The sequence below is a fragment of the Symphalangus syndactylus genome, chromosome X (genome assembly GCF_028878055.3).
Source record: "Symphalangus syndactylus isolate Jambi chromosome X, NHGRI_mSymSyn1-v2.1_pri, whole genome shotgun sequence".
In the NCBI taxonomy this organism is placed as follows: Eukaryota; Metazoa; Chordata; class Mammalia; order Primates; family Hylobatidae; genus Symphalangus; species Symphalangus syndactylus.
The window spans coordinates 125,882,607-126,026,785 of NC_072447.2; positions in this window are offsets into that span (position 1 = coordinate 125,882,607).

Consider the following 144,179-nt stretch of genomic DNA (forward strand, 5'->3'; position numbering starts at 1 on the left):
GCAGATGGCCTGTTGTGGGACCTTGTGATTGTGTGAGTTAATACTACTTAATAAACTCTCTCTCACACACACACACACACACACACACACACACACATATATATCTCCTATTAGTTATGTCCCTCTAGAGAACCCTGACTAATAGAGGAAGGAAGAAGTCAAATTATCCTTGCCTGCAGATGATATAATCTTACACTTGAAATAACTTATAGACTTCATAAGAAACCTATTAGAACTAATAAAAAATTCAGTAATGTTGCAAAATACAAATCAACATAAAAAAATCAGTTGTATATCAACATGTCAACAGTGAACAATGTGAAAAAGAAATCACAAAATGAAATTTATAATAGCCACACATAAAATTAAATACCTAGAAATTAACCAAAGAAGTGAAAGACTTTAACAATGAAAACTACAAAGCACTGATTAAAGAAATTGAAGAGGATCCCCCAAAATGGCAAAAAATATTCCATATTTATGGATTTGAAGAATCAATATTGTTAACATTTTCATACTACCCAAAGAAATCTATAGATTCAATGCAATTTCTATCAAAATACCAATTGCATTCTTCACAGAAATTAAAAACAATTTAAAAATTATATGAAACCAGAAAACACCCAGAATAGCCAAAGCTATCTTAATTAAAAAGGAGAAAACAGGAGGAATCACATTACCTGACTTCAAATTATGCTACAGAGCTATACTAACCAAAACAGCATGGTACTGGCATAAAAATATGCAAAGACCAATGAAACAGAATATAGAACCCAGAAATAAATCCAGACAGCAACAGTGAACTCATTTTTGACAAAGTTGCCAAGAACATACACTAGGAAAAAGATAATGTCTTCAATAAATGGTGCCAGGAAAACTGGATATCCATATGCAGAAGAATGAAACTAGACCCTATCTCTCATCAAATATGAAAATCAAATAAAAATGGATTAAAGTCTCAAATCTAAGACACCATCCTATAAAACTACTATAAGAAAACTTTGGGGAAAATCTCCAGGACATTGATCTAGATGAAAATTTCTTGAGCAATACCCCACAAGCACAGGCAACTAAAGCAAAAATGGTCAAATGCGATCACATCAAGTTAAAAAGCTTCTGTACAGCAAGGGATACAATAAACAAGATGAAGAGAAAACACGCAGAATGAGAGAAAATATTTGCAAACTACCCCTCTGACAAAAGATTATTAAACAGAATATATAAGGAGTTCAAACAACTCTATAGGGAAACATTTAATAATCTGATAAAAAAATCTGTAAAAATATTTGAATAGACGTTTCTCAAAATAAGACATACAAATGGCAAATAGGCCTCTGAAAAAGCACTCAACATCATTGATCATCGGAGAAATGCAAATCAAAATTACAATGAGAGGTAATCTCATCTAGTTAAATGGCTTATGCCCAAAAGACAGGAATTGACAAATACTGGTGAAGATATGGAGAAAAGTGAACCCTTATACACTGTTGGTGGGAAGGTAATTTAGTACAAACACTATGGAGAACAGTTTGGAGCATCCTGAAAAAACTAAAAATTAAGCTACAATATTGAAAGGAGTTAGCTAACTTGCCTTAGGTAGACAGCAATGAAAGGGTTCCTGGAGAGCCCCTGACCCACAGGTCAGTGTCTCATCCCACATAATACAAAAAGCAGCCTGGGGAAAAAAAACAAGCCACAGGAACCAATGAGGGAACTAGCACAGGGAGTTGTGCCTGGAGACATGCCTCCTGCTGCACAGGAGAACCTCCAGCCCATTCAGATAAAAACTTGCACAAAACCCTGGCTCACTCAGACAAGAAACAAGGCCTGACAGAGAAATGCTTTTGTCTTTTGTATAATCAGTGGGCTCCCAGGAAACTTTCTTCTCCTTTTGTGGGCATGAACACAATGGGTTCTGGTGGGCACTTTCCTTTCTTTTTTGGATTGTTAGCCTGACCTCCATGAATCATCACTTTAGTCCCTGGTTGGTCCTGGGCCAAGGTCCCAGGCCAAACTTTCATTTTAACTCCTGACAGGTCACAGACCAAGCTGAGCATCCTCTATGAATCATCACTTCAGCCCCTGATTTGTCCCAGGCCAAGGCGAGTCACATGTTCTCCAAGACAGCCCACAAACTAAGGACATTCATTCCCCTTCCTAGTCCACAAAAAACCCTAAAACCCAGCCTCATAGGGGGCAACCCATTTGGGCCCCCTCTCTGCTAGCAGAGACCTTTTTTCTTTCACTTATCAAACTTTCACTGCAATCTCAACCTGTGTCTGCACTCCTTTATCGTCTTGGAGGTGAGATAAAAAAAAAACTTCAGGTGATATTTCACGAGAGACTCTTACATTGTGGTGCATTGGTGAGACTACAACATATTTTGGTGCACTGGTCAGGAAGAAAGGGATTCATCAGAAGGATGAGTAGGAGCAGACCTTTTACTCTTTACTTTCTGAGGCTTCTTGTCTTCAGTTTTTTTCTCTCAAGAGCAAATAAAATGCTGGACCTCTTTTAGCCATTTAAACAATGGTTAGCATGGCTGCCAGCCTTAAAACTCAATGGGCAGTCTTGTTGGAGAGGACTTTGTCAATTCCCCAATTGCTCTCAGATGCTAGGAATTTTGGCTCTGTTCCAATCCAGTTTCCTTTCACGGAAGGCCTAGCCATTGCGTGGGATTAGAAGGAGGTCCTAGAGCAACTGAAGATTTCTGGCTGAGGCTACACCTCAGTGTTACATGAAGGCCCTTGGACTAACTCCATTCCCTGACAGCCCATCAGGGCACTGGCACAAGGACTTCTAGTCTTTTTCTATTGCATTTTTCTTCTATTTTTTGGCAGCTATCATGTCTCCTATTCCTTCTTTGTACACAATGTTGTGGGTGTTTTTACAGCCTAGGGATATAATCTTGCTGGGTAGAATCAGTCAGTGCCTTAGTCATCAGGAATGTAACTCAAAGAGTTGTTTTTGTGACTTCCTAAAAATGGGTAATTCAAGATCTCTCTACATTTTCACCTAGTAAGGACCTTTCTGTCCCCTAATAATAGACATTCGTGGCACTGTATTGGAGGATATTTCATCCCAATTGAATACCTTCTTTCCATTTGGGTTGTTTTTTCCTCCATATAAGAGTTCAGCACTGTCCAATTAATCTAAGCAGTTCCCTTATGAGACAAGTTAATTTTCTTATGCTGGGAGGAATGCTATGGGGACAGCCTATCAAACCCCAAACATCTCTTTCTAACATTTGCCTGAAAATAATTTGGAGTCAGAGTTTTTTTACCAAACATTTCTGGCCCTAGAGTACCACCTAATAGGATGGATTTTTTTTTCTGTGGTGAGCCTTGTCAGCCTTTTGCCCAAAACCTCTAGTTCCCAGTTCCTCTCCCTCTTACATCCCTCTAACAGTAATCAAACCCCATGCCCCATCTGTAAACAGGAAAACTCCACTTTCAACAATCAGGAGGAAGTCACCCTTAAAGGACAGATTTTAGTGTCTGTATTGCCCCATCAAATGAAGGACAGCCATTCAATTCTTACCGTTTTTCAAGGCACCTGTTCTGTATCCAACTATACTGCGATTTAAACAAAAAAGAAATTTTATGTTTCGAAGTCAATCAGTCCCATACTGTGGGATTCCAGTGTTTCAGTGGGGCCATAACAAGGGAAGCCAGAGATAGTATTATGACACTTCCTCCATTAAAGATTCTTGCCCAAATCCAACTACTGCAGAAACTCTCCTAGGCCTCTCGGGTACCTTAGGAGCCTTTTGGGCTGAGTGAGTCTAAGAATCCAGCAGGGTGGAAAGCTAAAGCATTGTGCAGGTGAGTGTGACTAGTTCTGCTGACTAGCTCCTTCAGATCCATGGGTGAACATCAGGCTTGCATCCATGGGTGACACCTATGATGGTTGTCAGAACCCAGAGGAGGAGAAAAGGGGTGAAGGGTAATACCCTTTGGGCCTTTCTCTCCACTCTGGATCACTCCAGAAAGAATAAGGAGACTGACAGATGCCTTTTCTTCTCTCTTTTCTAAATGAGTAACTGTCTACAGTCTGCACTCCTCTTTGAGTGCATTCTGAAACACTGGAACTTCTTTAACCCTGAGACTCTGAAGAAAAAATGACTTATATTCAATTGCACAAGGACATAGCCATCTTATAGACAGGGGACCTGGCCTCCTCAGGGAAGCATTAATTTCAATACTATCCAACAACTAGATCTTTCTTTGCCCTGTGAGACAACCCAGATCTTGTAAGCATTGTAAAATTAACCCTGCCCTCTTGGCAGCCAAATCAATCAAGCCTACAAAATATAATTCCCCAAAGACAGAGAGACAAACCCTTGGGGAACCCTCCAATGCAACTTCTGGGTGCCCTGCCTGCCTCCCTTATATAGGGCCCCAAATAGCCATATCATCAGCTCCTCTAGCTATGCTACTCAAAAAACTCACCTTCACTGTTACCTTTGCAGGAAATGCCCAATGGACATGGTGCTACTATGATTCAAGTTCCCTTCTCATTCCAGGACCTTAGACAAATGAAGGGGGACCTAGGCAAGTTATCTGATAACCCTTAGAGATATATATAGGATTTTCAAAATTTAGCCCAAGTGTTTAATCTTACATGGAGAAATTCTATGCTACTGTTAAGCCAAACTCTAATTGCTGTTGAGAAAAAGGCAGCCCTGCCAACAGCAGAGAGATTTGGAGACAAACAGTGGATCTCCTATAGCGAGTAAAAACCAAAACTCAGTCAAAAGGGGAAAGAGGGTAAAAAAAGGACAGGATCCCCATTCCCAAAAGGAAGAGAAGCAGTGCCCCTTAAAAACCCAAATTGGAGCCCTGGTGATTCCATAAATGAGTGGAAAAGAAAACACATTCTGATATGCATATCGAAAGACTTGCAAAGAACCAAAACCAAGCCTCTTAATTACTCTAAACTGTCCTTGTTAAATCAGAAATCAGATGAAAATCTCTTGGCCTTTTTGGAAAGGCTGAGAGAAGCTTTAGTAAAACACACCTCCTTGTCTCCCAATTCAATAAAGAGCAGGTTCATTACTCAGGCAACCCCTGATATTGGAAGGAAGTTGCTTAAATAGGCCCTGTCCAAATATCTTTTTAGTTTTTCTCACCCTCAAGATGAAATTTTATAGTATGCAAATAATACTCTCCTCTGTGCCCCAACCGAGTAAGTCTCAGAAAGGCATGAAGGCGCTCCTCAGTCTCTTAGCTGAAAGGGAATATAGGGTCTCAAAGTCTAAAGCTCAGCTCTGTCAAACTTCAGTAAAGTACCTAGGTCTAGTCTTATCAGAAGGGACCAGAGCACCAGGTGAGAAAAGAATTGAGCCCATTTCCTCCTTTCCCTTTCTCAAAATTCTGAAACAGTTAAGGAGATTCTTAGGCATTGCTGGATTTTGCAGACTGTGGGCATCTGAGTACTGTGAAATAGCTCATCCTTTATACTACCATCTCAAAAAAAAAAAAAAAAAAAAAAAAAACCTCAAGCAGTTAAAACTCACCCCCTAACTTGGAAACCTAAAACTCAAAAGTCTTTAACTAGCTAAAGCAAGCCTTTCTTAAAGCAACAGTCTTCAGTCTTCTTATAGGGAAGGCATTTAATCTCTATGTATGAAAAAGGAAGGGAATTACCCTGTGAGTTTTAACTAAGGCTCAAAGTCCATCTCAACAACCAGTGGGATACCTAAGCAAGAAACTTAAATTGATAGCTATAAAGGATAGCCCGCCTGCCTCCAAGCGGTTGCAGTGGCAGCTTTGCTGGTGCCAAAGGCCACTGAGTTAACCATGGGGAATAACTTAACTGTTTGCACCCCACACAGTATAGCAGCACTACTTCCCTCTAAGAGAAGTCTCTAACAGACAATTGCCTCCTTATATATCAAGCTTTGCTGCTAGAGGGATCTGCAGTCTAGTTGAAAACCTGCCCTTGTCTGAACCCAGCCACTTTCTCCCAGAGTAAACTGGAGAACCTCAACGTGATTGTGAACAGGTAGTGGTGCAAACCAGTAAAAGAAATGATAAGGATTATTGTTTATATTTCTGTTAAGTTTTAATCAATAAAAATGACTTTCTTAGAGAGCACTCAGCTTAATCAAAAGTGGATATCCAAGCTATACATATATTCAAACGGCCTTTATGTTTTTCTCTTCATAAATCTTGTTTTTCTGGAAGAGGTTTTTTTCTCAGTCAACTGAATTACTTTTCTCCACTCTGTCTTGCCACTATTGGTGCATGCATTAAAGGCCCTAGGATAATTTATTGTGGTCTGGGACTCCTTGGGAAAACAGAAAAGGCTCCACAAATCCCATTTTGGGAACAATCTCTGTTTTCCTCGTGGACCCCCTGGAACTAAAGGCAGACAAATTCCTCTCAAAATCTGATTTCTGCCTTCCAGCTATTCACATTTATTAGGCCCCCAAAACTACACACTTTCCTAGCTCTGTTCTTAAAGGGCTCCATCCTGAGCTTCTGGATCTTCTTCTGTCTGTGTAGTCATATATGTGTTATGTGTATGATGTCTTTAAAAAAGAGCTCTAATTAATTGACTTAAGGAAGGATGAGCCTTTGGATAAAATATTTTTTAAATTTTACTAACACAGTTTATTTAGCCCATCATATCTAACATATTACTATATCAAGATGCAATCAGTATAAAAATGATTAATGAGATATTCTACATTCTTTCTCTATACTTTGAGTTCTGGAGTGTATTTTATACTTATAACATCTCAGTTTGAACTAACCACGTTTCAAGAACTCATAACCACAGGTGATTTTTAAAAAATTATTTTTATTATACTTCAGGTTGTAAGATACATGTGCAGAACATGCAGGTTTGTTACATAGGTATACATGTGCCATGGTGGTTTGCTGCACCCATCAACTCATCATCTACATTAGGTATTTCTCCGAATGTTATCCCTCCCCTAGCCCCCACCTTCTGACAGGCCCCAGTGTGTGATGTTGCCCTCCCTGTGTCCATGTGTTCTCATTGCTCAACTCTCACTTATGAGTGAGAACATGCAATGTTTGGTTTTCTGTTCTTGTGTTAGTTTGCTGAGAATAACGGTTTCCAGCTTCATCCATGTCCATGCAAAGTAAATGAACTCATCATTTTTACGGCTGCATAGTATTCCATGGTGTCCATGTGCCACATTTTCTTTATCCAGTCTATCATTGATGGGTATTTGGGTTGGTTCCAAGTCTTTGCTATTGAGAATAGTGCCACAATAAACATATGTATGCATATGTCTTTATAGCAGAAAGATTTGAAATCCTTTGGGTATATAACAGTAATGGCATTGCTGGGTCAAATGGTATTTCTAGTTCTAGATCCTTGAGGAATTGCCACACTGTCTCCCACAATGATTGAACTAATTTACATTCCCACAAACAGTATAAAAGCATTCCTATTTACCCACATCCTTGCTAGCATCTGTTGTTTCCTGACTTTTTAATGATTGCCATTCTAACTGCCATGAGATAGTATCTCACTTTGGTTTTAATTTGTATTTCTATAATGACCAGTGAGATTCCTTTCATATGTGTTGTTGGCTGCATAAACGTCATCTTTTGAGACGTGTCTGTTCATATCCTTTGACCACTATTTGATGGGGTTGTTTTTCTTCTTGTAAATTTGTTTAAGTTCTTTGTAGATTCTGGATGTTAGCCCTTTGTCAGATGGATAGATTGCAAAAATTTTCTCCCATTCTCTAGGTTGCCTGTTCACTCTGGTGATAGTTTCTCTTGCTGTGCAGAAGCTCTTTAGTTTAATTGGATCCCATTTGTCAATTTTGGCTTTTGTTGCCATTGCTTTTGGTGTTTTAGTCATGAAGTCCTTGCCCATGCCTATGTCCTGAATGGTATTGCCTAGGTTTTCTTCTAGGGTTTTGATGGTTTTAGGTCTTATGTTTAAGTCTTTAATCCATCTTGAGTTAATTTTTGTATAAGGTGTAAGGAAGGGATCCAGTTTCAGCTCTCTGCGAATGGCTAGCCAGTTTTCCTAGCACCATTTATTAAATAGAAAATCCTTTCCGCATTGCTTGTTTTTGTCAGGTTTGTCAAAAATCAGATGGTTGTAGATGTGTGGTGTTATTTGTGAGGCCTCTGTTTTGTTCTATTGGTCTATATATCTGTTCTGGTACCAGTACCATGCTGTTTTGATTACTGTAGCCTTGTAGTATAGTTTGAAGTCAGGTAGCATGATGCCTCCAGCTTTGTTCTTTTTGCTTAGCATTGTCTTGTCTATCTGGGCTCTTTTTTGGTTCCATATGAACTTTAAAGTAGCTTTTTCCAGTTGTGTGAAGAAAGTCAATGGTGGCTTGATCGGGATAGCATTGAATCTATAAATTACCTTGGGCAGTATGGCCATTTTCACAATATTGATTCTTCCTGAGTATGGAATGTTTTTCCATTTGTTTTTGTGTCCTCTCTTATTTCCTTGAGCAGTGGTTTGTAGTTATCCTTGAAGAGTTCCTTCACGTTCCTTGTAAGCTGTATTCTTAGTTATTTTATTCTCTTTGTAGCAATTGTGAATGGGAGTTCACTCATGATTTGGCTCCCTGTCTTTCTGTTATTGGTATATAGGAATACTTGTGATTTTTGCACATTGATTTTGTATCCTGAGACTTTGCTGAAGTTGCTTATCAGCTTAAGGAGATTTTGGGCTGAGATGATGTTGTTTTCTAAATATACAATCATGTCATTTGCAAACAGAGACAATTTGACTTCCTCTCTTCTTATTTGAATACCTTTATTTCTTTCTCTTGCCTGATTGCCCTGGCCAGAACTTCCAATACTATGTTGAATAGGAGTGTTGAGAGAGGGCATCCTTGTCTTGTTCTGGTTTTCAAAGGGAATGCTTCCAGTTTTTGTCCATTCAGTATGATATTGGCTGTGGGTTTGTCATAAACAGCTCTTATTATTTTGAGGTTGGTTTCATCAATACCTAGTTTATTCAGAGTTTTTAGCAAGAAGGGGTGTTGCATTTTGTCAAAGGCCTTTTCTGCATGTATTGAGATAATTACATGGTTTTTGTCATTGGTTCTTTTTATGTGATGGATTATGTTTATTGATTTGCGTATGTTGAACCAGCCTTGCATCCCAGGAATGAAGCTGACTTGATTGTGGTAGATACGTTTTTTGATGTGCTGCTGGATTTGGTTTGCCAGTATTTTATTGAGGATTTTCACATCAGGGATCTTGGCCTGAAATTTTCTTTTTTTGTTGTATCTGCCAGCTTTTGGTATCATGCTGAAGATGCTGGCCTCATAAAATGAGTTACGGAGGATTCTGACTTTTTCTATTGTTTGGAATAGTTTCAGAAGGAATGGTACCAGCTCCTCTTTGTACCTCTGGTAGAATTCGGCTGTGAATCCATCTGGTCCTGGACTTCTTTAGGTTGGTAGGCTATTAATTACTGCCTCAATTTCAGAACTTGTTATTGGTCTATTTAGGGACTTAACTTTTTCTTGGTTTAGACTTGAGAGGCTGTATGTGTCCAGGAATTTATCCATTTCTTCTAGATTTTTAAGTTTCTTTGCATAGAGGTGTTTATACTATTCTCTGATGGCAGTTTGTATTTCTGTGGGATGAGCAGTGATACCCCCTTTATCATTTTTTATTGCATCTATTTGATTATTTTCTCTTTTCTTCTTTATTAGTCTGGATAGCAGTCTATCTTTTTTATCTTTTCAAAAAACCAGGTCCTGGATTCATTGATTTTTTGAAGGATTTTTATGTCTCTATCTCCTTCAGTTCTGCTTTGATCTTACTTATTTCTTGTCTTCTGCTAGCTTTTGAATTTGTTTGCTCTTCCTTCTCTAGTTTTTTCAATTGTGACGTTAGGGTGCCGATTTTAGAACTTTCCTGCTTTCTCTTGTGGGCATTTAGTGCTATAAATTTCCCTCTAAACACTGCTTTAGCTGTGTCCCAGAGATTCTGGTACGTTGTGTCTTTGTTTTCATTGGTTTCAAAGAACATCTTTACATCTGCCTTAATTTCGTTATTTACCCAGTAGTCATTCTGGAGCAGGTTGTTCAGTTTCCATGTAGTCGTGCAGTTTTGAGTCAGTTTCTTAATCCTAAGTTCTAATTTGACTGCAGTGCGATCTGAGAGACTGTTACGGTTTCCATTCTTTCACATTTGCTGAGGAGGGTTTTACTTCCAATTATGTGGTCAATTTTAGAATAAGTGATGTGATGCTGAGAAGAATGTGCATTCTGTTGATTTGAGGTGGAGAGTTCTATAGATGTCTATTAGGTCCACTTGGCCCAGAGCTGAGTTCAAGTCCTGAATATCCTTGTTAGTTTTCTGTCTTGATATGTCTAATATTGACAGTGGGGTGTTTAAGTCTCCCACTACTATTGTGTGGGAGTCTAAGTCTCTTTGTAGGTCTCTAACACTTTGCTTTATGAATATGGCTGCTCCTGTATTGGGTGCATATATATTTAAGATAGTTAGCTCTTCTTGTTGCATTGATCCTTTTACCATTACGTAATGCCCTTGTCTCTTTTCATCTCTGTTGGTTTAAAGTTTGTTTTATCAGAGACTAGGATTGCAACCCCTGCTTTTTTTTTTTTTTTTTTTTTTTTTGCTTTCAATTTGCTTGGTAAATCTTCCTCCATCCCTTTATTTTGAGCCTATGTGTGTCTTTCCATGTGAGATGGGTCTCCTGAATACAGCACACCAATGGGTGTTGACTCTTTATCCAATTTGCCAGTCTGTGTCTTTTAATTGGGGCATTTAGCCCATTTACATTTAAGGTTAATATTGTTATGTGTAAATTTGATCCTGTCATTATGATGCTAGCTGGTCATCTTGCCTGTTAGTTGATGCAGTTTCTTTATAGTGTTGATGGTCTTTACAATTTGGTATGCTTTTGCAGTGGCTACTTCCAGTTGCTCCTTTCTATGTTGGTGCTTCCTTCAGGAGCTCTTGTAAGGTAGGCCTGGTGGTGACAAAATCTCTCAGCACTTGCTTTTCTGTAAAGGATTTCATTTCTCTTTCGCTTATGAAGCTTAGTTTGGCTGGATATGAAATTCTGGGTTGAAAGTTCTTCTCTTTACGAATGTTGAATATTCACTCCCACTCTCTTTTAGCTTGTAGGGTTTCTGCAGAGAGATCCACTCTTTGTCTGATAGGCTTTTCTTTGTGGGTAACCCGACCTTTCTCTCTGGCTGCCCTTAACATTTTTTCCTTCATTTCAACCTTGGTGAATCTGATGATTATGTGCCTTGAGGTTGTTCTTCTCGAGGAGTATCTTTGTGGCGTTCTCTGTATTTCCTGAATTTGAATGTTGGCCTGTCTTGCTAGATTGGGGAAGTTCTCCTAGATAATATTCTGAAGAGGGTTTTCCAACTTGGTTCCATTCTCCCTGTCACTTTCAGGTACACCAATTAAACGTAGGTTTGGTCTTTTCACATATTCCCATATTTCTTGGAGTCTTTGTTCCTTTACATTCTTTTATCTCTAATCTTGTCTTCACGCTTTATTTCATTAAGTTGTTCTTCAATCTCTGATATCCTTTCTTCTGCTTGACCAATTTGGCTATTGATACTTATGTATGCTTCATGAAGTTCTTGTGCTGTGTTTTTCAGCTCCATTAGGTCATTTATGTTATTGTCTAAACTGGTTATTGTATTTAGCAATTCGTCTAACCTTCTTTCAAGGTTCTTAGCTTCCTTGCGTTGGGTTAGAACATCCTCCTTTAGTTCGAAGGAGTTTGTTATTATCCACCTTCTGAAGCCTACTTTTGTCAATTAGTAAAACTCATTCTCTGTCCAGTTTTGTTCCCTTGCTGGGAAGGAGTTGTGATCCTTTGAAGGGGAAGAAGTGTTCTGGTTTTTGCAGTTTTCAGCCGTTTTGTGCTGGTTTCTCCCCATCTTCGTGGATTTGTCTACTTTTGGTCTTTGATGTTGGTGACCTTCGGATGGGGTTTTGGTGTGGATGTCCTTTTTGTTGATACTGATACTATTCCTTTCTGTTTGTTAGTTTTCCTTCTAACAGTCAGGCCCCTCTGCTGCAGGTCTCCTGGAGTTTGCTGGAGGTCCACTCCAGACCCTCTTTGCCTGGGTATTGGCAGCAGAGGCTGCAGAACAGCAAAGACTGCTGCCTGTTCTTTCCACTGGAAGCTTCATCCCAGAGGGGCACCTGCCAGATGCCAGTTTGAGCTCTCCTGTACGAGATGTCTGTCGACCCATGCTGGGAGGTATCTCCCATGGGGGTCAGGGGCCCACTTGAGGAGGCAGTCTATTCCTTAGCAGAGCTCAAGCGCTGTGCTGGGAGATCCACTGCTCTCTTCAGAGCTGGCAGGCAGGAATGTTTAAGTATGCTGAAGCTGCACCCACAGCCGTCCCTTTCCCCAGGGGTTTATTGGGGGGTAGGGGACTCCCTCATAACATTAGGAGAAATGCCTAATGTAGATGATGGGTTGATTGGTGCAGCAAACCACCATGGCATGTGTATACCTATGTAACAAACCTATACGTTCTGCACATGTATCCCAGAACTTAAAAGTATAATAAAAAGAAAAAGAAAGGAAATCAATATACCAAAGGGATATCTGCACTCCCATGTTCACTATTCACAATAGCCAATATATGGAATCAACCAATTTCCCATCAACAGATGAATGGACAAAAAAAAAAAAAATGGTACATATATACAGTGGAGTACTATTCAGCCACAAAAAAGAACAAAATCTTGTCATTTGCAACAACATCGATGGAAGTGGAGGCAATTAAGTCAAATAAGCCGAGTACAGAAAGATAAATATTGTATATGTCACTCATATATAGGAGCTAAAAACTTGGATCTCATGAATGTAGAGAGTAGATCAGTGGTTGCCAGAAGTGTTGAAGGGGAAGGGAGGAGTTTGGGGATGAATGGAAACAAATAATAAGAATAATAGTAATAATAACATATCAATATTGGTACATTAGTTATGACAAATGTACCATAATAATATAATATATTCATAATGGAGAAAATAGTTATGGAGTATATGGGAACATTCCGTACTACTGTCACAATTTTCCTGTAAATCTAAAACAATTAAAAAACTAAACTTAAAAACAAACAAACTGTGAGCTATAGTATAAGGTTAACAAAACCGCCTGCTGGACTCCAGAATGCTACCTCTAGTATAACATGACCACTGAGAAAAATAGGAACTGTCTTGGTCTTCTTCAGAGTCACCATGAGCTCAAACACTACAGAGTGGGTACTGCTGAGTACCTGAGTCAGCGGAAACAAATAAAACCCTTTTGGAGGAGCCCCATCCACTGCTGCTTTGAGACCAAGTAGGAATCCAGTTATCTGAAGGTGAGGAGCGAGGTGGGAAATGTATTTTAGGACAACAGTGCATAGCAGTTAAGCAGACTACTTCTAGAGCCATTCATATGTGAAAGGAAGCTGCCTTTTGGGTCTTGTGAAGTATTTTGTGTAGGTACTGATCAATGAGGAATTATACCTTGCATCTGGCAGTATGTATTTTGAGGGTAACAAACAGAAATAAAGGCTACAAACTTTTTAATTAAAATTCTATAGAATGCAAAATGATGGATCTAAAGAAGACCATTCCCACACTAGCATTACTGAGCAAAAATATAGCTCTGCCTAGATTGTTCACTTGGAGAGAAAAAAAAAAAAGATAATCCAGGATAAACTGTGTGTGAAACAGAGAGAATTAACACTTTTTATGAAATTATTTTTTCTGGGATACACCCAGGATAAATGCATAGTGGAAATCAGCCTAGTGAATGGAGAAAGAAAAAACCTGGCACAGGAAAATAATCATCCTTATTTTGTGGGGATTAAGTCCTCCTTAGAGAAGTCAGTCACATAAAACACAACCCAGGGGAAAGCCCAGCTTAAAACCTTTGGTCTGGTCTTGTATGCACTCTGGGATGATAGCCAGATTGTTTTACATCAATTGACTATGGACTCAAGTTGAATTGGGCCTGTGAATGGCTTGAGACTAACAGGAAGTGTTTTATTTACCCATAACTAGGGCACATTTGTACAGTGCCCTATAATTATCTTTCTGGGAAAAAAAGATGATTTCACATACTTTATTTCACTTTGATCTTGATCCTTTGAACTCTAAGATGTAAGAAAAGCATCTTTTATAATATTAATTACAAAGAGATAAGAAAACTGAGAAGGCAAGAGATTCAATAATTAGTTTAAAGTAACACAAACAGAAGAACACAGATTTTGACTGGGTTCTTGACTTTCTGCCCAGTGTTCTTTTTACTCTGCCATACTGCCTCTCATACACGTCCTAGGACCTGACCCTGATTGGCTTCGCACATGTCCCAAGCTGTCCTAAAGTTTCAGAGAAAATAGTTCGGGTGAGCACACAATTCAGTCAGTAGTGATCCTTTATATAATTGGAACTGAAATAGCAGGGAAATCATCTAGGCTATAGGCATAAAATGACACTTGATTGTTTCCTTCTCACAGCACTACCTGTTATGTGAAAGAGCTCATGGCATCTTTTTCCTGTTGAGAACATTTTGAGGGCAATAGACTGGTGATTTGTCACAAAGACCTGAGTAAGATGCACTTTCAACCAGAAATGTCAGTTATATAAAACCTTTTTTGTACTGTCACACCCCCTTACTGAGTTACAGAATAAACTATATCATCTCTCAGACTCCTAATCAGGAGACTTGGCCTCAGGAAGACTTAGCTAAGCCAGGATATTTTATTCAGCATTAGAGTAATTGATCAATTAGATACCAGTGATCCAGCTCCTAGGATATTCATGGATTTTTGCTTAATTTATCCTCACCCTATAAGCAGACATTTGCCATCAAGGAGGACAAGGGTTAGGGAGATAGTGAGAGGAGGCACGGACCCTGTAAATGGAGGTAGTGCAAATCATTCCAATTACCAAATGATCCCAGACCTCTTTTTTTCTCTGTCAAATAAGGGAAACAATCTAGACATCCAAGTCAGCCATACTTTGGGGAATGATGCCTAAGTACAGTAGGAAAGCAGAAGAATCAGCCTCAGCATTTGGAGTAAAACAAAGTTTAAAAAGAAGCCCAAGTCTGGAGAGATATCAGGTCTCATTTTATTATTGTTGTTCTTCAAGTATTTACTTCCAGATATTTGAAATGTTACATATGAACACCCCAGACAGCAAAACTATGTCTAACTACCCAAATGATTTGACCTATTTGAAACACTATATAATAAAAAGAAACAGTTTAATACCAACATGTAAGGATTTTTCCCTCTTAAACCAATTGTTTGAGCATCATGTAAGGTAGGCAGCATAGTACTAGATTAAAAACTCATGTGGCTCTGATTGGAAGAATTGCGGGTGATTTTAAAATATATTTTAAGTTACTTGTGTTTTCAAATTTTGGTCAATGAAAATGTATTACTTCTGTAATTTTTAATGTAAAATAATAAATATCTTATAAAATTTTATATCAGAAGATTTGGAAATTCTTAAAAGGTCATCAAAAGATCTTTTGCTCATTATCCCTGTTTTAAAGCATACCTGGAGCCAAATTTACTAAACTAGTAGCCCTCTGGTTTACAAAGCACTTCATTACTTAAACCCCTTTATTTTACAGATGAGGCAACAAAAACCCAGGGTGAATAAATATCTTGCTCCCTGGCAGGGCACATAGCCAATTGGTGGCAGAGACTAAGAAGGATCACTACAACTTGACATAATCATTGTTTCATCTTTTTCCACTCTCCCTGCCTCTGCAACCCACTTCCCAGCACCTTCCTTCCTGTGATGCTACTGTCCTCAGGGTCCATTTTTGAAGAACTCTGCTATAGATGAGTTGTTCAAAATTACTATAGCCCTGGTAATGCATTGTTTGGAAAAAATTCTATGCATCAGCCACATCTATGTACATATTATATTAGTCCATTCTCTCACTGCTATAAAGAAATAACTGATAATTGGAAACTTATAAAGAAAAGAAGTTTAATTGACTTACAGTTCTGCAGGCTGTACAGGAAGCATAGCAGCTTCTAGGGAGGCCTCAGGAAAATTTAAATCATGGCAGAAGGTGAAGGGGAAGCAAGCGCGTTTTCATGTCTGGAGCAGGAGGAAAAGAGAGTGAGGAGGTGCTACACACTTTTAAATAATCAGATCTCATGAGAAATCTATTACAAGAACAGTACTAGAAACATGGTGTTAAATTATTCACGAAGGATCAACCCCTATAATCCAATCACCTCCCACCACACCACATCTCCAACATTGGGGATTACAATTCAACATGATATTTGGGTGGGAACAGAGATCCAAACCACATCACGTATGCAGCTTATATTACACATTGTAAAGACAAAGGCACCTTTCCCCGCCTCAGAAAAACACACACTGAGAAATTGCCCTCATCATTCTGTCACAGTGCCCGAAATACCCATCTCGTCATGCCTGTGGAGGCATAGATGAAATGTTCAATCAATCATCTAAAAGAAGATTATTGAGAACAAGCCATGTGATAGGGACTACTTGTGGGATGTGGAAATTCAGAGACAAACAAGCCTTGTCTCTTTGCCTTGAGGAGCTGAAATAATAGCTGTGAAGGAAAGCAAGTAAACAGATTATTTTAAATTGTAATAAAGAAATAGGCCTTATAAGAAAGAAAAGTAAGGGCACCTAACTCCGTGGAGGATACCTCCAGGGCTCCTTGGAGGATGTAACATATAAACTATATCTCAAAAATGAAGAGGGAAGTAAAATGGGGAAAGTATAGAGACACATCCTTAGAGGAGGAAACAAAGGCTCAGACACGTTAGAGCATGCTATTTATTGAGAAACTGGAAGTAATTCAGCACAGCTAAGGAAAGACATGACATAATGAAGTAATCAGAGATGAGAATGGAAAGGTAAACAGGGGCAAGAAAGCAGGACCTTATACATGAGAACTTTACCAAGCATAGTTACTGCTCCTTTCCTAATATAGCTTGAAATCAAAGAGGAGGCCACTCATAATGTCAGCATGACTCAACCTTAGAGCCACCCTGCCCCCATTAGCTGCATTATCAGTTACACATTGGATTAATTACTTAGAAAGCCAGCAACTTTTAACAAAAATGTAGTCTCTCCCACACAGAGCATAAATTCATCCCATGAGACAAAATGGAGCCCCATATGGGCACAGATATTATTTAAACTATGTGTTTACTCTCCAACCATTATATCTAATTAGCAATCAGCAGGGCATAACCAGCTCTAGAGCTTCTGCTAGCCCCCTTTCAGTCATTAACACCACCTTTGGGCAGTAGTGGGGCTGAAAATAATACCATCTAAATGATTACTTAATTCAGACTTCCATCTGGAAGATCTATAAAAACTGCAAAGGGTTAGCAACTGTAGGAAGGAAGAAAAGAGCTAAACTTTCTAATGTGCTACAGGTACCCCATATTTGAGAGAAATGGTGTGCCAGAGATCAGGGAAACTGCCAATGAATGATTTGAATAAGGGCATTTTCCACCTTAATTAACTAAGGAAGACTATGGCATAAGCACAGTGTTTTATGATATTGCTTGCAATAGCTTGCTGCCACTCATTCATGTGTAATACTTTTTTTTATTATTATACTTTAAGTTTTAGGGTACATGTGCACAACGTGTAATACATTTTAAGAAAAGATCTCCATCTTCTAATAGAGTGTTTCAGAAAATCAATGAATGGTAATTGAGTGCTTAAAAGTGACTGGACTGGTGCCACTCACAAATGATCACTGTTTGAGGTGCCATGGCAAAAGTAGGACCTCGAACCAACTTTTTTAGTAACTCACTAGGTAACCTTGGGAAAGTTTCAGAGAATCTCTATAGTCCTTTGTTTCTTCATCTATGAAAGTTTGAAATCATTTTAAAAAGAGATGATAAATATTAAAATGTTAAAAATAAATATACAATGTATTGATGAGAGTCTGGATATAAGTGAATCATTGAATGAATCATAGAACTTGAGAGCTAGAGGGATCTTAATGTTCACCAATTCAACCCACTCCTTTTACTCCGTATAGGGGTAAGAAATTTGACTCCATAGAGGGAAAGTGACTTGCTCAATGTCAATTTTTCACTGAGAACCACCTTTCACTCACCTTTAACTCCCACTCCTACTGACCACATTGTTTCCTGTCAGTGAGATTAAAAAAGGGATAGGTAAGACAAATTTAGTAAGAGAAAAATGAGGCAGAGAAGGCAGATTTTGTAAACTTGGACAACAGAGAGCAGTGGTAGCAATTAGAAATAATGTTGGTATTAATTGCCACTTAATAACAGTGAAGAAACCTAAGAATATCAGAACTTTGACACAGACTACCTCCAACTCTTCCCTAAAAGATTTAGACGCAGGGAACAGTGACAATGGAAGACAAATAATATTTGCTAGGGTTTTGACCACAAATTCCACTTGAGAAAGTTCTAGTGAATTGTATTAGACCACATGGAATACTTCCTTTTTCCATGATAGTTAAGTTTTGACTAAATCTGACCGTATGTCCTGCTCTATAGAATTTCATCCTTCCTAACACCTCTATTGCTACCACTCTGGTTGAAGCCACTATCTCTTCTCACCAGATTTATTGCAGTAGCCTCCTAAGTGGTCTCCATGCTTCCTCCCTTGCCTTTTATGATCCTTTTAATATGGTCAGTGATTCTGTTAAAACGTAAGCCAGCTTATGTCATGTTGCTACTTAAATCCCTCCAAACTCATCCTAGTGGCCTTCAAGGCTCTACATGATCTTTTTCCCTGTTATCTTTCTTCATTTCTTTCCTGTTATCTTTCTTCATTTCTTTCCTGTTACTCTCTACCTGAATCATTGTTAACAGTCACAGTGACTTCTGTGTTTGAACTACACCTCTAGGCCTTTTCATTTGTTTACTGTGTCAGGAATGTTATTTCCCCAGACATCTACTTACTTCCAAGAATCTATACTCAAAAGTCACTTAAAGATGTCTTTCTTGATCTATATAAAAATATCAACACCCACCTACCCTGTCCCATCCCCAGAACTCCCTTACTATGCTTTATTTCTCTTCATTTTACTTCTTACCATCTTTCTGTCTTCTGCACTGGGATGTAAGGACCTAAGTTCAGAAACTTGGGTGTTTTTGTTTTGTTCACTAATGTATCCTAATGCCTAAAACAAGATCTGGCAAATAGTAGAAGCTCAGTAAATATTTGTTGAATTAATGATTGAGCAAACACTTATAAATATCAATTATGTTTATGTGACAAGCACTGTACTAAGTGCTTCAAATTACTTGTCTCAATTGCTACACACAAAAACAACATCAGGAACCTACCACTGATTATTTATGGATGAGCAACCTGAGAGGTTAAGTAATTTGTCAAAGGCCACAGAGCTAGTTGTAGCACAGCTAGGATTCATTAAAATCCAAGTATGGCTGACTCCCAAAGCCCATGTGCTTAACTACCATAAAATATTGCCTCCATAGTTCAAATCTGAACCTCAATTTACCTGCCCTTCTTTTCTCTCTCCTTCTTATTTCTCTTATTTCTCCTGTTTTATAGGAATAATGGACTTTGTATATACACCACTAACCAGGAAAAAAGTTCTTTCCTTGCCTACAGAATATCAGTCTAGCAAGTGACGGAATTCCAAGCAGGATATCATCTGGTTTCAGCAAATAACCCTGAATGCTGATGAGTTAGCATTGGAAAAGTATACAGATGCCGGGAGTATGCAGCACACAGCGGCCTGCCCAGTAGGTGGGCCTCATGTGACTTTGATATTTATTTGAAGCTTAGCATATCAGAGGACTTTTGAATGTCCCAAGAATTGGAACACAAACAACCACAGAAAGCAGAGTTGAGTTTTGGTCATAAATTTCACGTCTGTATGTCAAGCTGTCACCTCACTGAACATAATAATTTTATCAGTCCGTGTGTCTGTTGACAGTAGTATTTTCTTGAGAAATAAGGCAGGCAAAAAATTATCTAGTCTCAAATAGCCACCTGTAGACTCTTGGAAGAAGATGTGAATTTTGAGTCTGGAGCTTTATCAAAAGCACTGGGTGGTCATGGGATGGCTGTTTCACACCATAGTAATTGATATGGTTTGGCTCTGTGTGCCCATCCAAATTTCATTTTGAATTGTAATCCCATAATCCCCATGTGTTGTGGAAAAGATCTGGTGGGAGGTAACTAAATCACAGGGGTGGTTTCCCCCATGCCGATCTCATGATAATGAGTGAGTTATCATGAGATCTGACGGCTTTATAAGCATATGGCATTTCCCCTGCTGACACTCATTCTTTCTCCTGCCGCCCTATGAAGAGGCACCTTCTGCCATGATGGTAAGTTTCCTGAGGGCTCCCCAGCCATGCTTACTTGTGAGTCAATTAAACCTCTTTCCTTTATGAATTATCCAGCCTCAGGCAGTTATTTATAGTAGTATGAAAACAGACAAATACAGTAAAAGTTACCTCTATTCATGGATCCTGCCCTGGACAGTATTCAAAGTTCTTTTATCTGTATTATCTCAGTTTAATCTTTCAACAACTGCTTTAGGAATGCAAATGAAGGAATCGAGTTGCTGAGTATGACAGCTAACACGTGGTATCGCCTGGACTAGAACCAAGATCTTCTAATTCTCAGTCCAGTGTTCTTTTCGTATCAAACAACTTTTCTGGTACTTTGTACAATTTTTGCATTAATGAGACACTGGTTTTTGATATATTCAAATTTTATAACAAAGTATTATGAGTTTGTTCAATAGACGTGATATATGTAACTTTTTTTTTTTTTTTTTTTTTTGAGACAGAGTCTCACTTTGTTGCCCAGGCTGGAGTGCAGTGGCACCATCTTGGCTCACTGCAACCTCTGCCTCCCAGGTTCAAGCAGTTCTCCTACCTCAACCTACCACGTAAGCTGGGACTACAGGCACATGCCTCCACTCTGGGCTAATTTTTGTATTTTTAGTAGAGACAGGGTTTTGCCCTGTTGGCCAGGCTGGTCTCGAACTCCTGTCCTCAGGTGATCCACCTGCCTCGGCCTCCCAAAGTGCTGGGATTACAGGCGTGAGCCACTGCGCCTGGCCAGTAACCTCACTTTTTAAAAATGTTTGTTGGTGCATAGCAGGTGTATATATTTATGGAGTACATGAAATATTTTGATACAGTCATACAATGCATAATAATCTCATCAGAGTAAATGGGATATCCATCAACTCAGGGGTTTATCCTTTATTTGTGTTACAATCAAATTATACTCTTTTAATTTTTTCAAAATGTAGAATAAATTATTTTTGACTAAAATTACCCTGTTGTGCTAGCAAATACTAGGCCTTATTCATTCTATCTAAATATCTTTTTGTATCCATTAGCCATTCTCATTTCCCTAGGCCCTGAAAACCCTTCCAGTTCCAACTCTGTTGTTGCAAATGATGGGATCTCATTCTATTTTATGGCTGAGTAGCACTCCATTGTGTATATGTGCCACAATTTTTCTTAAGAGACAGGGTCTCACTCTGTTGCCCAGGCTGAATGCAGTAGAGTGATTAGAGCTCACTGCAGCCTTGAACTCCTGTGCTCAAGTGATCCTCCTGCCTCAGCCTCCCAAAGTTCTGGGAATACAGGTGTGAGCCATTGCACCCAGCCCACTTTTTTTTTTTTTTTTTTTTTAACTATTCATCTGTTGATGGACACTTAAGTAGCTTTCAAATTTCGGCTATTGTGAATACTGCTGTAATAAACATGGTAGTGCAGATATCTCTTCAATACACTGACTTTTATTTAGGGTATATACTTAGCAGTGGAACTGCTGGATCACATGAAAGTTCTATTTTTAGTTTTTTGAGGAACCTCCATACTATTCTCTATAAGGTTTGTACTAATTTACATTCCCACAGTGTAAGAGAGTTCCCTATTTCCACATCCTCACTAGCATTTATTATTGCCCATCTTTTGGATAAAAGTCATTTTAACTGGAGTGAGACATCTCATTGAAATTTTTATTTGCATGTCTCTGATAATCAATGATGTCAAACATCTTTTCATATACCCATTTGCTATTTGTATGTCTTCTTTTGAGAAATGTCTATTCAGATGTTTTACCTATCTTTAATCAGAGTCTTAGATTATTTTCCTATTGAGTTGTTTGAGGTCTTTAAATATTTTGGCTATTAATCACTGCCAGATGGATAGATTAAAAATATCTTCTCCCATTCTGTGGGTTGTCTCTTCACTTTATTGATTCCTTCACTGTAAAGGAGGTTGTTAACCTGATGTGATCCCATTTGTCCATTTGTGCTTTGATTGTGTGTGTACAATCAAGAAATCTTTGCCTAGACCAATGTCCTGGAGAGTTTCCCCAATATTTTATTTAAGTAGTTTCAAGTTTGAGGTCTTAAAGTATTTAATAAATTTTTACTTAATTTTTGTATATAGTGAGAGACAGAGGTCAAGCTTCATTCTCCTGCATATGGATATACATTTTTTTCAGCACCATTTATTGAATAGACTGTCCTTTCCCCCAATATATTTTCTATGCCCTTTGTTGAAAATGAGTTTATTGCAGATCTATGTATTTGTTTCTGGTTTCTGTATTCAGTTCCATTGGTCTATGTATCTGTTTTTATTGCAGTACCATGCTGTTTTGGTTTCTATAGCTGTTGTAGTATAATTTGAAGTCTGGTAATGTGATTCCTCCAGTTTTGTTCTTTTTGCTAAGGATAGGTTTGACTACTTTAGGTCTTTTTTGGTTCCACATAAATTTTAGGATTGCTTTTTCTATTTCTGTGAAGAATGTCATTGGTATTTTTATATAAATTGCATTGAATGTATAGATTTCTTTGGGTAGTATGGAAATTTTAACAATATTGATTCCTCCAATACATGAACACAGAATACCTTTCCACTTTTCGGGTTCTCTTCAATTTCTTGCAACAATATTTATAGTTTTCATTGTGCAGATTTTTCTCTTCTTTGGTTGTCTATTCCTAGGTACTTTATATTATTTGTAACTATTGCAAATGTGATTATTGATTTCTTTTATACTACTGTCATACAGAAATGCTACTAATTATTTTATGTATGTTTTTCCCTTCTTTGGTTAAGTTTATTCCTAGGTACTTTATATTATTTGTAACTATTGTAGATGTGATTAAATTCTTGATTTCTTTTATACTATTGTCATATAGAAATGCTACTGATTATTTTATGTATCCTGAAGCTTTACTGAATTGGTTTATCAGTTCTAATGCTTTTTCAGTGTAGTCTTTAGAATTTTCCAAATATAAGATCATATAATCTGTAACAAGGATAATTTGACTTCTTCTTTTCTAATTTGGACACCCTTTATCTCTTTCTCTTGCCTGATTGTTCTAGCTAGTACTTCCAGTACTATGTTGAATAAAAATGGTGAGAGTGGGAATCATTGTCTTGTTCCAGATCTTAGAGGAACAGCTTTTGGTTTCTCCCATTCAGTATGATACCAGCTGTAGGTTTATCATAGAGGACTTTTATTGTTTTGAGTTATGTCCCTTCTTTACTCAGATTTTTCAGGGTTATCAAATTATTTTTCAGCATCTATTGAAATGGTCATATTGATTTTGTCCTTCATTCTGTTGATATAATGTATCACATGGATTGATTTGCATATGTTGAACCATTTTTGCATTGCTGAAATAAATTCTACTTGTTCATGATGAATGATCTTAATGTGTTGTCGAATTCAGGATGCTAGTATTTTGTTGAGGATTTTTTCACCAGAGTTCATCCAAGATATTTGCCTGTAGTTTTTTTTTTTTTTTTTTTTTTTTTTTGATGTGTCTGTCTGGCTTTGGTATCAGGTTAACAGTAGCCTTATAGAATGAGTTTGAATGTAGTCCCTTCTCCTCTATTTTTTGGAATACTTTTAGTATGACTGGTATTAGTTCTTCTTTAAATGATTGGTAGAATTCAGCAGGGAAGCCACTGGGTCCTGGGCTTTTGTTCACTGGGAGAATTTTTGTTATGGCTTTCATCTCATTACTTGTTATTGACTTGTACAGGTTTTGGGTTTCTTCAAGGTTCAGTGTAATAGGTTGTATGTGTCTAAGAATTTACCCATTTATTCTAAGTTTTTCAATTTATTGGCATATGTTCACTCTTTTAAGCTTCTAATGATCCTTTGAACTTCTGTGGTATTAGTTGTCTCATTTTTTTCCTCTAATTTATTTATGTCTTCTCTGCTGTTTTCATAGTTAGTTGGGATAAAGGTTTGTGAATTTTGTTTACCTTTTCAAAAAACGAACTTTTCATTTTGTTGTTTTTTTGTGTTTTTTTGTGTTTCAATTTCATTTATTTCTGTTCTGATTTTTATTATTTCTTTTCTTCTACTAATTTATGATTTGGTTTGCTCTTGCTTTTCTAGTTCTTTAAGATGCATTTTTGGATGTTTCTTTGAAATTTTTTACTTTTTTGATATAGATGCTTACTGCTATAAACTTTCTCTTAGTACTTGTTTTGATGCAACACATAGGTTTTGGTACACTGTGTTTCCATTTTCATGTTTCAATAAATTTTTTAATTTCTTAATTTTTTTCCTTGACCCTCTGGTCATTTAGGAAAATATTTTTTAACCTCTATGTGTTTGTCTAGTTTCCAAAATTCCTTGTTATTCATTTTTCATTTTATTCCATTGTGTTCAGATAAGACACGATATGATGTCAATTTTAAAAAATTATTTAAGACATGATTTGTGGTCTAACATATGGTCTATTTTTGAGGATGATCCACGTGCTCAGGACAAGAATGTGTATTCTGCAACTGTTGGATGAATTGTTCTGTAAATATCTATTAGATCCATGTGGTCTGTAGTGCAGATTAAGTTTGATGTTATTGTTGATTTTCTGTCTGAAAGATCTGTCCAATGCTGAAATTGGTGTGCCGAAGTCTCCAGCTATTATAGTACTGGGACCTATCTCTCTCTTTAGCTCTAATAATAACTGCTTTATACATCTGGGTGTTCCAGTGCTGGGCACATATATATTTAAAATTGTTATATTCTCTTGCTGAATTGATATCCTTTTATCATTATATAATGACCTTTATCTCTTCTTACAGTTTTTGTGTTAAATCTATTTTGTCTGATACAACTACTCCTGCCCTTTTATGGTTTTCATTTTCATGGAAAATCTTTTTCCATCCTTGTGTTTTCAGTCTATGTGTGTCTTTATTGGGTGAAGAGTGTTTCTTACAGGCAACAGATTGTTAGGTATTATCTTTTTATCCATTCAGCCACTCAATGTCTTTTGATTGGAGAGTTTAGTCCATTTACATTCTATGTTATTCTTGAAAAGTAAAGACTTATTTCTGCCATTTTGTTATTTGTTTTCTGGTTGTTTTGTAGTCTTATCTTCCTTCTTTCCTTCCTTCCTGTCTCTCTTTCAGTGAAGGTGATTTTCTCTAGTGGTATGTTTTAATTTCTTGCTTTTTATTTTTTGTGTATCTGCTCTATGTTTGATTTGAAGTTACCATGAAGCTTGAAAATAGTATCTTATAACCCGCTATTTTAAGCTGGTGACAACACTGATTGCGAAAACAAAATAACAAAAAGGAATGGAAAACTAATAAAAATCATACACTTTAATTCCTTCCTTTGCTTTTTAACTATTACCACAGTGGGTTTTGTACCTTCAAGTGATTTCCTATTGCTCATTAATGTCCTTATCTTTCATATTGAAGAACTGTGTTTAGCATTTCTTGTAGAACAGGTCTGTTGTTGTTGAAATCCCCCAGTTTTTGTTTGGGAAAGTCTTTAATTCCCCTTCATGCTTAAAGAATATTTTTACTGGATATATTATTCTAGTATAAACGTTTTCTTTCTTCATCACTTTAAATATCTCTTGCCACTCTCTCCTGGCCCATAAAGTTTCCACTAGTAATTCTCCTGCCAGATGTATTGGAGCTCCATTATATGTTTCTTTTCTCTTGCTGCTTTTGGGATCCTTTCTTTATCCTTCACTTATGAGAGTTTAATTGATTATTAAATATACTGAGGTAGTCTCATTTGGGTTAAAGCTGCTTGGCATTCTATAACTTCTTGTACTTGAATATTTGTATCTTTTCTTAAATTTGGAAAGTTCTCTGTTATTATCCTTTGTCCGTTCAAATAAACTTTCTACCTCAATCTCTCTCTCTCTCTCTCTGACACTTTCCTTCCTCTTTAAGGCCAGTAACTGTTAGATTTGCCGTTTTGAGGCTATTTTCTACATCTAGTAAATGTACTTCATTCTTTTTTCTCTTGTCTCTGCTGATAGTATATTTTCAAATTGTCTTTAAGCTCACTCATTCTTTCTTTTGGTTGGTCAATTCTGCTGTTAAAAGACTCTGATGCATTCTTCTGTATGTGAATTGCAATTTTCAGCTCCAAAATTTCTGTTTATTATTAGTTATTTCAATTTATTTGTTAAATTTATTGGATATGATTCGCAATATCTTGTTTGTGTTATCTTGGATATCATTGAGCTTCATCAAACAGATATGTTGAATTCTCTGTCTGAAATGTCACATACCTCTGTCTCTCTGCGGTTGATCATTGGTGCCTTATTTAGTTTTTTTGGTGAGGTCATGCTTTTCTGGATAGTCTTGATATTTGTGGATGTTTCTCAGTGTCTGGACTTTGAAGAGTTAAGTATTTTTTGTAGTCTTTACAGTCTGAGCTTGTCTATACTTATCCATCTTGGGAAGGCTTTCCAGGTATTCAAAAAGACTTGGGTGTTGTGATCTAAGACTGGTCACTGCAGGCATATCTGCTTTAGGAGGTATCCTAAGCCCAATAGTGCTGTGGCTTTTACAGACCCATAGAGGTACCACTGGTCTTGGGTAAGATCCAGAAGAATCCCACGTATTATCAAGCAGAGACTCTTGTTCTCTTACTTTCCCCAAATAAATGGAGTCTCTCTGTGTGTGCTGAGCTGCCTGGATCTGGACGATAAATGACACAAGCACTCCTTTGACCATCACCAATGGGACTTTGCTGGGTCAGACCCGAAGCCAGCACAGCACTATGTCTCACCCAAGGTCTGCAGTGATCACTGCCTGGCTACCACTTATGTTAACTGAAGGTTCATGGGCTCTATAATCAGCAGGTGGCAAATCCAGCCACATTTGTGTCCTCCTTATCAGAGCCGTGAGCTCCCTACAGACCAGGGCAGGGTCTGGGGATGCTGTCTGGAAGACAGTGCCTGGAATTGGGAACCTTAAGAATCTTCGTGGTGCTCTATTCTAATGTGGCTGAGCTGGCACCCAAGCCATAAGACAAATTATTCCCTTCCCTTTCCTCAAGCAGAGGAGTCTCTCCCTGTGGCCACCACCATCCCAGACCCACAGCAACTTCTGCCTGACTACTGCCAATGCTCACTCATGGCCCAAGGGCTCTTCAGTCAGCTTGTGGTGAATGCTGCCAGTCCTGAGTCTCTCTCCCTTCAAGGCAGTGGGCTCCCCTCTGGCTGAGGACAGGTTCAGAAATGCCACCCAGGAGCAAATGTCTGTAACTGAAGACCCCAGGAGCCAGCTTCGTGTTATACCCGCTATGGCCAAGCTGGTACCCAATCTCCAAGACAAAGCTCCCTTCACTCTTCTTTGCCCTTTACTCCGACAGAAGTCTGTCCCCATAGCTACCACAGCTGGAAATGTGCTGTGTCACACCTGGTGCTAGCCCAGCTCTGATTCTGACCCAAGGCCCATAGAGAATACTGCCTGGTTCCCGTTGCTGAATTCTTCAGGGCCCAAGGCTCTTTAGTCAGCAGTTGATGAATTCTGCTAGGACTAAGTTCTTCCCTTAAAGGCAGTGGGTTCTCTTCTGGCCCAGGGTATGTCCAGAGTTGTCTGGGAGCTAGGGCCTGGAATGTGGACCTCAGGACTCTGCCTGGTATCCTATTCTAATGTGGCTGAACTGGTATCCAAGTTGCAAGGCAAAGTCCTCTTTACTATCCCCTTTCCTATCCTCAAGAAGAGGTAAGAAGTCTCTCCTGGAGCTGCAAGCTGCACTGCTCAGGTTTGGAGAAGGGGTGACACAAACACTTCCATGGCCACCCAAAATGCTGTCCTCTTAGGTCATGTGCCCCACATATCCAGGGGCTCTGAGCCCAGCACAGCACCAGGACATGCCAAAGGATTGCAGTCCTTGTGTCCTAGACTGCCTTTTAAGTTTGAGACTCCAGAGCATTTTAGTCCTTGGTGGTGAGGCTTGCTGGTACTCAGGTTCTGACCACTGGAATAGGTAATTACCCTCTGGCTGGCACTGGTCTAAATGTTCTGCCTATGGGCATTGGCTGAGTTCTGCCCAGTGTTACTTTCCACTGTGATGGGTAGAACTGAGTTCTGATTCAAAGTCCCACAGTCACTGTGCTCTCCCTCCTCTAAGTGCACAGACTCTCTCTCCATGCCATGTGGCCACTGCCAGGTGATGGGGACGGAGTGGTGTAGGCAATTCAAGACTGTCTTTTCTACCTCAGTGCCTCTTTCTTTAATATGATGTTAAAATCTGGTGATGTGATTGCTCACTTTATCTTCGGTTCTTCAAGGTGCTTTTTTGTGTGGATACCAATTTGCTTTTCCTGCAGGGGGTACGATCACTGAAGGTTTCAGCCATCTTGCTCTGCCTCCCTCCTATAACCTCTTAATTGGAGTCAGAGCAATAGTACTTCAAAGCCCAAATAGTACTTCCCCAAATTTTTGCTTCCACCAGTCTGGCCTAAGACCTTATGTTTGTGAATTCAGTTGAGCCATTGAAGGAAACTACATGAAATGGACATTAACTCTATATTATAAATCAAGGTAAGTAGTTAGCTTCAATATGCCAGCAATACCTTAAAGGATAGGCCACTGGACAGATATATTTTAATGGAAAAAGGAGAGACAGGACTGCTCTGAATAAAGTGACCCATCCAAAAAGCCTAGGCAGCCAGAGGACAACATGGGAGCACCCAACACCTGGAGTAGGAAAGAAAGACTATGTGGTGGGATGTGGGGCAGTGATGAATATGGAGACCAGGAAGAAAAGTAGTCTAGGAGTTCAAACCATGACTGGCCAATTTTGCTTTGGGCTAGCTCTGATGGAAACCACCAAATTATACCTTATGTGGAACACATTAAAAGGAGTCTTTAAAGGCAAAATATTATTTGTAAATACCACAAAAAAGAGAACAGAAAAGACACACAAAAAAGATTTGGCTTTCTAATGTACTTCAGTATGATACCCAGAAATGAGGAACTGGTTTCCTAGAGAGCTAATGAGCTACTAAATGTAGGCTGCAAACTGCAAATGATGCCAATCAGGAATGTTAATGGAAAACTATGCTGCGTGCTGCTTTTCTCATTCTGTCCCTGAGTTAAAAGTTTTTAAAATACACACACACACAAACACATGTATGAAAATACTAAAGAATTTTGCAAGAAAACACTAAAACCTCTAGTGTTGTAAATGAAAAAGGGAATATTTCAGTTTTTATCTTAATTCTTTAAATGTTTTATGTTAGTCATAATTTGGTCAATAATTACTTCTAGTGAAGTAAAAAAGAAAACTTGTCAATGATATTCATGTAAAGAAACACTTTTAGAACATTTTCAATAACACATTTCTAGGGTGTAATCTTTTCATTCTGCTTTTGCAATACATATGGAATCTTATTCTGAAATCAAATATGTTTACAATGAATTAGGAGATGTTAAGAGAAATGGTAGTACTAATCACACTAATTCCAAGACTTTCCTACTTATCCATCGTGTCTAAATGTCTTTGAAATTTTAACTTTTCAAAGGAATGTATTTTTTCTTTTTAGTTTCAAACAGACATAACTTCTGTAAAGTTTGTCATAATCTAGTAAGCGTGATTGCTATTAGCAAAGTACACCTTCTAGAGCTGAGAGGATAGATAGGTTTCTTTCTATATGGCAATTTCAATTGTTTTGTGGTGGTTGCTTAGGCATTGCTAAGAATTTTAAGGCTGTTTCCAGGTGCCGCCAAAAGGAGTCCCATAATTAATTTCTCATGTCCATGGCTGAAGGAGAAGAGAAATAGTATCACAGGTGTCAAATACTTACCATCTCTTCTCTAGAGAGTAGTTTGATCCTCTTAAGTCTGATGATTAAAACTTGTGTAACTGCTGCTAGTGGAGAGTGGTAGTTTCTGATGGAGTAGTAGAGTCAACTACTTGGCTCTCCTCAGGTGTACATAAGTATGGGGTGTGGAAAATAAATCAGTGGTCTCATAAAAAAAGATAACACATATTGCTATCTAAGTTTCATAATCCTTAAGGAAAAATATGACTAGAGCGAGATTAAAAGAAATAAAAAATCTGGGGATAAGGCAATTCACCAGTCTTGTTAAAGTTGGCTGCTTTGATATACTTCTTAGCTAAACCTTGATTTTGTTTGGACTTAAAGATGCAATTTTTTAATTTTTAATTTTTGTGGGAATGTAATAGTTGTATACTTATAGGGTACATGAGATGTTTTGATACAGACATGTGATGTAAAATAATCACATCATGGAGAATGGTATAGCCATCACCTCAAGCACTTATCCTTTGTGTTACAAACAATCCAATTACACTCATCATTATTTTTAAATGTATGATTATTATTGACTATAGTCACCATTTTAGGCTATCAAATAGGTCTTATTTATTCTATTTTTTGTACCTATCTTCTAATATTCTTCTAGGCTCTATAAAGAGGCCTCTGGGCCTACCTACTTCCATGACAGCAAAAGCTAGCAGTTTATAGCTTTCATGCTGAAGTTCCACATCTACCATCTCCCACTGCAGATTATTAATTGAGAAACTTGTGTCTTGCCTGACTCCTCCCCTTGCCCTTAGATAATTATTTCTCATTATGGGGATTTTTGGTAAAATCTTAAACTGTTTTTCTTAATCTTTTTTCCAGGTTGGGAACATGCCAAAAAGAGGAATTATACTGATTTTTTTTTTTTTTTTCCCCCCTCAGGATTCTCGAGATCTTATAAATCTCACTCTCCAATGTGATTATGGTCACCTAGGAAACAAAATTACTGATATTGTTTACCCTCTACTCACTCCTCTCTAACTAACCCTGTCTCAAAACTTATTACTTTACTCTGCCTAGTGAATACCTCATATACAAAGAAAATATATTTTAACCTAACATTTGTTTCTTACAATATTTCTTCCTATAAATGCCAAATTATTCTCTAAAGAATTACCACTTGCATTTATTTTTAATACTTGAAATATCCATTTTAACTACATTAACCATTTTAATGGTTAGTATTATTTTCTTTCCAACATAAATACAGCTAGCACTAAGAAATTGTGTCCTTGTCAATACAAACAGACATTCATTACCTGCTTTTGTCCTCCCTGATGCCTCCCTTCTAGACCCTATGGAACCATAGCCACCACAGCCTAGGATGAAATGAATACCACTGCAATGCAGTATAAAAATTGCCTGATGTTTCGCTTCCTTCTCTGGAATACCAAAATGTTTTATATGTAATTTTAGCATATGGGGTTGCCAAGAAAAAAATTATAAATGTTGAATTATATTGTAATTTATCCTAATGTAGTTACCACTCAATTAAGATTATGTAATTAAAAATTATTCTGATTGGATCCTAATATATTGGGAATCAGTGCGTATTAAACCTTGTCTATTCAAATAAGAGGCCTAATGTTCTTGGGTAAGTCTGCTTTGCTTAATGTAGATTTCATGAGAGTCATTCTCAAATCCATACTGCTATTCTTGGCCTATTGTTGACAACTCCTCCACAACCTGATTACTCCTGGTATGGGTTGCTTTCTAAGAGGCCATGCCTTTCCAATCAAAGCTAAAGGAGATTCTGAGGACATCTACATGGGTTCAAGCAATTGGAGAAAGTCTTAAGCTATTCCTAAATAGCTAAAGAAAATATCCAGATTATTGAAGAAAATTGAGCTTGTGTCCTAAAATATCTGAAAATCTGCCTCTTTCTATATGCTTATTTGTATTTCTTAAAGAAAAAAAGGCAATTAACAAGTAGGCAGCATGTAGATCTCAATGACAGTATGAAAAGTGTCATAAAGGTTACTAATAGTTATTAAAGTTGACATGTTTGCAAAATCTGCTGTTTAAAATGAATTAGTCACCTCAAGTTTATCCCTTCTTAATTGCATTGGGATATATGAGAGAAAAGCACAATTATGGCTAGAACCCAAGGAATTCTGCATTTCCTATGTCCATTGGAGGGTCATAAGTATGACTATTATATGATCTGTGTGACATGATGCAAGAAAGTATGAATATTATTAATTGAGGGATGTAAGCCCTGACCTAAGAGTCACGAGTCTTAGGTTCAAATCCTATCTCCATTACTCATGAGTGATGTGTCATTTTACTTCCCCAGGCTTCAGTTTCTTAATCTATATTGTAAGAAGTTACACAAGATTATTATTGGGAATTTTCTTTTTTAATTTTTTCAGTTGACCTCAGGTTCACAGAACTGGATTAGTGATAAGCTTTTGTTCAACACATGCTCATGAAGAATACTGGGTGAAACCTTCATAGGGTTTACTGGTTTACTGTTGACCTGTGTTTTTGGTTTTTTAAAATTCTGTCAAGAATATCAAAATGAAATGAATCAATAATCCAGAAGTGAATCCATAATTCAGAAAATGGCATTTCTACATCATTATGGCAGTAGTTTTAACTCATTTTTGAAAGTATGGCTGGGCACAACTTTTTCCAGGTGGAGAAACAAAACCTGTCAACAATCTTCATTTCTGACATTCAAAAGCATTTTCTTTTGTAGATCTACGTAGGTACAATCCCAGGATGCAGATGGGCATTCCTGGTTTAAAGTACTTAAAAACTTTGTGAAATAAACGTTCATACACAGTCTCCAATCGCTGTCCTTTCATTCTCTCTTGAATCTATTCCAGTTGGACTTTATCCCTCTGCTCTTGAAAAGGTTCGCATTGACCTACGCCTTGCTAAATCCACTGGTTAAGTGTTGTGGATCATCTTACTCAACCCATCTCTCTCACATTCCAAGAAAACAAATTTGCTTTTTAGTTCCAGCCACCACACTCTGCTATTTCACTAACTACTCATCTTCAATATCCTTTGCCAATTTCTCCTTGTGGCAGAAATAGCTAGAAGTTCATTAAACTCATTTTCTTTTACCTTGGCACACAGTTTGACTACATTTCTCAGTCTCCCTTGAAGTTCCCTGTATTCATCTAAATGAGATTTATTTTAATGGAAAATTTGCACCATAAACCTGGCCCATAAAATACTCCCACTCATGATCCTCTAAATTTATCTCCCTTCTATCAGCCTGATTCCCTATGATAAAGATGAATATTGTGTCTTTGGAAACCAGGTATTAAAAGTGTGGAACCAAGAGTTAGATACCTTGGGAGGAAAATGTCTCTCCATCAGTAGCAACCATTTTGGAATTTATGTAAGCAAAAATACAAACTTTAAAAGAGATAGTATTTGCTCCTTAGAGCAACTAGTGTTCACTTTTAACTAATGTGTGCTTTATTTTTCTCATCACTAAACGTTACGGTGCCTCAGGCATTAGTATATGCACCTCTTATAATACATAGATGATATTTTTAAAGATATTTAGCATTTGCTTGTTATGGCAACTAGTGCTCACTTAACTAACGTGTACTTTATTTTTCTGATCCCTAAATGTTACAGTGCCTCAGGCATTAATCCATGTATCTCTTATTGGATATATATTATATAATTATACTTACATGTACATAATTATATAATTATAATAAATGTAATTTATATAATATAAATTATATTAGATATTGACTAAATTTTTCAGTCCCCCTTGCATTTCACTGTAGTCATCTAAATGAATTTTGACCTAACTATATGACAATAATGTTGAAAAGCAATTTTCTGGATTGTAAAAAATATTATATAATTGTATAATATATGTAAATAATATATTTATATATAGTTAACTTCATTAGATAATATAGTTAATATTATAGTTATAGTTATTTATATAGAGATGGTTAGACGTTCATTAAACCCATTTTCTTTTAACTTGGTGCACAGTTTGACTACATTTCTCAAACTCCTTTGCAGTTCACTATATTCATCTAAATGAGTTTTTGTTAATGGAAAATGTGAATCATAACCCTGGCCCATAAAATACTCCCACTCATGATCCTCTAAAATGTATTTCCCTTCTATCAACCTGATGCACTATGACGAAGATTAATATTGTGTTTTTGGAAGCCAGGTATAATTATCTATTATAATAAATATATATAATTATTATAAATAATTGTGTTTATTATAATTACATTATAATTATTATAATTGTATTTATTATAATTACATTATAATTATTATAATTGTATTTATTATAATTACATTATAATTATTATAATTGTATTTATTATAATTACATTATAATTATTATAATTGTATTTATTATAATTACATTGTATATAATTATAAATAATTGTATTTATTATACATTATATAATTATATAGTATTATACAGTAAGAGGTACATGGACTAATATATGTATATAAGAGGTGTATATATTATATGTTTATAAGAGGTGCATTAGTTCATATAATTATACTATATTAGTTGCACTAATATTGCACTAAAAATATAATCATATATATTTTATATAATATATATTATATAGTTATATAGTTATAATTATATATTATAATTATATAATATATATGATAAGAGGTACGTGGACTAATATATATATTCCTATAATATATATTTCTCCTTTTATGACCTCATCAAGACCATACATTGATAATCCACAAATTTGTATCTCTAGCCTAGATTTGTCCCCTAGATTTACCTGACATCTCTATTTGAATTAAAAGTTAATTTTTCCAAAATTGAGTTCCTAGTCACCCTCCTAAATCCTGTTCCTCACACTATTTTTCCCATCTCAGTTATTGGCCACTGTATTCTTCAGTCACAAGGCCAAAACCTTTGGCCTTAATCTTGATTTATCTTCCTTAACATCCTCACGTCAAATTTGTCAGCGAATCCTGATGGCTTTACCTTCAAAATGTATACAGAATTCAACCTCTCCATCTCCATCACTACTACCTTAGTCCCAAAATCATCAGTTTTCACCTGGATTACTGTGGTAGTCTTCTAACTGGTCTCATGACTTCCTCTCTTACATCTCTATAGTATATTTATCAGACAAGAGGGTGATACTCTTAATATGTAAATTATATATTACTCTTTTGCTTAGAAACCTCCAATATTCTCTCATTCCACCCATATCAAAAGCCAAAGTTCTTACAACAGCCTATGAGGCTATTTAATCTGACCTCCAGTCTTTCTTTCTACTAGTCTCCTTGCTTGCTTTTTTATAACCATAATGACTTCCTCACTGTTCCCTGAACATACCAAGCCCACTGCTACTCCAAGGCCCTTTGTACTTGCTATTCTCATAGCCTAGAATTTTCTTTCCCAATATATCTGAATAATCTCCTCACTTTCTCCAGCTCTTCTCTCAAGTGCAAACTTCTCAGGCCAATCCTTACCACTCTAAATAAAATTATAGACCCCACCGCCTGCTCCATGCACGTTCTCTATCTGCTGTCTGCTTTATTTTCTTCTGCATCACTTATCACCATTCTATTTAACACTTATTTTATGTATACATTCTATTTAACACTTATTTTATTTTTACATTCCACCAACTAATAATAGAATGTAAGCTCCACGAGAGCAGAATTCCTGTTCAGTACTGTACTCCCAGCACCAAGTACAAGCACATAGCAGGTTCACAATAAACGTGAGTTAAACAAATGCATTTTGCATCACTGCTATCTTCAGTATTGTAATCAGTATCAAGCAGAACTTCTTCCACTATCCACAGATCCATGACCAAATGTTAAGGCAAGAAGCTGTCCCCTTTGGTGTCAGTTGCCTGTTTCCATGGCAGCCTAGAATCCTCCAGCCACTTAGCAAGGTGGCTTAAAACAGCTATTTCCCATGCTATTGGAATTGACATCCATCACACAGCTGTGGTATTGTGCTACTCAGGCTGTGGCCCAGGGGTCTGTCCCTAGGTCCGTTGGACTGGCTGTATGTATCTCCACTAACTTCTATTCAATATCCCGATAGCCTACTTGAGCCTCTGTTACTACGATAAGGGCCAATAAATACTACCATCTTTCTGTCATGCGCAGGGGTTTTTCCTTCTTTCCTTAGCTATACCTGATTGGTTCTTACAGCAAAGTCTTGAAAGAGCAAGGAGACTCTCATTTTGTTACTTTGTTTGTTCTCATTTTCATGACCTCTATCCCTTTGTGCTGAAATGTGTTAAGTCTGTATCTACTTACAGTTTTCTCTTTGGAAATTGATCACTCTCTGTCTGCTTGTGGTCTACTTTCCCCTAAAACTGTAGGCAATCAGCACATTTTATCACTTTCTTGAGTGCTGCATTTTGAGTATAAAATAGTCTTAGTAAATGTTTTTATAAAACAGAATAATTATATAATATTTAGGTTATTCCATGTTTGAGTTCTATGTACATTTAGAAGTCATATTTTCCAACACTTTCGTTTTCCAGATGGGGAAACTAATTCCCAGAAAAATTTAAACAACCATAGCATGTGTAAAGTGCTTTTACTTAGCATTTGCAAGGTGCCTTTGCAAATATTATGTTTCAATAACCCCATGGGGCAATAGCTATTAGCATCATTTTACATAGAAGGAAACTAGAAACCAGTGCTCTGAAAGGTTGAGTAACTTCCAAATCTCACATACAACAGAGGTAGGACTCCTGATCCTCTGCTTTTTCTATCATACCCTGCTGCTGCTTACACATGCCTCAGAAAAAAAAGAGGAGTGTTAAGCTCTGAAGTTTGTGGCATGTAAAGAGGGAGGAAGAAGGATTGTGCAGGGAACAGGTTGACCCACAATGAAATTGATTATTTCTCCTGAAGAGCAGCCTTACTTCTACATCTTTGTCATGGCTCTTCTGGCAGCTGGTGTGGCGCTGATAAGTTGCTGAGGGCATCGACACAGAGATTAGTTCAGACACAAAGCAGCATGGGTGAGTCCATTGGTCCTTAAAGGAGACCTTGTCCCTGTGTAGTCTCAGCACTGCCAGTTGGCAGACACAAGTAATGGTCAAGGCTATGCCATGTAACACTTTGTGGATTAGCAAGAAATATTAGAGTAGCTTTCTATGCTATATGGGGTGTTTGCTCTCTGAATTCTACAGTCAGAGTAATATACCATGTACCTTTTTAAAATTTTCTTTTTCTCAGATGTTTTATTATTTATTTTTTGAGATGGAGTCTCACTCTGTCGCCCAGGTTGGAGTGCAGTGGTGCGATCTCTGCTCACTGCAAGCTCCACCTCCAGCTGGGACTACAGGCACCCGCCACCACGCCCGGCTAATTTTTTGTACTTTTAGTAGAGTCGGGGTTTCACCGTGTTAGTCAGGATGGTCTCGATCTCCTGACCTCGTGATCCGCCCGCCTCGGCCTCCCAAAGTGCTGGGATTACAGGCGTGAGCCACCGCGCCCAGCCAGATGTTTTATTTTTAACACTAAGATGCAGCAAGTTTGAATTGTAAAGTGTACCTGTGAGTGTATATTATGTATTGCACTAAAAGATGTTAAGTTCTGCAATAACTTGAGTTCAGGTATCAAATCTTCCCAGCCAGCACATTGTGCTGCTCCTTATGGCAAAATACTCTCTCAGCATGTAGGCTCCAACAACTTGGTAAGAATACCTGAAGTGTTGTCAACAGTGGTTAAATTCTCTACAGATTTCTATTTAGCCAAATAGGTCTAATGCAATAAAACTCTCCCTTTTTCATCTTTTCTCAGCTAGATTCTGGAAGTTCTAAATGTCTTTAGAGATCACATCTAAGATGCCATTGTTGAGCTGTATTATATTATTTATTGAAGGTACACTATCTAACCTTTGCTATGGAATTCAAGGAATTATTTTACGCAAATTTGTAAATTCTGCATTTTGCCTTTCCCAGCAGTATCTTTGGCTTATTCAGCGTTTTCATCTGTGAACAAATGTGTTCAACACATAGCATCTTATCAGAGGGTGTGGATAAAACAAAGAGATAATAGTACTTGAGTACTATCTCTGTCTTGTACTAAGCTGTTTCCTACTCAGTTGTGCCTTAGGAAGTTTATCTGTATAATGAGACCAATATCCCCCCCACAAAAAAAAATGTTTAACTGTGTCATAATAAACTAAATGTATATATTATTATTCAATTAACATTTTTTTCTGTAAACTAAAAATGCAATAGGAAGAACCACAAAGATGAACTGACCGGTAATTCTTCCCCTCAGAAACAATGACCAGAATTAGATCTTAAGACAAAAATGTATCTTTCATGCTGCTGGCACATGCTTTTGGGGAATAGAAAAAGGCATGCCAAAGAAACCAGAAGACTTGGGTAACTGTCATTGCAGAAAATTTTCAAGAAGGAAGTATATTCAGCTATTGATTTATACAAACAACTTTTCAACTGGTCTTCCTTCTCCTTTGTTCCATTCTCCACACTGGAGCAATCATTTAAGAAATGGAAATATGAAAAATGTAAACCATTGTTATTCCCTTGCTGAAATTTGTTCAGTGGATTCATATTGCACTTTGGATGAAGTAAAAATTTCTTGACATAACCTAAATCACCTTGAGTAATCTAAACCCTGATTAATTCTCCAGCCTCAGCCAACACACTCTTCTTTACAACACTCAATATCCCAATCGTAATGAATTAACTTCCACTTGCATATGGTGTTGCTTCTGTTTGGAATACTCTTCCTAATGAGCTTCCACCCCTCTTCACCCAGATACCCATCCTATTGTACCCTTTTCCTTGATAGCTCACCACCTTCATTCTTTATGTCTCAGCTTAGATGTTCATTTAGAAACTTTCCAGACTACATTAGGTAGCCCTATAACATGGTCTCATGACAGTGTATAAATCCTATATCATAAATCATAGTGTTTTACAACTGCTTGATTTAAATTTTTAATCTGTTTTGCTAGACTGTGAGCACCCTAAGAGCAGGAACTGTCTTTCATTCACTATTGTAATCAGTTTAAAATAGTAGCTAAGAGTGTAGACATTGGAATGACTGCCTCAGTTCAAATCCTTATACCACCACATTTACCCTGGCAAGGTTACTTGATCTTTTAGTGTCTTAGTTTCCTCATCCACAAAGTGACCACACCTATATCAAAAGATTGTTGGGATGATTACATGAGTTCATACATGTAATATGTTTAAAACAATGCTAGGAACATAGTTAAGTGTTCAATAAACATTAATTGCTATTTGTTTTTATCCACAATACCTAACACAATGCCTGACACACAGCACTTGCTCAATAAATGCCTGATGAATAAATGAATTCATTAATGAGTAAATAAGAAATAGAATTAGGTAGGTCTTATTGCTAACCAGTAAGTTCTGTGAGAGTAAGAACACAACCTATCCTTCTTAAGATTGAATTATTTGTGCCTAACAGTTTCAGGCACTGTGTACTTCCTTAATCCCTATGAGTTACCTAAATTCACGAGATGAAGAACTGTGACTTTGTGTGTAGGTTTATTATAGTTATGGAAAATCATATTCAAATTTCGACAATAAATTTCCAAAATCAAACAGAAATGTAGAACCCAAATCTTTCCTTGTAAGCCACTGTATTATATATTTTATTATCATTGGATGAGGAGTTAAATTATAATTGATTCTCAGTGAAACTAGCCAGCAGTACGACTCACAATAAAATAAAAGGCAAAAAAGAAGAAGAAATAAAAAAGAAACTCTCACAAAATTCCCCTCTGCTTTTGAAAACATTAAAGGCATTACTTCCAAAGTGCTACTTTCAAGTGAATACCCCCTCTGATTAGCACAAGTTAGCACTGATGGAAAATGGCTTTGAAAGTTGAATTTGAACTTCCCACCTGAACCATTAGCACTCAGGCAAAGACTAAACAGAACTGCTCTTCCCTGCTCAGGCATGCATGAGAAAGAAAGATGCACAATCCTTGACACAGCCTAGCAGAAGACAAACAGGGTTTTGCATTCTAGTCCTACAACTTATTAACCTTTTAATCCTGAGGAAGTTACTTGACCTCTCTAAGACTCTGTGTTTTCACCATGTAAAATGGAAATGAGATCAACATTACACTACGGAATTGTTGTAAGCATTAAATAACATATATGTGGAGTGCATAACATGATACTTGGTACATGGCAGGCACTCAAGAAATAGTAGCTATTTTTGACATTATGCACTTTAACTCTTGACATCTCAATTTGTTGTCTGGATCAGCTGAGTAGTATAGTAGTCATTCACCAAGTGTAGACACTTAGCACATTGGCTACATTTTTCAGGATAGCATTTCTCTTTAAGCAGCATAGAGAGGCTCTTATGTCATTATATTTGAGTAGGGCATTAGAGTCTTGCCTGTTCTACTTTCTAGTTCTGTGATCTTGGCCAAGTTACTTATAACCTCTTTGTACCTTAGTTTCCTATTTCATAAGGTGGAGATACTGACGGCATCTAGCTCATAGGGTTGCTTTGAGGTTAAATAAAATTGTTTATTGTAGTCCTTAACAGGAGACCCAGCACATTGTACAAACTTAAAAAAAAAGTTAGAAATAATAATGACATAAAATACTCATATCTGGCACTTGAAATCTACTTTATATTCTTTTGGTATAATGCATTGGAGAGTCACACGAAATTATACAGTCATGAGAAGAGTATTCTGAGTATGAAAGAGTGCCTCCATCTATTAAGCACCTACTATATCTGAGGTACTCTTCTAGGTGCCTTACAGACATTACTTTAATCCTCACAGAAATGGAGTGTGGTAAACATAATTATCTTCATTTTTAGAACACATATCCCAACTTCAAATTACACTGCAAGGCTATAGTTCCCAAAACAGCATAGTACTGGTATAAAAATAGGCACATAGACCAATGGAACAGAATAGAGAAAGCAGAAATAAAATCAAATACTTACAGTCCACTGATCTTCAACAAAGCATACAAAAACATAAATTGGGGAAAGAACACCCTATTCAATAAATGGTGCTGGGAAAACTAGCAAGCCACATGTAGAAGAATGAACCTGGATTCTCATCTCTCACCTTACACAAAAATCAACTCAAGATGGATCAAAGACTTAAATCTGAGATCTGGAACCATAAAATTTCTAGAAGATAACAACTGAAAAAAGAACTCTTCTAGACGCTGGCTTAGGCAAAGAATTCATGACTAAGAACTCACAAGCAAATGCAACAACAACAAAATAAATGGGACCTAATCAAATTGAAAACTTTCTGCCCAGCAAAAGAAATAATCAGCAGAGTGAACAGAAAATCCACAGAGTGGGGGAAAATATTCACAAACTGCATCCAACAAACGACTAACATACAGATCTACGAGGAACTCAAACAAATTAGCCAGAAAAGAAAACTGAATAATCCCACCCAAAATGGGCAAAGGACATGAATACAATCTTCAAAAGAAGATATGTAAACAGCCAGCAAACATTTGAAAAAATACTCAACATCATTAATTATCATGGAAATGCAAATTAAAACCACAATGAGATACCACCTTACTCCTGCAAGAATAGCCATCATTTAAAAATCAGAAAATAATAGATGGTGTCATGGATGTGGTGAATAGGTAACACTTTCACACTGCTGGTGGGAATGTAAATTTGTTCAACCACTATGAAAAACAGTATGGAGACTCTTTAAAAAACTAAAGTAGAACTACCATTATATCTAGCAATCCTACTGCTAGGTATATACAAAAAAGAAAATAAGTCATTATATGAAAAAGACACAGGCACTACACGTGTTTTTAGCAGCACAATTTGCAATTGCAAAAATGTGGAACCAGACTAAATGCTCATCAACCAACAAGTAGAAACAGAAAGTATTGTATATATACACCATGGAATACTACTCAGCCATAAACTGGAATGAAATAATGGCCTTTGCAGCAACTTGGATGGAGCTGGAGGCCATTAGTCTAAGTGTTGTAACTCAGAAATGGAAAACTAAATATTGTATGTTCTTACTTATTTGTGGGAGCTAAGCTAGGAGGATGCAAAGACTTAAGAATGATATAATGGACTTTGGGGACTCAGGGGGAAGGGTGGGAGGTAGATGAGAGATGAAAGACTACATACTGGGTACAGTGTACACTGCTCAGGCGACAGGTGCTCCAAATCTTAGAAATCACCACTAAAGAGCATCCACGTAACCAAAACCACTTGTACCCCCAAAAGCTATTGAAATAAAAATAAAAATAATTTTAAAACACATCAAATATTTTAAGAAAGAAATCCAAGACAACACAACTAAGAAATGCAGTAGGAAAAAAGAATTGAGATCTGACCCTAGTTCTGTCTGAGGCCAAAGCCTGTGTTCTTTTCACTATATCTGTAATCAAATATTGTGAATTTGTTAACCAGATTAGCTATCTGTCATTGATGAGAGAGAGGACCCCTAAAGATGAGACAGAGGACAAGAATGTTCAAGAAGGAAGGAGGAAAAAAACTCTCAAACTTGGCTTGGCCTTAGGCTAGTATTATCAAAGGTTCTAGTCTCTGGCACTTTCTCCAGCTGCCTCAAGGTATACAGGTTTTGCTTGTGGTTTTTGCCCCAGGTTTATATTAATTTTTCAGCCTATAAAAACTTATTCTAAATCTCAATATCTTAATTTTCTTAGATATTAATATGAAATTAATCATTATTATTTTAATTTCACTATGTGAAATTTCTGACTTTCTTTGCTCTGCTTGTTGTCCTGATTTATTTTCTTTTTAATTTATATAGACTTTCCTTTCACTTTTTCATTACATGGCACTTCCTGTTTTCCCCCCATTGACCTGATGTACTCTCAATACTTGTGTTGTGGCTGATAACTGCACATCTCTACCGCATGGCATTAGGAGAAGAATAACAGCTTCATAAGGGGGCAGAGAATACTATTTAAATGTAGCACATGGGCAATATGCCTTTATTTTTGTTTTGTTTTTTTGTTTGCACTATTTCATCTGCTTTTCCATCAGCTCCCTTGCCACTGAGGAAGGTATTTTAATTACATTTTTTTTGTACATTAGAATCCAAGGTCTGCTTCTCTCTTCTTATATTCTAGATGACTAGGCAGATCTGTGTCATCATGGGGATAGCCAGACAGAAAATTGCAAAGTTATCCATACTAGATATACAAGGAACAAGGTGCCAAAGCAAGGAAGTGACTCAGAAACGTAGCATCACGGAAACTGAAATATTTCTGAAAATCCTAGAGCCTGTGAAACTAAATGGCAGACTTGCTCAGGTACTCAGAAAGTAGCCTATCTGAGAATCTCTGAAAATGCACAGAGATATGAATGATGTGCTGTTGTAAAGCCCTTTCCAGTGGAAAAGCTAACAAGATAGTAAAATTTTTTATCTTCTCAGTTGTAACTCTTGCCACATAGCGGAATCTTCTCTCTCAAGCCACTTTTGAAGCTAACTTCAGTAGCTCCAAAGGCACTTCGACTTACGTTACAACTCAGGGGAAGAATGAAGAAAGTTCACATTATTCCTAAATATTCAAACTTCTCCTTCTTCCTTCACCCATGGATCCTACCAGGTTAAATGGTGTTAACAAGCAGAAGAACTAAAGAGACAAGATGAGGGAACTGCTTTCAAATCCTCAGGAAAGTAGTAGAGCAGATTGAACTTTCAGAGTCTGGCGCATCTAGATACACAGCTATTTCAGATTATGGTAAGACTTGGGAAAAAAAAATTTAAAAAACAGAGTTATTAAGAGATGCATTCAGCAATTCAGTTATTACATAATGCATCAGATTCTCTTAATAGCAGACTTGATCAAGCAGAAGAAAGAATTAGTGAGCTTGTAAAAAGGCCATTAGAAAATACACAGAGAAGGCCCCTCCCAAAAGAAAACAATGAAAAAGAATGAAGCACACCTACGAACTCTAGGAATAACCCAAAGAGGGCAAGCTTAAGAGTTTTGGGCCATGAAGAGGAGGTAGAGAAAGAGATGGGGTTAGAAAGTTTACTGAAATGGATAATAAAACTTACCAAAACCAAGGGAAAGATATCAATATTCAAGAACAAGTAGGTTATTATAAAACACCAAGCACATTTAACCCAAAAAAACACTACTTCAAGGCATTTAATAATCAAACTCCCAAAGGTCAAGAATACAGAAAGGACCCTAAAAGTAGCAATAGAAAAGAAACAAATGACATTCGATGGAGCGCCAATACACCCGGCAGCAGACTTTTCAGAGAAATCTTACAAGACAGAAGAGAGAGCATGACGTATTTAAAAAAAAAAAAAATAGACTCCAATGCAATAGCAGCTGGAGACTTCAACACTAAACTTTCAGCATTGGACAGATCTTCCAGACAGAAAAATAAACAGCACAACATCAGAATTAATCTGAACTATAAACCAAGTGGAACTAATAGATATTTATAGAACATTTCATCTAACAGCTGCAGAATACACATTCTTATTCTCAGAACATGGGTCATTCTTAATGATAGACTATATGTTAGGTCACAAAACAAGTCTTAAAACATTTAAGAAAATCGAAATATTATCAAGCATCATCACTGACCACAGTGGAAATCAATAATAGGAGGAATTTTGGAAACTATACAAACAGATGGAAATTAAATAATATGCTTCTGGAGGACCAGTGGGTCAATGGGGAAATTAAGAAGGAATCGAAAAATTTCTTGAAACAAATTATAATAGAAACAAAACATACCAAAACCTATGGGATACAGCAAAAGCATAACTCGGAGGGAAGTTTATAAGTGCCTATATCAAAAAAGAGGAAAAACTTCAAATAAATAACGTAACAATGCATATTAGAGAACTATCAAATCAAGACTAAACCAAAGCCTAAATTAGTGGAAGAAAATAATAAAGATCAAAGCAGAAATAAATGAAATTGACATGAAGAATACAAAAGGAAGGAAATTAGTATATCAAAGAGATACCTGCACTCCCATGTTTATTGCAGCACTATTTACAATAGACTAGATTTTGAGGCAACCTAAGTGTCCATCAGCAAATTAATGGATAAACAAAATGTGGTACATATACACAATGAAGTACTATTCAACCATAAAAAGGTATGTGATCCTGTCATTTGCAAGAATGTGGATGGAACTTGACGTCATTATGCTAAGTGAAATAAGCTAGGCACAGAAAAGCAAATATCACATGTTCTCATCTGTGTGAGCTAAAGACTAAAACAATTGAACTCATGGAGATGGAGAGTAGAAGAAGGGCTACCAGAGGCTAGGAAGGGTAGTGGGTGTTGTGGAGGAGGTAGGGATTGTTAATGGGTGCAAAAAAATAGACAGAATGAATAAGAACTTGTAGTTGATAGCACAACAATGTGACTATAGTCAATAATTTTATTGTACATTTAAAAATAACTAAGAGTATAATTGGATTGTTTGTAACACAAAAGACAAATGCTTGAGGTGATGGATACCCATTTACTCTGATGTGATTATTATGCATTGTATGCCTGTATCAAAACATCTCATGCAACCCATAAATAAATACACTTATTATATACCCATAAAAATTCAAAATAAATTTTAAAAATAAAAAAATAACAAACGCATTCATTGGACTCCTGTTTACATTTCTATCACCTACTCTACTGATGTGTTTGTTTGAATTTATTCCCCTTTTCCTTTATTACAGCCAGTCATGCTTATCAATTTTAAAACCATGGATTTTATTAACATAAAGTGAATTACCTACTTCAATTTCCTCAGGAACATCCAACCCTTAAAAAATATCTTCACAAACTAATGGGCCTCAAGAAGGAGGAATATGGTGTCTGAGTAAAGTTTTTATTTAAAAAGTTGTCCTATGCACAAAAAAAAACACTATAAACAGGACTTTAACTGACCCTAATTTGCTAATAGTAATCCGTTGTTCAAGTTGATACTAGTCAAGTTCATCTTTTAGCCAAAACAGCTTTTCGGTGAAAACCACTGGATTAAAAACAATGAATCGGTGTTTCTGGCTGACTCAGAAACCAACTGTTATCAAGAACATAACCAATCTCTTCCCCAGTACAGGTTGGAAACTTGACCATGTTTCCATATCCACACCCCTGAATTTTTCCTTTCTTTTCCACATGCCAGAGCCAAAACCATCTTCTTTAAACATTACATCCCTACTCTGAATCATGACGACAAGAAGAAAGGTTCCCATGGAGAGATCATGACCAATACCTTTTTGCCTCTGCCTGCAAGGAAGGCATCAGAGGCAACAGGGCTGCTTCTGTAGTGTTTGTTTGTTTGTTTGTTTGTTTGAATTAAAGCACATTGTTAGTGTAGAAATACTGAAGGGTGACGTCTGTTTTCCTGTATTCCACATTAGCATCTTCATACCCAACCAAATCGAATTCAGTGCAGTTTGTAGGCATGCAAAGATGTATGTATCATAATACATGACAAATGACAGCTTGAAAAACCATCACAGAAACATGAGCAAAAAGTTCACTGTCTTCCATAGAGATTTTCCACATGCTTAAAGAAAACTAGTTCTGTGCATCTATACCCTTTATATGTTTTTCCTTTTAATTTACATTTTAAGCAATGTAAGTATGTTATTTTCCCTCTATGATCCCTTCCCTAATGCTCTTTTGCACTAGATGACAGAGTGCAACTGAGGTTGCCACTGTTATTGCAATGGACCCTGAGTTAGAAAAGTTAAATGGTACTCTTCCATCTAGTCATGTCTAAGCCAACTTAAAGTTTATTGATACTACACTTCAATAGATTATGTCATCTGAGCACAACTGCTCTGCAATACTCAAACTCCTAATCAGCCTTCAAAATCCATTTCAAAAAAATTCATTTAATGTTACTATTTTTGTGGCTTTTCTATAAATGTAAAAATATTTCAAGGTAGTTTACAACCAAAACAAAAAAATGGACTTTGTTTTTGAACGCCGTTTAAATTGCACGGGAAAATACTTTTGTTTGTTGTGGCTAGACTGGAGTAGAAACAGAGGCTAGTAGCAAAGCTGGGAAGTGACTGTGGTACATGGTAAAGAGATAGTGGCTAAGTTGGGCAGCAAAGTATAAGGTATCCATGTAAAAGATCACCAAGTATCAGGAGAACCAGAACCTTATGATTTGGGGCTCATAGAGTGGGTTTGCCAGGTGTCAGACAAAAGAAAAGAATCAGATGCAGTGGCAGATCCTATAGCTATTGATAAGCAGTCTATATGTTACTGGTATCAACATGCGGCTTTGTATTAGTTTTCTATCACTGCTATAACAAATTACTACAAAAAGTGGCTTAAAATGGCAACTGTTTATTATCTGACAGTTCTCTAGCACATCAGGCCAGTTAGGTTTGTCTGGGTATTCTGCTTGGAGTTTTACAAGGTCAAAATCAAGGTGTTGGCCAATGGCTTTTCTGAAGGTTCTCAGGAAGAATCTGCTTCCAGGATCATTCAGGCTGTTGTCCAAATTCAGTTTCATGCAGCTATAGAACTGAGCTCCCATGTTCTTGCTGATTGTCAGCTGGGCATTGTTCTCAGCTTCTAGAGACCTCTTGCCTTCTTTGGCTCCTGGCTCCTTTCATCTTCAAATCCATCAACAATGCGGAAAACTTAGGCTTTAAATCTTTCTTTCCTTTTCTTTCTGCCTGCTTTTAAGGGTTTCTGTGATTTTGTTGTCCCATCCCACTCACCCCACAGATAATCCAAGATAATATTCTGATTTTAAAATAAACTGATTAGTAATGGAACCATGGCAAAGTCTGTTTTGTTATTTAAGGTAATATATAAGGTACATACATAGTCCTGGGAATTATTGAGGGGAATCTTTTCGGAGGCAACAATTCTACCTACCAAATTCATCCTAAAGTTTATCTGCATCCTAAAGGCATGTACTGTGCAGCCTCTGCCATCATTAACTGCCCTTCACTCTTGCTAACTTCTCACATACATGATTATCTTAATGAATTCAGAAGTAAAAGCAACCAGTAGAATCCTGCTGAGCTCTACTTCCCATAATCCCACTACATTTGTGAGGCAAACATTAAACATCAATTAGGCATCAAATTGTCTTTAAGTTCCCAAATTATTAAAGAGTTTAAGAAAGTCTTTAACTGTAAATGACTATGTCAAGGGCTTCTTACTTGACACAATTCTGAAAAACAGTTCTTGTTTGGGTGTGAAAAAGAACACTTTCAAATAAAAGCCTTTGTGGTGTTCCCCAAACCAGTCACGTTAATAAGAGAGGGAATAGTCCTTGGGCTAAAACCCTAAGACATTAAAGGTTTGGGAAGGAGATCTACATTGTATAGCATTTACCCTACACGTAGACACATGCAGCTGCCTTCTTTGCAGAATTCAAAGCTCAGGGGCCCTTCCTGGAAGAGGACTAGTGATGTCACTAAAAGGTTCTTTGAAAATCCATTTGTCAAAAAGGAAACAACCAAAAAAGCTCTAATCTATCCCTTTTGAAATACCTCTGTAATTGATTTTTTCCTCTGGTTTTTATGAACTGACTATAGAACATGATTACAAGGCTAGCCTACTGACAGAATAAAAACATATTATGAATCACACACAGAACACCAGAAATCACAGCACTGTCTCCTCAGGGATGTTCCAAAGTACTAATCCTAACAATATCTGATCCAAGTAGCTCAGCCATACAATTTCAGCATTTTGAAGTGTAAATTGATTTGGTGAATCATTTAAATTTACTTTATCTGATTATTATTAACATTGTAATAAAAGGTTTAAGAGTATGAAAAATTAAAATTCCTTTAACCCTCTTTCAGAGCAGCCATGTGTTCATTTGCAAGACTTTTTCTGTCAACAACTGCAATTGGCCTGTCCATGTGTATTTGGAAGAGCCCTTCACTTAATGAGTACTAAGTAATGGGGTTTGTGGGAAAGGGGGCTTCATTACCACAGCTGTTTTGTTTTAAACGTCTACCCATTAATGCTCTGTATCTCAGCAGACATGTTTACTTAAGGAAACAGTAGTTCTCTTAGATTAAGGAGTGTTTTTGAGATTCACTGAAATATTTTTCCCTTTGTGTGTATGATTTTTAGTTATAATTCAGTCCCCTCCCCAATGCTTTCTTAATCCTAAATTAAGATACAGTTGTTTGATGCGCTGTATGCCATTTTCCTCACAGTTAATATTTCCTCTCCCCCAACACTTTCTGAACCTTCGCATTTAAAGACAATGAATTCGCTATGCTTGTGTTATATAGAGATGGTAAATCTTAATTATACTTTCAGATTACAGTGTCTGTGTCTAGCCGTGCATTTGAATGTTTCTGATCAAGATGTATATGCTCCAGTATATTTATTTGTAATCCCAAATTACATCCTTCTGAAGCCAAGACCAAATGTGAAACGATCAACTTTTATTTACAGACACATGTCAAGGGCTTGTTAATAACTCCATTCTTGTACCTTCCTTGATATAGCCCTCTGAGAATTTCTCTTTGCCTGCAATCTCGGGGAAGATATGAGCCTAAAAGATTTCTCACTGAAAGGTGGGTATGTGTTTTGTGCTTCCCGAAGTCTACTAAGTGAGGCTTTCCAGGCTTGCAAGTGTGAGGCATTTCCGTGTGCTTCTCTGGATTTTTTTTCTGGAGAATGTAGGAGTGGAAAGGTGTGACAACTTGTCTCACTCACCGTAAGGGTCATGGCTGACTGATACTGCTACAACAAAAGACAGGTTAATTACAGAAAAGCAAAACAAATTTACTTAATTAAAGCTTCATGTGACATAGAAGACTTCAGAAATGAAGACCCAAAAACCTAGGGAAATACGCCATTTTTATTCTTAGATTTGATGAAGAATGGAGAGCCATATAGAAATGTGACTATAAAAGGGGTATAAGCTAATGGTAACAGACTGATGGAGGAAAACACAGAAAAGCCTGTCTGTTCATATTTTTCTTGGCCTCTCTGTATAGCATTCCTTCCTCCTGGGTATAGGAAAGGATCCCTCTGGAATGAGGATCTTATGCCCTACTGTGAGACAAGGTAAGGCCAAAAATTTATTTATGGTCAGCTCCCACACAGAAAGGCTGGGGAAGGTTAGAGTAATATTTTTAAGTTTTATAGCTTGCTTTGTGAGAGAGGGATTCTGTTTCTGTGACCCACCTTAGGGAACAGGAATTCTGGCTTCTGTGACTCACTTCAGAGGAGAAAGAGGGACAAAATATAGGAAGGCAGATAGAAGGTCAGTGAGAACTTGCTGCTGAGGAGAACTATGCCTAAGCTCCATACTTTGGGGTATTATTTTCTGAGACTCAATAAGAATCATAATACATTTGAAGAAAACTTCCCTATTTAAGAAGGAGATTTAATTTGAGAACTAAGCCAGATGCACTCCCTTAGGCTATTCACAAAGATTACCAGTAGAAGTAATACAACATGGATTTAAGACATCTTCTAATGTGACTTCAAACTAATTAAAGAGGTTAAAAAAAGGCCTACAACACAGCATCCAATGGAAGGAGAATGCTTCAAACTCCCCCACAGCATTAGCTCATTTATTTCCTATTCTTTTCTAAGAAGTCATCCACAGAGGCTAAGATATGCTTTTTTTCTCCATCCTGCATGTGATTTTGACTAAAGGAATTGTGTTTTAGATAATTTGAAAGTCCAAAGATTCAGTCCAAAGAGACAATTCAGCATTCCTCTCTTGAAGAGTTACAAAAGATGGTAATTGGAACATGTATGTTTTTATGAATGGCTCTACAGGGAGCAAAAAAAAATTTTAAAGGGTGAGTTTCACACAGAATGACCAGTAAGCAAAGATGGTGAAAGTATTTATTATTATAAAGGGCATGACGTTAAAGGTTATCTGTTGCCAACGTTATCTATACTTTATATAAGACTACTGGGCCTAATACACATAGAGTATTTACGAGGACTATTAAAAAACCCTTCTGCTAAAGCAACACCAGCTCAAGAGTTTTTAGTTACAAATGAGTGTTGTTATTTGATGAGAGGAGGAAAATGTTAGTTGGTTAATTGCTATTTCATGAGTAGGGGCTTCTAAACACTGAAGAGTTAACTAAGCAACCCCAACAACCAAAGTTAAGTTTACATAAATACAGTACTTACTACTCTGTTTACACTGACAAATCTCTTTTCCATATGAAAAAATTCATATTTCCATATGACCTGAATTTATCTTATAAGATCCCCTATAAAATCCAAATTAAACTTTATGAAATTATAGTCAGAAAACATGTCAAAGTTTAATACATTGAACTTCATTTTATTTGAAAATCTAAAATTCTGAATATACAAGAACTATATTGAAAATAATGCCTACATAGTCCAAAATGTTGCAAAGTGTCTTGGCTGGGGGCTGATGGAGATGTGGACAGTAATTTATTTTCAAATCCAATTACAGTTTTCTAATAAGTACTTAAATTTTACTTAAAATTTAATTGAACATCTAATTTCTTTCCCCTCCAAAAAGTTTTCCTCCCTAGTCTTCTTCATCTAAGTAATTGGCATCATTGGGTCAAGCAAAATCTGGACTTTATTATGATTTTTCTCCTCCTCTCACAAAATCTTCACATGTAATCTATCATCAAGTCCTATTTACTCTGGCCCAGAATATAAATTGAATTTGACCACGAGTCTTGAGGTCTATCATCCAGTCCAAGCGGCCATAATTTCTCACTTGGACTACTAGAACAATATCCTAACTGTTCTCTCCCCTTCTGGTTTGACTCCCTGTATTCTAATCTCTAAAGAGTAAAATTAATATTTTTAAAATGTAATTCACATAGCACTCTCCTCCTCAAAATATTCCAATGGCCTCCGATTGTCATTGTACATACAATAAAATCAAACTGCATATCACTTCAAGCCTTATAGACCTAATATCTGCCTTTTTTTTTTTTTTTTTTGAGACTGAGTCTCACTCTATTGCCCAGACTGGAGTGCAGTGGCATGATCTCAACTCACTGCAACCTCCATCTCCTGGGTGCAAGCGATTCTCTCGCCTCAGCCTCCAAGGTAGCTGGGATTATGGGCACCCACCACCATGCTTGGCTAATTTTTGTATTTTTAGTAGACACGGGCCTTCACCATGTTGGCCAGGCTGGTCTTGAACTCCTGAACTCAAGTGATCTGCCCACTTCAGCCTCCCAAAGTGCTGGGATTACTGGCATGAGCCACTGCACCTGGCCTCTGCCTACCTCTTTAACCTCATTTTGTAACACTCTTCCCCTCATTTACTACACTGTAGCTACAACAGCCATCTTCTCATTTCTCATACAGCCTTTGCATTTTTCCTTTCTTCTGCCTATAATCCTCTGCCTCATATTTTTACAAAGCCACTTCTTTGTTGCCATTCCAGTCCAAGCTCAAATGTCTCCTTCACAAATAAATCTACTCTGAACTCTCAATCTAAAGTAGCTCCTAATTCATTCTCATTTAATTCAATAACATATTTTTTCTTCATGTTTGAGAGCAAGGACATCATCTCTCTTACTAGCTACTGTATCCTGAAAGTCTAAAATACTTTGGTCACATAGTAGAAATTCAACAGATATTTGTTGATTAGTTACATATCTTTGCCTTAGTTGAAACCACTGTTCCTTATTTTGCTTATTTATATTGGCATTGTTTTATTTTGTTTTGTTTTTTCAAGTCACACTAAGTTAGACTCGTTTAAAAAAAGTTTTGTTTTCCTCTCTGGCCAAGATACCTGGACCTGCTATATAATCTGAAATATGAAATGTGTAAATAATTGAGAAGAATGTTCATATATATATGTATATACACATATATATATACATATATACATATATATATACATATATACATATATATACATATATATACATATATACATACGTATATACATATATATACACATATATACATATATACGTATATATATACATATATACGTATATACATATATATACATACACGTATATACATACGTATATATGTGTATATACATACACGTATATACATACGTATATATGTGTATATACGTATATATATATACATACACACACACACACACACACACACACAGACATTATGTATACTCCAAACGCAGCTGCTTTTTAAAAAACTGTTTCAAAGATTTTCTCATTTCATTGAGAACATGGTTTTGCTACCATAAAAATGGATGCCACATTGAGTCGGTGATTTTATGTCTATGTGGAGATCCATTCTATCCCAAACTCAATTGTCCCTATTAGGCCTAAATTTTTTTTAGACTTCTGGGTTTTTCCCAAGATTAGGACCTTTGACTAAAATTAATCATATTAATATGTGATGACAAATTACAAGCACCAACACTAGGTGAGTAACAACTTTTAGCAAACTTTGGATGGCTGAATAGCAGAATTATTTTACCCTAACTGTAGGCCAAGTTCGGCATTGTAACTATTTTGGTTGGACCTAATGAAAGCAGATTCTCTTCATTGTAGCTTTTTTTTTTTTTTTTAACTTTTTCCAACTAAATTTTGTAAGTAAACATGAGATTTGAACCAAAGTTACCAACTCAAAGTTATCAACTCTTATTTTTACATTATGGAGGGGAAAACAGTGGTGTTGTAATCCACTCACTACCCCCTGCCATCATCTCATGCCAAATTAGGGTGGCACACACATCAAGAGCGTGGCATATATTACCTTTAATTTGAATATTGTAAGGACTGTTACTTGACATATGCTTATAAAATATCGAAAGTTAAAAATCATGACTAATGACGGCTAGCGTTGATGGAATGCAGAGAGAAAGTACTGCATTGGGAATGATTTGTATTTTAATCATGGGCAGGGCAAAGTTGCATTTCAGTTTCTTTCCATCAGTAGGACATATGTGAACCTAACAAAAATAACCAGCTATGAGCTATCTTATAAAAGGATGCTACTAAAGAGGGCTTCCTGCCAGGTGTAACTTGCCTTCATCTGGGATGCTAGAGATATCCTGCCTCATCATCTCCAGAAAAGTGTAACTGTATTTCTCAAGTGGAATAATCTCAGAGAAACCCACAAATATACCAAAGGAAAGAAAGAATTAGCATTTGGATACTGACCACGCCCAGGTACTCCAATGGTTTTTAGTCTGAAGGAAAAAAAAATGATTGTGATTGTAACAATTTTATCTGGAAACTTTAATGGAAGGAAAGATTTAATTGGAATTTAGAAAACTTGAGCAATCTCAAAAATCATAAATGGGTACTGCCTCCTATCTGTCTATCCCAGGCAATAAACCTCACCCATCAGATGTCACCAGAGGTGACAGAGACAAAATGTTGGAGTGGAAAGCAAAATGTAGTAGTAGCCAGAGGACTGGCTCTGTAACCTTGGACAAATCACTTAGCCTAAGCCTCAGGTTTTTCACCTGCAAAAATGAAGAGGGTGGATCAATGAAAGAGTCCTTTCATGTCTGAAATTATAAATGCCTATAAAATTAATAGGAGGTAGAGGTAACTTAATCTAAATGAAAGAAATTTCTAAATTTTAAGGCATTTTCTGAAATGCTGAGTCTTTATTTCAAGTTTTATGGAGATGTAAACTAAGCTTTTTATAAAGACAGCATTAACTGGTAAAAAGCTGTAGTATTGAAGTCATTCACAACCAGCCTCTAGTTTTACAATCGCTAAGAAATGAGGAAGTCACTGCGGTAGCATTCACATGTATTTTGCATTGTGTCCCCTCAATGACCATCACTCTCTTTTTCAGATGATCTGGTAGGAGGCATGATTTGAACTTGCATGGCATATCTGAGCAGTGATGGAGAGAATGCATGCCCTTGCACAGATTTTTTTTTCATCCTTATCCTTTGTCATGTTTCCTTTTCATTGTCCTTTATGAGTTTCAGCATTGCTGCACTCCTACATGGTACAAAGTGGGAAATTGCAGGGAGCTTATGTTTGAAGCAGGTTCACTACATGTACACCCTTTTCTCTCTGCTTTTTTCTTCTCTGGGCAAGTGTTGGGAGCACGTAAATGGGTACGTGCACTAATAAAAATTCTCACTACACTTTGTTCTCTGTGACTGTGACACTGGCTCTACTCCCTTATGCACTGGAGTACATACTGGAAGTCAGAAACCAAAAGGAGAGAAAAAATGATAAAATGAAAGATCAAATATTAAGTGAAAAAAGTAGGATACAAACCAATGTTAACAGTATTAATCTAAACTTTAAATGAAGAAGATAATCTCTACATACATACATGATATTAAGAAATATATATTTAGGGTTCATCCTGTTTCCTGACATGCAGCCCCTAAAATCCTTGGAATCTTCGGAGTGATGAGTGACTTTTGTTTGCTGAAGAGATGACTGGTGTCTAGGGGTCCACAGATAGCCTCAGGATGGGGGCTAGTAGCCAGAAAGACTAAGAAAGTATTAGAGGATTAATTTCTAGCCCCACTTCCCAATCTTTAGGAAGGGAAGAGAGGCTAAAAGTTAAAATGATCACCAATACCCAGTGGTATAATTAATCATACCTGCATAATAAAGCCTCTATAAAAACCCAAAAGGACAGTGTCTACAGAGCTTCCTGATTGCTGAACATGTAGATGTTCCTGGAGGGTACCAGAGAAAGCATGGAAGTTCTTCACTTGTCACACGCCTTGCCCTGTGCATCTCTACCACCTGGCTGTTCATCTATATCCTTTCTAATATCCTTTACAATAAACTGGTAGATGTAAATCATGTGTTTCTCTGAATTCTGTGAGCTGCCCTTGCAAATTAATCAAACTTGAGGAGGAGCTCTTAGAAGTCTTGGTCAGTCAGAAGTATAGGTGACAACCTACTACTTGCACCTGGCCTCCAAAGTGGGAGGAAGTCTTATGGAACTGAGCCCTCAACCTGTGGAATCTGACTGATGCTATCTTCAGGTATCCTGTGTCACAATTAAATTGAATTAGAGGAAACCTAGTTGGTGTCTGCTGTAGAATCCCTTTGCTGGTGGGGAGAATTCCATATACGTTTTACTGACCCTGAAGCATTGCGTGCTGTGTTGAATGGCTGTGCAGGAGAGAAAGGAAAACACACTTTTGATTTTTCACCTATATCTCTAATAGTATTTTTAACAAACACTGAAAGGAAATATATACTATGTTCACGCTCATCTGCAATATTTACATGTTCTATAATGAAACTGTATTAATTTACCCTACAAAAACTGTAGATGTTTTCTTTTTCAATAAAAAACTCCTTTAAAATAAAATAAAAGTAAACCAACAAAATAATAAAGCAATAAAGAAGGACTTCCTGTAACAAAGGATAAAATGTTATCTTTGTAGAAGGAGGGAACTGGAAACATACACACCCTTTGGAAAGGAAATGCAAACTAATAATATTACCTGCCACATGTAGTTTTCTTACTGTGTGCTAGGATCTGTCTGAAACCCTTTACACATTAAAAAGGAAACAACCCACAATATTAATTTTCGCTATTATACTGTTTTACCGTGCTTCTTCAACAATGCCTTTATCTTATTTGTTCCTCAGCTTCCCTTTCTAGAAAATGAGAATAAAAACAGCGTTCTGTTTTTCTGTCTCCACTACCTGCTATATAGACATGCTATCGTGCTCATTAAGATTCTATAAAATATTTCAGAGACTCTGAAATATATTTTAACATTTTAGGAATAAAAACTTTCAACATAGTATTACTACGGACTCTATAAAACATTAGCCTTTCTTTTAGATTATACTTTCTTCCCCAAATAAACAATCATTTGATCTTTTTATTTAAATATTGTACTCAAGCGAACTGAGCCAGATATATTGCATTCTCTTGATATACTTATTCAAGTTCTATTCCATACTATAACTGAAAAATGGGCTATTTCCAAGTAGACAATAATAATAAAAATGGTCCATCCTCAAATAACAAGTGCATTCAGATACCAGACAATATTGGGTTTTCAGGGAAACTCAGTTGAGGCTTTTATGAATATAAAATTTCTGACTTTCTTATATTGAATGTAGTTATGGTTGTTTAAATGGCCACAGTAAACATTATTAATAACACACACACATACTATTGTTTCCTTGGCACTGGGTTAATATGTGTCACTCTCTAGGCTTAGAGGAAGATATTTAATAAGAAAAAGTGAACAACAGTAGCTTTATTCTTCTGAATGAGCAAGCTGTTTATTAGCAAGATTCAGGTTCAGTTGGAGCCCTAGTTTTCTGCTAGCAATTTGAATTTCTGTCACATTCTGTCTATGAATACACGAGATATTATTCTTTCATTAAGGTGCAACTATAAAGTCGCCTAACTTTGTTCGTTTGACCCTCTCTAAATTATAAGGATTACATTTACTTCCTTTGGTGAACTGTTCTTGAGCTGTAAATGAACTCTGACACCCATGTCGGGCTTTGTTTGTGAAAACAATGCAAGCTCAGCTACTTTTCCATTCTGCCCCAGTTCACATGAACACAAACTTCCTTGGGGTGGAGACTGGGATTCAGTGGAGCTATAAACTGAAAGGGCTCCTGGTTTAGGATCAATATAATACCCTGCCAGCCAATGCAACCCAAGTAAATAGCATTCTGAACCTCCTTATTTTCTATCCAATAAGGGAGGATACTCACTAAAGGATCCCCTCCCCATCACTCGGCAACACAAGGAGATGAGATGGCCAGGTGAATAAAGCAGCTTATCTTTGATTGAAGAAACCTACCTGTACATGCTTGCCTCCTTCATCCAACCTACCCTTCCTATAATGTTGCATGCCCTCACACTGTCCTTGACTCTCCACTGTAAGTCTCTTTCTGGGCATACCCTTCTCCTTTGGGCCTCTTTCCAGTCCTTACCTTACTCTATGTTCTAGACCATTCCTTCTTTTTTCTCCTCTGTTTTTTTTTTTGTCTCATGGAGATAATCTGATGGACAATGCCAGCTATCCCTTCACCTGGACTATCTCCAAGATGTATTTCTCTTTTCCAAGGGTCTTCCATTTCTCAGAGGAGTAATGCTAATTACAGTTGTTATAGATGTTTATGGTACACTAGCAAGCTTCAAAATCCACAACTCAGGAAGATACCTACTTGTTATATGCACAGAGTAAGTACTACTGGGGTCTCTTATTCATTTTCTCTGAATCCCCGAATAGATCCTCTTCTTTTCGCAGGGTTTTGCCTTCTTCAATTGTAAAATGGTGTTTATAAGCTCCAACCCCAAGTTGCAAAGTAATTATCAGGGAAGAGCTGGAAATTATCAGAGAACATCTAAACTAGAATGGCAAATAGGTTTCATCCCAAGGGTAAGCTTTGTTTTATTGATACTGGAAGTCTGCTTTGTCAAGTTAGAAATAATTCTGAGGCCTTGTCTATGGTCAATAGTAAGGAATGTTGTGATTGCTTAGCTCTCTCTACTACTGGTGTGAAACAGGATGTGGCAGCCTGTGTGTCAGTTACATTTTGTGGGTATTTTTCTTTCATTTTATACATAGATATCTCAATTAACGATCTTTCTACATGACAAGACACAAGCATGATTGGAGATTTGAACAATTTATTGCTTAGAGATGGTAGCACCAGACAAGGCATATGTTCTACTTCTGTCTTCTAAAAAAACTGTGTTTCCAAGAACTTCAGAATTTATAGCAGTGTCCCGTTTTACGACAAATATTACTCCTAGGCAGTGTTGGAGATGCCCTGAAACAGCACCTAAAAGCCCTATTTATGTAATTGCCGCTACTAAAGTCACTTTTTTTCCAATAAAGGTAGTAAATATAATAAAACATAGCTGTGTTCCATGAGCAACAGGACATGGGAAGTTCTCATTAGCCACCAGTGTTGACATTGGTGGTAGTATCAGATTAGCTACCATTATCTGCTAGGAGGCAAGGCTGGACAATTAATAGAATATTTTTTGAAGAATAAAATAAAATAGAAGGATTATAGTTTGGACAAGTCCAGGAAGTATAGCTCCTGATGCATAAGAGCTGGGATGAGAATTCCAGGTACCAGAGACACTAAGCTACAAAATGGGAAAGTGAAAAACCCCAATGTCAAATGTTTTCACCTCCACAGGTTATTTGGAAACAACCCTCTATGTAGAGAGAGAGAGAGAGAGAGAGAGAGAGAGAGAGTGTGTGTGTGTGTGTGTGTGTGTGTGTGAGAGAGAGAGAGAGAGAGACATTTGGTTGAAAGGTAGGCAGTATTCAAACCTAACAGAGCTGCTCATCTAGATTATCCAATATTAGCCACAACTTCTACCATACTTGGTTGGGTTTGAAATCAATCTGGTTCATAATATCTGGCAGCTGTGTCTTTGGTGTACAGCCTCAAGGGGTTAGGGATGCTTAAAAAGTCATAGGCATGTTAACAATGGTTAGAGGCAGTGCTGAGGAGATCAATAATCAAAAGGCAGATTTCCCCCGCCTTCATAGAAAACATAGTCAATTGCAGCTTCTGGGCTGCACTGTCTGAAGCTAGATAAGCCCAGATTCCTGTTTCTAGGGCAGTGATACCAAAGGCAGCAGCACTTACTCATCCAGATGACTTTTCTTTTTCATTACATAATTAAACTGGAAACTTACTCTTAAAGATTAAAATTATAATTTAGGTCTAGGCCTCATAGTGGAATAAATATTTTCCTGCCCTACTTACCCTATACTAGGATACTAATTAAGAATCTAGGATTTAGAATTAGTCAGGCTTCAGTTTGGGGAGGATATATGAGTTATTTTAATTTTTTGTCTCAATTTCTTCATTTTTCCCTATGAACCTGGACATCTCCTGGTGTGCTTCATCTTAGTAATTGCCACCATAATATAACTAACCAGTTGCTCAAACCAGAAATCTTGGGGTATGTACTAGCTCAGGATGCCATAACAAAATACCATGGACTGGATGGCTTAAACAACAGGAAATTTATTTCTCTCAGTTGTGACAGCTGGAAGTCTGAGATCAAGGTACTGGCAGCTTTGATTCTGCTAAGGCCTCTCTCCTTGACTGGCAGATGACTGCCTTCTCTCTGGGTCTGAAATGTGGCCATTTTCTTAGAGTGTAAGAATTCCTAGCGTCGACATTGCAGCTCTGACTTGGATAGACAGAGCAGTGTGCAGAGGCTTGCATCATAAATTTTAGCACCAGAACGACTGCAAGAACAAATGAGGAATCCTGAAAGGACCCACAGACCCTCTGAAGGAAAGGGATTGCTCCTGCAGGACCCAGGAGACACCCCAAATACTGTGCTGGTGTTCATGGCTGAGACACCCATAGATGGTTCACATCACAGGACACTGTGCAGACAACCCCAGCATCAACCTGGAGCCTGGTAGACTTGCTGGGTGGCTAGACCCAGAAGAGAGATAACAATCACTGCAGCTTGGCTCAGGAAGCCACATCCATAGGAAAAGGGGGAGAGTACTACATCAAGGGAACACTCCATGGGACAAAAGAATATGAACAACAGCCTTCAGCCCTACACCTTCCCTCTGAAAGAGCCTACCCAAATGAGAAGGAACCAGAAAACCATCTGGCAATATAAAAAAACAGGGCTCTTTAACACTCCTCAAAAAATCACAGTAGCTCACCAGCAATGGATCCATACCAAGAAGAAATCCCTAATTTACTTGAAAAAGAATTCAGGAGGTTAGTTATTAAGCTAATCATGGATGCACTAGAGAAAGGCAAAGCACAATGCAAGGAAATCCAAAAAACGATAAAATAACTGAGCATAAAGAAAAAACAACCAAAACCTCAGGAAACATTGGACACACTTATAGAAATGCAAAATGCTCTGGAAAGTCTCAGGAATTGAACTGAACAAGTTGAATAAAGAAATTCAGAGCTTGAAAACAAGATCTTCAAATTAACCCAATCCAACAAGGACAAGGAAAAAAAGAATAAGAAAATATGAACAAAGCCTATAACAAGTCTGGGGTTATGTTAAACCACCAAACCTAAGAATAATTAGTGTTCATGAGGAAGAAGAGAAATCTAAAAGTTGAGAGAACATACTTGGGGAAGTAATCAAGGAAAACTTCTCTGGCCTTGCCAGAGACCTAGACATCCAAATATAAGAAGCACAAAGAACACATGGGAAATTCATCCCAAAAAGACCATCACCTAGGCACATTGTCATCATGTTATCCAAAGTTAAGATAAAGGAAATAATCTTAAGAGCTGTGAGACAAAACCACCAGGTAACCTATAAAGGAAAACCTACACAGCAGATTTCTCAGCAGAAACCCTACAAGCTGGAAGATATTGGGAGCCTAACTTCAGCCTCCTCAAATAAAACAATTATTAGCCAAGAATTTTATGTCCGGTGAAACTAAGCGTCATATATGAAGGAAAGATAGAGTCTTTTTCAGACAAACAAATGCTGAGAGAATTTGCCACTACCAAGCCACCACTACAACAACTGCTAAAAGGAGCTCTAAATCTTGAAACAAATCCTGGAATCACCTCAGAACATAACCCCTTTAAAGCATAAATCACCCAGGACTTGTAATACAAAAATAAAATTTAAAAAGCAAAAACAAAAACAAAAAACCAAGGTGCACAGGCAATAAATAGCATGATGAATGGAATGGTACCCCACATCTCAATACTAACATTGAATGTAAATGACCTAAATTCTCCACATAAAAGATACAAAACTGCAGACTCAATGAGAACTCACCAACCAACCATCTGCTGCCTTCAGGAGACTCACCTAACACATAACGACTCACATTAACTTAAAGTAAACAGGTGGAAAAAAGGCATTTCATGCAGATGCAAACCAAAAGTGAGCAGGGCTAGCTATTTTTACATCAGACAAAACAAACTTTAAAGCAACAGCACTTAAAGACACAGAGGGATGGACGTTATACAACGGTAAAAGGCCTCGTCCAACACGAAAATATCACACTCCTAAATATATATTCATCTAAGACTAGAGCTCCCAAATTTATGAAACTATTACTAATAGACCTAAGAAATGAGATAGACAGCAACACAATAATAGTGGGGAACTTCAATGCTCAACTGACAGCATGAAGCAGGTCACCAAGACAGAAAGTCAACAAAGAAACACTGGATTTAAATTAGATCTTGTTACAAATGGACTTAGCAGATATATACAGAACATTTCATCCAACAACCACAGAATATACATTCTATTCAACAGTGCATGGAAATTTCTCCAAGACAGATCATATGATAGGCCACAAAATGAGTGTCAATAATTTTAACAAAATTGAAATTATTTCAGGCACTCTCTCAGACCACAGTGGAATAAAACTAGAAATAAACTCCAAAAGGAATCTTCAAAACCATGCAAGTACATAGAAATTAAATAACCTGCTCCTGAATGATCATTGGGTCAAAAACAAAATCAAGATGGAAATTAAAAAATTATTTGAACTGAATGACGATAATAACAAAACCTATCAAAACCTCTGGGATATAGCAAACGCTGTGCTAAGAGGAAATTCATAGCCCTAAATGCCTACATCAAAAAGACCATAAAAGCACAAACTGACATTTTAAGGTCACACCTCAAGGACCTAGATAAACAAGAACAAACCAAACCCAAACCCAGCAGAAGAAAGAAAATAACCAAGATCAGAGCAGAACTAAATGAAATTGAAACAAACAAACAAAAAACAAACAAATGAAACACAAAGCTAGTTCTTTAAAAAGATAAATAAAATTGATAGACCATTAGCAAGATTAACCCAGAAAAGAAGAGAGAAAATCCACATAACCTCATTAAGAAACGAAACAGGAGATATTACAATTGACACCACTGAAATACAAAAGGTCATTCAACATTACTATGAACACCTTTACTCATATAAACTAGAAAACCTACAGAAGATGGATAAACTCCTGGAAAAATATAACCCTCCTAGCTTAAATCAGGAAGAATTAGATACCCTAAACAGACCATTAACAAGCAGTGAGATTGAAATGATAATTTTAAAACTGCCAAAAAAAAAAAAAAAAAAGAGTCCAGGACCAGATAGATTCACAGCAGAATTCTACCAGACACTCAAGGAAGAATTGGTACCAAACATTTTGACACTATTCCATAAGACAGAGAAACAGGGAACCCTCCCTCATTCATTCTATGAAGCCAGTATCACCCTAATACCAAAACCAGAAAAGGATATAACCAAAAAAAGAAAACTACAGACCAATATTCCTAATGAATATAGATGCTAAAATCCTTAACAAAATACTAGCTAACCAAATCCAACAACATATCAAAAAGATAATCCACCATGATCAAGTAAGTTTCACACCAGGGATGCAGGGATGGCTTAACATACACAAGTCAATAAATGTGATACACCTCAGAAACAGAATTAAAAACAAAAATCATATGATCATCTCAATAGAGGCAGAAAAAGCATTTGACAAAATCCAGCATTGTTTAGGATTAAAACTCTCAACAAAATCAGCATACAAGGGACATGCCTCAATGTAATAAAAGTCATCTATGACAGAATCACAGCCAACATAATACTGAATGGGGAAAAGTTGAAAGCATTCCCTCTGAAAACTGGAACAAGACAAGGATGCCCACTCTCACCACTCGTCTTCAACATAGTACTGGAAGTCCTAGCCAGAGCAATCAGACAAGAGAAAGAAAGAAAGGGCATCCAAATCAGTAAAGAGGAAGTCAAACTGTCTCTGTTTGCTAATGATATGATCATTTACCTTGAAAACCCTAAACACTCCTCCAGAAAGCTCCTAGAACTGAAGAAATAATTCAGCAAAGTTTCCAGATACAAGATTAATGTACACAAATCAGTAGCTCCTCTATATACCAACAGCGACCAAGCGGAGAAACAAATCAAGAACTCAACCCTTTTTATAATAGCTGCAAAATAATAAATAAATAAAATGCTTAGGAATATATCTAACCAAGGAGGCAAAAGACCTCTACAAGGAAAACTATAAAACACTGCTGAAAGAAATCACAGATGACACAAACAAACGGAAACACATCCCATGCTCATGGATGGGTAGAATCAATATTGTGAACATGACCACAATGCCAAAAGCAGCTTGCAAATTCATTGTAATCCCCATCAAAATACCACCATTTTTCTTCACAGAATTAGAAAAAAAATTCTAAAATTCATATGGAACCAAACAAGAGCCCACATAGCCAAAGCAAGACTAAGCAAAAGGAACAAATTTGGAGGCATCACACTACCTGATTTCAAACTATACTATAAGGCCATAGTCACCAAAACAGCACAGTACTGATATAAAAACAGGCACATAGACCAATGGAACAGAATAGAGAACCCAGAAATAAGCCCAAATACTTACAGCCAACTGATCTTCAACAAAGCAAACAAAAACATAAAGTAGGGAAAGGACATCCTTTTCAACAAATTATGCTGGGATAATTGGCTAGCCACACGTAGGAGAATAAAACTGGATCCTCATCTCTCACTTATACAAAAATCAACGCAAAATGGATTAAGGACTTAAATCTAAGACCTGAAACTATAAAAATTATCAAAGATAACATTGGAAGAACCCTTCTAGATACTGGGTTAGGCAACGATTTCATGACCAAGAACCCAAAAGCAAATGCATTAAAAACAGAGATAAATAGCTGGGACTTAATTAAACTGAAAAGCTTTTGCACAGCAAAAGAAAGTCATCAGAGTAAACAGACAACCCACAGAGTGGGAGAAAATCTTCACAATCTATCCATATGGCAAAGGACCAATATCCAGAATCTACAACAAACTCAAATCAGTAAGAAAAAAAGAAACAATCCCATCAAAAAGTGTGCTAAGACATGAATAGATAATTCTCGAAAGAAGATACACAAATGGCCAACAAACATATTTAAAAACACTCAACATCACTAATGATCAGGGAAATGCAAATCAAAACCACTGTGTAATACCACCTTACTCCTGCAAGAATGGCCATAATAAAAAAATAAAAAAAACAGTAGATGTTGGTGTGGATTTGGTGATCAGGGAACATTTCTCCACTGGTGGTAGGACTGTAAACTAGTTCAACCACTATGGAAAACAGTGTGGATATTCCTTAGAGAACTAAAAGTAGAACTGCCATTTGATCCAGCAATCCCCCTACCAGGTATCTACCCAGAGGAAAAGAAGTCATTATATGAAAAAGATACATGCACATGCATGTTTATAGCAGCACAACACACAATTGAATAATCGTGGAAACAATCCAAATGCCCATCAATCGACAAGTGGATAAAGAAACCGGTATATATATATATGATGGAATACTACTCAGCCATAAAAAGGAATGAATTGATGGCATTTGCAGTGATCTGGATGAGATTGGAGACTCTTATTCCAAGTGAAGTAACAGAGGAATGGAAAACCAAATATCATATATTCTCACTGATATGTGAGAGCTAACCTGTGAGAATGCAAAGGCATAAAAATGATACAACGGATTATGGGGACTTGGGGGGAAGGTTGGAAGGGGAGCAAGGGATAAAGGACTACAAATATGGGGCAGTGTACACTGCTCAGGTGATGGGTGCACCCAAATCTCACAAATCACCACTAACGAACTTACTCATGTAACCAAATACCACCTGTACCCCAATAACCTATGGAAAATTTAAAGAAATGAATTTCTAATATTTCTTTTTCTTATAAGGATACCAGTTTTATTGGATTAGAGCCCCACCCTTATGGCCTCATTTAATATTAATTACCTCCTTAAAGGCCTTATCTCAAAATACAGTCACATTGGGGGTTAAAGCTTCAGCCTATAAATCTGGGAGAGAGCACAATTCAGTCCATAGTTGGGTAATTATTAACACTCATCCTTCAAAGTTAATGTATGAACAAGAACTCTTTCTTATTAAGAACAAAATACCTCTTGAAACAAACAAATTAACTCCAAATCTACCACAGCTAGCTCATTTGAGCTGTCAGTATCCCCTATTGTCTGAATTAATACAATCATCTCCTAACTGGTCTCCTTTCATCCACTATCTTCTTGCTCTCTAATACTTTCTTCAATCAGCCAGAGTAATCACTTCAAGACACATTTTAAAAGGTGGTCCTCCTTTTTAAAACAATTTATCTACCTCTCATGGCTTAAAATTTTTAGCACACAGATCATATGAGCTAGCCCTTCCCTAACTCTCTAGCCTCTGTGTACATCGTGCTCATGCTTATTCTTTTTGCTCCTGCCATACTGGCCTACTTTCAGTTTTCCAAAAGCGACACGCTCTCTTACGTCCAAGCTTTTGCACATGCTATTTCCCTATTCCCACTCACTCTCTAAGGGGAGCCTTCCTTGATCTTGACAACTAAGGCAATCCCCCTAATTAGACATTCTTGTAGCCATTTTTAAGATGTCACAGTTGCAATTTTAATTTATTTATAAAATTATTTTATTATTGTTTGCTTTTTCCACAAGACTGTAAGCCCCTCTAAAGTATTCTCAGAGGATTGAATGAGATATGAATGCAATAATCTTTATTCAGAGTCTGGCATTTAGTAAGTGCTAAATTGATTTTGGCTTTTATTATTATAATTGGGGTGGGCCAGTTCTTAGTCATTGCATATTTCATTGGCTGAGCTTAGTTTTCAACCCTAGATTCATCGCTTGGTTTTTATATTTTTGGAAATACTACAGTGTCTAGTTCATAGTTAGCTCTTGATAATTGTTTGCTAGTACTGTTATTATTACGCATTTTCTGATTCTCTTCTAGGTAGAGTTCTGTCTTTGCCACTTGCTAGCTCTGTGACCTTGGGAAATTGGCCTAAGTTCTGTAATGATCATCTAATGATGAGATGACTTCAACCAGCTGCTATCTAAATTAGCCAATTACAATTATTTGGAGAAAATAAGTACTACAATATTGTACTGGTTCATTTCACACTGCTATAAAGGACTGCCTAAGACTGGGTAATTTATAAAGGAAAGAAATTTAATTGACTCCCAGTTCCATATGGCTGGGGAGGCCTCAGGAAACTTACAATCATGGCAGAAAGAGAAACAAACATGTCCTTCTTCATGTGATGGCAGGAAGAAGTGCCAAGCAAAAGGGGGAAAAGCCCCTTAGAAAACCACCAGATCTCATGAGAACTCATTCACTATCAGGAGAACGGCAGCATGGGGGTAACCACCCACATGATTCAATTACCTCCCACCCATCCCTCCCCCGACCATGGGAATTATGGGAACTACAATTCAAGATGAGATTTGGGTGGGGACATGGCCAAACGGAATCAGATATATTATTTTCCTTCCATCATAGTATAAGCAGAAGATTCGTTATTTCCTTATTTGTAATTCTGGAAATCAAAATGTGTCTTAAAAATATATTTTATTTTTTGCTCCCACAAATAAATAAGAACATGTGATGTTTGTCTTTCTGTGACTGGCTTATTTCACTTAACATAATGATCTCCAGTTTCATCCATGTTGTTGCAAATGACTGAATCTCATTTTAAAGAATGTAATTGGATTGTTTGTAACTCGATGGGTAGATGCTTGTGGGAGGGATACCCCATTCTCCATGATGTGCTTATTTCACATTGCATGCCCGTATCAAAACATCTCATGTACCCCATAAATATATATATATAGCTACTATATACCCACAAAAACATAAATAGTAATAATAATAAAGGAAAGAGAAAAATACATTTTATACTCAAATAAACCCAACTATTGCCTTCACTACAAGAGAGCTGATTTCAGATTCACTTTGGGAGTCAACACAATTCTATTCTCTTCAAGTGCCAGGAGAATATTCATTAACATACATGTCCTTCAGTGATGTGGCTAGAAGGAGTGCTAACGTGAGCTGCTTATTCCCTGGTGGGAGTACTCAGGCCTAAATGCATTCACCTCCATTCCCAGCTTGCCTTTGTCTTTTCTGTGGTTGACAGCTGGGCCTTCAACACTGACTGCAGATGGAGATGCTTTAAGATAAGAATATACAAAAAAATCCAAATTTCAAAAACATCAATTTGGGAGTGAATATTCTCATTACTGGATTCTGTCTTGACAAAATGATTAACCATAAGATTAATTTAAACAGTGATCTCTCCCAGTGAATTGAAGTGTTCATTCACACATCATTAACTGAAAGGGAGGACTTGGAGAAAAGGATAGCCAGCTGAGAGGCAAGAGCAAAATCACTTCAGTTGCAGCATTAGGAACCATGTTATGAAAAAACAATTGTAAATAAAAAGTAAGCAACTCTGAAATTAACTTATTTATCAACTCTAAAGTTAATTTATTATTGAAGAAAAGAATATTTATAAATTTAGTGCAGCCTATGTGTATAGTGTTTATAAAGTCTGCAGTAATGTACAGTAATGTCCTAGTCGTCCACATTCACTCACTGCTCGCTCATTGATTCACCCAGAGAAACTTCCTGTCCTGCCAGCTCCATTCATAGCACGTGTCTTATACAGGTTTACTACTTTTTATCTTTATATATATATTGTTGTGACAGGGTCTTACTCTGTCACCCAGCCTCCCAAGTATCTAGGACTACAACCATGTGACACCATGCCTGGCTAATGTTTTAATTTTTGTGTGTGTGTTTAGAGATGGGAGTCTATGTTGCCCAGGCTGCTCTTCCACTCTTGGCCTCAAGTAGTCCTTGTGCCTCAGTCTCCCAAAATGCTGGGATTACAGGCCTGAGCCACTGCACCTGGCCTTATACCATATTTTTACAGTACTTTTTTAATGTTTAGATACGTTTTGATACACAATTTCAGAATTGCCTCCAGTATTTAGTAAAATCACATGCTATATAGCTTTGTAGCCTAGGAGCCATAGGCTACAACATGCAGCCTAGGTGCCATAGGCTACAACATGCAGCCTAGGTGTGCAGTAGACAATATCATCTATGTTTGTGCAATAAACTCTATGATGTTCCCACAACAATGAAATTTCTTAGAATGTACATCCATTGTTAAATGATGCATTACTATGAGTATTGTTAATGTCAAATACTAGCTTTCTGAATATGGCCAGAGGCACTCCACAAGTTAAATGCAATATGTCTATGTAAAACATCTCCAATATAAAAAATACAAATTTCAAAACATCAATTTGGGAGTGATTATTCTCATTATTGGATTCTGTCTTGACAAAATGATTAACCATAGGATTACTTGAAACAGTGATCTCTCCCAGTAAATTAAACTGTTCATTCACACACCATTCACTGAAAGGGAGGACTTGGTGAAGAGGATAGCCAGCTGAAGGCAAGAGGGAATCACTTAAGTTGCAGCTTTAGGAACTATGTCATAACAAAACAATTGTAAACAAAAAGTAAGCAACTCTGAAATGAGGAGGACATTATCACAGTATAATATTTTTAGAGAATGATATTGTCACAGTATAATATTTTTTTCTTCCATGAAAAGGTCAATTAGTAAAACAAGAGCAAAGTGAAAGGTAGTTAAATTCTTACTGTCAAACAATGGAACATAAGATATTACGCAGAAGGTCTGTAGAGGAATGGGAAATGATTTATCCATTGGAAAAGAAGATTTAATGATATGAAATGTATGAACAATAGACAAAACAGAGCAGGCAATAAAGTAGTATGCACAGTAGTGATCTATCATATATATATATATATATATATATATATATATATATATATATATTTTTTTTTTTTTTTTTTTTTTTTTTTTTTTTTTTTTTGAGACGGAGTCTCACTCTGTCGCCCAGGCTGGAGTGCAGTGGCGCAATCTCGGCTCACTGCAAGCTCCGCCTCCTGGGTTCACGCCATTCTCCTGCCTCAGCCTCTCCGAGTAGCTGGGACTACAGGCGCCCGCCACCACGCCCGGCTAATTTTTTTTGTATTTTTAGTAGAGACGGGGTTTCACCGTGGTCTCGATCTCCTGACCTCGTGATCCACCCGCCTCGGCCTCCCAAAGTGCTGGGATTACAAGCGTGAGCCACCGCGCCTGGCATGCATATATATATATATATATATATATATATATATATATATATATATATACACAAAAAAAGAGGCACACTAAATCATTAATATATCTGGGTGGTTGGATTGTAACTTTTTTATTTTTTAGTCTTTATTTTTAAAAATTTTCTGCACAAGGAAACCATCTGTTTAATTGCTTCATTTCTGTATCACCCTAAGTGTCTGCCAATTTCTCATTAAGGGTGGAAAAGATAAAATAATAAACATTTATTAGATGCATACTATGTATCCAGCAAATATACAAATATATCATAAATTACACATATATAATACATACATAGACACGTGTCTACATATAATACATACATAGACACGTGTCTACATATAATACATACATAGACACGTGTCTACGTATAATACATACATAGACACGTGTCTACGTATAATAATACATACATAGACACGTGTCTACGTATAATACATACATAGACACGTGTCTACGTATAATAATACATACATAGACACGTGTCTACGTATAATACATAGACACGTGTCTACGTATAATAATACATAGACACGTGTCTACGTATAATAATACATACACAGACACGTGTCTACGTATAATACATACACAGACACATGTCTACGTATAATAATACACAGACACGTGTCTACGTATAATAATACATACATAGACCAGTGTCTACGTATAATAATACATACATAGACACGTGTCTACGTATAATAATACATACATAGACACGTGTCTACGTATAATAATACATACATAGACCCGTGTCTACGTATAATACAAACATAGACCCGTGTCTACGTATAATACATAGACACGTGTCTACGTGTAATAATACATACATAGACACGTGTCTACATATAATACATACATAGACACGTGTCTACGTATAATAATACATACATAGACACGTGTCTACGTATAATAATACATACATAGACACGTGTCTACGTATAATACATAGACACGTGTCTATGTATAATAATACATACATAGACACATTATATTACTCATAGACACATACATATTACTCATACTCATACTCATAGACACATACACATTATATTACTCATAGACACACACATATATCACACATATATAATACATACATAGACACATATAGCACACAGACAATACAATACATACGTAGACACACACATATATGTATGCACTACATCTTTCTTGACATGAGTAAAATAAAACATTGTTTCTTAGTCTTTACTCAGTGAATGTTTGACTGTTTGAATTAATATGACCCAGATAGTCTATTGTCATTGCCAATTTCACTGAAATATTTGTTAAAATATAAATTCATTTAATCCAACAAATGATCTGATATTGTAATGCAAAGAATTGTCTTTTTAACTAAATTGGTAATAATAAATCCAGTCAAACAGGTGAACATTCAGCCTGTCAACCAGCAAATTAAAAATATCCAGATCTATCACATAGCTTGAACTACACAGATCTAAACCTACCACCTAGAACATCGTGTCTCTGAAATAGAGTTTCCACAATAAAAGCCCATCCTTGAATTATTCCAACCTCCAGCCACAGTAACTACTGAGTACCTGTTAATCCATACTCTGCTGGGGCACAACTAAGCAAAACACAGGTTTCTTGCACTCGTGGAGCCTGCATGCCAACAAGACTTTACTTTTAGAATTTACTGTTATTTGTGAAAAGTAGTTTACGTTGCCTCTTCTCTTCATTTGATGCCCTTCCCCCTTTTTTTACGCCTAGCTAACACCATAGCACTTAAATATGCCTTTATGGGATGCACGAATTTATGTAATCCTCATTCTTCAAAGCCTTCATTGATGCTTCCCTGCCTTAAAGAAAAATCTGAATGCCCCTCAGTATGACATACAAGGCCCTTCATATATGCCCTTTACCTGTGACTCAAGGCTTATGTGCCCTTCATTCAGCCTTAAATTTCTTACAGTTTCCCAAATATGCCTCATCATTTTTGCTCGAGTTTTCCTCTTCTTCGTAAGCTTTATATAACCATAATTTCCTAACTCTTTCCTTTTCAATTATGAAAAAATAAAAACAGATTATAGAGAATAATGTAGTAAATGCCTACGAATGTAAAGTCTGATTTTTTTTTTCAAAAAAGATACTTTATGCTTAAATTCTTTTGTATTGTTCCTTTCTGACTAGCAATCACTTATATAAATTCCAAGTGTATTTTTATCCAAGTTTTTACACATGTATTATGTGGATTTACATCCATAAAACTAGTTTTAGAATAATGTTGTGTGATTAAAAATGTATACGAGTGTAACTTGCAACTTTTTTCTGCTCAATAAGTTTTTTATTTCAATTTCTAAGATAATTAGATATAATTCATCAAGACTCCATGATTCGTCTAATCCCCTAATGATGGATTATTTACCATTTCTGCTACAATGCTATATTAAGCATCCTTGTACACATTTTCTTATATGGATTTGTAAAAGATTTTCTAGGAAATCCAGAAGTTAAATGTATATTTTCATTTTTACTCCAATTTAAGTTTATTCCATTTGTTTCCCAAGAAATGATAACAATTTGTATTTTCACCACTATGTTTAAGTGTTCATCTTTTCCCTCACCTTCTTCTGCATTTGATATTGCAGTCAGATATTTTAATTTTCAAATAACAATAATATGAATATATCAAAATTTATTTATTTCTTCACATGTTGATGAACATTTGGTAAGTTCTAGTTTTTGCCTCTATAAATTCAGCTGCTATGAAGATTCAAGAGCAAGTCTTTGCATGGGCATGTTTTCATTTCTCTTCAATAAATACCTAGCAGTAACACTGCAGTGTCAACCCCATGTCCAGAAATATGGAGAAGATGTATTTTTTTCCATTTCTTCCATTACGTACAACAAAAATTTCTGGACATTATGTATAAAACAAACATAGGAAGTTTACAAAAGGTGGAGAGAAGAGGATGGGCCAGCTAGATATCTTGGAGCATAAGGAATAACATGGTGGTGAATATTCTTTTTTACTTTATATATCCTGAGCTGAAGACCTGGTAATATGTTAACAGCAACAAACACAAGTAAAAAACCACCCTCCTGCCATCAAAAGTCTGCTCTCTCTAGCCAAAGGCCCAGAAAAGGAGCAACCTAAATGGAAAGCTTTTAGACAATAACTATTCCAGCCAAACACCACAGAAAAAACATGAACTCATTGGTAGTCATGGCCCTACCACTACCAGCATCAGAAAAATTTGACTGGGAAGCCTAGATTTCCATTCTTGCTAGGATGTAACAAGATGCTACAAAATGCCTGGTAAGGTAGCAGAGGGAGTCCATACTGTCATCCCCATCACTGGTAATGAACCTATCTCATGGTGTCAGTGGAAACCAAGTTGAGAGTTTAAACTTCTACCCGCACTGTGCAGTAATCAAGTAGCCCTCTCTCCCTCACAGAAGGGGTGTCAGGAGAGACCTAGTAAAAAATCTAAAATTTCACCATTGCCCAGCCTTAACAAGGTCACTCATGCACCACCACGTCATTGGAGATCATGCAGAAAGCTGGAATGCCCATCCCTGCTCAGAAGTAATGAGGAGTCCCTCTCCTTGAGTGTCACCACAAACCAAGTGGGGAACCTGGACTTCTACCAGCACTGTACAGTAACAACGTAGTGTCCACTTGTATCATGCAGGAGTGTTGTTAGAAAAAAACCAACAAAAGCAACTAAACACAATTTAAATATCATTGGGGTTTCAAAACATAATGCCCAAAGTATCCAGATTTTAATTAAAAATCACCCATAATAACAAGAATCAGGACTATTGAGATGAATGAAAAAGATAATTAACATAAATCAACACTGAGATAACAGAAATATTAGATTCATTTGATAACTTTAAGGCAACCCTAATAAAAATGCTTTATTGAGCAATTAAAAAATATGTGTAAAACAAAGAAAAAATAAAGTGTCAGCAATGAAATAGAAAATATCGGTAAAAAAAATGTAAAAAAGAAACAAATGGAAATTTTAGACCTGAAAAATGCAACAACTAAAATAGAAAACATCAGTATATGGGCTCAACAGAAAAATGGAGGGGACAGGCCTGGAGCGGTGGATCATGCTTGTAATCCTAGCACTTTAGGAGGCTAAGGCAGGTGGATCACGGGGTCAAGAGATAAACACCATCCTGGCCAACATGGTGAAATCCTGTCTCTACTAAAAATACAAACATTAGCCGGACGTGGTGGCACGTGCCTGTAGTCCCAGCTACTCCGGAGGCTGAGGCAGTAGAATCACTTGAACCCGAGAGGCAGAGGTTGCAGCGAGCTGAGATCGTGCCACTGCACTCCAGCCTGGCGACAGAGTGAGACCCTGTCTCAAAAAATAAAAAATAAAAGGAGGGGACAAAGGAAGGAATAAAAGAAATGGTAGCTAGAACAATAGCTATCCATCTGAACAACAGATATAAAGCAGACTGAAAAGTAAACAGAGCCTCAGGGACCTATGAACGTATAAAGAAAGAGCTAGCATTTGTGTTATCATAGACTTGTAAGGCAAGGGGAAAGAGGATGAGACTTAAAAAAGTATTCAAAAACAATAATGGCTGAAAACTTGACAAATTTGGCAAGAGACATAAACTCACAAATTTAAGAAGCTGAGCCAACAACAATCAGGATAAACAAACAAAAATACATGACAAGACAGATATTAATCTTCTGAAAACAAAGGCAAAGAAAACATCTGAAAAGCAACCAGAGAAAAGTATACCTTAACTATAAGAAATAAATAATACAAATGGCACCAGGTTTTTTTTATCAGAGACAATGGATGCAACCAGGGGTGCAAGGCTGGTTCACTTTTCAAAAAATCAACCAACCTACGAACTCTCAGCCAGAGCAATCAAACAAGAGAAAGAAATAAACGGCATCCAAATTGGAAAACCAGAAGTAAAACTATCTCTGTTGGCTGATGATATAATCTTATACCTAGAAAACCCTAAAGATTATTCAAAAAGACTCTTAGATTTGATGAATTTAGTAAAGTCTCAGATCATAAATCAATGTACACCAATCAGTAGCACCGCTATACATCAACAATGACCAAGTTGAGAATCCAATTAAAGAACTCCATCCCTTTTACAATAGCTGCAAAAAATAATAAAATATCTAGGAATATAATTAACCAGGAAGGTGAAAATTCTCTAGAAGGAGAAGTACAAAACACTACTGAAAGAAATCAGATGACACAAACAAATGAAAATGCATCTTATGTTCATGGATTGGAAGAATCAATATGAAAATGGGTATACTGCCAAATAAATCTACAGATTCAATACAATTCGTATCAAAATATTAGCATCATTTTTCACAGAATTAGAAAAAAATCCTAAAGTTCATATGGAATCAAAAAAGAGCTCAAATAGCCAAAGCAAACTTAAGCAAAAAAGAACAAATCTGGAGGCATCACATTACCCAACTTCAAATTATATTGCAAGGCTATAGTAACCAAAACAGCATGGTACTGGTATAAAAGTAGATACATAGACCAAGGAAACAGAATGAGAACCCAGAAACAACACCACATACCTATACCCAACTGATCGTTCAAAAGTTGACAAAAACATACACTGGGGAAAGGACATCCTATTCAATAAATGGTGCTGGTTAAACTGGATAGCCACATAAAGAAGAATTAAACTGGATCCTTATCTCTCACCTTATACAAAAGTCAACGGAAATAGATTAAAGACAGAAATCTAAGATCTGAAGCCATACAATTTCTAGGAAATAACCTTGCAAAAACTCTTCTGGACATTGGTCTAGGCAAGGAATTATGACTAAGACCTCAAAAACAAATGCAACAAAAACAGAAATAAATAAGTGGGACCTAACTAAACTAAAAAGCTTCTGCATAGGAAAAGAAATACTCATCAGAGTAAACAGACAACCCAAAGAATGAGTGAAAATATTTACAAACTATGCGTCCAACAAAGGACTAATATCCAGAATCTACAAGGAACTCAAACAAATCAGCAAGAAAAAAAAGACCATCAAAAAGTGGACAAATGATATGAACAGACATTTCTCAAAAGAAGATACACAAATGGCCAAGAAACATAAGAAAAATGCTCAACATCACTAATCAGGGAAATGCAAATTGAAACCACAATGAGATACCACCTGATACGGCTTGGATCTGTGTCCCCACCCAAATCTTATATTGAACTATAATCCTGATATGGTTTGGCTCTGTATCCCCACCCAAATCTCCATCTTGTAGCTCCCATAATTCCCATGTGTTATGGGAGGGACCTGCTGGGAGATGATTGAATCATGGGGGCAGGTCTTTCCCAGGCTGTTTTTGTGATAGTGAATGGGTCTCATGAGATCTGATGGTTTTAAAAATGGTAGTCTCCCTGCACAAGCTCTCTTTGCTTGCTGCCATCTACGTAAGATGTGTCTTGCTCCTCCTTGCCTTCTGCCACGATTGTGAGGCCTCCCCAGCCATGTAGAACTGTAAGTCTAATTAAACCTCTTTCTTTTGTAAATTGCCCAGTCTCTGGTATGTCTTTATCAGCAGCGTGAAAACAGACTAATACAAATCACCAATACTGGAGGTGGAGTTTGATGGGAGGTAATTGGATCACGGGGGCAGTTTCTAATGGTTTAGCACCATCCATCTAGTGTTGTGGTCATGATAGAATTCTCACAAGATCTGGTTGTTTAAAAGTGTGTAGCACCTTCCTCTCTCTTTCCTTCTCCTGCTTTAGCCATGTAAAACGTACCTAATTCTTCTTTGCCTTCTGCCATGATTGAACATTTCCTGAGGCCTCCTCAGAAGTCACCATGCTTCCTGTACAGCCTACAGAACTGTAAGCCAATTAAACCTTTTTTCTTAATAAATTACCCAGTCTCAGGTTTTTCTTTTTTTTTTTTTTTCTTTTGAGACGGAGTCTCGCTCTGTCACCCAGGTTGGAGTGCAGTGGCATGATCTCGGCTCACGGCAAGCTCTGCCTCCCGGGTTCACGCCATTCTCCTGCCTCAGCCTCTCCGAGTAGCTGGGACTACAGGCGCCCGCCACCACGCCCGGCTAATTTTTTTGTATTTTTAGTAGAGACGGAGTTTCACCGTGGTCTCGATCTCCTGACCTTGTGATCCGCCCGCCTCGGCCTCCCAAAGTGCTGGGATTACAAGCGTGAGCCACCGCGCCCGGCCAGGTTTTTCTTTATAGCAATGCAAGAGCAGACTAATACACCACCTTACCCCAGCCAGAATGGCCATTATGAGAAAGTCAATAAACAATAGATTGGTGTAGATGTGGTGAAAAGGGAACACTTACACACTGCTGGTGGGAATGTAAATTAGTATAACCTCTATGGAAAACAATATGGAGATTTCCCAAAGAACTAAAAGTAGATCTACCACTCAATCCAGGAGTCCCAATCTACCCAAAGGAAAAAATGTCATTATGTTAAAAAGACTTCTGAACACATATATTTATCACAGCACAATTCACAATTGCAAACATATGAAAACAACCTAAGTGCCCATCAACCAACGAGTGGATAAAGAAAATGCGTGGGTGTATTTTATATACATATATGTATATATGTATATGTGTATGTGTGTGTATGTAGAAACATATATATACATATATGTATATATTTAATGAAATACTACTCAGCCATAGAAAAGAATGAAATATTGTCTTTTGCAGCAACTTGGATGGAGCTGGTGGTCATTATTCTAAGGGAGGTAACTTAGGAATGGAAAATCAAACAGCACATATTCTCACATATAAGTGGGAGCTACACTATATGGATATGCAAAGGCCTACAGAGTGGTATAGTGGACACTGGTGATTCAGAAGGAGGGAGGTTGGGAAGGGGTGAGGGACTAAAAACTACATATTGAGAAAAATGTACCTTACTCACAAGATGGGTAACTAAAATCTTGAACATCATCATTATACAATTCATCCATGTAACATAAAACCACTTGTACCACTAAAGCTATTTAAATAAAATCAATCTAATCCACCATATTAACAGGTTAAAGAAGAAAAACGTATGTTATCACATCAATCATTGCAGAAAAATCATCTGACAAAATTCAGTGCTCATTCATAATGAAAAACTCTCAGAAAATAGAAATATAGAGGAAATTCCTCAACTTGATTAAAAAAAGTTATGAAAAAACTACAGTTAACATTATGCCTAATGTTGAATAACTAAATGCTTTTCTCCTTAAATTGTGAATGAAGCAAGTGTGTCTACTCTCATCACTTTTATTCCACATAGTGCTGGAGGTTCTAGACATGCAACCAGGAAAGAGAAGGAAACAAAAGGCATACAGATCAGAAAAGAAAATAATAAAACTTCCCTGTTTGTAGATGTCATGATTGTTTACATAGAAAACACCAATTAACCCATTTTTTTTTTTTATTATACTTTAGGGTTTTAGGGTACATGTGCACATTGTGCAGGTTTGTTACATATGTATCCATGTGCCATGTTGATTTCCTGCACCCATTAACTCGTCATTTAGCATTAGGTGTATCTCCTAATGCTGTCCCTCCCCCCTCCCCCCATCCCACAACAGTCCCCAGAGTGTGATGTTCCCCTTCCTGTGTCCATGAGTTCTCATTGTTCAATTCCCACCTATGAGTGAGAACATGCGGTGTTTGGTTTTTTGTCCTTGCGATAGTTTACTGAGAATGATGTTTTCCAGTTTCATCCATGTCCCTACAAAGGACACGAACTCATCATTTTTTATGGCTGCATAGTATTCCATGGTGTATATGTGCCACATTTTCTTAATCCAGTCTATCGTTGTTGGACATTTGGGTTGGTTCCAACTCTTTGCTATTGTGAATAGTGCCGCAATAAACATACGTGTGCATGTGTCTTTATAGCAGCATGATTTATAGTCCTTTGGGTATATACCCAGTAATGGGATGGCTGGGTCAAATGGTATTTCTAGTTCTAGATCCCTGAGGAATCGCCAAACTGACTTCCACAATGGTTGAACTAGTTTACAGTCCCACCAACAGTGTAAAAGTGTTCCTATTTCTCCACATCCTCTCCAGCACCTGTTGTTTCCTGATTTTTTAATGATGGCCATTCTAACTGGTGTCAGATGGTATCTCACTGTGGTTTTGATTTGCATTTCTCTGATGGCCAGTGATGAGGAGCATTTCTTCATGTGTTTTTTGGCTGCATAAATGTCTTCTTTTGAGAAGTGTCTGTTCATGTCCTTTGCCCACTTTTTGATGGGGTTGTTTGTTTTTTTCTTGTAAATTTGTTTGAGTTCATTGTAGATTCTGGATATTAGCCATTTGTCAGATGAGTAGGTTGCAAAAATTTTCTCCCATTCTGTAGGTTGTCTGTTCACTCTGATGATAGTTTCTTTTGCTGTGCAGAAGCTCTTTAGTTTAATGAGATGCCATTTGTCGATTTTGGCTTTTGTTGCCATTGCTTTTGGTGTTTTAGACATGAAGTCCTTGCCCACGCCTATGTCCTGAATGGTATTGCCTAGGTTTTCTTGTAGGATTTTAATGGTTTTAGGTCTAACATATAAGTCTTTCATCCATCTTGAATTAATTTTTGTATAAGGTGTAAGGAAGGGATCCAGTTGCAGCTTTCTACATATGGCTAGCCAGTTTTCCCAGCACCATTTATTTAATAGGGAATCCTTTCCCCATTTCTTGTTTTTGTCAGGTTTGTCAAAGATCAGATAGTTGTAGCTATGCGGCATCATTTCTGAGGGCTCTGTTCTGTTCCATTGATCTATGTCTCTGTTGTGGTACCAGTACCATGCTGTTTTCGCTACTGTAGCCTTGTAGTATAGTTTAAAGTCAGGTAGCGTGATGCCTCCAGCTTTGTTCTTTTGGCTTAGGATTGACTTGGCGATGCGGGCTCTTTTTTGGTTCCATATGAACTTTAAAGTAGTTTTTTCCAATTCTGTGAAGAAAGTCACTGGTAGCTTGATGGCGATGGCATTGAATCTATAAATTACCTTGGGCAGTATGGCCATTTTCACGATATTGATTCTTCCAACCCATGAGCATGGAATGTTCTTCCATTTGTTTGTATCCTCTTTTATTTCATTGAGCAGTGGTTTGTAGTTCTCCTTGAAGAGGTCCTTCACATCCCTTGTAAGTTGGATTCCTAGGTATTTTATTCTCTTTGCAGCAATTGTGAATGGGAGTTCACTCATGATTTGGCTCTCTGTTTGTCTGTGATTGGTGTACAAGAATGCTTGTGATTTTTGTACATTAATTTTGTATCCTGAGACTTTGCTGAAGTTGCTAATCAGCTTAAGGAGATTTTGGGCTGAGACAATGGGGTTTTCTAGATATACAATCATGTCATCTGCAAACAGGGACAATTTGACTTCCTCTTTTCCTAATTGAATACCCTTTATTTCCTTCTCCTGCCTGATTGCTCTGGCCAGAACTTCCAGCACTATGTTGAATAGGAGTGGTGAGAGAGGGCATCCCTGCCTTGTGCCAGTTTTCAGAGGGAATGCTTCCAGTTTTTGCCCATTCAGTATGATATTGGCTGTGGGTTTGTCATAGATAGCTCTTATTATTTTGAGATACGTCCCATCAATACCTAATTTATTGAGAGTTTTTAGTATGAAGGGTTGTTGAATTTTGTCAAAGGCCTTTTCTGCATCTATTGAGATAATCATGTGGTTTTTGTCTTTGGTTCTGTTTATATGCTGGATTACATTTATTGATTTGCGTATGTTGAACCAGCCTTGCATCCCAGGGATGAAGCCCACTTGATCATGGTGGATAAGCTTTTTGATGTGCTGCTGGATTCGGTTTGCCAGTATTTTATTGAGGATTTTTGCATCAATGTTCATCAAGGATATTGGTCTGAAATTCTCTTTTTTGGTTATGTCTCTGCCAGGTTTTGGTATCAGGACGATGCTGGCTTCGTAAAATGTGTTAGGGAGGATTCCCTCTTTTTCTATCGATTGGAATAGTTTCAGAAGGAATGGTACCAGTTCCTCCTTGTACCTCTGGTAGAATTCAGCTGTGAATCCATCAGGTCCTGGACTCTTTTTGGTTGGTAAGCTATTGATTATTGCCACAATTTCAGAACCTGTTATTGGTCTATTCAGAGATTCAACTTCTTCCTGGTTTAGTCTTGGGAGGGTGTATGTGTCGAGGAATTTATCCATTTCTTCTAGATTTTCTAGTTTATTTCCATAGAGGTGTTTGTAGTATTCTCTGATGGTAGATTGTATTTCTGTGGGATTGGTGGTGATATCCCCTTTTTCGTTTTTTAATGCATCTATTTGTTTCTTCTCTCTTTTCTTCTTTATTAGCCTTGCTAGCCGTCCATCAATTTTGTTGATCTTTTCATAAAACCAGCTCCTGGATTCATTAATTTTTTGAAGGGTTTTTTGTGTCTCTATTTCCTTCAGTTCTGCTCTGATTTTAGTTATTTCTAGCCTTCTGCTAGCTTTTGAATGTGTTTGCTCTTGCTTTTCTAGTTCTTTTAATTGTGATGTTAGGGTGTCCATTTTGGATCTTTCCTGCTTTCTCTTGTGGGCATTTAGTGCTATAAATTTCCCTCTACAAACTGCTTTGAACGTGTCCCAGAGATTCTGGTATGTTCTGTCTTTGTTCTCATTGGTTTCAAAGAACATCTTTACTTCTGCCTTCATTTCATTATGTACCCAATAGTCATTCAGGAGCAGGTTGTTCAGTTTCCATGTAGTTGAGTGGTTTTGAGTGAGTTTCTTCATCCTGAGTTCTAGTTTGATTGCACTGTGGTCTGAGAGACAGTTTGTTATAATTTCTGTTCTTTTACATTTGCTGCGGAGAGCTTTACTTCCAACTATGTGGTCAATTTTGGAATAGGTGTGGTGTGGTGCTGAAAAAAATGTATATTCTGTTGACTTGGGGTGGAGAGTTCTGTAGATGTCTATTAGGTCCACTTTATGTAGAGCTGAGTTCAATTCCTGGATATCCTTGTTAACTTTCTGTCTCGTTGATCTGTCTAATGCTGACAGTGGGGTGTTAAAATCTCCCATTATTATTGTATGGGAGTTTAAGTCCCTTTGTAGGTCGCTGAGGACTTGCTTTATGAATCTGGGTGCTCCTGTGTTGGGTGCATATATATTTAGGATAGTTAGCTCTTCTTATTGAATTGATCCCTTTACCATTATGTAATGGCCTTCTTTGTCTCTTTTGATCTTTGTTGGTTTAAAGTCTATTTTATCAGAGACTAGGATTGCAACCCCTGCCTTTTTTTGTTTTCCAGTTGCTTGATAGATCTTCCTCCATCCCTTTATTTTGAGTCTATGTGTGTCTCTGCACGTGAGATGGGTTTCCTGAATACAGCACACTGATGGGTCCTGACTCCTCATCCAGTTTGCCAGTCTGTGTCTTTTGATTGGAGCATTTAGCCCATTTACATTTAACGTGAATATTGTTATGTGTGAATCTGATCCTGTCATTATGATGTTAGTTGGTTATTTTGCTCATTAGATGCTATAGTTTCTTCCTAGCCTCGATGGTCTTTACAGTTTGGCATGTTTTTGCAGGGGCTGGTACCGGTTGTTCCTTTCCATGTTTAGTGCTTCCTTCAGGAGCTCTTTTAGGGCAGGCCTGGTGGTGACAAAATCACTCAGCGTTTGCTTGTCTGTAAAGTATTTTATTTCTCCTTCACTTATGAAGCTTAGTTTGGCGGGATAGGAAATTCTGGGTTGAAAATTCTTTTCTTTAAGAATGTTGAATATCGGCCCCCACTCTCTTCTGGCTTGTAGAGTTTCTGCTGAGAGATCAGCTGTTAGTCTGATGGGCTTCCCTTTGTGGGTAACCCGACCTTTCTCTCTGGCTGCCCTTAACATTTTTTCCTTCATTTCAACTTTGGTGAATCTGACAATTATGTGTCTTGGAGTTGCCCTTCTCGAGGAGTATCTTTGTGGCGTTCTCTGTATTTCCTGAATCTGAATGCTGGCCTGCCTTGCTAGATTGGGGAAGTTCTCCTGGATAATGTCTTGCAGAGTGTTTTCCAACTTGGTTCCATTCTCCCCATCATTTTCAGGTACACCAATCAGACGTAGGTTTGGTCTTTTCACATAGTCCCAAATTTCTTGGAGGCTTTGTTCATTTCTTTTTATTCTTTTTTCTCTAAACTTTCCTTCTCTCTTCATTTCATTCATTTCATCTTCCATCAGCGATACCCTTTCTTCCAGTTGATCGCATCTGCCACTGAGGCTTCTGCAATCTTCGCGTAGTTCTCAAAACTTGGCTTTCAGCTCCATCAGCTCCTTTAAGCCCTTCTCTCCATTGGTTATTCTAGTTATCCAGTCTTCTAAGTTTTTTTCAAAGTTTTTAACTTTTTTGCTATTGTTTTGAATTTCCTCTCGTAGCTCAGAGTAGTTTGATCGTCTGAAGCCTTCTTCTCTCAACTCATCAAAGTCATCCTCCATCCAGCTTTGTTCCGTTGCTGGTGAGGAACTGCGTTCCTTTGGAGGAGGAGAGGTGCTCTGCTTTTTAGAGTTTCCAGTTTTTTTGGTCTGTTTTTTCCCCATCTTTGTGGTTTTATCTACTTTTTGTTTTTGATGATGGTGATGTACAGATGGATTTTTGGTGTGGATGTCCTTTCTGTTTGTTAGTTTTCCTTCTACCAGATAGGACCCTCAGCTGCAGGTCTGTTGGAGTTTACTAGAGGTCCACTCCAGACCCTGTTTGGCTGGGTGTCAGCAGCAGTGGCTGCAGAACAGCGGATTTTCGTGAGACCACAAATTCAGCTGTCTGATAGTTCCTCTGAAAGTTTTGTCTCAGAGGAGTACCCAGTTGAATGAGGTGTCAGTCTGTCCCTACTGGGGGGTGCCTCCCAGTTAGGCTGCTCAGGGGTGAGGGACCCACTTTAGGAGGCAGTCTGTCCGTTCTCAGATCTCCAGCTGCATGCTGGGAGAACCACTACTCTCTTCAAAGCTGTCAGTCAGACAGGGACATTTAAGTCTGTGGAGGTTCTTGCTGGGTTTTTGTTTGTCTGTGCCCTGCCCCCAGAGGTGGAGCCTACAGAGTCAGGCAGGCCTCCTTGAGCTGTGGTGGGCTCCACCCAGTTTGAGCTTCCTGGCTGCTTTGTTTACCTAAGCAAGCCTGGGCAATGGCGGGCGCCCCTCCCCCAGCCTCGTTGCCGCCTTGCAGCGTGATCTCAGACTGCTGTGCTAGCAATCAGCGAGACTCCGTGGGCTTAGGACCCTCCGAGCCAGGTGCGGGACACAATCTCCTGGTGTGCCGTTTTCCAGGCCCGTTGGAAAAGCGCAGTATTAGGATGGGACTGACCCGATATTCCAGGTGCCGTCTGTTTCCCCTTTCTTTGACTAGGAAAGGGAACTCCCTGACCCTCACCAATTAACCCATTTTAAAAATACTCCTAGAATAAATACATTCAAACAAGATAAAAGATCAACATACACAAATAAATGTTATTTCTATATACTAGCAATAAACATGTGGGCACTAAAATTAAAAACACAATATCATTGATAATTATTTTTATAATTTATAATATAGTTTTATTTATAATGGCTTAAAAATGGGAATACTTAGGTATAAATCTAAGAATACATGTGCATGATTTACATGCTGAAAATATACAATGTTGATGAAAGAAATAAAAGAATATCTAAACCAATGGTAAGACAAATTGTATTCATTAATTAGAACACTCAAAAGAGTAAATGTCTTAATTTTCCCCAGATTGATAAACGTGATACAATTATAATCAATATCCAAATAAGACAAGATAATTCTAAAACTTACATGAAAATTTAAAATAACTAGAATAGCTAAAGGAAATTTTGAAAAAGAACCCAGTAGAGGAAAGAAGTCCATCTGATCTTAAATGTTGCTACAGTAATCAGACTTTGTGGTATTTACAGAGGCATAGGCACATAGATCAACAGAACAGAAAGTATCCAGAAATAGATGAAAGCAAATACATCCAACTAATTTTTGACAAAGGTGTTAAAGCAATTCAATGGAAAAAGGTTAGCCTTTACAACAAACGGTGCTGAAGTAATTGAACATCCACAGGGAAAATAATTGACTGGTCTCACACCTTGTACAAAACTTAACTTAAAATGAATCGAAACCTAAAATTATAATATAGAACTATAAAACTGGGGGGGAATGGAGAAACTCTCAAGGATCTAGAGTTAGACATAGATCTTAGATTTTTTACTGAAAGCATTATACATAAAAGGAAAAATTGATAAATTGGATTTTATCAATATTAAAAAATTTGCATTCTGAAATACTCTGTCAGGATGAAAATACAAGCTACAGACTGTGAGTGTACATTAGCAAAACACATTATTTGACAAAGGACTGGTATCTAAAATATATAAAGAACTCTCAAATCAATAGTAAAAAAAAAAAATCTATTAGAAAATAAGCCAAAAGAGTTCTGATTTACAGTTCAGCAAGCAGGAAGCCTGGAAGTCACCACTCTATCCTAATAACAAGTGAAGAGGTGAACAAATTGAAAAATCAATGACTCTTCCTGGATCTGTAAGAGAGTTGAGGTCACAGGGCAAACTGATTCCCCAACAATTGGAGAGACTGACAGGTGAATATAGAGAAACACAGTATAGTAGAGCAGAAACCCAGGAGCTGAAAGCTCTGTGGAATCTAGTGACAGGGTAAAAAAAAATCTCAACTATAATTCACAAATTGCTAGAGACTCAGTGTGGACAACTCTGAGAACTAAAAACCCCAGGCATATCCAGTCATAATCACAATGGGGACTCACACATTTGTGAGTTTTATTTACTGAAGCTAAATCAAATTTTCATAGTAAATCTGAGAAAAAAAATCCCCTTGTACTTCTGGTGGGGGTGGGAGGAGAAGAAACCATTTTAAAATGCACCAAAGCATTCTGTTCTTCTTAACAAGGTCTACTCTGAGGAGAAAGTAGTTAACCAGAGCCTAACCTACTGGGCCTTTTCAGAGCCTAACTGACCTGCTGGAAAGGAAATATCTAACTCCAGCCTACTCTAGCCATCCTGCCCCACCACAAATGTGGGAAAAGAATGGGAAGCCCTGGTGAATTTCACAGTCCAGGGGCACACGATCATCTAAAGAACTGAGACCTGATCGTACTAATACAGAATGCTTCATCTTTCCCCATACCTTAACACCACATTCCTAAAGACCTATTTACAGTAGTCTTTTTACTTAGCATATAATGTCTGACTATCAAGAAAAATTACAAGACATACCAAAAGGCAAAAAATACACTTTGAAGAGACAGAGCAAACATCAGAATCTGGCACAGATATAGCAGGGACATTGGAATTATCAGACCAGCAATTTAAAACAATTATGATTAATATGATAAGGGCTCTAATGGGTAAAGTGGGCAGTATGCAAGATCAGATGAACAATGTAAGCAGAGAAATGAAAATTCTAGAAACCAAAAAAATACTAACAATGAAAAACACAGTGACAGAAAAGAATGTTTTTGATAGGATTATTAGGTGGACTGATGTAACTGAGGAAAAAACCTCTGAGCTTGAAGATACCTCAGTAGAAACTCAAACTGAATGGCAAAGAGAAAAAAAGGACTGAAAAAAACAGAACACGATATCCACGAACTGAGAGACAACCACCAAAGATTTAACATACACATAATGAGAATATAAGAAACCAAAGAGAGAGAAAAAGGAATGAAAAAATACTTAGAGCAATAATGACTGAGAACTTTCCCCAAATCATTGTCAGCCACAGAACCGCAGATCCAGGAAGCTCATGGAATATCAAGTAGGATAAATGCCAAAAAAAAACTACACCTGTGCATATCATCTTGAAACTACAAGAAAATCAAAGATAGGGTAAAAAACTGTGAGAGAAACCAAAGGAAAAAAAACAGCTGACCTATGAAGAAGCAAAGAATAACATCTGTCTTTTCAGAAACCATGCCAGCAAGAAAAGAGTGAAATAAAAAAGTACTGAGAAAAAAAGAACACTAATCTAGAATTATGTGCCCAGAAAAAAAATTCTTCAAAAATGAAAGAGGAATATGTGGTTTTCAAAAAATTGAAGAAACGTGTTGCCAGTACACAATCCTTGCCAGAAATATTAAAAGAAACTCATTAGATGGAAAGGAAATTATATAGGTAAGATACTTGCATCCACATAAGAAAGAGCATCAGAGAAAGAATAGGTGCAGGCAAAATAAAAACTTTTATTTATTACATATTATATATATTTTATTATATTTATATTTTAAATATATGCATTTTTTTGAGGCAGGGTCTTGCTCTGTCACCCAGGCTGGAGTACAGTGGCAGGATCACAGCTCACTGCAGCCTCAAACTCCTGGGCTCAAGTGATCCTCCTGCCTCAGCTTCCAAATTAGTTGGGGCCACAGGTACACACCACTATACCTGGCTAATTTTTAATTTTTTTGTAGAGATGGGGTCTTGCTATGCTGCCCAGGCTAGTCTCAAACCCCTAGGCTCAAGTGATCCTCCTGCCTTGGCCTCCAAAAGTGCTGGGATAACAGGTGCTATTTTTCTTATTCTTAATTAATATAACAGATGAGTCTTGTTCAAAATAATAATAGCAATGATGTATTTACATATGTATGCTTATGTGTGTGTGGATATATCTATATATACAGTTATGCATGCTTATGTTTGATGATATGTATGATAAAATGGATGGAAGGAGGAAATTTAAATTTTTTTTATTATTAAACTTTAAGATTTAGGGTACATGTGCACAACGTGCAGGTTTGTTACATATGTATACATGTGCCATGTTGGTGTGCTGCACCCATTAACTCGTCATTTAGCCTTAGGTATATCTCCTAATGCTATCCCTCCCCGCTCCCTCCACCCCACAACAGTCCCCGGTGTGTGATGTTCCCCTTCCTGTGTCCATGTGTTCTCATTGTTCAAGTCCCAACTACGAGTGAGAACATGCAGTGTTTGGTTTTTTGTCCTTGCGATAGTTTGCTGAGAATGATAGTTTCCAGCTTCATCTATGTCCCTACAAAGGACATGAACTCATCATTTTTATGGCTGCAAAAATTTTTTTTGAGACAGTGTCTCGCTCTGTCCCCCAGGCTGGAGTGCAGTGGTGCGATCTCGGCTCACTGCAAGCTCTGCCTCCCGAGTTCATGCCATTCTCCTGCCTCAACCTCCTGAGTAGCTGGGACTACAGGCGCCTGCCAACACGCCTGGCTAATTTTTTGTATTTTTAATAGAGATGGAGTTTCACTGTGTTAGCCAGGATGGTCTCGATCTCCTGACCTCGTGATCCGCCCTTCTCGGCCTCCCAAAGTGCTGGGATTACAGGCATGAGCCACCGCGCCCAGCCAAAATTATTTTGATATAAGACACTTACACTACCTGTAAAGAGGTATAGTATTATTCGAAAGTGGGCTTAGACTACTTGTAAGTGTATATAGTAAACGCTACAGAAACCACTTTTAAAAAAAAAGAAAAAAGTACAACCAATATTCTAAGAGAGAAGACAAAATGGAATTGTATAAAATGCACAATTGAAACCACAAGAAAATGAACGAAGAAGACAAAAATAGGACTAAAAAGGGCAACAAATATCAAATAGTAACAAATATGGTAGATATTCATCCAAATGTGTCAATATCACTTTGAATGCTAATTGTCCAAATGCACCAATTAAAAGAGATTTTCAGAGTGGATCTAAAAGCCAGACCCATCTATATGTTGCCTACTAGAAACTCACTTTAAATATAAGACACATTAGATTAAAAGTAAATGGATGGAGAAAAATATACATTGCAAACATTAATCAAAAGAATGTGGGAATAGCCGTATTAATTTCAGAAGACACAGACTTGAGAGCAAGGAAATTATCAAGGGTAAAGAAGGGTATTACATGTTGATAAAGGGGCCAATTATCAAAGAACACATAATTGTCCTTAATGTGTCTGCACCTAACAACAGAGCATCAAAATACATGAGGCAAAAACTGATAGAATTTCAAGAAGAAATTAATAAATCCACTATTGTAGTTGGAAACTTCAACACCCCTTTATCTGAAATGAACAGATCTAGTAGTCAGAAAATTAGTAGAGCACAGTTGTACTCAACACCACCACCAACCAACTGGATATAATGGATATCTGTAGCCCACTTCATCCAACAAAAGCAGAATACACATTCATGTCAAGCTCGCATTAGACATCCAGCAAGATAGACCTTACATTGTGGGCCATCAAATACACCCTAACAAGTTTAAAAGAACAAAAATCATTCAATCTCTGTTCTCAAACCACAATGGAATTAAACCAGAAATCAATAACATAAAGATAGTGGGAAAATCCTGAAATACTTGGAGATTAAACAACAAAGGTCTAAATAACAAACAAGTCAATGAGCAAATATCAAGAGAAAATTTCTAATGTTTTGAACTAAATGAAAACACAACTTAAATTTGTGGGATGCAGCAAAAGCAACCCTTAAAGGGAAATTTATAGGACTGAATGCACATATTAGAAAAGAAGATCTAAAAGACCTAAAATCTTAGAAGATCTAAGATCTAAACTTATATAAGCTTCTACCTCAGAAAACTAGCAACAGAAGAGTGAATTATCCAAAGTAAGCAGAAGAAAAGAAATAATTTAAATCAGAGCAGAAAGCAATACAATTCAAAACAAGAAGAGAGAAAACCAGTGGAACCAAAAGCTGTTTTTTTAAGATAAATAAAATTGTTAGTCCTCTAGCCAATTAAATCTCTATTTGTTATAGGTCTATTCAGATTTTCTATTGTTCCTTCCTAGGAATTTTTCCATTTTGTGTAGATTATCTAATTTGTTGGCATATAATTGTTTATAGTATTCCTCTTTCATTCTAGACTTTAATAATTTAGTCAGCTCTTCTTGGCCTGTCAAGGTAAATGTGTATTAATTTTGCTGATCTTTTCAAAGAACGAACTATTGGTTTCATTGCTTTCATCTAATATTTTTCTATTGTTTATTTAATTAACAATTACACTCTAGAGGTTACATTTTCCTTCCTTTTATTTGCTTTGGGGTTATTTCTCTCCTCTTTTCCTAGTGTCTTAAGGTAAAAGACCACATTATTCATTTAGATGTGTCTTCTTTTTTAATATAGGTGTTTACAGCTATAAGTCTTTCTCTAAGCCTGCTTTAACTTCATTTCATAACTTCTGGTATGTTTTGTCTTCATTTTCAATTTTATTCATCTTAAGTGTTTTCTAATTCTCCATGTGATTTTTTTTTCATTTTTGTCATTCATTTTGTGTGTAACATTGTTTGCTTTCAATTTTATTTTTTAATTGACAAATATTAATTGTACATATTCATGGGGTAGATAGTGAGGTGTTAATACACATAACGTGTAGTTTTGATGCATTGGTTATTTATGGGTGTACTATTTAATTTCCACATAGTTGTGAATTTGTCAAGTGTCCTTTCCTAATTTTACTCCATTGTTGTTAGAGAACATACTTTGTATGATTTAAATCTTTTTAATTTTATTGAGGCTTGTTTTATGACCTAACATATGGTCTATCCTAGAGAATATTCCATGTGCATTCAAAAACATGTGTTCTGCTGTTATTGGTTGGAGTGCTGCACAGATGTTTCTTAGGTCTAATTGGCATATAGTGTTCAAGTCTGTTTTCTTATTGCTCCCCTGCCTAGATGTTCTGTTATTGAAAATGAGCTATTGTTGGCCAGGCGCGGTGGCTCATGCCTGTAATCCCAGCACTTTGGGAGGCCAAGGTGGGTGGATCACGAGGTCAGGAAATCGAGACCATCATGGCTAACATGGTGAAACTCCGTCTCTACTAAAAACACGAAAAATTAGCAGGCGTGGTGGCGGGCGCCTGTAGTCCCAGCTACTCCAGAGGCTGAGGCAGGAGAATGGCATGAACCTGGGAGGCGGAGCTTGCAGTGAGCTGAGATCGCACCACTGCACTCCAGCCTGGGCGACAGAGCAAGACTCAGTCTCAAAAAAAAAAAAAATAAATAAAATAAGAAAATGAGCTATTGTTATTGAATTGTCTATTTCTCCCTTGATTTATGTCAACTGTGTCTTTATTTTGAGGTTCTGTTGTTTGGTGTATATTTGTTTAAAACTATTACATCTTCCTGATGCACTTTTTTATTATTATAAAATACCTCTTTTATCTCTAGTAATTTGTTTTAAAGTCTATTTTCTCTGATATTAGTCTAGTTATTTCAGGTTAATTACTGTTGTATGTAATATCTTTTTCCATCCTTTTACTGTCAACCCATTTGTACCTTTGAATCTAAAGTGTCCCATGTAGACAGCATATTTGGTTCTTGCTTTTCTTTTTAATCCAGACTGGAAATCTCTACCTTTCGATTGGTTTGTTTAATCCATTCACATTTAATGTTATTATAATATCAATATATTTTGAATTACATGTTATGTTACTTTTGTTTTCTCTGTCTCATGGGTTTTTTTTCTCTTTCTCTATTCTTCCTTATTGATTTCTTTTTCATTTAGCAAATATTGCCTAATGTAACATTTTCATTTCTTCAATTTTTTTGCTATATTTTTTGTATGTTATATCTGATATCTGGGTTCTCACAAAAAGTGTCTGCTATCTTTTTTCTTTTTTTTTTTTTTTTTTTTATGGAGTCTTGCTCTGTCGCCCAGGCTGGAGTACAGTGGCAAAATTTCTGATCACTGCGACCTCAACCTCCTGGGTTCAAGGTATTCTTGTGCCTCAGCCTCTCTGAGTAGCTGGAATTACAGGCACCTGTCACCATGCCTGGCTAATTTTTGTATCTTTAGTAGAGACGGGGTTTTGCCATGTTGGCCAGGCTGGTTTTGAACTCCTGACCTCAGGTGATCCGCCCACCTCGGCCTCCCAAAGTACTGAGATTACAGGCATGAGCCACTGGGCCCAGCCTGCTGTCTGCTTTTTTTGTGTGTATACAGGTTGCACTTTCCATTTTCCTTTCATGTCTTGTAATTTGTTGTTAAAAACTAAGTATTTTAGGTAATACAGCAACTGTGGATGGTGATTCTTCTCCCCACATTTAAGGCTTGTTTTAGTTGTTATTTTATTCCTTGTTTATTTAGTGACTTGGCTAGACTGTTTGAATGAAGTCTAATTAATTCACTTAGTGTGAAGCCTTTGATGTTGTTTCTCAGGAGGTGCACACTGTCACCCCAGAATGACAGTGGTTTTATCAGAGCTATCATTGCATCTTTCTTTGATCTCTATTAACCTGTTTACTTCAGTTGGTATTAACACCCAGCCCTTAGGCCCCACTAATTGCTGGCTAGTTGCTATTTTGTTTCCAGCAATGCCTTGGGCCGTAAATTGCTCCTAGTACAATTCAATTAAATTTTGGCAGTGATTGTTTTTAATGTCAGTCTGAGGTTTGTTCTGATCCCAAGAGTGTTCTTCTTAGCTATTTCTTTCCCTGTTCTTTCTAAAAAACTAGTTGACCCTATGAAGTAACTTCTTGTTCTCACTTAAGAACAGCTATTGTTTTCAAGAGCACATTTAGGCTTAAGTTTCCGCATTCTGTCATTCAAATAAAGTCAGTTTCTGACTCACTAGGAGTTCTGAGGCTGGGAGAACTGAAAGAAGCTAGGAGAACTTCAGAACTCTCTCTTCTTATGTACTATTATTCCCCATGTAAAAAGTTCCTGAGCCATTACTCCAGGCACTGGGTAAGGTGGTAACCTCTAGTATTTTTTGCTTGCCTCTCTTGTTGTGGAATCTTAGTCCTATTAAGAGCTGGATCAAGTCTAGGGTATTCATCCTATGAATGGGGACTCAGTGAAAGAAGGTGGGCCCCAGCATCTCGGACACACTGCTCAGAAATTTAGCTTCTTAAACTTGATGTTGGGTCAAAAAGTGATGTCAGTATTCCCCTTCTGGAGAAATACCATGTTACTTGATTTAAAACTGAGAGAAGAGAGAGCCCCATCTTGTTGGCCATACCTACCCAGACTATAGATTTTGTCACACTCAGCTGGGAAGCAGGTCAAAACTCAAATACCACAGCCTCTTGTGGTTTGTAGTAAGTCTTAACAGGTTTTCTTGAATAAAATGTTTCTTTTCTTTATGGCCTTGGGACAATATATCATTATTTTAATCTTTTTTATAAGTTTCACTATTTATGCTTATTTCTCTGGGGACTAGGTTCATAAAGCTCCATACACTGACATCTCAATATAAAATTATTCTCCTTTATATTTTTGATCATATGTTATAAATCATGTTCAATGGTTGTGTTATCTGTAGTGCCATGGGAGTGTGGATTGTGTTTCTTTAGTTTGTAAGTTATCTGTCATATGGAAAGTTTCCTGTTTGTCCACTTATTTGTTTGCTTGTTTACTTAAACTCTTGTGTGTTCTATGAACTCATTTTCAGAAGATATTGTGGGTTTTTTGTTTGTTTGTTTAGGAGTCATGCTCATGCTCTGGCTTGTAGAGTTTTCTATATGTAACCTTGAATTTGCCTTTCTTAGGCCCTATATGTTTTATCTTTTTGGACCAGTTTTAACATTAGTTTCTCTGCTCTAGTTTTACAATATGTTGGTATTTACCATATATTGCCAATATCCACAAATGGCTTAATATTCTGATTGCTTCTAGGTCACGCTTTTTTTATGTATTGCATGTGTCAAATGGCTCTTATTTCTTCATGCTTAACATGGAGTACAAAGTTGTGCTACAGGCCAGGTGGTGGCTCACGCCTGTAATCCCAGCACTTTGGGAGGCCAAGGCAGGTGGATCATGAGGTCAGGAAATCAAGACCATCCTGGCTAACAAGGTGAAACCCCATCTCTATGAAAAATACAAAAAATTAGCCAGGTGTGGTGGCACATGCCTGTAATCCCAGCTACTCAGGAGGCTGAGGCAGGAGAAAGGCTTGAATCCAGGAGGTAGAGGTTGCGGTGAGCTGAGACTGCACCACTGCACTCCAGCCTGAGCAATAGAGCGAGACTCCGTCTCAAAAAAATAAAATAAAAAGTTGTGCTACAACCCGTTTGTAGATTGGATAGGCCCTTTCTGGCTCCATCTTATGTAGAACCCCCCACTTATATTCTCTGGGGTTCTCATGTCCTCTCGCTTATCCTCTCAGCCTTAAAGCTTAATCATAACATCCCTGAGCTGCTTACCTTCATCTCTCACTAAATACTCTGAGTTCCACTCATGATCCTACCACATACATACAGGCACATCTCCATATATGTGGGTTCCACATTTGTGGAATCAACCAATCACCGATCAAAAATATTTTTTTTAAGTCTACAAAGTTCCCAAAATCAAGACTTAATTTTGCCACATGCCAAGTACTGTGTTGAATCCACATAAGTAAGGTTATGTATTGACATTGCATTAGGTATTATAAGTAGTCTAAAGATGATTTAAAGTATATTGGAGAATGTGCATAGTTGATATTTCAAGAACTTGAGCACCTAAGGATTTGGGTATTCACAGGGGAGAAGTCTTAGAATCAATCCCTCACATATACCAAGGGATGGCTGCATTCTCTTTTCTTATTTTTAAGCTTCACTAGTTTTGATGATGATGACTTTATTTAAAATTGTCATGCTTAGAGAAAGGGGTAAGGAAAAATTCCTACATATATTGAGTGTATTATCTTGACTCATTCTGTCCCCTTCTTTGCACTTCTTCACCTAGCTTTCTGCCTGTTCAGATTTGTGTCCTCCAAGGAGCCTTACAGGAACTTCCAGGATGACTTTGATGTCCCTCAATTATACTCTCCCACTCCTCTGAGCTTGCTTCCATTACACCACTTGTCACATTGCATTGTCTCCTTACCAAACCAAGAAGTCCTTTCAGCAAGTATAACTTATTTTACTACTCTATATATCCCTAAGAACTAGCATTAGCCCCTCTCACACAGTAGCTTCTCAATATCTATTTTGTTTAATGAAGAAATGCCAGCACATATAGCCACTTATTCTTTCTTATCAGGAATCCAAAGTATAAACAATATCCACACTTCAGTGCTTAAATATTATATGCAAAAAGCAAACTTCATCGAAAAACAAAAAAAATCTTCCTAGAAATAATTTTATGTTTCTTACTAATTCATAAGTACCATCTATACCAGTTTATTCTCATTACATTTTTGTTTAAAAAAATAGTTAACAAATTTGAATGACAGAATCAGCTTTTACAAACTATCAACCAACTGAAACAATGAATATATATATATTTTTGTTTTGTTTTGTTTTTGTTGTGTTTTTTTTGAGACAGAGTCTCGCACTGTCACCCAGACTGGAGCACAGTGGTGCAATCTCAGCTCACTGCAACCTCTGCCTCCCAGGTTCAAGCGATTCTACTGCCTCAGCCTCCTGAGTAGCTGGGATTACAGGCGCCTGCCACCACGCCTGGCTACTTTTTTTTTTTTTTTTTTTGTATTTTTAGTAGAGACGGAGTTTCACTATGTTGGCTAGGCTGGTCTCGAACTCCTGACCTTGTGATCCGCCCACCTCAGCCTCCCAAAGTACTGGGATTACATGCATGAGCCACATCGCCTGGCCCAAAAATATACTTTGAAGGAGGTGAAGAAAAATGGCTGAACAGAATCCCCCAGCAATTGTTCCCCAACAGGAATACCAAATTGAACAACTATCCACACAGTAAAACACCTTTATAAAAATGAAAGTATCAAATCAAAGAACCTGGCTTTAACATAATAGCAAGGAAAGAGACATTGAAGAGGGTAGAAAGGACAGTCTTGTATTGAGTACACCCCTCCTTCTCCAACCTTAGGCATTGCAGAACAAAAAGAGAATCTGTGTGTGCTTGGGAAAGTGAAAGCAAAGCGAGTGTGGAAATTTGCATTGGAATTTAATGTTGTCCTGTCACAGCAAAATACATCCCAGGGCAGAATTCTGCTGATGCCCATGGAGAAGGCATTTTGACCAGCCCTGGGCCAGAGGGAAATCCTCTTCCCCAGTGGGAAGAACTCAAGTCCCAGCCAGCTTAATCACCAGCTAACTAAAGTGGTCTGGGGATCTGAACAAATTTGAGTGGAAATCAGGCCACAAGGTCTGCAATCACTGGGCAAGCCCTGATGCTGCACTGGTCTTAGAGGCAGTGGGCTTGGAGTACAAATTGTGTGACACCAGCTACAGTGGCTAAGAGAGTACCTGTGTCACCCCTTCCCCAACTCCAAGCAGGGAAGCTTGGGGAGAGACTCCTTCCATTTGAGTGAAGAGTACAAGAACTTTGTCTTGTGATTTGGGTACCAGCTCAGCCACAATAAAAATAAAGCACAATGCATATTCTTGAAGCCCTCAGTTCCTGGTCTTTGCAACTGGATGACATATCTAGACCCACCCTAGGCCAAAAAAGAATCCACTGCCCTGATAGGATAAAGGCAGTCCCAGCAAGATTCACCATCTACTAATTAAAATGGCCTTGGGCAGTGAATTAACAGCAGCAGCAGGCAAGTAGTAGTGGCTATGGGCCTTGGGTAGCCCCAGTAATGAACTGTAAGGCCACAAGCTTCTGAGAACCCAGAGCAGTGACAGCTGTAGTGGTCGTGAGAGTACCCCCATCACACCTCCCCTGTGATGGTTAATATTGAGTGGCAACTTGATCGCATTGAAGGATGCAAATTATTGTTCCTGGATGTGTCTGTGAGGGTGTAGCTAACGGAGATTAACATTTGAGTCAGTGAACTGGGAGAGGCAGACTTACCCTTAATCTGGGTGGGCACCATCTAATCAGCTGCCAGCATAAAAGCAGGAATGGAAAGAGCAGACTTGGAGGTCTTCCAGCCTCCATCTTTCTCCCATGCTGGATGCTTCGTGCCCTAGAACATCAGACTCCAAGTTCTTCAGCTTGTGGACTCGTGAACTTACACCAGCAATTTGCCAGGGGCTCCCAGGCCTTTGGCCACAGACTGAAGGTGGCACTATCACCTTCCCTACTTTTGAGATTTGGGGACTCAAACTGGTTTCCTTGCTCCTCAGCTTGCAGACAGCCTATTGTGGGACTTCACCTTGTGATAATGTGAGTCAATTCTCCTAATGAACTCCCCTGTATTCATCTATCCTATTATTTCTGTCCTTTAGAGAATCCTGACTAATCCATCTCCCGACTCCAAGCAGCCCAGCAGGGAAAGAGGCTCCTTCTGATTAGGAGAAAGAGACGAAAGAGAGCAAGAGACTCTGCCTGGCAACCCAGGGAATTATCTTATCTTCACCAAGTCAACCAAGTCTGCAAGAGTCATAGTGTTCCCGGGCTTAGGACATCCCCTAGTGCTGAAACAGCTGCAGTAGCCACAAGCTTAGGTCACGACAGTCAATTATTTCTGAATCCTTGGAAGGCCCTCTCAAGAAGGAATAACTAATTCTTCAATGCTGAGACATTGAGGAATGTTCACAAGCATCAGGAACATCCAGAAAACAAAAATAAATAAACAAGGCACCAGTGAATGACTCTTGACTGACAGAGACATGTGACATCTCGGACAGAAAATTCAAAATAACTGTCTTGAGGAACTTCAGTAAACTTTAAGATAACACAGAGAAGGAATTTAGAATTCTATCAGAGAAATTGATCATAAAAATTAAAATAAAAAGCAGCAATTCTGAAGCTAAAAAAATTCATTTGACAAACTTTAAAATGTATCAGTCTCTCAAAAGCAGAACCGATCAAGCAGAAGAAAGTATTACTGAGCTCAAACACAGGCTATATGAAATACACAATCAGAGGAGAAAAAAGTATAAAAAAGCATATCTCCACAATACGAGATCTAGAAAATAGTCTCAAAAGGACAAATCTTACAGTTCTTGGCTTTAAAATGGATGTAGAGAGAGAAGAAGATGGAAAGTTGATCTGAAAAAGATAATAACAAAGAACATTACAAACATAGAGAAAGATAGCAATATCCAGGTGCAAGGAGGTCAAAGAATGCCAAGCATAATTAACCCAAATAAGCCTGCTTCAAAGTATATAATAATAAAACTCTCAAAAGTCAACGATAAAGAACAGATCCTAAAAGCAGGAAAGAAAATGAAGTAAATGATATATATAGGAGCTATGTCTGGCAGCAGACTTAGTAGAAACCTTACAGGCCAACATATTGAAATGAGATGGCATACTCAAAGTACTGAAATAACAAAAAGAAATTTCCAACCTAGAATATTATATCCTGCTAAATTATCCTTCAAACATGAAGGAGAAATAACTTGTTTCCCAGAAAAACAAAAGCTGAGGGATTTTGTCAACAACAGACCTGTTTTACAAGTAATGCTGAAGAGAGTTTTTCCATGTGAAAGAAAAGGATGTTAATAATGAGCAAGAAATTATCTAAAAGTAAAAAACCCACTGGTAAAAGTAAGTACACAAACAAATGCAGAATACTCTAACACTGAAATTGTGGTGTGTAAACAACTCATATGTTTATTAGAAAGACTAAAAGACAAACCTATCAAAAATAATAACTATAAAAATGTCTAAGACATGAACAATATAAAAAGATATAGAGATAACAAAGTCACAAAGTGGGGAGGGATGGGATGAAGTTAAAGTGTAGAGTTTTTAGTTTTCTCTTTGCTTGTTTGCATTTTTTTCTTTGTGATCAGAATTAAGTTGTTATCAGTTCAATATAATCAGTTATGTTATTTGCAAGCCTCACATTAACCACAAAGCAGAAACTTATAATCGATACACAAAACATAAAAAGCAAAACATTAAAACATACTACCACAGAAAGTCACTTTTACACAAAGGAAGACAGAGAGAAAGGAAGAAAGAGAAAACCAACAAAACAACCAGAAAACAAATAACAAAATGGCAGTAAAAAGTACTTATCTATCAAAAATAGCATTACATGTTAATGAACCAAATTCTTCAATCAAAAGACACAGATAGCTGAATGGATACAAAAGCAAGACCCACCTATATACTACCAGCAAGAAACTCACTTCACCTATAAAGATACACAGAGTCTGAAAATTAAGGGATGGAAAAAGGTGTTCTGTGGAAATAGAAACCTAAAAAGACCAAAAGTAGCTTGTATCAAAGTATATTTGTATCACACAACGTATATCTAGATTTCAAAATAAAATCTGTAAAACAAGATAAAGGAGGTAATTGTATGATGACAAAGGGACCAAATCAATGAGAAAAAAATAACAATTCTCAATATATATGTACCCATCACTGGCACACCCAGATATATAAAGTAAATATTATTAGAGCTCAATACAGAAATAAACCTCTAAACAATAATAGCTGAAGACTTCAGCATCTCATTTTTAGCATTGGACATAGCATCCAGACAGAAAATCAACAAGGAAACATCAAACTTAATCTTCACTGTGGACCAAATGTACCTAATAAAAATGTACAGAACATTTGATCAAACAGCTGCAAAATACATAAGCTTCTCAGCCCATGGATTATTCTCTAGACTAGACCATACATTGGGCCAGAAAACAAGTCTCAAAAATTCAAAAAAATTAAAATCATATCAATTATCTTTTCTGATTAGTATGGAGTAAAACTAGAAATCAATAATAACAGGAACTTTGGAAACCATATAGACACAAATTAAACAATATGCTCCTGAAGGAGCATTGGGTCAGTAAAGAAATTAAGAAAAAAAATTAAAATGATTGAAACAAAGGAAAATGGAAACACAACATAACAAAACCTATAGGATACAGCAAATGCAGTACTAAGAAGAAAGCTTATAGCAACTAATGCCTATATCAAAAAAGTAAAAGAAAATTCACATAAACGACCTAATGATGTATCTTAAAGAAGTTTGAAAGTAAGAACAAATCAAACCCCAAAATAGTAGAAGAAATAATGGCCATCTCATGTCAATTAGAATGGTGATCATTAAAAAGTCAGGAAACAACAGATGCTGGAGAGAATGTGGAGAAATAGGAATGCTTTTACACCATTGGTGGGAGTGTAAATTAGTTTAACCATTGTGGAAGACAGTGTGGCAATTCCTCAAGGATCTAGCTCCAGAAATACCATTTGACCCAGGAATCCCATTACTGGGTATATACCCAAAGGATTATAAATCATTCTACTATAAAGACACATGCACACATATGTTTATTGAAGCACTATTCACAATAGCAAAGACTTAGAACCAACCCAAATGCCCATCAATGATAAATTGGATAAAGAAAATGTGGCACATATACACCATGGAATACTATGCAGCCCTAAAAAAGGATGAGTTCATGTCCTTTGCAGGGACATGGATGAAGCTGGAAACCATCATTCTCAGCAAACTAACATATGAACAGAAAACCAAACACTGCATATTCTCACTTATAAGTAGGAGTTGAACAATAAGAACATGAGGACACAGGGAGGGGAACATCACACACCGGGGCCTCTTGGGGGGTTGGGGGCCAGGGGAGGGATAACATTAGGAGAAATACTTAATGTAGATGATGGGTTGATGGGTGCAGCAAATCACCATGGCACATGTATACCTATATAACAAACCTGCATGTTCTACACATGTATCCCAGAACTTAAAGTATAATAATAATAAAAAGAAATAATGAAGACTGCATCAGAAATAAAGTTGAGACTAAAAGAATTGCCAAAGATTAATAAAAGAAAATATTTTTTTAAAAAAATAAGCAAAATTGATGAAACATTAGCTAGAATAAGGAAAAAAGAGTAACCGCAAATAAATCAGAAATAAAAAAGAAGACATCATAACGGATACCATCAAAATACAAAGGATCATTAGAGACTACTAGGAACAAATATATGCCAACAAATTTGAAAAACAAAAGTGGATAAATTGCTGGACACATACAACCTACCATGACTGAACCAAAAATAAACAAGAAACGTGAACAGAGCAATAACAAGTAATGAGATTTAATCAGTAATAAAGTCTCCCAACAAAGAAAAATACAAGACCAGATGGGGCCAGGCACAGTGGCTCACGCCTGTAATCCTAGCACTTTGGGAGGCTGAGGCGGGCAGATCACAAGGTCAGGATTTCGAGACCAGCTTGGCCAATATGGTGAAACCTTGTTTCTACTAAAAATATAAAAATTAGCTGGGCGTGGTGGCAGGTGCCTGTAGTCCCAGCTACTCGGAAGACTGAGGCAGGAGAATCGCTTGAACCTGGGAGGCGGAGTTTGTAGCGAGCTGAGATCACACCACTGCACCCCAGCCTTGGTAACAAAGCAAGACTCCAGTCTCAAAAAAAATAAAGAAATATATGAATAACCAGATGGCTTCACTGCTGAATTTTACTGAACTTCTAGAGTTGCCAATTCTTCTCAAACAATTCCAAAAATGTAAAGCAGAAGGAATTCATCCTAATTCTGTGAAGCCAGCATAACCTTCATAGTAAAATCAGACAAGAACACCACAGAAAAATAAAACTACAGACTAAAACTGCTGATAAACGTAGAGCAAAAATCCAAAAAAATAAAATAAAATAAGCTAGGGCAAGGCGCAGTTAGCTCACGCCTGTAATCCCAGCACTTTGGGAGGCCAAGGCGGGTGGATCACAAGGTCAGGAGTTCGATACCAGCATGGCCAATTTGGTGAAACCACGTTTCTACTAAAAATAGAAAAATTAGCTGGGTGTGGTGGCGGGTGCCTGTAGTCTCAGCTACTCAGGAGGCTGAGGCAGGAGAATTGCTTGAACCTGGGAGGCAGAGGTTGCAGTGAACTGAGATCGCACCCTGCACTCCAGCCTGGGCAACAGAGCAAGACTCTGTCTCAAAAAAAAAAAAAAAAAAATAGGAAACCAATTCCAATAATGCATCAAAAAGATAGTACACCATGATCAAGTGGGATTTGTCTCAGGAATGCAAGGATGTTTCAACAAATGAAAATCAATAAATGTCATACATTATATCAATACAACGTAGGACAAAAAAGCATACTATCATTTCAATAGATATAGAAAAATGTTTTGAGAAAATTCAACATTGCTTCATAAAAACTTCTAATACATTAGATATAGAATATAAGTACCACAACATAATGAAGGCTACACATGAAAAATGCACAGCTAACTTCTTACTAAACAGGGATAAGCTTTCAGCTTTCTCTCTAAGAACTGGAAAAAGACAAAGATTGCCATACTCATCACTCTTATCCAACATAGTATTGGAAGTCCTAAACAGAGTAATTAGGCAAGAGAAAGAAATAAATGGCATTCAAACTGGAAAAGAGGAAGCCAAATTATCCCTGTTTGTAGATGAATAATTCTATCTATAGAAAAATCTAAAGATTCAACCAAAAACCCTTAAAACTGACAAATGAATTCACTAAAGTGGCAGGATAAAAAATTAATATATAAAAATCAGTACTTTTTTACAAGTACAATAAACTAGATGAAAAATAAATCAAGAAGGTAATCCCACTTAAAATATCTATAAAATAATGAATACCTAGGAATAAATTTTTTAAAGAAGTTGAAAAAAGTCTACAAGGAAAACTATATAACAATTATAAAGGAAATTAAAGTGGATACAAGAAAATAGAAGGATACAAATCCTATGCTCATGAATTGGAAGAATTAATACTGTTAAAATGGCAACACTACCCAAAGCAATCTACAGATTCAGTGCAATCCCTATCAAAATACCAATAATGTTCTTTACAGAAATAGAACAAAAATTCTGAAATTTGTCTGGAGCTACAAAATGCCTCTAATAGCCAAAACAATCATCAGCAAAAATAGAAAAACTGGAAGTATCACACTAGCATATCACAAAATATACTACAAAGTTATAGTGAACAAAATGGCAGGAAACTAGCATAAAAACAAACAGACCAATGGAGCAAAATGGAGAACCCAGAAATTAATACATATATTTACAGCCAACTGATTTTTGACAAAGGTAGCGATAACACTCATTAGGGAAAAGGACATTCCCTTTAATAAGTGGTGCTAGGAAAACTGTATAGCTATACGCAAAAGAATAAAACTAGACTTTCACCTCTCATCCTACAGAAAAATCAACTCAAAGTGAATCACATGCCCGAATTTAAGATCCAAAATTATAAAATTACTAGAAGAAAATTACTAGAAGAATACATATATATATATATATATATATATATATATAATATATATAGTTTTAGATGTGCATAGTGGCTCATGCATGTAATCTCAGGACTTTGGTAGGCTGAAGTGAGAGGTTTGTTTCAGACCAGGAGTTCAAGACTAGCCTGGCCAACAATAGCAAGACCCTGTGTCTACAAAAAAAAATTTATTTAGCCAGGCATGGTGGTGTACACCTGTAATCTTAGCTACTTGGAAGGCTGAGATGGGAAGAACACTTAAGCCAAAGAGTTTGAGGCTGCAACGAGCTATGATCATGCCACTGCACTCCAGCCTGGGAAATATGAGACCCTGTTCTCTCTCTCTCTCTCTCTCTCTGCCTCTCTCTCTCCTTCTCCCTCTCTGTGAGTGTGCGTGTGTGTGATTGTTTGTGTGTGTGTGTGTACTTTCAAATAGCTAGAAGGAGGATATTGAATGTTCCCAATAAAAATTTATTGAGATGATAGATATGCTAATTAACCTGACCTTATCAGTATATACTATATATATCAAAACACTACTTTGTACCCTATGAATATCTATAATTATTTTTCAATTAAGAAATAATGATAAAATAAATTATTTGCTGAAAAAAATGGCAAGGATTAAATCTTAAAAATTGTTATGGAACAGAAAAAAAGAAAAAAATTATACAAGCATTAAAGATTTATGTTTAATAAGTAGATTTTTACTGCTGCTGTCACAAAAAAGTGTATGAGATGATTGGTATGTCAATTTCCTTCACTATAACAACCATTGTACTCCCTACAGGTATCCCATAACGTCATGTTGTAAACCTCAAATATAAATAATACTTATTAAAAACCCAAAATACTACCAAACTGAATTCAACATGTCTAAAAGGTCTTTCATGATGATTAAGTGAGATTCATTTCCGTGATGGAAGAATGATTCAACATATGCCAATCAATAACTGTGATATATCACATCAGTAGAATGAAGGGCAAAAATCATACAATCAATTCAATAGATGCCAAAAAAGCATTTGATGATATTCAACATCCTTTCATAATAAAAACTCTCAACAAACTGGGTATAGAAGGAACATGCCTGAACATAATAAAGGCTATAGATAACAAACCCACAGTTAGTATCATACAGAACAAAGAAAAACCGAAAGCTTTTTCTCTAAAATCTGGAACAAGACAAGGATGCCCACTCACCAATTAACATAGTACTGGAAGTCCTAGCCAGAGCAAGTAGACAAGAGAAAGAAATGAAGGGCATCCAAATTGGAAAGGAAGAAGTTCAATTATTCATTTTTGAAAATCATGTGATCTTATATTTAGAAAAAACTAAAGACTCCACCAAAAAACTATTAGAACTGATCAACAAATTCAGTAAAGTTGCAGAATACAAAATTAACATTAAAAAATCAGTTGTACTTCTATATGCCAACAGTGAATAATCTGGGAAAAAAAAGAAAGCAATCCATTTACAATACCTACAAATAAAATAAAATAAAATAAAATAAAAAAATAAAATAAAATAAAATAAAATACCTAGGAATAAACTTAACCAAAGAAGTGAAAGATTTCTACAAAGAAAGCCATAAAATATTAATGAAAGAAATTGAAGAGAACACAAAAAAGGAAAGCTATTCTATGTGCATGGATTAGAAGAATCAATATTTTTAATGTCCATTCCACCCAAAGCAATGTACAAATCCAATGCAATCTGTATTAAAATACCAATGACATTCTTCACAGAAATACAAAAAAGAAAAGACTATCCTAAAATTTCTATGGAACCACAAAAAACACCCAGAACAGCCAAAGCTATTCTAAGCAAAAAGAACAAAACTGCAGGAATCACATTACCGCACTTCAAATTATATTATACTACAGAGCTGTAGTAATCAAAACAGCATGTATTGCCATAAAAACAGACTCACAGGCCAATGAAACAGAATAGAGAACCCAGAAACAAATCTACACATTTACAGTCAACTTATTGTTTGCAACAGTGCCAAAAACATACGTTAAGGAAAGGACGGCATGTTTAATAAATGGTGCTGGGAAAACTGGATATCCATATGCAGAAAGATGAAACTAGATGCCTTTCACCATATACAAAAGTCAAATCAAAATTGATTAAAGACTTAAATCTAAGACCTGAAACTATAAAAACACTGAAAGAAAATGTTGAGAAACACTCCAAGACAATGGTCTGGGCAAATATTTCTTAAGTAAAACCTCAAAAGCAAAGGCAATCAAAGCAAAAATAAACAAAGGAGATCAAATCAAGCTGAAAGCCTTCTGCACAGCAACAGAAACAATCAAGAAAGTGAAGAGACAATACACAGAATGGGATATAATATTTGTAAACTACCTATCTGACAAAAGATTAGTAACTACAATATATGAGACCCAAATAACTAAATAGAAAAAAAGACCATGGCACACATTTACCTATGTAACAAACCTGCACATCCTGCACATGTATCCTGGAACTTAAAATCAAAGTTGAAGAAAAAAAAAGAAAAAAGAAAAATAATCCAATTTTAAAATGAGTAAATGATCCAAATAAAAATTTATCAAAAGACGACATACAAATGGCCAACAGGTATATAAAAAAGTTCACCACTAATACTTAGAGAAGTGCAAATCACAACTACAATGAACTATCATCCTACCACAATTAAAATGGCTTTTATACAAAAGACAGGCAATAACAAACACCGTCAAGGGTATAGAGAAAGAGGAACCCTCGTACACTATTTGTGGGAATGTAAATTAGTACAACCATTATGGAGAACAGTATAGAAAGTCCTCAAGAAACTATAAATAGAACTGCCATAAGACCCAGCAACCCCACTGCTGGGTATGTATCCAAAAGAAAGAAAATCAATATATCAAAGAGATCTGTGTTCCCTTGCTTATTGAGACACTATTCACAATAGCCAAGCTATGAAATCAACCTAAGTGTTCATCAGCAGATGAATGAAGAAAATGTGGTACATATACACAATGGAATATCATTTAACCATCAAAAAGAATGAAATCCTGTCATTTGCAACATGTTTGGAAATGCAGGGCATTATATAAAGTAAGCTAGGCACAGAAAGACAAATGTCACGTTCTCACTCATATGTGGGAGACAAAAAAAAAAAATGAACACATGGAGAGAGGGACAGCGTAGAATGATGGTACCAGAGACTGGAAAGGGTAGTGAGAAGAGAGGAATAAAGAGGGAATGGTTAATGGGTATAAAAATAAAGTTAGATAGGAGGAATAAGATCTACTGTTCAGTAGCACAATAGGGTGATGATTGTTTAAAACAATTTATTGTATATTTCAAAATAAAGAATAGAGTTGGAATGTTCCTAACTTAATAAAATTATAAATACTTGAGCTGATGAATATCCCAATTATTCTGATTTGATTATAACATTTTGTGTGTCTGTATCAAAATAACACATGTAACCCATAAATATGTACAACTATTATGTATCTATAATTTGAAAAAAAACAAAAAAGGTTTATTTAGCATAAATATATGTAAATTTCTGTAATTTATGTAGAAATCATGCAAGATATAAAAGACCTGGAATAATATTATTGCATCTAAAAAAGACATATTGTTCTGGTTGAATATATACTAAATGTAAATTAATAATGAGACGTGATTACCAAAGGTTAAAGTGATTTTTGGTTATGTACTAAAATTTCAATACGCAATGTAAGGCATGAGTAAATACTGGCTTCATTTCAGGGCACTGCATTTTAAGAGGACCATGTAAAAATAAGAAAACTATATGCAAATATAGTATGTCCAGAGAAGAAAGACTAGAATATTGAAAGTTCTTGATATTGCATTAAGTGAGCAATAGTTGAAGGAACTAATGTTTTAAAGTCTCCATTGTTTTATTAAAAATATAACTATATATAACCATATATAAATTATATATAAATCTATAATATGAGGCCCAATTTACAGTAAAAATGGCCCCACCATTTTGCAAGGGTCCTGTTTCTGGCACCAAAATTTCTAAAAATTTGTGGGCAATTACAAAACAAACAATCAAAAACTTTTTTTTGCTGGGACTAGGAAAACCTGTCAAGAGAGCCTAGTAACTCTAGCAGTCAAGTAAATTAGGCATAAGGTTATTTAGTATGATAAACAATAAATCTATCTTCCATTGGCAACTATAAAGATTTCTTAGTTCAGGTTAGTGGTCCTAAAACTTTTCTGCACATTGGAATCACCTGGCCCCCACCTCCAGATATTCTAATTTAATCAATATGGGATACAACTTGGGCACCAGAATCTTTTAAAGCTCTCCATATGAATCTAACATGCAACAAAGTTTGAGAACCACTACTTTGTGTTATTATTATTTGTAAAAATAAAATCTTTATTGCACCATCTACCATGGGAAAAGTATATAGGGCAACTTTTTGTGGTGTGCCTAGTATCGCAAAGCCCATTTTATAGAGGAATTCTTCCCCCAATAATACTAATAAAAGCTAAAATTAATTTAGCACTAAGATGACTTTTCCAAGGTCACATCTCTAGTAAATACTAGATTCAAGATTCAAAATCAAATTTAATTTGATACTGTAATATGCATAATGCATTGTATACTATATTAAAAGAGTAACAATGTGGTAATCATGTTATTAATAACTTGTCTGGAAATCATGTCTTGGTATATTGAATGATCTTTTAAATGCACCCAGGAGCTTGTTATTTATAACAACCCTGTAGTGAATACACATTTGTCTTCCACATTACTCTTGAGAACATGGTTTAGCAACAGTAACTCTTATTTAAAAGCCTTCAGGAGTGAATAGCTTAGAATGATTCAGTAAATGTGGCACAAACACCAAACTACTATAATTATTCTTAGACTGCGTTAATAAAAATATGATATCTAGACTAGAGGGGTGGTTATCTGGGATCTGCTGTGGTCAGAACATAAGAAAGTATTGTGTAAATTTTGAGGGGTCTACCATTCTTTTTTATTATAATAAGGTTTTGCTTGCTCACAATACCATATCTAAAACACTTAAGGCTGGATTTGTTTCAAAAATTCTATTTTTTCAGGATTTAGAAAGCTAATACAGTGTAATGCACTGTATATGACCAGTACACGCAGTGGACTTTAGGACAGTACCCTCTAATCAAACACATTAACATTTCTGTAGCAAAATCCATGAATATACATACTATTTAGCAATAATGAAAACTATATACACAGTTTTACATCAGTTCGCTTTGCTGACAAAATATTCATATTAAGTGAGGTTGAATGGCCAAATGACATAAGAAAGCTTTTAATTTCAGGGTTTTTTTTGGTTTCTGAATTACATATATTACAGAATTGTATATGCCTGTATTAATAAAGATTCAAACAATACAGCAGGATGAAAAAAGAAAATAAAAAATATCTCCCCACCTCTAGTCCCAGTTTCAGAGCAGTGATTATTTTTAACCATTTATCTTTGTGGATTTCTTGCTGGTTAGTGCCATAACTCAAAATATTGTGCTTATTTAGCTCTTTATTGATTTATGAACTTTAAGATAATATATTAGCTTTATGCCAACGTATAATTAGCTCATTCTACTTTCCTACTTTCTTCCTACTCACCCACTACCACCACCCATACCCAAAAGAAAGAAACCACCCTGCTACTCATATTTTTATTTGTAGGTATAACTGTGCTTAGTAAACTTCTTTTCCTAACCTTTTCATTTTAGATGGTATCATTACCTTCCTCTTTATATAAAATAGAATAAAATATTGGGTCTCATGCTTTTAAAAGGAGATAATCACAAGTATAGTAAAGAGACATAAACCAATATTATATAAGAAACATAGAGCATCAAGAAGAGGAAACTCAAGGAAAAGATGGAAATTGTCCTCAAATAGTTTAAGAACTATCATGAAGGTCAGAGAACAGTGTTCTGTGTATCCTCAGGAGTGTAGCACTGGGAATAATAGATGGAATCTACAGAACAGATTTGGAATTATCATAAGCAGAAGTTTACAGGGATAATCAAGGACTAGTCAAAGAAGGTGTAGACAGCTTCAGTAGATAGTGAGCTCCCTATCACAAAAGGTGTTTAAGCAGGAACTTGATAACCTCTTGTCAGAAAAGTTACAGAGGAATTCAAACACCAATTGGGTAGCATGGACTAGAGGACCTTTAAGGTCCTTTCCCACTCCAAAAGTCTATCACACAGTGGTTGCTTGATCTCTAGGATCTCCTACAGGTAAAACAAAATCCATATTCTCATGATGTTAGTCTCAGTAGCACTATGACTACAACATACTAGCCCATTTTTCACTAAGTTAAGGACTTACCATATATTAAATCAGAACCCTAAATTCAGAATTACATACTTTCCTTCCAGAAGTCTTACCACATGTGATTTTTGTCCCAAGGCATGAGTGCACAACTGGTTCTTTAGGAGCTAAAATATGTTTATGACTAAGCATTACTTTTATAACCCATAGGAAAACAAAAATTTTTAAAAAAGGAGAAAGATAATCAAGTCAGAAGAGATTATGTCTGAGGGTTAGATGCTAAGATTTGAGGGGGCAGGAGGATAGATTGCTAAGTCCTCAAGAACATCAAAGAAATCCTCATTTCTCCAATCTTTTGCCAATCGGAAAAACTGGTTCCAAATTTAAACCCCAAGCTTCCAATTTATTCTTCTGTGGTCTTGATGAGAAGACAGATATTCACAGGAGCTGTACCGCTGCAGGTAAGGGTGCCAGGGAATCTCTCTTATATACTCATCCTTGAAAAATGCAGAGGTAGATGGAGATATCTCAGGAAGATTTGTTAATAATGGGACATTTAAAAGTAGAGAAAGATCTTAACATTTGTTCTCCTACTACCTCAATTAATGAATTTTTTATTCCTTAGTTCCTTTTTTATATTTTCATTTAAAAACTTTAAACAAAGTCTACATAAACTTCAAATCTCAATGAATTAGCAAAAGATGTTTGCCCTATTATGTTTAATTTTGCAGGCATGTCTATGGGAAAGATCAAGAGTAAGTATTCTCTTGCATATTCCTGCTTCATCTCCTCAGCATTTGCTATTATAGAATCTTAGCAGATAATGGTTCCCAATGAATGACTGGCTTACCCATGTGGTGCACTCATACCAATCTTTCTGAGTTTTCCATAGTACAAATGTATATGCAATCTCAAATACATGAGTGAAAACTGAATGTGTATACTGGAAAACTTTCAAATGTATTTGAATAATTCCAATAAAATGATATATTTTTCAGCAAAGTAGCAAAAAATGCAAAGCAATTTTTCTTAATATTTTATATTTTCCTAAGGAACCAGGATACTTAAAAAATATTTTAACATTCGAAGTGACTCCTCCTCACATCATAGCTACCTACACACATATACACATGCACACACACAGACACACACTCCTGCTCATATTCAGAAACATTTCTGTAATCACAGATTTTGAACCAAAGAGCAAGTATACCATATATCCATTTACTTTGGATGCAGGGATGGTCTTTAACTGGTTGAAGTAGGCCTACAGAAATAAATCCAAGTTGACCAAGAAGGAGCCTACTCACAAAGACTTGTTAATAGAATGACTTCTATTTAATCTAGAAAAACAAGGACTGAATGAGTGGAGTGGTGGATAGTTATAAATTCATAAAGGAGGTTAGGTGAATGATCTTGATCATTAAGCTTCTACAATATGAAACTAGAGCAGAGATGCACAAACATAAATAAGAAATTTGAGGCCACTAAGTCTGCTCTCAAGGAAAGAAATCTTGTATCACATAGCAATAAGAGGATAAATTAACAAGATTTCCTACTTTAAGAGGCTATATCATCCTGAGTTTCAAAAATAATTTCAGTTATGTTCTGGATAATAGTCACAATAATGTATTGGCCACTCACATGATGTTTAAGTTGAGTTTTCATGGAACACAATTGTGTCTTCCTCTATTTTGTGTTGCTGTAACAGGACACCCGAGACTTAGTAATTTATAAGGAACAGAAATATATTTCTTTCAGTTCTGGAAACTGGGAAGCCCAAGATCAAGGTGCCTGCAGATTTGGTGTCTGATGAGGGCCTTCCTTCTGCTTCCAAGATGGCACCTTAAACGCTGCATCCTCTGGAGGGGGAAACACTGTTCTTCACATGGCAAAAGAGCTGAAGAGCCAAGAGAGTGAGAGAAGGGTGAACTCTTCATTTAAACCAGCACCAATCCCACTCATGAGGGTGGAGCCCTCATAGCCAAATCAGCTCTTAAAGATCATGGCAATCAAATTTTAACACCAGTTTTGGAAGAGACACGCATTTAAACCATAACAGCTCACCCTCAAGACATTTCTCATATTTTTGTGTGTTATTTGCTCTATTGCTATCTATTTACAAACTGAAATCATAAGATGACTTGAAAACGTGCAGTGGGTAATACTGACAAAACTTTAAGCTAACCATTTATATACTTTTATCGTGGAATGTCCTGTGTCACTTTTATGTACCCAAATGCCCTGTGCAGGATGTGGTGAAAGAATAAGATAATGAAGAGGTCTTATATCAAATAAATTTGATTAACAGAAGAACAAAATCAATCCACAGTTGGAGAATATGGGTGAAGGAAACACGTGGTCTCTCACACTACTTTTGCAAATTCCTTTGAATCTAAGATTATTTCAAAAATAGAAGTTTAAAAAAATCATTCCATAATGAGCAAACTTTCGAGCAAACATGAAAAAATTAATAGAAGTTAAGAGACAGGAAATAAAGAGAATCTTGACCTGGAAGGAGACAGAATTTATAAATCAACCATGCTGGGATTTTTAATTTCTGTACATGACTCAGAGAAATTAAAAATCCCAGCATGGTCTAACAAAAGTTTTCTTTTCTAATTCTTACTTCAAGAAGTAAATAAGTATGAACGGGGACTACTGATCATCACAGAGATATTTATAGATACCGACTGTTATCTAAATCTCTGGTTCTAAGAAGACAGGCTCTGTTCTGGAAGCCCATGACTAAAATGGAGCATAGGTTGTCCCATCCATGCACCAGTCCCTCATCCCTCTCCTGCCACAACCAAACCTGTCTAAGCGATTACTGTACTCTTATGTACCATGAAGACATATCCTTTCATAATACTAGGGTGTATGAGGAGAGGGACTCCCATGCCAACGACTACTCCTAGGTAGAATTAACCTGCTTAACCTGGGAAGACTCACCCAAATCCTTTCTGTATGTATTGCATATCATCCTACTAGGCCTACCTAGACCATCCCTAAGATTATCTTCTCCCATAATAGATAAAGCAAGAATACAAAATTATTTTCGCCAAGACAATGGGCTCTGCAGGGCTAAATCTAGTAAGCTAAACAGGATGTTTCCTCTACACTCCTGGTGGCTTATTTTTGAATGCAAGCTCTTTTTTTGTACCCACAATACCACTGATTTCTGTAAACACAAATGCTTTACTTGTATGCGGACTGGAAATACATGTCTGTTGCTATGCAAGCCCTCCATAGAGGCCTTGTTATTGAATCACTTTTATAGTGAACGTTTCCAGTAAGTGTTGAGTACTAATTTTATTTGTTAATGAAGACAATAATTGCCACAGAGAGGGTATGAGTTAGGGAGATGGGGAGAGAGGAGGAACAGAGCCTTCACCATGTTGTCCGGGGTCATATTGGGATTCAGATTGACTAATGATAAAAAGTTCCCTCTAGCACCAGTGAGTCAGCTGACAAGCTGGCAATCACTCCCAGTCTCTTTAAGCCTGCCTTTAAATAAAAGTTTCTTAAAACTCCATACCTCTTCCTCTCATGTCACTTGCAACAAGATAAGTGTTATATTAGATTCCATCATATACTTTCAATTAAGGAGGCTTTGAAACATGTTGATGTAATTTGAATGCAGGTGTTTTATTTTTTTAAAGGTGGGAAAATGACAAAGATTGCTCCTTTGGTGCCTAATGAACAGCTTGAGTCATTAACCAGGTAAATAAAGAAGGTATGGATGGCCCCTTTCTCCATCATTTTAATTTTAATTTGCCTTATTACAGGGAGCAATTCTGCCACTGACAGCATATTTCCTATCCCTCCTGCCTGGGTCACCAACAGACAAGTAGAAAGTTTGCCAAGTCACAGTGACTATCTATACCATTAGCTTGTCCCATATCTGGATTTTGGCTACTCATGACATCAAAAGAAGGTTACAAAAAGGTCATTAAAATAAAAAAAAGAAAAATGTATTCAGAAAAGCAGCCAAGGGTAGAGAAAATTCAGTGATGAACAAAGTTCCTTTAGGACTCAGACAGCACTAGGCTTCTGGGGTATATGGGTTGGGAGGTCAGGAAAGAATCATACATTTGCCCAGTGTCTGAAGGCTGAGATAATATAGCATGGCCTTGGATGCAGCAGAAAAATGCTGAGAGATGTGGTTTTAAGGGGCACTCTAGAAAACCCACTGCCCCTACCTCCTCAACCATCATCAGGCAACATTTCTTCCTCCTAATGGAGAGAAAAGAACAAATGTGGAGAGCCCTGGATGAAGCAACATATTAGCTCAAATTCTCTCAAGAGTGGTCCATGCTGTGTCTTTCATTATTAACTAAAAACCTTTTTACAAAGAAGGTAATAGTGCCTACAGGTGGGAGGGACATAGAGGAATCATTAAAAGATGTCTAAAAGAGACTAAAGGTAAGAACAATCAGCAGTGTTGCCTTCAGCAAGTTCAACAGAGATCAGCCTTCTATGCAGAATCTCTGGCCTTTCTGTAATGCACACTACTGAGAGAGACCAAGCACCTACACATATGGATTTCCAGGTTGGAAAATTTTTTTTTTGCCTCTCATAATGAGGTGTCAGAAATTACTCAAGCACCATCTTGCCATAGCTTAAAATTGTAAGATGAAGAAACAGTCCTGATATCTACCTGTGAGCCTATTAACAGCAAAGCTCCACTCACTGCAATACACATTAAAGCACAAAATTTCTTCAAGTATCTTCACAGCATTTTCAGGCTAAGTACTTTTAAATGGCTCAGGTATGGCTAAGGTCAGGCAGTAAGAAAGGAATGTCAAATGGAAGACAGAAGCAGGTACATAATTAGTGGGTCCAAGTCCAAAATTAAAATGTAGGGCCTTTGTTTAATAATTGTTAAGAATTTCAAGACAGTGATAGCAGAGCATTAAGCCAACAATGGGACTCTTCTGAGCACAGAACTCTGTTTGACAGCACAAGACTCACCCATGAAGTGGGTTCTGGTGGAAGATACGGGTTTTTAAAGGAGATGCCTCTGAACAGTCAGTATCTCAGGACTGTATTATTCCTCAGATCATCTATTTGCAAGAATTGTAGTGGGGCCAATAAAAGAAAAAAGATATAAAGAAAAAAATACATTGTGTTTTTGTCATTGTTGTTAGATTTTTGGTTTAACTTTAATTGTTGTTCTTAATTCTTTAAACAGAATTATTCTGAAGAGGGTAGTGAGAAGATCAAATATAAGTTTGAACTGATATACATGATCCACAATCCCTCCAGACAGGAGTAGAAAAAAAAACCCTCCATATTTGTGCATCTTTAGGCTTAATCACCATTCTGCATTGGTAATCCTAGATTCAACTACAGTTAAACTGTGCTGTGTTCAAATATTATATGGTCTTCCTGTGGCACCTTGAAAAATTCATCATTGTTTCTGTCAGGGAAAAAAATGGCCTTAAGATACTGAGCCTGCTACTGTAATAGTTTCTGTGAAATATTGGTAGAAACAGTAAGGGTTTCTAAGAGGGAGCCCCCTAGTCCCAAATAGAGTCTTGTAAGACCTGGAAACATGAAGCACACTGGTCCTGCCATGAAAACATAAGATGTAACGTTACAGGGAGAAAGAGGTCTGTTGCTTAAAAGGTCATCACAGATATGATCCCAGCTGTGTCCATTAATTTTGTTTTCATATGATCACAGAATATTGAATACAAATCTGGTTTCAGAGAGAGCCTTGACCTTGGTAAGGCATCGTATAGTTCTAAAACTAATCATAATAAGATTTAAAAGAGAGTGGGTAGATGACTCAATATAATTTGTTATCTCCAACCCAGACTTCTTTCCTGAGCTTTAGATTCATCTGTCTACCTGCATATAGAATATCTCCATCTGTACTTTCCTACAGGAATCTAAAACGCTACATATCCAATATTAAACTTCTCTCCCATTCCAGTCCTAATCTTGTCCTTGCATCGGCATTCAACCTATTTATGCTGTTTCTATCCAGTTGCATAAGCTAAGTCCTAAGAGTTATCCTTAATTCTTTATTCTCTCATTGTCAGTCCTTCAGGGCTGAAGTGCAAGTAGTAAAGTAATTTAAATATTAGGGAACAAAGTAAGTCATTTCTCAAAGAGATATCACTATTGAGCCAAAAGAGTGATTCCAGAATGGGTTGTCAACCCATGTGGTGTGGGTAGATGAACATGAGAACTATAATAACTGAAGTACAGAGTCAAATGGAGGTCAATGAACCAGTGGCAATAAAAGTAAGCAACAGTAAATAACATCAAAAATAGATCTGGGTTCAAATCCCAACGCTACTGATTAGCTGTGTGGACAAAAGTAAGATTCAACCTTTTTTTGTTTGTAAAATAGAACAGTAGGCAGCAACATTTTTGTTTTTGAGACAGGATCTTGCTTTGTCTCTCAGGCTGGAGTGCAGTGGTACGATTATGGCTCACTGCAGTCTTGACCTCTTTGGCTCAAGAGATCTTCCCACCTCAGCCTCACAAGTATCTGGGACCAAAGGCACAAGCCACCTCACCTGGCTAATTTATTTTTATTTTTTGTAATGACAGGGTTTCCTTAAGTTGTGCAGGCTGAGCAAACATTTTTCTAAAGGGCCAGGTAGCAAATATTTTAGGCTTTATAGGCCATATGGTCTCCATCACAGCTACTCAACTCGGCAATCATAATATGAAAGTAGCCAGAGACAACGTGCACATGTTTTGGTGTGGTGGTGTTTCCAAACTTTATTTGCAAAAACAGACAGCAGGCCATTTTTGGCCCACTAGCAGCAGTTTGGTGACCCCTGGAATAGCCTATGCTGTGTTAGCAAATTAACCCCCTTAAAGAGTGAACATAATGAAAGTGTATTTACTGCTCACACATCACATCAGAGTGGACAAGAAAAACTTCCTCTGTCTTGTAGCTAATATCGTATGAAATGCGTGTTCTCTAAGGTGGCATAGAAAGGAAGGAGAGTACTGAAGGATCCCATCAATCCACAAAGTTACTTATATACTTTATACTCATATCCCATTAGCCAAAATCCAGTTTCATGGCTCCAATCTACTGTATCTGAGCCTAGAAAAATGTACAGTAGTATATGAATGTTTGGTTAGCAACTCACAGTTGTTGCCACGTGAAGTGACAATAATTTGTCTTGTATGATTGAGAGGATTAAATGTTTATGAAACATTTAGCAAAGTGCCTGACACATAAGCAGCACTCAATAAATGTTCAGTCACTCCCAATTGCTTCTTTCTGATCATTTCACTAGTTGACAGGCCATAAAATGCCCTTCACACTCACACAGAGCTACTTACTGAATTAACACCCACATGCCTTTTCATACTCTCTTTCCTCAACTCTTCCCTCCTTGTCATTTCTACCTAATACCTATTCACTCATGTTCCATACTTTTGCTCAAATATGATGTTTCTTTCCTTTAACTTTCCCAGGCAGAGTGACTCGGGTCCCTGCTCTTATACTACCATGTAGTATACACCATAAGTAGGGTAACCAGCATTGTGTAATATTGTTAATTGTACACGTATACCATCTCCACCAGACTCTGAACTCTGAGGACAGAGCAATGTCATTCATGTCTGCACTTTGGCATTTAATATATATACACACAGACACACACCACACACACACACACACACTGACAGTCAATAAGTGCTCATTGAACTCAGTGGTGGGAATGTCAGGTTCTAGGCAATCTGAAGTCATGTTGGGAGGGTGTTGAGACAAATGAGGACCATTCACTGCTTATGCCAGCTATAGCCTCAGTGTTTTATTGGTACCTCCACAGCATGAGGCCTGGCGAAGAAGCAGCACTTAATAAAAGTTTGCTAAAACCTGCATAAAGGAGAAAAGAGGGAAAGATGGTTATGGTTATTTGTCACTATGTAATTACCAAAATATTTTTCCTTTTTTTTTTTTTATAGAATCTAGTCTATTGAGGGGAAGAGTTGACCAAATTCAAGCAAAGCAATCTGTGTGAATAGTATATATATACCAGAACATATTTATTGTCATTCCAGAGTAGGTCTATCTAGAATAATTGTAAAGCCCCTGGAGCCAGCCATGTATATCCCAGGAAACATTGACCCTAACACCTGGGGTTTCTCACTGCTGAGTGTTCAGCATTTCTATTTAGAGGGACTTCCAGAGTAGAACCAGTACTATCTATTCTGTTACATCACTCACTCTCAGTAAGAATAAAAAAAAAATACTGATTTTTAAAAAATAATCAGGTTTTGGTTTTTCAGCTTACCTTTTTAAATAATGTATGTTTTTTTCATCCTCCACGGTATTTAGTGCTTCTCTATCTTCATCATTGTTATTAAAATAGCAATAACAATCAAAGCTGTCATTTATTGCACACTCAATGTGTCAGCTACTTTATACAAACCCTATTAAACACTTTGGAAATTTAAAAATACATCTCACTGCTGCTGCCACTGACTGAACAAAGCAGATTGGCCAGCACTTGTCATCAGAGTGTTTTTGCCCTTGTCCCCTCCAGCACAGCAGGAGCTTAACCTCAAGGGGCTGGAGAACAAAGCCTTAGCCCTTGTACCAGTCCTCCAGGGTTACAGCACATAGCCCAGGAGTGCTGAGCTGAGTTGTGACCCTCTGAAGTAAGGCAGAAACAATGTCAGTTGAATAAACCCAACTTATACCACAGTCAGAACCCTCAAGGGCATCAAAGAATAATAAAATTAAAAAGCCCCACCCAAAGGACAGTAACTTCAATCACCAAAGGAAAATCATCCCACACAGATGAGAAAGAACCAGTGCAAGAACTCTGGCAACTCAAAAAGCCAGAGCATCTCTTTCCTCCAAATGACCATACTAGCTCTCCAGCAATAGTTTGTAACCAGGCTGAAACAGCTGAAATGACAGAGAATTCAGAATCTGGATAGCAATAAAGATCATTGAGATTCAGAAGAAGTTGAAACCCAATCAAAGGAATGTAAGGAGTCTAATAAAATTATACAAGAGCCAAAAGATAAAATAGCCATTTTAAGAAAGAAGCACACGTATCTGATAGAGGCAAAAAACTCACTAGAAGAACTTCATAATATTATTTGAAGTACTAACAGCATAATGGACCAAGCTGAGGAAAGAATATCAGAGCATGAATACTCATACTTGAAGTCAACTCAAACAAAAATAAAGGAAAAAAATTTAAAAAGAATGAACAAAACCTAAAAGAAATTTTGGATTATGTAAATAGACCAAATCCCTGACTCACTGGTGTCCCTGAAAGAGAGAAAGACAGCAAGCAATTTGCAAAATATATTTGAGGATATTGTCCACAAAAAATTCACCAACCTTGTTAGTGAAGTCAACATTCAAAGTCAGGAAATGCAGAGAACCCCTGTGAAGTACTATTCAAGATGACCATCACCAAGACACATAGTCATCAGATTCTTCAAAGTCAAAGTGAAAAAAAATTAAAGACAGCTAAAGAGAAGGGGTAGTTCATCTACAAAGGGAACCCCATCAGGCTAACAGCAGACCTTTTGGCAGAAACCACATAAGCCAGAACAGATTGGGGTCCTATATTCATCATGCTTAAAGAAAAGAAATTCCAACAAAGAATTTCATATTCAGCCAAACAAAGCTTTATAAAAGGAAAGAAGAAATAAGATCCTTCTCCAACAAATGCTAAGGAAGTTTATTGCCAGCACACCTGCCTTACAAGAGGCCCTTAAGGGAGTGCTAAATATGGAAATGAAAGACCAGTACTGACCACCACAAAACACACTTAAGTACATAGACCATTGACACTAGAAAGCAACAATGCAATCAAGTCTGCATAACAACCAACTAACAAGAGGATGACAGGATCAAATCTGCACATGGTAATATTAACCTTGAATGTAAACAGGCTAGATATCCCACATAAAATACACAGAGTAGCAAGTTGGAAAAAGAAGCAAGACCCAACTGTCTGCTATCTTCCAGAGACCCATCTCACATGCAGTGACACCCATAGGCTCAAAGTAAATAAATGGAGAAAAATCTACCAAGCAAATAGAAAAAAAAAAAAAAAAAACAGGGGTTGCTATTCTAATTTCTGACAAAACAAACGTTAAACCAAAAATGATCAAAAGGGACAAAGAAAGGCAGTACATAATGACGAAGAGTTCAATTCAAAAAGAAGATTTAACTATCCTAAATATATATGTACCCAACACTGGAGCACCCAGATTTATAAAACAAGTTATTAGAGAACCATGAATATAACTAGATAACCATACAATAATAGTGGGAGACTTCAACATCCCACTGACAATGTTAGACAGATCATCAAGGCAGAAAACTAACAAAGATATTCAGGTCCGAAACCAACACTTGACCAAATAGACCTAACAGACACCTACAGAATACTCCACCCAACAACACAATGTACATTCTTCTCATCTGCCCATAGTACATGATCTAAAATTGACCACACACTTGACTGTAATACAACTCAACAAACTAAAAAAAAAAAAAATCATACCAATCACACTCTCAGACCACAGGGCAATAAAAACGGAAATTATTAATACTAACGGGGTTTCTCAAAACCATGGAATTTCTCAATTACATGGAAATTAAAAAACCTACTCCTGAATGACTTTTGCATAAACAATGAAATTAAGGCAGAAATCAATAAATTCTTTGAAACTAATGAAAACAAAGGTACAACACACGAGAATCTATAGGTTACAGTTAGTGTTGAGAGGAAAGTTTAAAGAACTAAATGCTCACATCAAAAAAGCAGAAAGATAGCAAATTAACAACCTAACACCACACCTAAAGAGAATAAAAAACAAGAGCAAACCAACCCCAAAAACAGCAGAAGAAAAGAGACAACCAACCCAGAGCTGAGCTGAATGACCCATACAAAGAATCAATAAAACCAAAAGTTGGTTCTCTGAAAGAATATATGAGGTTGATAGATGACTAAACTAATAAAGAAAAAAACCCAGAAGATCCAAATAAATAGAATCAGGCATGATGAAGGAATTATTACCATTGGCTCCACAGAAATTAAAAGAAAAAAAAAACCCACAGAGACTGTTAAGAACACCACTAGGCACACAAACAAGAAAACCTAGAAGAAATGCATAACTTCCTGGAAACATAAAATCTCCTATGGTTGAACAAAGAAGACATTGAAACTCTAAACAGACCAATAATGAGTTTTGAAATTAAATTAGTAATGAAAAGCCTACCAACCAGAAAAAAACCTGGACCAGATGGATTCACAGCCAAATTCTAAAAGGCGTATAAAGAATCGCTGGCACCAATCCTGCTAAAACCATTCCCCAAAACTGAGAAAGGACTCCTCTCTAACTCATTCTTTCAGGCCAACATCATTCTAATACCAATACCTGGCAGAGATTAAAAAAAAAAAAAAAAAAAAGAAGAAGATAACTTCAGGTCAAAATCCTTAATATACATAGATGTAAAAATCCTCCACAAAGTACTAGCAAACTGAATCCAGCAGCACTTCAGAAAGCCCATCCAGCATTGTATTAGTCCATTTTCACACTGCCAGAAATCACTGTCTGAGACTGGGTAATTTATTTTTTAAAAAGATGGGTTTACAAACACCACATGTTCTCACTCATAGGTGGGAATTGAACAATGAGAACACTTGGACACAGGGTGAGGAACATCACACATGGGGGCCTGTCGTGGGGTGGGGGCAGGGGGAGGGATAGCATTAGGAGAAATACCTAATGTAAATGATGAGTTAATGGGTACAGCAAACCAACATGGCACATGTATACCTATGTAACAAACTTGCACATTGTGCACATGTACCCTAGAACTTAAAGTATAAAAAAAAATAGGTTTAATTGACTCACAGTTTGATATAGCTGGGGAGGCCTCAAGAAACTTACAATCATGGCAGAAGGTGAAGGGGAACCAAGGCACATTGTACATGGTGACAGGAGAGAGAGAGAGAGAGAGAGAGAGAGAGTGAGGGGGGAAGTGCCACACTTTTAAATGATCAGATCTCATGAGAACTCACTATCATGAGAGCAGCATGGGGAAAATCTGCCTCCATGATCCAATCACCTCCCACCAGGTCCCTTCCCTGATACGTGAGATTTGGATGGGGACACAGAGCCAAATCGTATCAGCCACGGTTAAGTAGGCTTTATTCCTGGGATGCAAGGTTGGTTCTGCATATGCAAATTAATAGAAATGATTCATCACACAAAAAAAAACAGAACTAAAAACAAAACCACATGATCATCTCAATAGATTCCCACAAGGTTTTGGATATAATTTGGCAATTAGTCCTTCATGTTGAAAACTCTCAAAAAACTAGGCATTGCAGGAACATACCTTAAAGTAATAAGAGCCATCTATGACAAATACATAGCCAACGTCATACTGAATGGATGAAAGCTGAAAGCATTTCCCTTGAAAACCAGAAGACAAAGATGCCCACTCTCACCACTGCTAATCACCATAGAACTGCAAGTTCTAGCCAGAGCAATCAGGCAAGAGAACAAAATAAAAGGCATCCAGAAAGGAACAGAAAGTCAAACTATCCCTATTTGCATACAATATGATTCTGTATCTAGAAAACTCCATAATCTCTGCTCAAAATCTTCTTGATATGATAAACAACTTCAGCAAACAAAGTTTCAGGATACAAAACCAATGTACAAAAATCTGTAGCATTACTACACAACAACAACATCCAGGTTGAAATTCAAATCAGTAAGGCAATTCCATCACAATACCTACAAAAATTAAAATAAAATACCTAGGAATACACCCAACCAAGGAAGTGAAATTGCTCTGCAATTAGAATTATAAAACACTGCTGAAAGAAATCAGAAATATTACATGCTCCTGAAAAGGAAGAATCAATGTCATTAAAATGGCCTTACTGCCCAAGGGAATTTACAAGTTCAATGCTATTTCTTCCAAAATGACATTGTTCACAGAATTAGAAGAATTAGAAGAAACGATTGTGAAATTCATATGGAAACAAAGAGCCTGAAGAGCCAAGACTATCCTAAGCAAAAATAAAAAAGTTGGAGGCATCACTCTACCCAACCTCAAACTATACTACACAGCTACAGTAATCAAAAGAGCATAGTGGTGGTACAAAAATAGTCACATAGACCAATGGCAAAGTTAGAAAACCCAGAAATAAAGCCACACGCTTTGCTCTTCAACTAAGTCAGTAAAAAGTGTCATCTGACCTTTGTCAAAGTCAACAAAAACAAGGAACAGGGAAATGACACCCTATTCAATAAATAGTGCTGGGATAACTGGCTAGCCATGTGCAGAAGATTAATACTATACCCTTTCCTTTCACCATATACAAAAATCAATTCAAGATAGATTAAAGACTTAAATGTAAAACCTAAAACTATAAAAATACAAAAAGAGGCTGGGCGTGGTGGCTCACGCTTGTAATCCCAGCACTTTGGGAGGCCGAGGCGGGCAGATCACGAGGTCAGGAGATCGAGACCACGGTGAAACCCCGTCTCTACTAAAAATACAAAAAAATTAGCCGGGCGTGGTGGCGGGCGCCTGTAGTCCCAGCTACTCGGAGAGGCTGAGGCAGGAGAATGGCGTGAACCCGGGAGGCGGAGCTTGCAGTGAGCCGAGATCGCGCCACTGCACTCCAGCCTGGGCGACAGAGCGAGACTCCGTCTCAAAAAAAAAAAAAAAAAAAAAAAAAAATACAAAAAGAAAACCTCAGAAACACCATTTGGGATATAGATCCTAGCAAAGGCTTTATGATGAAGACTCCAAAAGCAATTGCAGCAAAAACCAAAATTGAAAAATGAGCTTCTGCACAGCTAAAGAAACTATCAACAGAGTAAACAGACAACCAACAGAAAAAGAAAAAATACTTGCAAACTATGCATCCAACAAAGGTCTAGTATCCACAATCCATAAGGAACTTAAACAAATTAACAAGCAAAAAACAATCCCACTTAAAAGTGGGCAAAGGACATGAACTGACACTTCTCAAAAGAAGACATACATGCATACATGTGGCCAAGAAGCATATGAAAAAAAAGCCCAATATCACTAAACATTAGAGAAATGCATATTAAAACCATAGGGAGATACCATTCCACACCTGTCAGAATGGTTATTATTATAAAGTTAAAAAAATAACAGATGCTGGTAGGATTGCAGAGAAAAGGGAAAGCTTATACACTGCTGGTGGGAATGTAAATTAGTTCAGCCACCATGGAAAGTAGTTTAGAGGCTTCTCAAATAACTTAAAACAACCCAGCAATCCCATTACTGGTTACGTACCCTAAGGAATATAAAATACTCTACCATAAAGACACATGCACGTGTATATTCATGACAGCACTATTCACAACAGCAAATACATGGAATCAAACTAAATTCATATCAAAGGTGGACTGAGGCATCCAGATTGTTGCACTGGCACTGACTAGGCAGTTGGCATGACACACAGTGAGGAAAAGCAAGGTGGGGCAACGGCCCACCTGGGAGCAACACAGAGCAAGGGGAGCTCCCAACCCCAACCAAGGAAAGCAGTGAGTTATTGTGTGACCCCCACCTGGGAAACCATGCTTTTCCCATGGATCTTTGCAATTCACACATCAGAAGATCTCCTTGTGAGCCCACACCACAAAGGACTTGGGTCCGAAGCACAGAGCTATGCAGACTCTTGGCAGCCACTCGGTCACACATAGAGACACAGGAGATTTTACATACTCCCACCCCAGGAATTCCAGTGAAGCAGGAGATCTGTCCATTCCCACAGGAAGGGGGCTGAAGCAACGGAGCCAAGCAGTGTCATTCAGCAGGCCCCACTCCCATGGCACCTCATAAGATAAGAACCACTGGCTTAGAATTCCAGCTGGCCAGTGGTAGCAGGCTGGAGGTCCTGGGGGGAAGGGGGCAGCTGCCATCTCTGCGGCTCCAGTTGGCCATCCTGACCTGCTGACTCCAGAGAGTGTAGATTGTCCAGACTGTGAGGAACTCCCCACAGCACAGCACAGCAGCTGTGGCAGATCGTGTCCAGACTGCCTCGGTAAGTGGGACCCCAATCTATTCCGCCTCACTGGGCGGGGCTTCCCTGCAGGAATTTCGGCAACTCCAGACAGAGTTTTATGGACAGGACTCTGATCTCCCTAGGAGGAAGGTTCTGGCAGGAGGGGCACCCACAGTCTCTGCAGTTCAGCCAACTTAACATTTTCTGGCTCTGGAGAGTCCAGGCAGTCTAAACGAGGGGGTAACCCCCAGCACAGTGCACCCATTCCACCAAGGGGAAGACAGACTACTTCTTTAAGTGGGTCCCTGATCTGGTTCTCCTGACTGGGTGAGACCTCCCAACAGGGGTCTCCAGTCACCTCCTACAGGAGCTTTTAGGCCAGCATCAGGTGAGTGCCATTCTGGGAAAGAGCTCCCAGAGGAAGGAACACACTGCCATCTCTACTGTTTTGCAGCCTCCACTGGTGCAACCTCCATGTGCTGGAAAGACCCAGGTGACTAGGATCTGAAGTGGACCCCCAGTAAACTGCAGCAGCCCTTCAGACATGGGTCCTGACTGCTAAAAGAGAAACAAACAGAAAGCAACAACAACAACAACAAAAGACCTAACAAAAACTCCATTCAAAGGTCAGCAACCTCAAAGATAGAAGATCGAAAAGCCCACAAAGATGAGAAGGAATCATTGAAAAAATGCTAAAAACTCAAAAACCCAGAGTTCCTCTTCTCTTCCAAATGACTGTAACACCTCTCCAGAAAGGGCACAGAACTGGGCTGAGGCTGAAATGGCTGAATTGACAAGTAGGCTTCAGAAGGTGGGTACTAATGAACTTTGCTGAGGTAAAGGAGCATGTTCTAACCCAATGCAAAGAAGCTAAGAACCATGATAAAACATTACAGAAGCTGTTAACCAGAATAAGCAGTTTAGAGAGGAACATAACCCATCTGATGGAGCTGAAAAACTCAATACGAGAACTTCACAATGCAACCACAAGTATCAGTAGCCAAATAGACCAGTGGAGAAAAGAATCTCAGAGCTTGAAGACTATCTTTCTGAAATAAGACAGGCACACAAGATTAGAGAAAAAAAATGAAAAGAAATGAACAAAACCTCCAACAAATATAGGATTATGTGAAAAGACCGAACCTAGGACTGATTGGGGTACTTGAAAGAGACGGGAAGAACAGAACCAAGCTGGAAAACATACTGCAGGATTTCATCCAGGAGAACTTCCTCAACCTAGCAAAACAGGCCAACATTCAAATTCAAGACACAATTAGAAATGATAAAGGGGATATCACCACTGACCCCACAGAAATACAAACAACCATCAGAGAATACTAGAAACACATGAACTAGAAAATCTAGAAGTGGATAAATTCCTGGACACATATACCCTCCCAAGACTCAACCAGGAAGAAATTGAATCCTGAATAGACCAATAATGAGTTCTGAAATTGAGGAAGCAATAAATACCCTACTAACAGAGAAAGCCCAGGACCAGACAGATTTGCAGTTGAATTCTACCAGAGGTACAAAGAGGAACTGGTATCATTTTTTCTGAAACTATTCCAAAAAATTGAAAAGGAGGGACTCCTCCCTAACTCATTTCATGAGGCCAGCATCATCCTGATACCAAAACCTGACAGATAAAACAAAAAAAGAAAACTTCAAGCCAGTATCCTTGATGAAGATCAATGGAAAAATCCTCAATAAAACACTGGCAAACCAAATCCAGCAGCACATCAAAAAGTTTATCCACCACGATCAAGTTGGCTTCATCTCTGGGATGTAAGTTTGGTTCAATATACATGAATCAATAAATGTGATTCATCACATAAACAGAACTAAAGAAGAAAAACACATGATTATCTCAATAGACACAGAAAAGGCCTTCAACAAAATTTAGTATCCCTTCGTGTTAAAAACTCTTAATAAATTAGGCATTGGAGGAACATATCTTAAAAAGAGTCATGTATGACGAACCTATAGTCAATATCACTCTGAACAGGAAAGAGCTTGAAACCTTCCCCTTGAAAACCAACACAAGACAAGGATGACCTCTCTCACCCCTCTTTACACAGTATTGAAAGTTCTGGCCAGGGCAATCAGGCAGAAGAAAGAAGGAAAGAGTATTCAAATAGTAACAGAGGAAGTCAAATTATCTTTCTTTGCAGATGACATGATCTTATATCTAGAAAACCCCATGGTTTCAACCCAAAAGCTTCTGAAACTGATAAGCAACTTCAGCAAAGTCTCAGAATGAAACATCAATGTGTAAAAATTGCTAGCCTTCCTATACACCAACAATAGGCATGCAGAGAGCCAAATCATGAATGAACTCCCATTCACAATTGCTACAAAGAGAATAAAATACCTAGAAATACAGCTAAAAAGGAAGTGAAGGACATCTTTAAGGAGAACTACAAACCGCTGTTCAAGGAAATCAGAGAGGACACAAATGGAAAACCGTTCCATGCTCATGGATAGTAAGGATCAATATTGTGAAAATGACCATACTGCCCAAAGTAATTTATAGATTCAATGCTATTCCCATTAAACTACCATTGACATTCTTCACAGAATTAGAAAAAAACTATTTTAAAGTTCTTATAGAACCAAAAAGCCTATATAGCCAAGAAAATCCTAAGCAAAAAGAACAAAGGTAGAGGCATCATGCTACCTGACTTCAAAATATACTACAAGGCTACAATAACCAAAACTGCATGGTTTTGTTACAAAAAAATGGCACATAGACCAAGGAAACAGAATAACTAAGAAATAAGACCACACACCTGCCAACCACCTGATATTTCACGAACCAGACAAAAGCAAGCAATGCGGAAATTATTCCCAATTTAATAAGTGGTGCTGGAAGAACTGGCTAGCCATATGCAGAAAAATAAAACTGGACCCCTTCCTTACACCTTATACAAAAATTAACCCAAAATGGATTAAAGACTTAAATGTAAAACCTAAAACGATAAAAATGCTAGGGGAAAATCTAGGCAATACCATTCAGGAAATAGGCACAGGCAAAGATTTCATGATGAAAATGCCATAAGCAATTGCAACAAAAGCAAAAATAGACAAATGGCATTGAATGAAACTAAAGAACTTCTGCACAGCAAAAGAAACTATCATCAGAGAGAACAGACAACCTACAAAATGGGAGAAATTTTGTGCAATCTATCTGACAAAAGTCTAATAACCATAGTCTACAAGGAACTTAAACAAATTTACCAGAAAAAAAACAAGCAAACCTTTTAAAAACTGGGCAAAGGACATAAACAGACACTTCTCAAAAGAAGACATTCATGTGATCAACAGACATGAAAAAAACTTAATATTATTGATCATTAGAGAAACATGAATCGAAACCACAATTAGATGCCCTCTCATGTTGGTCAGAATGGTGATTATTAAAAAGTCAAGAAAGAGCAGATGCTAGTGAGGTTGCAGAGAAAAAAGAATGCCTTTACACTGTTGGTTGGAATGTAAATTACTTCAACCATTGTGGAAGACAGTGTGGCAATTCTGCAAAGATCTAGAAGCAGGAATACCATTTGACCCAGCAACCCCATTACTGGGTATAAATGCAAAGGAATATAAATCATTCTTTTATAAACTTGCACATATATGTTCATTGCAGCACTATTCACAATAGCAGAGATGTGAAATCAACCAAAATGCTCATCAGTAACAGACTGGATAAAGAAAATGTGGTATATATACACCATCGAACACTATGCAGCCATAAAAAGGAATACAATCATGTTCTTAACAGGGACATGGATGGAGCTGGAAGTCATTATCCTCAGCAAACTAACACAGGAACAGAATACCAAACACCACATGTTCTCCTTATAAGTGGGAGGCAGACGATAAGAACACATGAACACAGGCCTGGGGAATCAACATACACTGGGGCCTATCAGGGGGAGGCAGAGGGAGGGAGAGCATCAAGAAGAATAGCTAATGGGTTCTGGGCTGAATACCTAGGTGATGGATTGTTCTGTGCAGCAAACCACCATAGCACGTTTACCTATGTAACAGATCTGCACATGTAACCCTGGAACTTAAAATAAAAGTTAAAGAAAACAAAATGTAGTACACATACACCATTGAACACTACACAGCCATAAGAAATAATGAAATCCTGTCCTTTGTAGTAATGTGGATAGAACTGGATGCCATTATCTTAAGCAAATAAGTGCAGGAACAGAAAAGAAAATACTGCATTTTCTCACTTATATGTGGGAGCTAAACATTGAGTACACATGGACACCAAGAAAGGAACAACAGACACCAGGGCCTACTTCAGGGTGGAGGGTAGGAGGAAGGTGAGGATTAAAAAACTACCTATTGGGTACTATGCTTATTACCTGGGTGATGAAATAATCTGTACACCAAACCCCCACAACATGCAAATTACTCATGTAACAAACCTGTACATGTATCACCTGAACCTAAAATAAAAGTTGGAAAGAAAAAAAATAAAAATGAAATGAAAATACTTCTCTTGATCTGGAGACTCTTGATTCAGCCTACTGCTCTATTTGCCTTCCAGGGAAAACTACCACCTTATTAAAGTACTGAATAAGGGAATGTTTGCTCTCTGCCCCCATCCTTTGAGCCCCCATAATTTCAAGTCTTGGCCCTGACTGATATCAAAGCTCACAAGGAAATAGGAAGCAGTATATAATACAGTGGTTAAGAGAAAGGACTCAGAACTCAGACTTGTGTTCAAATCTCATCTCTGACACCATGTAGCCCTGAACCAGGTACTTAGTTACTCTAACCTTGTTTCCTCGTGCATAAAATAAAACTAGTGATAGTGCCTATTTCAGAAAGTTATTGAAAGAAGTAAACAAGATAGTACTGGTGAAGCAGTTAGCAAAGTTCCAAGCAAGTATATGGGTACTCAATAAACATGAGTTGTTATTATTTTCACAATATGAATAAAATCGGCTAAGGGAGTTCATGAAGCAGTAGAACAATATCTTACTCTGGGAGAGGTGGGGGGTGGAATCTCTTCTTGTCCTGGAAAGAATATCAGTATATCTGGCAGAGAGAATAATGAAGCAATCAGATCAGAAAGAAAACACTGAGGGATACAAGTTGAGCCTGCCTAATCCAAAAAGCTCCAAATCCAAAACTTTTTGAGCACTACACAGCTGATGGCTCTGGCAAGGGGAGAGAATGGAAATAAGGAAGGAGTGTCCACTATTGAAAACCTGCTATAGAACATCAGAGATTATAGGTCAATTCTAACATGACTGAAAGTGATAAATACTTATGTGACATTTACACATCCAATGCTAAGCACAAGACAGGATATGGGAAAAATGATCTTCAAAGTTGACAAGAATGATGGATGACAAATCCAAGGAATTCTAAGTTTCACAATGAAGAATAAGCATATTTTTCTCTAAAGGTGAAACAGGTAAAATAAAAGTAGTATCATCCCTGGTTGACAGAATCACTGAAAAACACTAGGCAGCTGATGGCACTAAAGCACCCAGCCAGGGAAGTTCTCCTTACCTTTGCAGGCTGGAGGATTCTTTCTCCAACCTAGAGAGGCTCTTTCTGCCCCCTCAGGCAGCACCAGCAGGGATCATTTTGAGCCCCAGTGATATCAGACAAACCAAACAGACCAAAATAATATTGCAAACATTCAGAAAAATAAATTGTCATTGGAACCACAGCCCACAAAAGTAGGCCAGGACCTGTGTGCTAAATCTGAAAAGTGTGATCACCTTCTGTAATAAAAGATTGAAAAGTACTCAAAGTCTTCTAACGTAATAGTCAAAATGTCCAAAATGTAGTAGAAAATCACTTATAATGCCAATAATCATGAAAACGACAAGTTAAGTGAGAAAAGACAATGAACTTATGCCAACACCAAGATGAATCTGATGCTGGAATGGTCTGACAATGATTTTAAACTAGTCATCATAAAAATGCTTCAATAAACAACTATAAATTCTCTTGAAATACATGTTAAAATAGAAAATTTTACCAAATGAATAGAATTTTAAAAAATGGAAATCATACAAAGAATGGAGAAATACACTATTGGCTCAATAGTGGAATGAAGATGACCCAGGATAAAATCACTCCACTTGAGGTCAGAAGTTACCCAATCTGATTAACAGAGAGGAAATAAACTGAGGAAAAAACGAATGTCTCTGCAGGTATCTGACAGATAATGACAAAAATATCCAATATTCCTATCATCAGAGTCCCAGAAGGAGAAGAGATAGTGGAACTGAGAAAGTATTTGAAAAAATAATGGCTGAAAACATCCCAAATTTGGCAAAATACATAAGCCTTCAGATTAAAGAAGCTAAAATAAATCCAAAACAGGATAGACCCAAAGAAATCCATGCCAAAAACACATCAGAATTAACTTTTTTTTTTTTTTTTGGTAGAGATGGAGTCTTGCTCTGTCGCCCAGGCTGGAGTGCAGTGGCACAGTCTCGGCTCACTGCAACCTCTGCCTCCCGGGTTCAAGCAATCCTCCTGCCTCAGCCTTCTGAGTAGCTGGGAATACAGGTGCACGCCACCATGCCCAGCTAATTTCTTTTGTATTTTAGTAGAGACTAGGTTTTACCATGTTGCCCAGGCTGGTCTCAAACCCCTGAGCTCAGGCAATCTGCCCACCTCGGCCTCCCAAAGTGCTACAATTACAGGCCTGAGCCACCGCACCTGGCTGAACAATTAAACTTCTGAAGAGCAATAACACAGGTGTGAGAATAAATGTCAAGGGATATTCTGCCACAGTGTTTAAAGGCAATTAGAAGTAGTGGGAACTGGGATGAACTGAAGAGTTCATGTCCCATCTAAAGGGGCAGCCTGTATTCAGTTCCAGGTAGTTTTATATATATATAAAATATATATATAAATATAAATATATATAAAATAAATATAAATATATGGGAAATATATATATGGGAAATATATACACGGAAAATATATATATGGGAAATATATACACAGAAAATATATATATGAGAAATATATATATGGGAAAGCTGATAAGAAAGCCAGGGTGCTCCCTTTTTTGGTACTGGTGAAAAGATTCAAATAATGCAAACTCCTGCCTGTGAATATGAACACTCCCACCAGCCCCACCACTAACCACAGTAAAAAATCCTAAGCCAATCTCCTTTCCCCTACTCTCTCATTTTCACACCAGCTTGGGAATGTTACCCTGATATTTCCAGAAAGCCTCACTATGTAACTAATAAACCCTTTCATAACCTCTTGGTATGTGCATGTATGTGAGTGTCATTATTAGCCTCTACATCTGGATGAAATGTTGGATGACAGTCCACCGTGTTTCTGTAGAGTGAAACAACAAATAAGAATTACAGTGTTTACCCTATAAATTTCCCATGACAAACAAATAATTTCTGAAAGCTCCCCTGAGTACACTAAGTGCTCAACAAGTAGCAATTACCAAGGCAAATAATATCAGTGAATAGAAGTTTTCCCCAGCCTTCCTTTCCTTTTTTGAAAAATGTGACTTTTCTCTCTTTCAAAGACAGGTGAACATTTTATTGAGTCCTCAGGCCCATGGAGTAGATAGACACAAAACCAGCTACTAGTAATTAGAACTGGTATGGCTTGCTCTGTCGCCTGGCTGGAGGTGCAGTGGTGCAATCTCGGCTCACTGCAACCTCCAACTCCTTGGTTCAAGCGATTCTCCTGCCTCAGCCTCCCAAGTAGCTGGGATTATAGGCACACACCACCACGCCCTGCTAATTTTTGTATTTTTAGTAGAGACGGGGTTCACCAGTTTGGCCAGGATGGTCTCAATCTCCTGACCTTGTGATCCGCCCGCCTCAGCCTCCCAACGTGCTGTGCCCAGCCTGATTTTCCAAATAATTAAGACTTATTTTTGTACACTAGGTTATAAGAAAAGTAAGAGGCTGGGCGCGGTGGCTCATGCCTGTAATCCCAGCACTTTGGGAGGCCGAGTCAGGTGGATCACTTGAGGTCAGGAGTTCCAGACCAGCCTGGCCAACATGGCGAAACCCTGTCTCTACTAAAAATACAAAAATTAGCCGGGAATGGGGCCACACGCCTGTAGTCCCAGCTACTTGGGAGGCTGAAACAGGAGAAGAGCTTGAGCCTGGGAGGTGGAGGCTGTGAGCTGAGATCGCACCAGCCTGAGTGACAATCCGCCTGTGTGACAGAGTGAAACTGTCTCAAAAAAAAAAAAAAAAAAGAAAAATGAAAAGTAAGAAATGGCCCAGACATGGTGGCTCACGCCTGTAATTCCAGCACTTTGGGAGGCCAAGGCAGGCAGATCACTTGAGGTCAGGAGCTGGAGACCAGCCTGGCCTACATGCTGAAACCCCATCTCTACTAAAATTACAAAAATCAGCTGGATGTGGTGGTGCACACCTATGATCCCAGCTACTTGGGAGACTGAGGCAACAGAGTCTCTTCAACCCAGGAGGGGGAAGTTGCAGTGAGCCGGGATGGCACCACTGCACTCCAGCTTGGGAAACAGAGCAAGACTCTGTCTCTAAATAAATAAATAAATAAATAAATAAATAAATAAATAAATATACACGTGTATATATATATATGTATACATATCTCTATATATATATCTATAGATATATATATAGAGATATGTATACATATATATATATAGAAAGAAATGAAAGACCAAGAGGGTAAAATTTTTTTTCAGAGACATAGAAAATCTAACAAACCCAACCTGTTACATTCAATGATATAATCTATCTGGCCTCCATAGCCACCATGAAGATGTTTTGCACCCTCATATGCAGGTGAAGTTCCTCAAATTTCCTAATGAATGTTCACCAAAATTTTCATTATTTGTTTGCATGTTGAGATATCAGGAGGTACTTATAAGCTAAAGCTAAAATGATTAGTAAAGCCAGTGACGTATTATTTTTGTTTTGTCTTTTAAATGAGAGCTATCAAAGAAATTTAAAGTTATCTCCCCTTTTTTTTTTTTTTTTTTTTTTTTGAGATAGGGTCTCTCTGTCACCCAGGCTGGAGTGTGGTGGCATGATCATAGCTCACTGCAGCCTTGAGTGCTTGGGCTCAAGCAATCCTCCTGCTTCAAGCCTCCCGAGTAACTAGGACTAGAGGTGTGCACCACCATGCCTGGCTATTTTTTTAATTATTTTTTTGTACAGACAGGGACTCACCATGTTGTCTAGGCTGGTCTCAAACGCCTGGCCTCAAGTAATCATACTGCCTCAGTCTCCCAAAGTGCTGGGATTATAGGCATGACTCACTATGCCTGGCCCAAGTTTACTTCTTATTTATGATTAGACTCTACTTCAAATAGATTCACTGGGAAAACTGCCAACCAAGAATATCAGGTCTGACAAACCTTCCCTTTATAAACAAAGGCAAGATAAACAAAAACTGAATAAATTTATCACCATTACCCCTTTCTTATGAGAAGTGCTAAAGGGAGTTCTATAACTTGAAAAGAAAACACACAAAACAGCAACATGAAAGCATAATTCTCACTGGTAAAAGTAAACATAGGTGAACACAGAGTACAGTAATACTGTAGTGGTGGCAGTATTAGTCCATCCTCACATTGCTATCAAGAAATATCTGAAACTGGGTAATTTATAAAGAGGTTTAATTGACTCAGGGTTCTGCAGTCTGTACAGGAAGCATGATGCATGGTTCTCTCAGCTTCTGGGGAGGCCCCAGGAAACTTAAAAACATGGCAGAAGGTGAAGGGGAAGCAGGCACGTCTTACACGGCTGCAACAGGAGGAAACGAGGTGGGGACATCCTACACACTTTTAAATAACCAGATCTTGCAATAACTCACTCTCACCACACCACCACCAAGGGGGGTGGTGTTAAACCATGAGAAACTGCCCCCATAATCCAATTACCTCTCACCAGGCCCCACCTCCAACATTGGGGATTACAATTTGACATGAGATTTGAGTGGAGGAACACAGATCAAAACTGTATCAGTGGCACATTAATACATTTTAACCCTATTATAAAAGTTAAAAGATAAAAGTATTACATATAACTGTAACTACAAAAATGTACTGATACATAATATTCCCACATAATGTGATCAACTTCTGGAGTTGTATGACACAGCATAGTGTATAGAACAATACTGTATTGTATACTTGAAAATTTGCTGATAAAGTATATCTTAAAGGTATACTTTGAATTTTCTTACCCCAAAAGAATAAATTAATTAAAGGAATGAGGCATCAGGAAACTTTGTAAGGTAATTATATTTATGGCCTTGATTATAATGATAGCTTCATAGGAATATATTCCAAATTCATCAATTTGTATGCATTAGTAATGTACAGCTTTTTGTATATAATCATACTTCAACAAATGGTTTATTAAAACATTCAATGGGGCATTAATGAAATGAGTCCCCTCTCATACGTATTTAATTACTGTACAAATCAATACTTAGAAGACATTTCAGAAGCATAAAAGGTGAATTTTTTTCTTTGGACACCTTATTACTTAACTTTAATTGATTGGTCACCCCCCAAACATGCACCCACTGTATTTCACTGTGTTTCATTTGTGTCAAATCTTAGATTGGAGAAAGTTTCATACAAAAAACAGTAAATTTTAAATCCTTGAGTTTCTGATCCTTCAATATAATTTTCCAGGTGCTGCAGGAAAGCCCCAGGAACAAGATCTGTCCAAACCATGACATATGATAGCCTGTTATGATGCACAGAATTCTGCATCTCAGTCTCTTCATCAGATCAAAACATGGAACTTACCAAATGTAAACCTGATAATGTTGGGGTATGATGAGTACCCTTTCAGAATCACACATCCTAAATTGATATGAGAGCAGTGTACTACCTAGGATGTGGTGGATAGCAAATTTTGCTGTGAATTTGGGCAAAGCTGAGAAAAGGAATCTGAAATCTAGAAATCGACAGTTAAGAAAAAACATAATTTATAGTCCTTTGGGTATATACCCAGTAATGGGATGGCTGGGTCAAATGGTATTTCTAGTTCTAGATCCCTGAGGAATCGCCACACTGACTTCCACAATGGTTGAACTAGTTTACAGTCCCACCAACAGTGTAAAAGTGTTCCTATTTCTCCACATCCTCTCCAGCACCTGTTGTTTCCTGCTTTTTTAATGATGGCCATTCTAACTGGTGTGAGATGGTATCTCACTGTGGTTTTGATTTGCATTTCTCTGATGGCCAGTGATGATGAGCATTTCTTCATGTGTTTTTTGGCTGCATAAATGTCTTCTTTTGAGAAGTGTCTGTTCATGTCCTTTGCCCACTTTTTGATGGGGTTGTTTTTTTCTTGTAAATTTGTTTGAGTTCATTGTAGATTCTGGATATTAGCCCTTTGTCAGATGAGTAGGTTGCAAAAATTTTCTCCCATTCTGTAGGTTGCCTGTTCACTCTGATGGTAGTTTCTTTTGCTGTGCAGAAGCTCTTTAGTTTAATGAGATCCCATTTGTCAATTTTGGCTTTTGTTGCCATTGCTTTTGGTGTTTTAGACATGAAGTCATTGCCCACGCCTATGTCCTGAATGGTATTGCCTAGGTTTTCTTGTAGGATTTTAATGGTTTTAGGTCTAACATTTAAGTCTTTAATCCATCTTCCATCTATAAATCATGCTGCTATAAAGACACATGCACACGTATGTTTATTGTGGCACTATTCACAATAAAAAAGAGTTGGAACCAACCCAAATGTCCAACAACGATAGACTGGATTAAGAAAATGTGGCACATATACACCATGGAATACTATGCAGCCATAAAAAATGATGAGTTCATGTCCTTTGTAGGGACATGGATGAAACTGGAAAACATCATTCTCAGTAAACTATCACAAGGACAAAAAACCAAACACTGAATGTTCTCACTCATAGGTGGGAATTGAACAATGAGAACTCATGGACACAGGAAGGGGAACATCACACTCCGGGGACTGTTGTGGGGTTGGGGGAGCGGGGAGGGACAGCATTAGGAGATATACCTAATGCTAAATGACCAGTTAATGGGTGCAGGAAATCAACATGGCACATGGATACATATGTAACAAACCTGCACATTGTGCACATGTACCCTAAAACCTAAAGTATAATAATAAAAAAAAAATACCAAGAAGCAAAAAAAAAAAAAAAAAAAAGAAAAAAACATAAAAGTTATCTAGTCCAGCTTTGTTTCTAATGCACAGATTTTGTTCTTTATAGCATATCTGAAGTTGGACCATCCAGCCTCCATCCTCAGCTTACCATTGGAAGAAAGCCCATTGCTTCAAGAATTAGCTTAATCCATTGCCTTTGACTCAAATTATGAGGTATTTTTTCTCTCCACCAAGTCAAACTACAGCTTTCTCACTCTGTATCTTCCACTGATTCATTCTATTTAAAAATTTTGGAGCAACAAAGAACAAGCCTCACTGTAAACCATTTTATATGAGAATTTACTTCAATGTCTACATTTTAAATAAGCATAATGTTAAACCCACTGTTAGTAGCCACCAGAGTCCATTTTCAGCAAAGATGAATGACCCTCTCCAGTCTTTATTTTTTCTATGATCAATTTTCAAATTATGGAAAGATACCCTTTCTCAATGATCTTCTTAGAGAATAGAAAGAGTTTGAGGCCAGGCACAGTGGCTCATACCTGTAATCCCAGCACTTTGGGAGGCCGAGGCAGGTGGATCACGAAGTCAGGAGTTCGAGACCAGCCTGGCCAATATGGTGAAGCCCATCTCTACTAAAAATACAAAAATTAGCCGAGTGCGGTGGCATGCACCTGTAATCCCAGCTACTCGGGAGGCTGAGGGAGGAGAATCGCTTGAACCCAGGAGGTGGAGATTGTAGTGAGGTGAGATCACACCACTGCACTCCAGCCTGGGTGATGGAACGAGACTCTGTCAAAAAAAAAAAAAAAAAAAAAGAGGAGAGGAGGGGAGGGGAGGGGAGAGGAGGGGAGGGGGGGAGGGGAGGGGGGAGGGGAGAGGAGGGGAGGGGGGGAGGGGAGGGGAGGGGAGGGGAGGGGAGGGGGGGAGGGGAGGGGAGGGGAGGGGAGGGGGGGAGGGGAGGGGAGGGGAGGGGAGGGGAGGGGGGGAGGGGAGGGGAGGGGAGGGGGGGAGGGGGAGGGGGGAGGGGGAGGGGGGGAGGGGAGGGGAGGGGGGAGGGGGAGGGGGGAGGGGAGGGGAGGGGAGGGGGGAGGGGGGAGGGGGAGGGGGAGGGGAGGGGAGAGGAGGGGAGAGGAGAGGAAATTTGAGTCAAGTGAGAGTTAAATATTCAGGCAGTCAAACTAGGAAAAATCCGGTAGTTTTAAGTCCTAGGCTATTAGCACTTTCTGATTATTGACTGGGTTATAAGTGGTGATCATTATTCTGTCATAAACAAATCTAAGGATCAAGCAATACTGCCAAGATTAGGAAATGGGAAATTGCTCACAGTGATCATTATTTCATCATGATTAACCAAAAACTAATGGGTTTGGTTTTAAAGTAACAATTGGGTTTTTCTGTAGTAATTTGCTACTTAATTACAAGGATTATTGTGAAAGCATACCTATGAGTTATGGCTTCAGCCTACTGGAAATCCTTACACACATCCATATACTAAGAACCCTATGGTTGCCATGAAGCACCCTGCTAAGATCTGCTGATAGTATTTTCTGATAGACCTCTCTGGGTCATGCCACCAATTTCCATGCTTTGCATAAATCTCATGTTGCTTAAACATTCTGGATAATCAGAATAAAATGACAAATCTATTTTCATTAATTAAACATATTACCTTAATATTGCATTAAAAATGCAGTATATTTTATCTCTTTTTCTTTTACAAGACACAACAAGGTAAGAGAATTAAAAAGAGGCAATTGGAATGTGGGAATGAATTTCCCCACTGAATGATTTTAAATAAATAAATCTTTGGGATCAATTTTCATTTACTGCAGGAAAAAGTATTGACAAAAAAAGATAAATGACAATTGCACACACACCCCAAACTACATTCAATGATGAACTTTTCAATATTTCTCAATGGGTGGTGTAAACAATCTCTATAGTCACCTGTACAACAGTCCTCAAAGTCATTAATGTCTGATTTCTCTAGAAGAATTTATCAAATAATTATTCATTTGCAAGGAATAACAAAGCAATTGGGGTTTGATGAGAAGTACAGATGACTCTAGTTCCACATGAGACTTAAAAGGTTCTATCACACATGAGAAAGTTACAACAGGAAAAATGTATTCCATGTCTCACATTAATGGCACTGTATTCAGTTATAGGTCTTCTTTGCAGACTTTAAAAACACAAGCTTGCCAAGTGAATACAAGCCGGACTTACTGGCCTTCCCCTAGGTGATCTTTTTATACAAACGTTAAATCGAAAATGCAATATTTGACCCAGAAACAGCTGTGGGCTAGCTGTAACTAAATGGTTGCCAGGCATAAAAAAACCAGGTTAGACTTAGCTGAGGTGTATGACCTTGGGCAGGTCAACCTCTTCAGTTCACCAGCTATAAAATGAGTGGAGTCTTTAAGGTCCCTTCCAAGTGGAATATTTATTTAACGTTTTTACTCTATGTATTGAACATGTCTTGGTCACTAACTTGTGTCTAACTAGTATCAAAACAAATCAGTTTTGATTGTACCTCCTAATCTTGGAAACACTTAACCAAGTAGTTTTTAAAACTAGCAACTAGCCTTCAGTAAACTTACTTTATCAGCTTTATGGACCTTAGAAAAAGTACCATTTCGGATTTCATCTATATGACAAAACCAAAGCCATTCGGACGTAAAACAAGGAAAGAATAGAGTACAATGAAGATGACCAAACTGTTTTTAAAGATAATTAAAGTTACAGCCACTGGGAAGATAGTCTACCTCACTCCTAAATCCCCTTTGGGTTAAGCTCCTAAATTTGCTGTCCAGTTGGCTGGTGGCTGGAACTGATTGATAGGTTTGGCAAATCCCACACGGAAAGCTTTCTATGAAGGGAATTACTGGCTTTAAAAACACAGCTATTAACCTTGGCATCTTTAAGCGCCCACCAATTAAGCATAAGCACCCTTAAGCTCCCACTGATTAACCTTTATTACCCCAAGTTGCTCCCACAGGCTCTCCTACTTACTTAAAGACAAAATAGCAGAATGACAAACTGTAAAACTGTTAACCTTTTCATAGTGTATTTTTGTTAAATTGATGTAAAAAATACTTTATTGCCCTTGAAAATGTGTTGGTTGCCACAATAAAAATGTCCTAAGATGTCAAAAGTATTTGAGTCAAAGGCTCTGGGTAAAACTAACTTTAGGAGAAGCAATCTCCTGGCTAGAATAATTGGAAAGGCAATAAACTAAGAGTGAGGACATCTAGATTTTAGATCAAATTTAGTATGAACAGAACAACTGAGGAGTCACCAAAATTCCCTGACCCTCACTTTTCTCAGGTATAAATTGAGGGCAATTGTATTAGATAATTCTTAATGTCCTTTTCAGCTGTAATATTCCATGAGCCTAATCTACTTTTCTGTGATGAACTAACAGAATCTAATTCAACAAGCCATTTTATTTGGGTAAAGAATGATGAAGACAGGAGACATTACTATTCTGACTACATTTGGACATTAGGCAGTTACCAGAGTATAAACTGGGATCTATATTTCCAGAAGCCAAACTACAAGCACTCTGGCAACATAGCAGCAACACAGCTTTTGAGTATTTCAGAGACCCTCACAGAATTTCTGATATTTGTTGTCATTTTATAGGTTTGCATTTATAGATATAGAACTTTTGAGGCAATTTCTTTGACCTACTATGTGTGCCATTTGGGAAGGTGCTACCAGGCAGAGATTGATTCCAGGAGAAGAGATTATGGACCTAAAAGTAAAATGTATTATGGATTGGATAAAGACAAATTCATCACGGATCATATAATTTTCCAACCAGTAAACCTTTTTCTATCATAGACAAAACTTTTTATAGCAAAAAATAGCATTTACTAATCAACATATTGATGAGTAACATATATATATATATATATATATATATATATATATATATATATATATATAAATATATATAAATATATTTTTTTTGAGATGGAGTCTCACTCTCTTGCCCAGGCTGGAGTGCAGTGGTGTGTTCTCTGCTCACTGCCACCTCCGCCTCCCGGGTTCAAGTGATTCTCCTGCTTCAGTCTTCCGAGTAGCTCAGATTACAGGTGCCTGACACCACACCCTGCAAATCTTTCGTATTTTTAGTAGAGACAGGGTTTCACCATGTTGGCCAGGCTGGTCTTGAACTCCTGACCTCGTGATCTGCCTGCCTTGGCTTCCCAAAGTGCTGGGATTACAGGCGTCAGCCACCATGCCTGGTAAGTAACATTTTTTAACATCATAAGCCAGAGGCGAAATACTTTGAAAGTCCATTTAGGATTAAAAGGATAAGCCTGAGATAGGGGCTACACCTTGTAACAGTATAAAAGGAGTATTAAATTGCTCTGAAATATAAAATGTGAAATATTATTTTCTATAGTGACTCAATAGGAAAAGGTGAATAGTCTGGAGAGAGGAGAGGAAGTAGAAGAAACTAGAAAGAAAGTGGGAGGCTGAAACTTGAGCTGTTCAAAACAGTCCAGAAATTATTTAAGCGTTAACATGTACTCAATTTAATATCCCTTGCACTGCTGAAATGAGATGCTCCTCACTCCCTACAACTCTTCCAAAAATGTTTCTATGAAGACCTATATGAATGGGGTCTGTATGAAAATCAAGGAAAAGAGACTAAGCTCTAAATCTGACCCAGCATGGAGCAGAGATTAAGATAGATATGCAAGATATAAAGAACAGAATCTAGACTAAAGCTAGACATCAGTGCAGAAAAAAACAGAAACAAAATACCAAGCAATCATCATCTTTTTACCAAATTATTTCTTCTCAGATTCTGATGGCCCATCCCATTCTTCCTTCAGGGAATTTGCCTTTCCCCATTTTCTTATGGCTCTTTGGGGTTAGTCACAATATTCTATCCCACTTCCATTGGTCACAGAGGTGGTACACGACCCAGGTCAGGCCAATCATATTTTCCCTTTCCCTTGGCTAAAGGTTCTGGTCCAGAGTGGCCCCACACATCACCAGATGGAGATCTTCCCTTTAATTTAGAAATATCAGATGGCACATGGAGTTAACCTTGTATAGATAATATTTTTTAAAGTTTTCTCAATTTCCTTTTCAGATTATTATTAATGTACATAAATGCAACTGAGTTTTGTGTGTTGATTTTGTATACAAATTGGCTTTTTATTAGTTTAATGGTTTTTTGCTGGGATAATTGAGGTTTTCCACATATGAGATTATGTAATCTGCAAAGTGATAATTTTCAATTCTTTCTTTCCAATTTGGATGCGTTTTATCCTTTCTTGCTGAAATGTTCTAGGAAAAACTTCCAACAGTACATTGAATAGAAGTGGCAAAAGCAGGCATCCTAGTCTTGTTTCTCATCAGAGGAAAAAAGCTTGCACTATTTCAGTATTGGGTATGATGTTAGCTGTGGGGTTTTGCATATATAGCTTTTATTATGTTGAAGAGATTTTCTTGCATTTCTATGTTGTTGAATGTTTTGCCATAAAAAGTTGTCATATATTTTCAAAAGCTTTTTACCAATTAAAAAGATTGTGTGATTTTTAAATTCTGTTAGTATTGTGTATTACATTGACTGATTTTCATATATTGAACCATCCTTACATTACAGAAATAAATCTCACCTGTACTGCTGTATAATCCTCTTAATATGCTGCTGAATTCACTTTATTAGTATTTTATTGAAGATTTTTTCATCAATGTTTTTCAAGAATATTAGTCTAAAGTTTTCTTATAGTACCTTTGCCTGGCTTTTGTATCAGGGCAATGCTTATAAAACACCCTTATAAAATGGGTAAGAAAGTATTTCCTATGCTTCACATGTTTAGAAGGGTTTCAGAAACATTGGTGTTAATTCTTCTTTAAATGTTTGGCAAAAATTAACATTGAAACCATTTGGTCCAGGGTATTTCTTTGTTGGGAGGTTTCTGATTACAGGATCTATCTCCTTATAAGTTGTAGGTTGTAGGTATATTCATATATTCTATTTCTTTATAATTCATTCTTAGTAGTTTCTGTGCTTTTAGGATTTGTTCATTTCATAAGGGTTATTCAATATGTTTAGGTACAGTTGTTCATAGTACTGTATTAGAATCTTTTTGATTTCTGTAGAATTAGTAATCATGTCTCCAATTTTATTTCTAATTTTAGTCATATGAGTTGTCTGTTTTTCTTAATCTAAAGGTTTGTCAATATTCTTAATCTTTTTCAAAGAATGTGCTCTTGGTTTTGATGAATTTCTCCATTGTTGTTCTAGTCTTCATTTTATTTATCCTCACTCTATTCTTTACTATTTCCTTCCTTCTGTTGCTTTGTGTTTAGTCTGTTATTTTTTTCTAGTTCCATAAAGGCAGGTCATTAATTTGAAATCTTTCTTCCTTCTCTATGTGAGCATTTTCGACTCTGAATCCAACTTGGCAGGCTTTTGCTGCATCCCAAAATGCATCCTAATTAGTTATATTAGGTTTTCATTTTAATTTGTCTCAAGGTATTTTCTCATTTTCTTTCTGATTTCTTATTTGACTCACTGGTTGTTTAATAAAGTGTTATTTAATTTTCACCTGTTTGTTAATTGTTGAGTTTTCATTCTTATGTTGATTTCTAGTTTGATTCTATTGTGACCAGAAAATATTATTTGTGTGATATTAGTTTGTTTAAATTTATTTCAACTTCTTTTGTAATTAACATATGGTCTATTCTGGAGTATGTTCTATGTGCACTTGAGAAAAAGGTATACTCTGCTGTTGTTAGGTGAAGTCTCTGTATATGTATGTTATGCCCAATTAGTATATAGTGTTGTTCAAATGTTCAAGTCCTGTATTTCCTTCTTGACCTTCTATATTTCTCCCTTTATTTCAGACAATATTTGCTTCATATATTTTAAAACTCTGATTTTTGGTGCACTTATGTTCATAATTATTACCTCTTTTGGTGAATTGACCTCTTATCAATATATAATGAGCTTCTTATCAATGTATAATGAGCTTGTCTCTTTCAACAGTTATTTACTTAAAATGTTTTTCTTTTCTGATAACAATACAGTTACTACAGTTCTCTTATGGTGACGGCAAAGGGTCTTTAAAAACCTCATGAAAAGTATGTATGATCAAAAAAACAAAAACTATACATGGATTTCAATTTTTTGCACCAGAATAAAATCATACTAACTTATAGCATGTCTCAAGAGGGTCTTGTTTGAGGCACTAAGAAGAATAAGACACAAAGCAACAGGAATTCTGTTAAAATTGAAGCAAGAACAAACATCAAGTTTATGGTGAAGCCTGGGTGGGAGAATAGTGAAATTATGGATCCTTTATGAAAAGTTTAGGAGGACAGTGACCCAAAGATATCAGCGTTTACAAATAAATAGCTCCTTTAAAGAAGGGATGAGATGATGTGGAAGATGAAGCCCACAGCCACAGACCATCCACATCTATTTGTGAAAAAAAGATTATCTTCTTTGGGCCCTAAATGAAGAGTACTGATGATTAACAGCACAAACAGCAGCTAATACCATACACATGTCAATTGGTTCAGCTTACACAATTCTGACTGAAAAATTAAACTTGAGCACACTTTCCACTCAGTCGGTGCCAAAACTTTTGCACCAAGATCAGCTGCAGAGAAGACCAGAGCTTTCAATGAAAATTATAAAGAAGTGGGATCAAGATCTTGAGGCATT